The 137,911-nt window shown below is 38.6% G+C and overlaps 2 protein-coding genes across 9 annotated transcripts; both read right to left on the bottom strand.

Annotated features, from left to right (window-relative positions):
• Positions 1 to 29,882: 29,882 nt before the first annotated feature.
• On the bottom strand, positions 29,883 to 112,736 carry YAP1 (Yes1 associated transcriptional regulator). 8 transcript variants are annotated; one of them, XM_056482259.1, is made up of 9 exons: positions 112,113 to 112,732; positions 108,926 to 109,173; positions 68,632 to 68,747; positions 60,311 to 60,424; positions 48,324 to 48,517; positions 46,786 to 46,833; positions 39,483 to 39,613; positions 35,290 to 35,402; positions 29,883 to 34,677 (listed from the first exon to the last, which is right to left on the bottom strand). In XM_056482259.1, exons 1-9 carry the CDS (start codon positions 112,434 to 112,436, stop codon positions 34,439 to 34,441), a joined length of 1,527 nt encoding a protein of 508 aa, XP_056338234.1. In that variant the 5' UTR covers positions 112,437 to 112,732; the 3' UTR covers positions 29,883 to 34,438. The 8 variants fall into 8 exon arrangements, with proteins under 8 accessions (XP_056338234.1, XP_056338242.1, XP_056338265.1 ...); XM_056482267.1 differs by having other exon boundaries at positions 48,336 to 48,517; positions 112,113 to 112,731; XM_056482290.1 differs by lacking the exon at positions 60,311 to 60,424 and having other exon boundaries at positions 112,113 to 112,736.
• A 540-nt stretch (positions 112,737 to 113,276) lies between these two features.
• On the bottom strand, positions 113,277 to 134,270 carry CFAP300 (cilia and flagella associated protein 300). Its single transcript, XM_056482246.1, has 7 exons — positions 134,001 to 134,270; positions 133,489 to 133,570; positions 131,799 to 131,871; positions 126,394 to 126,560; positions 124,073 to 124,245; positions 118,661 to 118,727; positions 113,277 to 113,662 (listed from the first exon to the last, which is right to left on the bottom strand). Exons 1-7 carry the CDS (start codon positions 134,240 to 134,242, stop codon positions 113,531 to 113,533), a joined length of 936 nt encoding a protein of 311 aa, XP_056338221.1. The 5' UTR covers positions 134,243 to 134,270; the 3' UTR covers positions 113,277 to 113,530.
• Between the last annotated feature and the right edge of the window lie 3,641 nt (positions 134,271 to 137,911).

The following is a 137,911-nucleotide window of genomic DNA, read 5'->3' as shown; positions in this document are numbered from 1 at the left end:
TTTATCATATATAACAATACTGTCAAATTTGAACTGCGGCAGCAACATCTAGTACAGCACAGCTTCCACTGTAGCACTACTTAACGTCGTATAATGATAGAGAAACATTTGCTTTGCAGCAGTTGCAGAAAAAAAAAAAAAAAGTTTAAAACTTCCTTTAAAAGTTTAAAATGGTTGTCTGATGCCTGATACATTGTTTTAAGGAAGCTGCTGACAAGGGGAAGAGAAGGTTCAAAAATAGAGCCAGCTCTTCAAATACCTTGTGTGAGGAGTGCTGAGGTGTGGTTTTGTTAGGGAACTGTTCAGTGTCACACAAGGAACTGAGCTCTGTATTTATGTGTTGCTTTAATTGCAAGTGCTTAAAGATTTACTTTGGCTGGTTATCTCCAGTTTGGGAATTTCAAGCAGGTCTCCCCAGATGAAGTTATACTGATCTTTTGTAACAGGTAATTGACGTTTTGCTGTACATTGTCCCAGAACTAGTGTTCCTCCTTAACTCTGCTCCCTCCCTCCCTTGTTCCACTCCACCCAGCCACTATCTGCCCTTGCCCCTCTGTACCCTTGGCCTGCTGCTAATCTGGCAATAGAAGCTGCTATTTCCTCCCCTCCCAGGCCTCTGGGCGAGCAGTTTCAGGTTCTCCCTTTGTGCTTGGCAGACTCACGTCGCAATGGAGGAAGGGAGGGGGAGAAAATAAAAAGGCTAAAATGCTTGTGATAGGAGAAAAAGAGGTGTAGCTGCCCTGAGCTGTCAGGCACTTTCTGCTTTGCCTCATTCACCTCCCCATCCCCGGTAATTTCTTCCCTTTTGAGAGAAAGAGGTGAGAGGGAACTTTCCCCACTTAGCTGCAATGAGGGATTGTCCTTTGCTCAAAGGACATGTACTAAGAATGTAACTAAAGGGTTCTTCTTAGGGCTGAAATTCCTGAGGAGCAGTGCATTATAATTAGTTCTGTGTCTGGCTTCAGCCTGGGGCCAGGGTAACTCTCTAGGGGCAGACTAAGAGGACAGCAGTGGTGCTTAAGCCCTACCCAAGCTAAATGCATGCTTTTGCTTTGGTTCTCAGGCTTTGGATTATCACTAGGACTGTTCCTTATTCCTGCCCTTTCACCCACTGCAGCAGCCTTCCAAGATCAGAGTCTTTGCCTAAAAACCAGTGGGTGGGTGAAACAAGGCCCTCTGCTTTGCAGACTCTTAGCTCTGGAGACGGGGAAGAAGACAGCATTCAGATAAAGCTGACCTCAGCCAAAGGAAACCACAGAGGTCAAAGTGCTAATAAAAGTGCTGCTGCCACATTACCAGGGTTTTTGAAAATAAACGTCATGGTAGTGTTGGCTGAAATAGCAAAGGTGAGAGCAAATTTTTGGAGGTGGAAGGAGTGACCCGGCAGCATGAGTGTGTTATCACACCAAGCCAGTGTGTTATCACACTGCAAGCCAGCCCTTGAAGTACCTGATGCAACTGCCAGTCAGAAGTCTTCTCTCAAAGTCCTGCTGAATGTCAGTCTCCCCATGCTGTCATCCTTCTCTGATGTGTTCTCCAGTTTACCATCTTCCACAACATTAAAGTATCTGGCTTTAATGGTAACTGGCTTCTGTAACACACCTCTAAACATTTATGAAGAGGAAAGATGGAGAAAACATACGTTGTTATTTGCCTTTGCATTGCTACTGACTCCTGTATCCACTCTCCCACAAATTTAAACCCCCCTGTAAAACCTGTATTAAAAAATAAAACCAGTTATCACTAGTTTGTGCCAACATTTTTCAGCTTTCCAAAGATATCAAATGCCTGCATGGAACATGACCTGCTTATTCTGAGCTCCTCTATAGTGCTAGTTTCACTGAAAGCATCAACCCCCCATTCCAGCAGTAAGGAGTAGGTTTTTTCTTATAAACTGACCTAACATGGTAATTAGGGTTCCACAAAAACTTCAGGAGTTCCTCAACTCCTTCAGGACACGAGAGGAAGATAATGATGAAATAAGAAAAAAAAATATTAAGGAAAACTTTGGAAAAGCCAACTTGAGCAAAAAAATACCATCTGTAGATAAAGTTGCATTATCTATTCAATTTACAAATGAAGCCAAGTCTCAAGAGCAGAGTAGTTCTGGCATTCTGTAAAATGAGATCAGATAAACTATGTTATGACAATCTGTGTGGGTGCAACTGCCCACTTTGTTTTGACTAAACACAGCAACTTTTAATTTTTTTTTAAATTTTTTTCAACTTCAGTCAGGGGTTTCTTCGTCGTTGCCCACAGGGAGGGGAATTGAAGTTTCCCTTCAAAATCTCTCTTGATCAGGAGAGGCCTGACATGAGTTTGACATCCACAGATTGGGAGCAGCCAGAAGATGCACAGGAGATAAGAGAACATAAAGGAGCATTACCCCTGGTGTAGCTGGAGATACCTGGTCTGGGAACAGATGGAAAAGAGAACCAAAGAATGACGACCAGATTAGCATCAAAGGCAAAGGGAATCAATAACCAGTAGGGGATCAAATACTAAGAGTTGTGTAATTTAAGACCAATGAACCTGATTTTCTTTGGGGTTTTTATATATAAATATGTGAAAAGTCTGGTAAAGGACCATGTGGATGATTTTCACTGCACAACCTGAGCACATGTTGATGAAATAATTTCTGTTGCACTTCCTGGCCAGAATAAAGTAATGCCTTAATTCTCTAACACTGAAAATATGTTGTTGTAGAGTTTCTGTTTTTCCCATAGTTTCAGTGACAAGGGCACCTACATCTACACCAGCAATAATGATTACATTTTCTCCTTTTTTAATTGAAACTTTTTAAATTGCGTTTGGGCATATAGAAAACAAAATTAAAATGTCACAAGGGACAAATATAATATCTGGATATTAAGGGCATCCATGACTCATTGTGATAACCCTAATGTTCAAGGAAAAAAAACCATCTTGCTCCTCCCTTTCTGAAGGTCAGTACATTCACAGTCTGAAAAGTTTCCATTCCCTTTGCACACAGACAAGAATTTTCTTTTTCATATCCTCCTACACAAAGGATCACGAGTACAAAAGTTTTGGTTTACCTAAATCAGTTGTGGGCTTTCTCACATGTAGTGCTCTGATTAATTCTCCCATAAGTTATAAGTAGTCTCAAGAACATATCAAAGCTACACTGAATAAGTTGAGATTTTTAAATCTATCAGAAACTCTCATTAATATTTACTTGGAAGATAAAAAATAAACTGAATGAGCTGCAAGAAGATCTTGGTAAATGTTGAGTTAAATTCTCTTTTTAGATTGGAGAATCTGCTCACTTTTCTTAAGTTTCATTGTCTGCTTCTAGGAAGACCATTTTGTTCTTCTGGTGATATAACAAACATACATTCTGCAGGAGAGAGGGACATGAAGAATGCCAAAGCAGAGATGACTTGACTAAAATAAACCACAATCAGGTGGAAAGAGGACCACTAATATATCAGAGAAATAAAAAGGCTTCTATTCAACTGCTTCAAATTGTGTCAACTCAGAGCCCCACCACATTCCTGTTTTTTTCCAGAGGAGTTGTCTTTCTAAACAGCAGTTTGTCTGCTTTGACTCCAAGTTACTTCCTACTGTCAGAGTAAGAAAATTTGTCTAGATCTGAATTCCCTCATTTATTCCCAGATATCTCTCTGCAGATTTTAAAACCTTCCCAAGGTGTTCAATTTGCTTTGGTTGGACCAGCCATTGCTTTTCATGTTCTTGGGGCATTTTTTTATATCAATACTCCTTCAACTGAAAGAGAATCAAATGTGGCACTGTTTCATTTCCTGAGGATTATACTGGTGGTTTTTTACCATGACAGCTGCTAGGTTCAGGAAGATACAAGTGATTTGTAAATCAGGCTAAATGTGATCCCATCACACTTTACCTGGAAAATGGCTGATTGCCTTGCTCTGTTCAAAAGGCCACATACCTCAGAAATTAAATAATCCGTTCAGAGGCTACAGGTACAAGATGAAGCTTCCCAAAGTATCCACATCACAGTTTCAAATGGCACATGGGAACACACTAACTTCCACAAGCCCACATACAAACAGGAGCTTAGGCCTTCTGTTACAACATGCAAAGTAAGGCCCTAATTCTGTAAGCAAAACCAGAAATCTGATCTCTGTGCCTGCCTGAGTTTCCAGTGCAGCTCCTGGGGAACTGATTTGTGATTTACAGCAAAACCAAAAAACCCCAAGCCCCTGTGTGCAAACTGAACAAGCCATAAATCAGCCCTCCGTGAACAGCAATAACACAAGCAGTTGTAGCAGACACAGGGTTAAATGACAGGAGTGGGAGCTGCTTAGGTTAATCCTGGTGCCAAATGGTACTAAAACTGCAGCCTGAGAGAAGCTGAGCTTTCCATTTTGGTAATCTGCTGCACAGTATACTATGTTTCTTAAGAACAGAAGAGAAATAAGAGGAATCATAGTCATTCTGAAAATGCTTTCACTTTCACTTCTTAGGACTTACAGGAATAAATAAATTAAAAGTAATGTAGCATGCAGCTACTGGGATAAGAGTTTATTTTAGACATTAAATTGTAATATTTTTATGAGAATGTATTACAGAAAAAAAGTGAAAAGAAGAAAAAGAGTGATGTGTCTTTGATAAGGGGTTAAGCTAGTATTTTTTGGCTAGTAGCTACAAATTGATTATTAACTTACATATCAGTACCCATTGGATACATGTAAAAGGGAGGGGATTCAGATGAGGAACAGATGCCAATTGAGTGAATATGAATGGCAATTTATGACAAGGTTAGAAGACTGGGTTTCTGGAAGCTGCAATGTGCTGTCAGATTTTGACAGATTTGCTGTTAAATTGTTCAAAGAATTGAAAAGTTATTGGGGTGGAGTGGACAGACAGATACATTCTTATACAGAAAAAAATGATTGTATAAATGAAATGCCAAAATCAGGCTAAAAAGACACGAGATGTCATGATGATTACTCAATTGGCTTTCTTTAGTGGACTAGCTAAAAAAAATTGCTCTGTTCCTGGTGTACTTATTCAGAAGGACCACCTCAGACTCAGAAAACAAAGAATATACTGACAGGGCTTAATTTAGCATCAACCAGTGGCTGCACTGACCTAAAATCCATCTACCCCAGTACCAGCCAGTACCAGACATCCCTGGTATCAGCTAATCTCTTTATGTAATGAAAACCATCTCAGCCTCTAGTACAATAATCCAGGCCTATTATCTGAAGTTCAATGCTGCTAATTGTGATAATCCAAAAGGTCACTCTAGTCCTTATGGACAAAGATTTTTGGGGGAGAAAGAAGTTTGTGTGCAAATTGAAACATTCTTGGGTCAGGAATTGAGAGTGGCAGTGAGCACAGCTGGCTTGGGGAGCAGGAGTTAGATGCTGTGTTCATTACCCCACAGTGCTGCTGAGACAGAGGGTACAGGAGCCTTGGAGAAGCAAAGGGTTCTTTGTTTCTCTGCTGAGTTGTTTCAGCTGAAAAACCTTTTCCAGCTGAAAAAGCACTGTCCTAAAGATCACCGAGATCAAAGAATGTGAAAAGGACTGAGGTAAGATTCTCCCATCCTTCCATTGTGCAAGATTCAAGAGACAAAGCACCCCATTCCTATCACACAAGACATTAAGAACATGTTTTGAACAAAAAAAGAAAAACTTGATAAAATGTGCTTGTACAGCATCTGGAAAATTAAGCCCCAGCATCTGAGGCTTTAAATCTCTACTTAAAAAAACATTAATGTCATAAATTGAGGTGTTCCCTTCATAGTCTGGAATATTGGAGATTCAATTACTATCTAAGGGCTGGCACAGAAGAAATCTCAATATCGAATGTGTTGAAGCTTTAGGCACACAGCATGATTTCTTGCAGCACCTGCACATTGAGAAGTACAAATGCAAGGGTCTGAATAAAGACCAGTGTCTTGAGGCTTGATACTGGCCTCCTGCCACTTCCCTGTGACTTCCTTAGTTTGATTTTAAAGAAAACTACCTTTAATCCTGTCTCAGAGTTTGGCTTTGGGCCAGGACTGTAGGAGTTTCTGGTTTTTGTGATTCCATTTTTTTGCTTGGAAACAATAGTGGTATTCATGCCCAGGCAGTTCATGGGGTTGCAGCTTCTGAGCTGCGTTTCTCACTGCACAGCAATGGCTGTAAAAGATGCAGCGTGCTTCAGTGTTACCACAGTGATTTCCCTTCTGCTGCCTCCTGCAGAGCCATTAAAAATGTGTGTGTTTTAAAGTGAAACATTGCTTGTACACACAGACCTACTCAATCCTGCATCCAGACATGTAGACCTGTGGGCCAAGACTTGGTAGACTGGAACACATGTACTTTGTGACTGTGAGCACTATTCTTTTGTTTCTGTCCTTTCAAATCACTTTTCCCCTCCAGTCAACTCCTCTCTACCCAGTGCTAATCTCCTGCACGCAGCAAATGAGTGCATTTATACAATATCCTGTTTGTCAAACGTTGTTTTGTCCCCTTAGTTATTACACACAAGCACTCTTCTGCTGACAAGTTGTCAGCTGCATTGTTTGCAGGTTGTCAGGCCTCCCACATTACAGTGTATTTGCCCAGCCCCAGAGACAAAGACCATGGCTTTTTCATAGACAAAAATAAGTAAAAAAATTCATTGTAAACCAATGTCTTCTGTTCAATAAATAGTTGAACAAAAGAAAAGTCTCTGCAAAGCGATGTGTGTTTGTCTTCTGTAACATAACACTGTGGCAGGCACTGCAGTGAGCTAGAGAAGACAGGCATGTCTGAAAACAAAAAGAGCTGCTGACCAACAGAACTCTCAGGAAACACCAAAAAAGGGTTCAGAATCTGAGTGTCAGGGAAGAGAGGGACAAAGGTTACAGTGGTGCAATGGCCAAGAGAGAATCATCTAGTAAAATGTGTAAGGGCTATAGAATGGGTATTTATATCTGAACTTATACAGTCAAATGAAAAGAAGAACATGCCTTTAGGATGTGTTTTTGTATTAAATGCTAAAATAGACATTTAAAATGGATTACATGCATCACCCCAGAGTGTGGTTTTTTTTCTGTTGATTACTAAGGAGATGAGAGTGTTAAGACACTAGGGAGGTTGTTCCAAGGTCTTGCATTTTTGTAACATCATTAGGAGGCAAACATAACTAAAATCAGAGGACAAAGGAAAATGATAAATGAGTCAATGATTGTTCCAGATATACATTTTTTCTAGTGCATGTAGCAAAGGCAGGAACCCAATAGTTGTTCTCACAAACCAGACCTGTGGTCTGCTGTGATTTCTAGGAACCACAGAAAATACAAGAAATCCTATGGCAGGAAATCATGAATAAACACAGCAGCACTTCAGATACTTTTTTCTTTTCATTTCTGTCCATTTTTCACTTTTGTTTCATCAGGGACAGAATTTGATTAAAAACTGCAGAAAAACAAAACTAAAATTCTTCCTTTTGGGGCAGGAGATCAGAACAAGAGTTGTTTTTTTTTTGTTTCTTTCTTAAAGCATTGTTTTGGAGTGGGTTTTTTTAGAAGCTAATCAGGAAAAGGTCATTATTTTACTGGTGCAATTAGATATAATGAACTATAGCAATAACATATTCCTAGGAGGGCACTATCTGTAGGTGTCTTTTGGCAGGCCTCAGCTCATAAAATATCAGTCCAAGAGGCCTAGGCTGGGTAGCCACAAGCACTGGTCCCAAAAAGCCTTTTCTTTTTTAGGCACCTTCTCTTGGTTTGGGCTAATCCTCCCTGCAGTAAGGACACTGTCCCCACTGTCACATGTGAGCATGAAAATCCAGGTACTCACCGGGCATGGCAGCTGCATTTCACATTAGCAGCAGTTTGGCCATCTCATCCTCATTCTGTGTGTCCAGCAGGTAAAATCAAATGCAGGAGGTGCCTGCTCTTGGGGCAGCCAGAGGGAAGAGAAGGCATAGGGGAGGGTGGTCCTGCAGAAGAGTGCAGCAATGCATTTCACACATCAGAATTTTGGAAAGCTGAGCAGCCCACAGGCAGGTTCAGAAAACATAGAAACTTTTGACATACTTACAAAGTGTGCCACTGGGCCAAATTTCACAAACAAGTAGTCAAGATAATCAAAATTCTCTGGCTGCTCCCACCAAGGGCTGTGTTTTCCAGAGTATGATCTATCATGCAGCATCACACTGGTATTTTATTGCCAAAGAGGCTTCAGTGGAATCCTCAGTAAGGTTTCAGATTGGCTTCTGGGAAATGAACTTTTCAGAGGGCAGGATATTTGACAGCATTACCCTCAGAATTTATGGGAATTGTCTGAATCTAAAGGGGTGTGAGAGTTCATGGATTGAATTTGGATCTCTCCAGTCCATGGAGCCCAGGACTCAGAGGAGTGATGCACATCACTGCTACAGAGCTGGAGTGTTTCTGTGGTGAGCATCTGCTCTTCCAAGGGAAGGGTATTCAGCAGGCAAAGTCCATCCCTGAGGTTCCTTGGGGGAGCTAAAGCCATCCTGAGTGCTGCAGACCACACACCCCAGTGGAAGGCTGTTCTGAGGACAGGGAAGCCCCACAGCCAATCTCACCTCCCCCTTGACACTGCCATCACCTCCTGCCCCCAGCCACTGCAGAGCCATGCTTCCCCATCTGTACCCCAAAACTGAGCTGTCTCTGTCCCTGAAAGAGCTCCTACAGGACAGTGTTGACTTGCAGCACAGGAGAAGCCAGGATTCAGGTGAATCTGAGTTTCCTGAGCAGCCTGTGAACTGGAAGAGATCCAGCCTGGGCAGAGCACAGACAGTGCCTGACTCAGCATCACCCACATGCATCAGTGTAGGATCCAGTTCAAAGGACAGCCAGGGCAGGCCATGTCCCTGCCACGTGGCCATTTCTGGAGCAACAGATGGTTCCTGGGCTCTTTGCACAGAGTTTGATCAAACATCTGTGCAAATCAGCAGGTCATGGGCTGTGACTCAGGCAATGAACCTCCAAGGCTGCTTCTGGTCACAGGAAGTTAATGAGGTAAAAATTCATATAAAGAGGAAGAACAAAGTACAGCATTGTCTGAAAGGATTCAACCACCTGTGTGCCAAGTGCTGAGGATGCCTTGAATTTTTCCATCATACCAGAGTTTAGAGGTACTATTGCACTTTTCCATATAGAGTTCTATTACAATAATTCATAGAATTATAGAAAGGCTTAGGCTGGAAAGCTTCTTAAAGATTATTTCATTTCAGCCCTGCTGCCATGGGAAGGGACACCTTCTACTAGACTAGGCTGCTGAAACCACCACTAACCACCTTTGAACACTTCCAGGGATGGGTCATCCACAACTTTTCTGGGCAACCCGTGCCAGTGTCTCACCACACTCACAGGAAAGAATTTCTTCCTAATATCCAATCTAAACCCATCTTCTATAGTCACAACACATTCTGGAAAAGTTTTTCCTCAAAGACTTTAACTTCAGAGAATCCTCCCCTTCAGTTGTACTCAGCCACTTGCCATTTTTTGAGTGTTGACTCTGAAAATTAGGGCTAGGAAACATTTCTGGCAGTTCAAATGCCAATCCTCCTCATAGTGTGCCACTCTACACAGTGGGCTCTCTGCTGGATGCTGAGATTCAGCTCAACCACATATTAGTTTAAAAGAAATTGAACCTGAAGAGAACTGGGTATCACAGACTAAACTCTGGGGATTTTCACCTTTTTTGTTTTTTATATCAGTTGGTTAACAGAAAAAGATAATATTCTCCCTCTCAATTTTGCCTAGCAGATTCAGTTCTTCTCTGTCAACTCTTTCTGAAAACAAAAGTAGTGACCATGCTTCATTCACTTTTTCTCTAAAATTAACATAGAATCCCAAATTAATTAAGTTATTATCAACATTAGAGAAAAAGATCATGGATTTGCTAATCTCATCCTGTGTAATCAGGCATGACAAGTCTTATCTCTATTCCACTGGAAACGTAGCAACAGGGGACAAAGCAGAGACCCAGGGAGCTAATTTGGTTTCCTGACCCTCGGATTTGCAGAGGTAGTTTTTTAAGTGGTGACTTGAACATGGCACAGAGCTCAGACACTCTGCCTGACAGGCTGGGGAGGAAACGCCAAAAAGGGGCTGATGGTGTTTTAGCACCACCGGGTGGACAAGGAAGGGAAAAAAGTTCATTTTTGAGACTTTATACATGAGTGTCCTGGCAGGATAGTCCCACCTCAGACCAGGAGCCCTGAGCAGTGCCCAGCCTCACCCCTGCTGTTCTTCTTATTGACAAGTGCCTCAGGAAGTTCTCACACATCTCTTCACCAAATTAGGCATTCCTGTTACACTGCATGAGATCCCAGAGTCTGGAAAGTCTTCCCAGAAAACATTAGATTTGCAAATACAAACTTAATGCCTGTAATAAATGTGACCACAACAGAAAACAAACACGATTTATAATTTTTAATTCAGAATTTCAGTTGCCTCAGAAATAGCTCAGATATTGCTCAGGCACTCCTTAGTGTTTTCTGCCAGTTGTGTTTCATCCTTGAAATCATCACCCTGGCAGGTAAATGAGTGGGTTCCTTAAATCACAGGGGAAAAGCCCTACTTAATGTAGTGTTTCAAAGTGTTTCTTATACCTTGACTGTTCTGTGGGCTTTTGGATAGTAATTGTTGTTGGTGGCTGGCCTTGGACAGCTTTTAATCTGTTCACAGAAAATAGATGAAGACATGTAGCAGCTGTAGCTATGGAGAACTGCTTTCCCCTGGCACCAGATAAGATAGTTTGTTGAATTAAGTAAAAGTGCTCTCACCCTCCCACCCATATTCTATGTGCTTCACTGGCACACTTCTGCCTAAAGCTTTGGCCAGCTCTGTGCCCTGTGACTAATCTGCTATGGATCTGTTCTTTGGATTACACTACAGCCCTTTGTGCTGCTCCACAAATGCTGCCTCTTTGGGACACTTACCTGGGGCTGACACAGGCCAGGGGGAAAGGGAAAGCCCAGGGCACTCTGCAGATGGCCTCACCTCACCAAGCTGGTGGAAAGCAGGCAGAGATGGCTCCTTTCCAAGAGGGGATCTTCATGTTATGTGGGAGACAAGGAGTGGCAAAGCTCCCAAAATGCAACCAATAAAAGGGTAACACTTGGGTGGCTGGTGAGTGTCCTTTGGGATACCTGACTCTGCTGCAGCCAAGAGATCTCTGCTGGCAGCAGCTCCAGGGCATACTACACACACCCTTTCTGCAAATTCCACATTTAACAGCATGTTTGCTGCTTGCTTATCACACACAGCCTGCTCAAAATAGAAGCATTTAAGCTGACGCCTCAGGTCCTCTCAGCTTTGAATGAAGGAGGAAAAAAATCCCCTTCAAAATGTTCAAATTGTACTTCTGGCTAATCTGTATCATGTACTTTGCCTTTGTCCTGCTCACACAGCTCTGAGGGTCAAGTGAACTACTCAGTCAGGTCTGGCAGTAGATTTCCCAGCTCCTTATAAGACATCCGAATACTTGAATCCAGAATAATGCAGCCAAAGACTACTAGTCATGTGCCTAAAGAAAGTGAGAAGGACTCTGACTAGTATTTTGGTGGAAGAAAATCCATCTCCTACCTACCTGCCACTGTACCATACCAGGCATGGCATTTATGTCTTCAGCCTCAGCACTTTATAATCCTTGGCTGCTTGATAGTCGAAGCACCTGTAGGAAGATTGGCAAATCCTGGCATTATTGCAAGTTATCCATAACCCAGACTATGTTGGTTGTACTCATTTGAGTACATTTTACTTCAGAGTAAGGAGGGAATTCCCAACAGGTCCTCTGTATGCTGGGTACAGGAGCTGTGCAGCAGGCTGGCAGGCCAGGGGGGCTCAGTGGGGTGGCCCAGGTGCCAGGGCTGGCTCACCCTCTCAGCTGATGGCACACAAGTGCAGCCACAAGAGCACGATCCCTCACTTGCTCCTGGGCACTGCACAACTGACAGGGCTGGAGACCTGAGCACACTGGGGCACTGAAATGACTCAAAATCAGCAGGGGCAGGCAATCAGTGTGTTAGCTCCTGTGCAATATCCCCTATCACAGCAACCTCAACCTCTTTCTCTCTTTTAAAACAAATAATAACAGGCAAAGACAGCTGGGCTGAATGGAAGCCTCTGAGCTATGCACTTAAAGGGCAATAAAATCCCTGAAAGGCAGAATTTTAACAAATGTGTGTCCCTAGAACTTCTTGCTGGTTCATTCCAAGAAGCCTCCCAACTCTCACTTTACCTGTTGGCATTTTGGATCACTTGAGTCCTCCTAAATGTTGCATACAGGGAAGGTGGGTGCCTAACACAGGGTCCAACCTCCATTTGGAATAGGAAGATCCTCAAACATCTGGCTCTCCACATCTGGGAGATCTATTATAGAGCTTGTTTGAAAGCACACTTGGTCTTGGTCCTGGCTGGAGCAGGGGCCCTGCATTTTGTCTCTCCTCACTGCACTGCCCAGCTGTTTGTGTACCAGCTTTCTGTGCAAACAGAGCTGCTGCTGCCAGGTTCATTCAGCAGTTTCACAAGCCAGCATCTGTGACCTTGCAGTTCCCAGGCCTCCCTTGGAATAAGCTGATTAAAGGAGAGATTGTGCTATCTCACAGCTGTCCTGGTACCTCCCAGAAATAGGAAAAGATACAAATGGACCACAAATGCATTTGAATACAATGAAGTTGTTGTTCCAGCTCACTCAGCTATGGCAATGACTTAAGGAAAGCAAAGGCTTTGTGCCTTGATTTTCATACTAGGAGTACAAGGGCATTAAAAGCACAGACAGAGTATATGACTCAGGTCTCTCTTACCCCTCTTGCATGTGGCTGGCTCAAACCCTCAGGCTCTCTCACCTACTGCAGTTCTGTTCAGAGCTGTAGCAATGTGTTTTATTTCCCAACTGAACTTCCATGGAAGTGCAGCCTAGAGACCTGAACCTGTCTGACTTAACAGCACTCACCATTTCCCTGCCTCTTCCCTGCCTGGCACCAACCAGCTTCTCACCCTGTCCCCCACCCCGACCATCTGATCTGCCCCGGGAGGCATCAGTAAGCAATTAACTTTCTCATTCTGAGCTTGTTTCTCACAAACACCATTGCCTAATTGGGTAACAGAAAACAAACATGGCAAGGAAACAGGACAAGACCCAGCTAGCAGGTCCCCACACCCCACATGCATCACACCATGACATGCCACACTGTGCCACGTCCCTCTAATCCAGGGTGCCACCTACCAAACCATCCGATTACATGCACCTTTTCCAGAGGACAGCGAAGGAAGAAACCAGGAAAGTAAAGCATGTAAATAGAGGTTAAAGTCATAGAACCTATAAATGAAGAAAATTCTGGATTCCCTTCAGTTCTGATTTTCTCTCTTGGTCTCCTTTCTGACAACATCTGCAAACATCTTCAGAGCAGGATTCAGCAGCTGTGCAAAGGCAGTCACCCCCTCAATGCAGGGTGCAAAAGAGGTCTGCACTCACAGAAAACCCAGGTACTTGCACTGACTTGTGTAAACTGTAGATTAGTTTAACAGCGAATAATGTAAAGTAACGTGCTATTGAAATACAATAGGCTCTTTTTGAAACCAACCTTCTTGTTCCACAATTGCAGCTGGTGGAACAGTTTCCATCCCAGAGGAGATGTCCATTTGGGTTTACCCAGCAGCTGGGTAACTCCACATCTCAGGGATTCATCACCATTAAGCAGGCGCCAGTGATTTAGGTAACTCTGGAGTTACACCCACAGTTAACCTGAGAGCATTGCAGATGCAAACCTGGGGGCTCATATCTGGGGGCTCAGTGTGAGAAGTACCCACAGCCACCATAAAATAGTGCCTGGCTATTGCCTTTTCATGAAGATTATGGTCTAATTGAATAAACATCAATCCAGGGAAGCCCCACGGCCTGTGTTGTGCTAGATATCAGATTAGATAACAACGAACCTGTCTCCTGGATTTACAGCTGTGAAATGGCTGAATCCTTTCTGCAACTGACTTTTAACCCTCTGTGAATACAAAGTAGAGCTGGCTAACCAAGCTGTCCTGTAGATAGTTTATCCTATGTCATTGGTGAGCAACAAATCTCCTAAATATGCCACTCCTATCTACTATCTTATTTAAGCTTATATCTGAAGGTGATATAGAGATTCAAACAGTGTCTGTAGATGGGTGTTACAGACTACCAAGTTTTTTAGTTGCCTTTATCTGAAGTTCATTCATGTGCAAAATTGTAAGTCAATATTTCTTCCTTGCTGCTCACAAGCAGATTTTTCTCAGCATCAGGAGTTTAAAAAATCGTTACAAAATAGGCAGGGAGTGAAATGAAGCATCTAATAATATTTCTGATTTTGGGAAGAAATTAGATTTTACTAAAAGTGCCTCCTTAAAATAGAGCTACTCCAATCTAAGATGTCCATGGCTTCTTCACTGATTTTTTGCCTTCCTTCTTTAAATAATAGTTCATGGTCTGGAAGCAGCTTTACATAAATTGTCCAATGAATCTCAGTATCATAAATGTTAATGTAGTCAGGATCACATGAATTTGTAGATCTGCCTCTTTTTCAAAACCCTTTTAAAAAATGAACCTCACATATTCTCAGCTGAATTGAGCAAACCTTTCCATCTTTTCAGAGATGAATATGAGCAGAATGAGGAGAAAAGAGCAAAAGACAAGAGATCCCAGGTACAAATGACACCCAAAGCTGATGTTAGAGAGCTGACAGGAGAGTACAAGAGCACTGCTCCAGATGGCAGGAGCTGCAAAGGAGGAAGAGCACAGCTGTGGGAAGCAGTGAAGGGAAGCTAACCATACATGAAGGGGGATGAGAAACAGGCACTCCAAGGCACGCATCCAATTCTTCAGGTTACGTAAAAAGATTTTTACCATTTATGTACTTCCCCCCTTTTCTGGGTGATGCACATTGCAGATAGAGCTGGTAGCATTGCCTGCAATTGCCCCCACCTGACAGTTCTTGTTACAAGCTCCTGCTTTCAGTTGCTGCTAAGTTTGTTAGATGTTACTCATCCAGGCTGAAATGTTTTCTGCCAAGGCTTGGCCTCGGGCTGATTCTTTCCCCTTCCATTTTCTTTTGGGAGGAGGAAAGGGAAAGGCAGTTTCAGTAAAAATGGTTCTGTGGTTTCCAGGGCAAGATTAGGCAACTGTTTATTTGAGCAAGAACTTGAAATTTGGCAAAACAGGGGGGGTAGGTGACCCTGATGCCAGAAGACGTAGCCAAGTTATAAATGTTTTTTTTTAAAAAAGTCTCAGCTCATGTAATTTAGCAGAGACTTGTCAGCTTGGCAGATGAATTTTCGGAGGGTTGTGTCAGCACAGAGTGCAGAGAGTCCCCTGCCAGTTTCCAGGCACTCACAGGACTGTCCCCAGCAGCATGATGCTGCCTCCAGAGCTGCCCTGAGCAGGGCAGGAGCTGCCCCTGGCTTGGGGGCTTGAGGCTGGAGGTGGGTGTGAGCAGGGAACTGGGGCTGGGGTACCAAGGGAAAAAGGCACTTGGATAACAAACCATGGAGAATCAGACTGTGATGACATGAGGAACTGGAAAGATCACTACTAATGACCCAGCCTAGCAGAGAGCCCAGGACCTGAAGCAGGGTGGCTGGTGGGACAAGAGGTGCAGGGTGTCAGGAGGATGAGGAAGGAAGGAAAGACATCTTGGTGATAGCTACCCTGTCCTTTCCAGAGCCCAGAGCAGAGCTGAGGTCACCTCCAACAGAAATCTGCAAGTCAACTGGCATGTGTGATTTTTCCTGCTTGGAGGGTCTTCTGCACTGGCTGAAAACATGTAACTACTTTTCCTTGATTAGGTCTGAAGCTTCAATTCTCCAGCAGAGAGATGGATTAGCACTTCTCCTCACTGGAGTACCTCAGCTTGGGATCAGGGCAAACACCTCTGCCATCTGTCATGCATGCTCTCCCCAAATGCTGCAGGGGAGATGAGGAGTGAGAGGTGGTGCAGAGCCAGACCAGCTGTCTGTGCTCCCTTCTTTGCTGCTTGGTGGGGAAAGAGGAGCAGCTGTCCCTAGGCTGGGCTGCACAGAGGTGACAAAAGGCCCTAATGCCAGGCCAGGCATTGCTTCCAGCCCTGAAGCACAGCCCAGAGCAGTTATGGAGGAAGAACTGAAGAAAGGCCAGAAGCAATGGCCATTAACCATTTCCTTACTCCTGGGTCCTAACGATCTCTTTCTTCCTCAGCCAAGCCAACAGTCAATGTTCCCTCACAACCCCACCAGCTCCTCACCCCAATATTTTCAATCAAGATAAAGCTAAAACTCTGTCCTTATCATGCCAGTATGTCTTCCTTCTGCACCTCGGCATCTTCCCAATACCACTGCCACCAGTGACCACTACCCCTCAGGCCTCAGCTCAGTAACACCTGAATATCCCAGCACCTTCCTGATAAATCTACTGACAGCCCTCTGGAGCCCTTCTGGCTCATGCTATGTGAGTATGTTACACATACTCACACTCCAGTCACCCCCACACCACCACTGACCCTCTCCAACACCCCCCTTATCCCTGGTGCTGCCCAAGACTCCAAGTCTAGTTCCCAGTGTCACCCTGAGCACCTTCTCCAGCCACCTCCTCCTCTTCATGCAGGGGGAGATGGATGCAGAGACCTCACCAGGAGCAGCACAACACTTGTCTGACTTTTCTAGGTATAGCCCACTGTCCCCAGGGTTGGGGCTCCTGCCAGCTGACCCTGCACACCTGGATTCCATCCAGTGGGTATCCATTTCCTTCACAGTGAGGAATGGAGACAGCTAGACACTGTTAGGGCACCACTGACCTACCTCACTTTAGATATTTACTTGGACTGCCCCAAAAGAAACATTACCTCTCTAATCACTCTAAGAGAAGAATCATCTCAGTTTACATGTGTCCTTTGCTCACAGCACAGAAATGTCAGGGTGGTAAGAGTTATTGAAAAGTAGAAATAAGTGAATAAGTTCCAGGAATGATTTCTCTATCAGTTCCACCCTTGTTTCTAGAACACACCATTCTCAGCAGGGTATTTTTTAGAACATATATAAGTGTTATTTTTTGTTAAGGTCAGTATGTTCCAGTTTGATCAGCTTGACCAGAATAGTTGGTTGAAAGCTATAGAGACTGGAGAATGGAGGAGACAACAACATTATGCACTGGAGAACTCCAGGTTGGGGCCATGTCTGTAACTCTCTGGGCAGTTTTCCCTGTTGAAAAGGATAGTGTAGGAATGGAAAGGCTCCAAGAAGGGATGCAAGGACACTCCTCACCCTTTCTTGTGTTGAAAAAAAAAAAAAAAAAAAAAATCAGACAACATTAAATTAAATTTGTAGAGAAGAAGTTCAAGACAAGTAAGATGCAATGGTTATTTTCACAAGAGTTAATCAGACATGGGACTCCTTTCCACTTGATGTAGTTAATCAGACATGGGACTCCTTGCCACTTGATGTAGTTAATCAGACATGGGACTCCTTGCCACTTGATGTGGTGGGTATGAAATGCTTCCATCTGTCAGGAGAGCAGTCAGGGCTCCTACACCACATTCATAGTGTGCAGTGTCAGTGTTCTGTGCTCTGCCCTTCAAACAAGTGTGTGTGCATGTGTGTGTCCCAGTGTTTCCAGCCTCCCTGCTCCTGGCCACAGCTGCCAAGGGGGTGCCTTCCCCTGCAGAGCTTTGCCCTAGGTGTTTCTAGGAGAAACAGATAGAATTTAAACATGAAAATTTAGAAATGAAAACACAGTGCACAAATATGTAGATAAACATACCTAAGCTTTTTTCAGTTTATCTTAAACAGTTGTTTTCAATGTTTTACAATAGAAAAACTTTGTGTGTGTGTGTGTGTGTGTGTGTATTGAAACAAGAAAATCTGAAGTGACATTGTCTTTCAAAAGTTAGTCTCAGCTCCAAGCACTGGTTGCTCATTCACTGAATATTTTCATTATGTGCTTCTGTAGGGAGGTTAATTTGTAGCCATATTTACTTGAAGACTATATTACAATGAATAAGCATAAATAATGTCTGTGAGAAGGCAAGAGAGAATTGCCTGGCAGACTTCAATCTGTCATTCCTTTGACTGCTAACTTGGCAATTTGTGTGGGACAAGCTACAAACCAAATAATCCCGAGGTAAGGCTTTCATTGCCTACACAGTGCTGAATGTATTTATTTTTTAATTCCATTCACATCCCAAATGCTGTCAGAATGTCAGAGTTTCAGTCAATATGATTTTTCATGCTGCAAAGTCTTCTTTGTTTAGTTTAAAATGGAGCTGTCAAATCTCCAATGTTATTTTACAAAGGTATCAAAAACTATTGAAATGTTTCAAGGTCTCCTGAAAGTTTCTGCACAAGATAAGGTTGTTGAGGTGCACTGAGTCACAGCATCTCTGGAGGCTGGCAGAGAACTTTATAACCTCTTGAGGTTTTTCTCTCTTTTCTCTTTTCTGGTGGTTTAGTAGGTGACATGGTGTCCAAAAAGAGCTGCATGCTCCTTTCAGTGATGGTGATCCTCCCACTTCCTTGGGTATCCTGTCCTAATTCCTAACCATCCTTTTGGTGAAGAACTTTTACCTAATGGCCAATCCAAAACTCCCCTGAGGCCATTTCCTCTTGTCCTGTCACTAGATCCCTGTACAGAAACATCACCAGAAACTAAAGGCTCTGCAGGTTCCCCTCCTCCTTCTTCACATAAAAGTGAAAGGGGAATGAAGGAGGAAACTCAGCCCACTTCTGGGGATGAAGCAGCTGAAGATCCACTTAAAGCTGCCAGATAGATTTCTTCTTTATTTACTGCTGCAAAGCAGAATGCATTTGCCAAGGATTTAGTTAATCTATCATAAAAAAATCAATTTACTTAGAAAAAGCTTTAAAAAGCTGATGCTTTTCTTCATATCACTACAAATGACACATCCTTTTGCTGTTCCAACATTGGTGGCATGAAAGTTTTAACAATTAACAAAAAAAAAGCTAAAGTAACCACATTAAATTTGTGACTATGCACTGTGAACAACATAAAAATAGCTTAGGGTGCTAGAATTGTTCCAAACCAAACACAACCTAAAAATAATGAAGTTAAATTTAACAGAAATCAAATATATTTAAGATCCAGGAAATGTTAAGCTAAAATAACCCCACTTTGCTCTGACTCTAAAAAGTTATTTCAGGACTATAAACGCTATTCGGATTTATACCGAGCTAGGATTTTTTTGAGGTTTCATCTATATATTTTCTTCTGTTTGAGATTCTGGCCTTTAACAAATGTTTAGCATCAGGCATTCAAGAAGCAATTTAGCATTTAGAAATGGACACTCCCAGTTGACCATTATGTCTAGAGAATTTTTCAGGAGGCAAAGGGTTGAGGACAAAGAAATTCTTCATTTTAAGACATAACCATTACAGAAGTTAAGCACTGCTCTGCACAAGAGTATTTTGGTTGAATAATGACATTTTTAAAGAAAACCAAGAGACATGTACTGCCATTTACTTCACACTTGGTAAAAACATCATTCAGTCACATAACTAATGTAATCCATGATGAGAATCTCTTCTGATTTTCAAAACATCAGCGGGCTGATATTCAGGCTGTATATTTGGGGTCCATTCTTATATATTAACTGTTTAAAATTACTGTGGTTCCTACCAACACTTTTCCATAAAGCCTCAAACTTCTGAATTAGGTAACACTGTGTAGGATACATTTCCTTTCTCTTTTTCTTTTTTTAATGTAAGCAGCTGGTGCAAACTCCATCTCTTTAAAAATTATTTGCCAAGTATTTTCTTCTTTCCTGGATATAGTTTGGGGGTATCTGTGCTGAGAGGAGCACAGTGCAGAGAAAGGGCTGTTGGAGTATCTGACACCCTGGCAGGAACACAGATGGTTCAAACCGTTGTAGCATTTGGATCACTTTTCAATTCCTCCCATATATTTAAAGCAAAGGTGGAATTTACCTTGTAGTGGGAAGGTTAAAATCATGCAAGTATTCATCAAGGAAAACTGGATTCAGTTGTTGCTGAAGGTCCTGCACAGAGATCTGTGATTTACTGTAGGCTTGAAGCAACGTTTAGAGTTCCCTGTCACAACTCCTAATTATGTTGTGCAGAGCTCAACAAGCAAGCTTATTTAAAGCTGTAGCAGACAAGTATGATTTGTATGTTTAGGATCAGGGTGATTCACTCAGACACATGAAAACCCGTGGCCTATACTGGCAGGGGGACAGCCCAAGGACAGCTCAAGGTCTGCTGAGAGTGGGCTCTGTTTATTCCCTTACTTTATTCTTATTCCCTTACTTTATACTTATTCCCTTACTTTATTTAAAGCCAAAAAGAAGCAGCAATTTGAAGGTAGTAGATTCAAAAGCATTACTATTATAAATCAGGGGGAAAAAATCCATCTAAATGGAGAAATCTCTTTTGGGGGCTGCGTCTCCTACTGCCCTGTCAGCTGCATTTAAATTTTTTTTTCCTCTGACAGAAAAATAAGATAGGACCTAAAACAACAATCCCATTATTAACTTTCAATTTGTGGCATAGCACAGCTGTCCAAAAGGATGCTGGATTACTGGATCTGTTTGCTTTTATCTGTCCACATTCTGGAATGATGCACTTAATAATTCAGTGTTTCTTAAGTTTTAACTGTGGTCATGCTTTGGTAATTGAACTACACCCTGGGAATGGGATTCATTTCTGACACCTGGCTATCACACCCTCCACTAAAAACACAGTGAAGGTGACATCATGATTTTTTTTGGTAAATGATGTAGAGACTCCACATACCTACTGAATGGATGAATCAAGCAATTCACCTTTCATCAAGAACATTTTAAGATGGCTTTAGAGGATTAGTAAACTTCATGGGAAATAACAGATGAATGGCAAATGTGCTCTCATTTAAGTCAATTGCACTGACTATGACTGCATCATTACTTCACCTTTGCAACCACTTTTGTCAGTCCTGGAACTGATTACAGGTTCCTGTTCCCCTCTCCTGCCCAGACAGAATGGCATTAACAGGTTTGTACCAAACAGTGAATGCAGTTGAAGAACATCCCAGGGAGAATTTTCCAGGGTCTGTACTACCTGTGGTAGCTCATTTCTACACCTGGGATTTGACTTGCCAGCATTTAGATCTTGCTTTTCATAGAAAAATCTGTGCAGCTGCTAAAACATCACATAATTCATGAACGCTCTGGTACAAATGAGAGATACCATGTTGGCCAGAGCAGTTTTCCGGCATCCCAGAATTTCATGGCAGGTGTAAGTGTTGCCAAGCCCAACAAGGTGACACTGTTGATGAGCAAGGCTCCCAGAGAAGGCACTTGCATATTCAGAAAATATCTGGGGAGTTCTTACCTCTGTATATTTTTTTGTAGGTGCCTTTCAAGAATGACTTGTTAGCTTGTAATATGAAAGAAACCTTGAAATGACTTGATAAAGCACGTTACTTTTACAGTGGTAAATTAACTATACCCATTTCACCCATTAACATAGACATATGAGGGGAGGAAGTTTGCCAGAAGTCTGTGCTCTATTACAGTTCAGGGTTTGGTTTGTGATCCTGTGTAATACCCCTGCCCATCCCCTCACAGTGACTATTTCACTAGTCACAAGCACCAAATGACTGGAGCAAACTAGAAGAACTTGCTTGTATAAAATGGCTATATTATTCATATCTTATTTTCCATATCAGGGAATCAAGAGAATTACTGCATTTTGCATATCAGGCATGCTGATTGCTGGCATCAGCTGCAGTTAATAACCTCAGAAAGATGGTGTGTTGTCTTTTGTGCAAGATGGACGTGTACGGTGCTGAGGAAGTCTCTGCCAAGTGGACTCAAACACTACTTGAAGAGAACAAAGTGTTCCCAACCTTCTTTCCAAAAATAGAAAAGGGAGAGACAATACTCCTTAAGACATTTGCCAAAATGATAAGCAATGCTTTAAGCTCACCAGAATGTTGCTTTATCTATTCCAGTGCTGACACTGCTGATCCCGAACTCTCGGAAGTCCCATCCCACCTGTGTGGGGCAGCAAGAAACAGCAATGTTATCTTGAATGCATTTTGAAATAAAATCATTTGAGGTGGGGGGGAAAAAAAATGTAAGTGAACTTCTGAAGGAAGTGACAGACTCTTTGATGGTATCACCTAAGTCGGCATGCCCAGGCCTGAAACCCCACCTCTCACATATTGCTTGCTGCACATTTAGGTCACTGAAGTACATCTCCAGGGAGGGGCTGTCTCCTGAAAGCTTCAAGATACATTGCTTCCTGTCTCCCTAATCAGCTGTGCAACAGGGTAAATTTAGAAACAAAGGGCAGCGCAGCAGTGCTGGCAAATGGCTTTAGTGCACATTAAAACCTGTTCTGGAGAAGTCAGAACAGGTTGTGCATGTCTTCAACTCAGGCTCTGAGCAAAATAATAAATGGCTTGCATGCATTGAGCACCTTTCATCCTGAGAGAGCCTGCAGTATTTTACATAATAGGAGTTATCACCTACCCACCCATGAGCAGGCACCTGTGGAAGGCAGGGCAGGCTGCACGGGCCAGATGGGGCACAAGCGTGGTAAAGAGGCAAGTGAAGACCATCATCTCTATTCAAACACACAGGAGGAATTTAGGTGGGCACATGAAATGGCCAGGCTGGAATTTAGCCAGGAAAACAGCGTATGAAACAGTCCTTGCTTGGCAATAACTACAGTGAATTATTTAATGACCCTGAGCCAAACACGGAGCATTTCATCTTAACTTACTGAAATTGCTCCCAAACATGTTTATATTCCACAAAATTCTCTTTCAAGTCTTCTGAAGCTTATTTATTCAAGGGCAGAAGTATGAACAGCAGAAAGTCAGCTACAAGGAAGACCTTCCTCAGTAGAGAGAAAAAGAAAAAAAAAAGTGTTGTAGAGAGAAAGTTTTGAGGTGAAGGGGGTGGGAAACATGCCACTCCCTTAAGGGAAATACATACCAGTAAATAAATTATGTGTAAGTCTGCAGGCCATCATTTTTTACCACACTGCTCTACACCAGAGAACATGCAAAAAAGACTGTTCCATTAGAAAAGACCACACACTTCTTTGGCTGGATTTTTTCCCCTCTTACCCAGTTTGATGCTTTTGTTTTTGCCAAGACTGGTATCTGGGCTTAGCTTCAAGCTCATCAGTATTTCTCCCCTAGAGTTTCAGCCAAAAATACATCTTTTCCACAAAGGCTGGATGATTTTCAGGATGATTTTACTTCTCTGCAGGAGGTTTTTCTCCTACTAAGTGGGAGCTGTGCTCAATCTATTGTATCTTGGCCACACTCGAACTCGACTTGCTGGGTTAATTCACAGACAAATTGCACACATGCAGTACATTTAGTTAGATAGCAATAAAGCACCCCTTACTGCAGTGGAAATATTTTGTCCAGTTTATTAACCAGTTGACCTTATTTAAAAGCATGCATATATTTTCAATGTAAGAATGATATCTTAAGCAGAGAACTAATCAAAGCTGGACAAATGGAACTAGCAAGTAAGGTTCTTTGGATTAAATTTTTTGCATGTTTAGGCCATCAGTAGGATTGTCCATTGTAAGGAATTACCACAAATTGGCAAGGTCAGAACTGCACCTTTCCGAGGTGTTTTCCTTAGCTAACAACAAATTGCAGGGGCAACAGGAGTTACTAGCTAATATAAGGAAGGGGTCCATTGACCATGATAAAAGATCCATAGTAGCACTTCCTTTTCCTTGTAGTTCATCTTTCCCCATTTAGTCAGCTTTTCTGTAGATAAACAGCCCAGTTACTTTAATCTTCCTCTCTCATATTTTCCTCAACATCACTGCTTGCCTCTGGACCATGTTCAGTGCCTGTCTTTCATCAAATGCTGTACTCAAAAAGTCTGACCAGCACTCACTTTGTATCAACTGCTCACTGATACAAACCAGCAGAGGATTCCCTTGTGCCTGTTCTATTTGTATTTGTGCATCCCATGAGAGCATATACATTTATTTGTGAATTAAATAGGAGATAAGTCAATTTTGTGTTGATCTCCTGAGCCACAAAAGCAATTTTATCTACTGTGCTAGTAGGTCCCAATTTATGATTCCTGTAGCTGACTACTTAGTACATACGTGTGTATCTGTCTCAATTGGTGTGTCTCCATTTTTACTACAAACACTTCATTGTCTGATCTCATCTTATGGCACACTTGAAGCCTCTCTGAATTTTGTGTGTGTATTTCCAAATACAGTTCACAAATATGTGCAAAGTATTAGTTCACATAAATGCATAAAATGTAAACATCTCATCTGAGATCTGAATATTTGGATAACATAGAAGGTATATAATCCATTTTTACAGATGACACAACAAGGAAGAAAAAAAGAAGAACAAAAGAAAAGCCTAAGATAGTAGTCACTGGAGTCAGTTCTAGAAGCAGTCAGAGTACTGTTTGACTATTATGGGATATAAAAATCTCATGTTTGTTTCAGTAGCAGGCTAGGTCCAGTGCAAGCACAGCATAGAGTCCAAAGGGCTGATTCAAGATCTAAGGTCACATAATCATAGAATCATTACAGCTGGAAAATACCTCCAAGATCCCCAAGTCCAACCTTTGACCAAGCATCCCCTTGCCAACACTGAGTGCCATGTCCAGTATTTTCTGGAACACCTCCATGGATAGTGCCTCCACCACTTCCCTGGGGTGCTGAGGGGCACTCCATCCCCTCATCCAGATCATTGATAAAGGCATTAAACAGGTCTGAGTCCTGGGGAATCCCACTTGTGACTGGCCCCCAGCTGGAGGTAACTCCATCACCAGCCCTCTCTGTGCTTGGCCATCCAGTCAGTTCCTCAGCACCCAGAGGCAGAGCACCTGTCCAAGCCATGAGCAGCCAGCTCCTCCAGGAAAGTGCTGTGGGAAATGGTTCAAAGGCTTTACACAACATCCACAGCCTTTCCCTCATCCACAGGCAGGTCACTTGGTCATAAAAGGAGATCAGGTTGATCAAGCATGACCTGCCTTACCTAACTCCATGCTTCTCAGACTTCTGGTTTCAAAAGCATCCTGAGTCTGCTTCAAATGCCTGGACATCTACGTGGCATTTTATATTCCAGTGCTGCTGCTCTAACAAAGACATAGCTAGCAACAAAGTCAGAGCACAGAAGTAGTTACACTTAAGTGCAGAGTAAATCCATGTTGATACATTTTAAAACAGTCTAGGCCCACCCATGGAGGCATCTTAAATCTTTAAACCAAAAGAAACTCCAGCAACTGCCATGGGATCTTGGGGATAGGGAAGTAATCCAAAAAACCATCTTAATCTCTATTTAAAGAGAATAGCTCAAGCAAGTGGTGCAGTATGTGCTGTGTATCAGTGGAACATGGCACTCTGTTGTATTAGGCACGCCTTAGGGGTTAATCCTTGCTATGAGTAAGCTCTTTGCTCTATCATGTACCAGTTCATTTCTCTTTGTGACTGTGCAGTGACAGAATGCACACACACTAAGGTGCAAAGCACGGATTATGCATTAAACGTGGAGGTGAACGTCAGTGTTGACAAATCTGACCTGCAGCCAACTTCCTTTGGTCCCAGCTTAAAAGGAAAACGTGCTCTCTCCTGGGGCAGAGACTACTGTAGGGCAGTGGTAGGGGAACTCCACTTCTCTTACCTAGTTCTGGGGTTTTTGTGTGCAAGGTGCCTTTAAGTCCCCAAAAGCTGACTACTTAAGACCAGTATCTTGAAAAGCAGCACAATGGAATAACATTTGTGGTTTTATTCTCTCATTATTCATTCTGGTTTTCTGATTGAAATGATTCTATATCACACATAAAACCCTAAATATTTAAAAATAGGCAACAACCGTGCAGACTTTGTAACTGGGATGACACTTCTACTGATTTTTTTTTTCCTTGTGAAGCCTAGAACAAATATAATGCTCATGAGAAACTGAGCTGTCCTTAGGCAGGAAATCAGTGTTTATATATAGACTGTCTATATATAGACACATACACAAATGCATGCAACAATCCTCTATGCCTGTATGTATGTATAATAATTCAAGATTTCTTCCCCCTCACATTCACGATCATTCAATGTACTTCTACACCTAACGGGTCAGTCTGGCTTCCCAGAAGCAGCTCAACAAGGAAGCTCAACCAAAAAAAATAACTAAAAGCTTAAGGAGTTAGGCACAAAAGTTTTCAGGGAAGGAAGAACTGGTGCATGTTAATCTGTCAGTGATAACTCTGAACTCTTTCTAGCAAATAGAAGGGAATTGAAACTAACTGGTGAGCAGCACAGAAAGGCTAACTTGAGTCAGTTCACCCGTCCTACTGGGTGTTCACATGCCAGTGAAAACCAGCATTTGGTATGCACCAATATATTACTTTCCTATAATGCACTTGTGAGTTCAAACTTGTAGAATCAGATGCATACCTTATACTACATTGCAAAGATTATATTCATATGTGGTGATGTCACTGAGTAGGAGCCCCAGAATAGCACAGCTTGAGAATGAATTAATAGGAAGCACTTAATGCTTAAAGCATTTCGCAAACATTAACATTTCAGTGCTCCCAGGACACAAGTTAAACCATGCACACAGCTTTCCTGGGAAATGGTAAAATGACTCACTCAAAGGCTCAGCAGGAAGTCAGATGTGCCATTACGAGGTGGGAACTGTCTTTATCCAGGGAACATGTACCCAAGTAGATTGTACCTGAGTACACCTTAAAAAACATCTTTATCCTGTTTCAGATGTCACCAATGCAATCACTTCAATAATGTCATCTGTTAGATGTTAGTGACATTGAAAATAAAATGCAAGGGAATGTGAAGTGCCAAGACCACCAGATGTCTTCAAAGTGAGACATTTCCAAGGGGAGCTAAGAAACAGAGTCCTTATGCTGCAGCAGTGCACATCTGCTTCCTTCCTATTTTCATGAACCTCACCAGGCTCCATTACTTTCTTTTCAAGGTGATGATAAAGCAAAATCCACATATTGCAATATCAAAACTTCACCAGCAGAGATGACAGTTGTGAAGAACCTGAACCTTACTGCAGTCATGGATTTTCATGTAAAATCAACTTGTTTTCCAAACCATGCCTAGTATATGGGTGAGAGAAACTTGGATGCTGATACAACTGTTTGGGTGACAGATTTTCTAGCATTTTTGCCACTAAGCTGCAAAGAAAAATTTCCGTTTCTCAGTGATCTATTGGTGCTTATCACATTAATATATTAGAAAAATCTGTATCAACAGAAAGATTACCAGATCCTGAAAGGCTGTTCACAGGAACCAAGACCTTTAAAAGGTAAGTCATGTTTGAAGTGAAAAACAAATACTTGAAAAATAAAGGAAGCCAGAGTTTTACATGCTGGCAAATTTACAAATCTAAATGCCAGGGCTTTAGAGCAGTTGCTTGCAGGCAAGAATGAAGGGAGTGGCAGGTAGAGGCTGCATTGATAGGGGGACTTTAATCAGCCCAGTTGTCTCCTTTTGCAGCACTGACACTTTCCTCAAACACAGTCTGCATCTCTCCTGTACGGCAGGAGTCAGGCTGCCCCACAGGCTTTGCTTTTGCCAGCAACTTCTTGGACTACACAGCCACTGATGACCACTTTCAGGCTGAACCCCACTGGCCTAACCAGAAGGTACCTCACAGTTACTGCCATTTGCTGTGAGGTATCACCACCTAAGTAACACCATTTCTTAGCACTGTGGGTCTGGGATTTTGTCATACACAAAAATAACCAGTTACCTTGTTTCGACTGTAGACTTTGACAGTCCAGGATTGCAGCTGAACCTCTGAGGCCTCTGGGTCACACTTCAACAACAGATGATGGGTATGAAAGGATTACATTGCTTGGAAAGTCTGAAAAGGGCCCCTTGTCAATTAACAGAGCTGAGACAATTGTATTTGCATGCCTAACAATGAAACTATGAGAGAAACACTGAACTACTTCATCAGCTTAAAAGAAACCCATCATGGCTAACATGAGGTTAAGTGCTGGGTAGGAGTCCTCCAACAGGCACTATGGCACTCCCTGCTCCTGCTAGGACAGCTGGCTGCAGAAATCAAAGCAATGACACAGCCAAACTTTTCCAATTTCAAACAAGAACAGGAATCCACCACAGTTCAAAAAAAATCACGCTTGCCCAGAACCATCCTGTACCAGAAGCTGGGCAGCAGCACGTTTGGAGTCAGACTGTAATTCTGTGTTATATTACAGACTTCAAACACGATGGCAGCTGGATTTCAGAATGGAGGAAAACTGCTCTCCTCTGGAGACAAACTAGTACTGAAGTCCAGTTTCTAGGTGTTGGGAAAGCAAAACTCACAGATTGTAAGTACAATAAATAATTGAAAACACACTAGAGCAGCTCAGAATTGACATATATAGGAGAAGGAGAAAGAGCATTTCAGGTGAGATTGAACGTACCATTTTTATGGAGCTTTAGTTTGTTGTTGCAGGATATTGGAAAAAAAGCCTCTTGGGTAGCACCTGACCCTTTCCCTTAAAAAAAAACTAAACAAGATCCCCTCCCTCCAGTCACACTTGCTAATAGACAGGAAAATCCCATAAAACTACTTTGCCTCTCATGTTCTAAACCAAGCCAATTTAATATAGAATATTCTATCATCAGAGTGACCAACTGCATTTCACATAGAGAAAATAAAACCAGTCTGTGACAGCTCAAATCTGTAGCATTCACTGTTACAACCTCTGTATTAAAGACATAGGAGTATGGAAAAGTAAAAACCATGAGTTTTCCACAAAATTCATTAGGCAGCTTTGTCAGATCTGTCAGTATCTACACATTTCTCACTCAGCATGCTCCCTCAGTGCCTAGAGAAAAACACATCGGCTGGTTTATTTAAGAGGCATTCTGGACATGGCAGTATGTGTAGTATGGATATGAATATGGTAATTGGTACAAAGTTCTACCCTCATTCTAAAAACAATTTGATTCATTTAAGAGTTGGATTCACCATTTCATGTCAATCAAGATCTCTCATCCTGTACAGATATCTTCCTATTTTGATGACACCTAAGTTTAGAGGGTGCAGATAACCCCTGTTAGCAATAAGAAGTGGTGACAACAAAGGTCAAGAAGCACACCTTTACTCTTCAGGAGGAATATACAAACTCTGGATGCTGACACTGTAAATAATATCAGTGGTGTATCTCTGAGTGAACCTCAAAACAAGAGGTGCTATACGGATCATAACGAGCTCAAGTAATTATTCTGTTGATGATCCAAGATGAAAAATGCTTTCTTTGGCTGATAACTTGCACTTGCTTCCTTGGAAGCATATTATTTCTGGCTTACTGAAACAAATTCTTTTTATTTTTAACTAAATGTTGAAAGTATTTCAAAAAGAATTGCCAAGTGAGCCTGTAATACCTGGACCAAATACCCTGTTTGTAGTAATACAGTCTATTTAGGGCTGCCTCAGAAGGTCACTCATACTTCAACTACTGCAATATGTCACCACCTTATAAATGAGAGTGATATCAGCAAACAAAATTGGTGCCTTATCATTCCCTGGCACTAGCTGCCTACTCCCAGGTGGAAGGTGTTATGTTACATTTAAATGTAAAAGATCTGGGTGATTAAAGCTGGCTATGAACTCAGAAGTACAAGACAAACTGATAAATCCATCAAGGGCTGTACACCCAATTAAGAATACACACAAATGTGCTGAATTCCACAAGGTTAGGGCATTTGATACTGAACAGTAACAACTTTGGAACTGCTAAAATGCAAACAGTGTCTGACACTGGCCTTTCCAAATTGCACTAAATTTAAAAAAACCCCATCTTTCAGACTGTTATACAGAAGGTCAAAATTAATGAAATCTGTCAAGATATTTTAAACTAAAATCTTCAGGCACTTTCAAGGTATGTCTTTACATATTTCACAATTCATAAGTCAAAACTTGGAAATGAAAATAGTGTGTCTTTATTGATAGTCTGCCACAAATTAATGCATAAACTTAAGAGTTAGCCAAAAATGTATCTGCCATCCGAACATGGCAAGCATTATCTGCAAAAAGTGGATGCTTTCTTCTAGTAGATACCAGATGTTCTGTTACCAGGTCTCACTATAGTGCCATTTGCAGTTTAAGTATTGTTTTGCACAAGCTGCAGGATGCTCACCAGAGTCACTGTCACTTCATTACTGCAAGCACACAGGTGCACACTTTAATGCTAAGCCTTTACTGAAGCCAGTGGAACTCGTTTGTCTCTCAGGTGAGCTTGCACACCGCATTTGCAGAACTGGAGTTTATGACTACAAAAGCAATGACAAGGGGGACAAGAACAGACGCACTACAATAGGCATTCCAACAATTCAATGCATCTATCTTACTGAAGGAAATTGCATCTTTACATACTATTGAATGTTAAAAATGAACAAAGATGTTTAAGCACAAAGTATATATTTATACCAAATAAAACAACTGAAAAAGTATTACATAAAGAAAAATAATGTAACAGAATGTACTTAAGTACCTAGCTTACAGTCATGCTCATATCTAAAAATAACATTGTTAAGTAATATATATAATTTTGGACATAATTCTCTAACATACAACATGATTCTGTGATTCTAAATGTGGAGAGTACTTTTTCCATGATACAGAACACAAATTATTTTATACAGGCACACCTGCTAATTTGTATAAAAAACATGCTTGTAAGTGAAAAGGTCACTGTAGTACTAATTTACCATGTAGTGTTAATCATGTTGAACTTGTCTCTTCTCCTTTTGCATTGGTGAGCGCCAACACTGAATGGTACAATATTTGATCCATAATGGTTCACTGACACTGCAACCTGTTCCCAAGCAGTAGCCCTGCCTGGGTGTTAACAGTACAGTTCTGTACAGCCCCATCTGTCTGCATATAGTGTTTTTAAAACTAACAGCTATTACAATTATTACAATGATTTCTGTTTCAATATATACATCAGTATAAAATACTACCCAAAACACTTTTGCATTTCAAACAATTTTAACCACTTCATCAAACAATGCATTTGCAGAATTAAAAAAAATCCAAATTAATATTGATTGCCAACAGTACAGCATCTCCATGGTATGTTTCCTAGTAAATGAGAGAACGGAAATGTTTTAATTAAAGTAAGTATCACAAAACATAATTAATGTTAGAACAGTTCAAGGATTCCCAGTTTGTCAGTATCTATCCTAAGCAGTGCTACCCAAATACAGTATAAGCCGTTTAGTGTTTCTACAATGAGAATAAAACATTCAAATATTAAAGCTGTGATAAACACACAAAAGCAAGGAAAGATAATTTGTTCTGTACTCATTTCTGTTGTAGCAAGGTACAGCATGTCAGGAGCTTGCACTCAGTGCATCATATCTGGTTATTTGTATAGACAGGGAAATGAGGTGCTGGAGAGCAGAGCCATGGAAAGGGACCTGGGGGTCCTGGTCAGTGGCAAGTTGGACATGAGCCAGCAGTGCCCTGGCAGCCAGGAGAGCCAGCCCTGTCCTGGGGGGCATCAGGAACAGCATCACAGCTGGGCAAGGGAGGGGATTGTCCTGCTCTGCTCTGAGCTGGGGCAGCCTCACCTCCAGAGCTGGGGGCAGCTTTGGGTGCCACAGTATAAAAGAGACATTAAACTATTGGAGAGCGTCCAAAGGAGGGCAGTGAAGATGGTGAAGGGCTTTGAGGGGAAGCCACTCCTCACAGCTGAGGTCACTCCGTCTGCTCAGCCTGGAGGAGATTGAGGGGAGACCTCACTGCAATCTACAGCTTCCTTCTGAAAGGAAGAGGAGGCACAGGTATAGATCACTTCACTCTCAAGACCAGTGACAGGACCTGAGGAAATGGCCTGAAGCTGTGTCAGGGGAGGTTTAGGTTGGGTATCATGAAAACGTTCTTCACCCACAGGGTAGTCAGGCACTGGAACAGCTCCCCAGGGCAGTGGTCACAGCACTAGCCTGGCAGAGTTCAAGGAGCATTTGGACAATGCTCTCTGGCACCTGGTGTGACTCATGGGGTGTCCTGTGCAGGGCCAGGAGTTGGACTTGATGATCCTTGTGGGTCCCTTCCAACTAAGCTTATTCTGTGATTCTCTATGTGCTATGATACCTGGATACAACTGTGGAAGACAACTGAAATAGTATCAACTCTAATTTCCTTGCTGTTGTGGTTTTATGTCAGATCATTCAAGTTACGAAAACTTAGTGTCTTTCTCTTTTCTTGAACGGAAGGAGAGAGAGGAATTCATAATGAAATTGCAAAAATGCTACTAAAATCCCTATCCTGGACACAATACACTGCTTTAGGAGCTACTGTGTCATTGCACAATATAAGTGGCCTATTAATCACTGAATTATTGGTGTAGCAGAATATACATAATTGTGAATGCATTTTAAAAATTGGTATTTTAAAACTTGCCTGTATTCCATAACAAGCCACAAAATGTGTTTTTCAAACACTAATACATTTATGTAAAGTAGTAAATATATGTTTATAGTGGCAAATTTCAGATCTCTGCCTCTGCTGCTTCAGTTTTTAAAATGGGATTTAGTTAAGAGTTTTCACTCCTTACATCATCCTAAATCAGAATTATTTCTGAAGCATAAAAGAAATCCAAATGGCAATAGTAATATGATGGGGGGTTTTCGTTTGTTTTGCTGTTTTGCTCTGAGCTTGAAAAATAATGTCTTTTAAAAAGAATGCAAAACAGTAAAACCTAAAAAATCTCTCCTCAGAAGAAGTCCCTGCTGAGAGTTTTTTTTCCAAAAGTAAGTTTCACGCTTACAGTATTTTTATAGCCATGTTACACACCCTTGAAAATAAAGGCTCCATGTTGAGAATGGTGACAGGCCCTTAATTATAGAGGTGTTAACTGGTGACACTATATTTCATCAGAAAAAAACCAAAAGCTCTACAAAAATTCCTAGCTTATATTGAAAGTTTGATTCATGCTCGTTTTGTTCATTTAAAAATACTCTTTGGAAACTTGTGTCAACTCCTGCAGACAACTTAGTGATACATCTTTTCCTGTTAAAATAAAAATTATTCATATTCACCTCTACCCCATGCTAAGCTCTACTACTAATATACACTTCATTACCTGCTCATGTCACCATCTAACACATATCTTTACATTCTTCTACATATAGTGTCCAGGGCTTATTTTTCACCAAACACAACTTGATAACTATTACACTTAGAAGTTTTTATTGAGAAGTTTTTTGGTGTTCTAGCCTTTTCATTGCAATGCACAGTGATATTAATAGTTCAGAATTTTTGTCTGTGTTAAGAGAAACTTTTTATAATTTTTTTCCCATTAAGGACTTTATAATCTGAGCTCACTTAGAGACCAAAACTGAAAACCAGAAGAGAGATTGGATGCAATTTTAAAATGTTTCTGCTACTTTAAAATGCATTTAAAATTTGTACACATGACAAAAGACTCTAATTTTTACATTGCTGTAATCAGATTCTAATTCAAAGTCACGTAAATACACATGAAAAATAAGCCACTGGTCATGAAATCTAATGATTACATTCAAAGCTAGCCTTTAAAAACAAATAAAAAAGTTACAGGCAAAACATACTGGTTTATGTACTCACTAGCTTATCAGGCTACAATAGGCATGGTTTAGGTATAAAAAAAGCAGACAATTCAGATTTAAATAAGACTGTGTGAAATCAGAAAAAAACCCTTAGATTTCACTATTAAAAAAAAACCCCCAAAACACCTATCATTACTTCCCATCCTACAGCTACAGTTAAACCAACTAACAAAAATAATCAAAGTATTTCTGACAAATGGAAGTTAGGCTAGAGTATGTGGCAACAATCAAGATTCATATATGTTTCTATGTAAAATGACTCATGATTTACTATAACATAAAATACAAACAAGAGCATTTTGTGACTAATGCAAGAGCTACTAGTAGGAACACTTAATGCCAAACAGTCTTCAGCCCTCCTTTACGTCGTATGTCCAAATCAGTATTGACTTCTTTTGACCAGATACATCATTTTTGGCTTGTCACCCCAGTATGTCATGTTTTACCACTTGCCATAGGCAGCAGGAGACAACTAGCTGAGCAAACTACAAGCAGTGACATGCAGAAATTAACTCTCAAATCTGAGTACTTAGATAAAATGATATGCAAGCGCACACTAGGACAAAAGGAATGGCATTCGTCATCCAAAACAGGCTCATCATCCCTCCCCACCCCCCCAAACAGTAGTTGCAACAGCAATAGAAAAAGATCAAGAAGATGTCTGTTCTTCAGAGTCAACTGTGGAAAAAAGTCAGCAATATATAACAGCAGCGATGGACAAGGAAGAGCAAACCCAAAGAATCTTGTTGAGTATTTGTTCATTTACTTTTCTGAACACAAGCCAAAGTGCACCACACTGGCTTGTTCTGGACTTCAGATACAGATGTCCTAATCTCCTTAGATCCTTCACAGATTTAGAATTCAGTCTCCCTGAGGCCCCTATAACCAAGTAAGAAAACTCTCTTTATCTAGCTTGGTGGCTGCCAAGACAGATTCCATGTCATTAAGGATGTCAGAGCTCAAAGCCTCTTGCAGACTTGGCATCAGTTCTTCTCCTTCTATATTCATTCCATCTCCTTCCAGTGTCCCAAGGTCCACATTTGTCCCTGGAATGGCTTCAAGGTAGTCTGGGAAACGGTTCTGATGGGATGGTATGTTACTTTGGCCGATACTGTCACCTAGTTATAACACAAAAATGGGTATTAAGTATACTGGAAGTACCAAACATACAATTTATTAGGACAGCTGGTTAATCACGTACCTCTTGCATCATACAAGAAAGTGTGACTCATAGAAATCCATCACAAGCCCCAAAGATAACTTGACTGCATGCAGATGTACAAAGAATATGCCTTTGTTTCCAACTTTGACCTACTGACCCAAATCTTACAGATCTTTGATGTCATTTAGCAGAATTTAATTTTTACACTTGAAGGAAAAAGACAATACTGAGTCAAATACAGTTTTGGAGTAGTATTAACAACACTGTATGACATACTATTCCTAGCTCTGAACAACATTACTTCAAAAAGCAAACACACTCAAATTCCTTATAAAAACAGAAGTGATACTACTTAGGAGCAATTTCCCCATCATCCCAACACAGTCGATAACAAATATATTTTTTCACAAATCTAACCATAATGTTTCTATCAGAGAAAGAAGGGAAATAGAAAAAGGTAGACAAACAACGCAAAAATATCACAGCTCTTCAAAGTTGCTAGGTTTCATTGCAAATGGATACAAATGTATTTGGAAAATAGGCATGAAAAATGTACACAAAACCTGACCTGTATCCATCTCATCAACACTGTTCAGGAAGTCATCTGGGGTTCTGGGTACACTGTAACTGCTCATGCTAAGTCCACTATCTGTGCTTTCATCTCTGGAGTGATATGTTCCACTGTAACAGAGAAAAGGAGGAAATAAATGAGGATAGAGTACCAAAAAAAAAAAAAAAAAGATGCTTGTTTTGAAATAATTTATGAGCTTTGAAAACATTGCTACCATGAGAAATCCTCTATTCTAATAAAAAAACTGAAGCATTTGTTTGCATGAGACACCTGGGTTTTATTGCAGATCTTTTCCAATTAGAATCGTATTATTCAGATTCAGTTTAACTTCATGAGAATATACCTAAGGAGCTTTAAGAAACTGCCTACTTGTGCTTTGCATAATTTTAATCTTTTCACACCCACCCACCCACAGCTGAAACCTTTCAGAGCATATCAGATAATCCATAATGATCATAAAAATAATAATAATTATGGTGCATCCTTTTATGCTTCCATAAGGATAAAAAAAATACTTCTAACTAATGTTCCCATGTTTAATCAACCACTGAAGTGTATTTTTAGGTCACTGCTGTTATAAATAGTTGGAACTCCTTTAGCAATTCTTCAATTGCTTCCCACTGCTGCATTACTACTTGTTCAGTCACACATGTCAAGGCAAGAGAGCACCCAAATATAAATCAAATACTGGTACAGAAGCCATCCTATAAACAAACCCTGCTTAGAATGATCTTGCTGACAGAACAGTTAACCAAACTGATGGCATGGGGCCTTACATGCCCTCACTTTCTTACTGCCATCTCCTGCCAGCACAGCAAGCAAGACCAAGAGAGCCACAGTGGAAAATGCGGGATGGGGAGGGGAACTAGGCCAGTATGTTGAGTTTCTATAGCATGGCTTTGGTAGCAGGGGTCTGCAGGGATCCCTGTGTGACACAGCAGGAAGAGCTGATCCCATGTCAGCCAGCTGCTTCCAGTGGTCTAGCTGCACAAAGCTGAGACGATCAGTGACAACGGTGGTACCTTTGTCATAACATATTTAAGAAGAGGGGAAAAATGCTGAACAGCAGATGGGAGAGAGGAGTAAGAATGTGAGAGAAACAGGCCTGCAGACCCCAAGGTCAGTGCCAGAGGAGGGGCAGGAGGTGCTCCAGGCACCAGAGCAGAGATTCCCCAGCAGCCCATGGTGCACATCCCATGGTGAGGCAGCTGTGCCCCTGCAGCCCCTGGAGATTCAAGGCGGGGCAGAGATGCACCTGCAGCCCATGGAGGATCCATGCCAGAGCAGGGAAATGCCAGAAGGAGGCTGTGACCCCATGGGAAGCCTGTGCTGGAGCAGGCTGAAAGGACCTGTTGCCCCACAGAGAGAGGAGCCCATGCTGGAGCAGCTTTGCTGGCAGGAGCTGTGGTCTGCATAAGCAGCTGTTGAAGGCCACCATTACCTCCCTCCTCTCTGCATCTCCTAATATTCAGTCTTCACAAAATATTTTCAAGATCTCTATTTCCTCAGGTTATGGTAGCATTCACTGAGAATCCTTACTGATTTTCCACCTGGCATCCTAAATGAACATCAACTTGATTTACTGTTCAAATTATCATTTGAAGACATACTGATCCTCCTTATGATGTACTTGTGAAGTATATAGTATATGCCTTTTTGTCAACTATGAACAAAAATATTATGAACAGCTACAGAACAAAAAAAAATTATGAACAGCTATTCAACATCAGATGCCAGTAGAATGCTTTCAGCCCTGTATATAAATATATATACTAAATATATATATATTTGATTCCATGAGGGCATCTTTGCCATACAAGAAAGAAACTGAACATTTCTTTACAGATAAATCATAAATATTTCTCTTTTTTTAGACTGATTTAAAAACAGAATCACCACACATTCAATACAATCCTAGTAATTAAATGATTTAGAACTTCTGTGTACAAAAATGTTAATTTACTTTATGGGACAAAATACTAAAAACAGAACTGAGACTATGCTGAACTAAATCACTCCAGTTTAGAAGGCTTTTTGGCTGTTGCTCTCCCTCTTGGAATGTCCATCACTTCTCTTCAAATCACTCTTTAATATACATTTCCTCTTTCTTCAACAAGGATTTGTTCATTTGGAAGTCACACCACCCAAAATTACTACATGCAACTAAACAGCATTACCCAAAATAGAGTGGATTCTTCTTCAACTAATCATTGTTAAAATATGTGTATACAAAAGAAGAAATACCAATTTAGGAGTTAAACAGAGAATTAGCATCACTACCAATATAAATCCAACCAACAAAAATATATAAACAAATGTGGCAAATCAAAAGGTGAAATATAATGAAGTCTGCACTGATGAATATCCCATTAAAAAAAAATCAAATATACCTTAATGACAGTCAGTACTGAAGAGCAGACAGATTTGATTATGTATTTTCAACCACTACTGAGCATTATCTCAAATTGCTCCAATGTAGTGATTTTCTGATATTTTTTTATGCTTGTATTATATAGGCAGCAGAAAATATTAAACAACCTAAACTGTGAATATATAACTTTGGGGCCTAAATTTAGTACTGTCTCACCAGGAACTTTATATACACCCTATAAAGATAGAAAGGAGCATTTCTCCAAGTCTGAACTTTAACATAAAGAGTATCAACAAGATCTTTAGGTCAAAACTACTGGACTGTTTTCTGAGACAGCAATGCAAATTCATGAGTGCCCTTTCTTAAAAATCCCTTTCCCACATCCACATGACAGAATTAAGTGTGGAGCTACCAGCCTAGAAGGAGTCAAATGTTCAGACCAAAATGCAAATTAAGATAATATGAACTCAAGTCAAATACAAGTTTGCAATATTTTGCATGGGGTAAGGGCTACATAAAAAACAAACAAACAAACAAAACAAAACAAAACAAAAACAAAAAAACCAAAAAAAAACCCAGAAAAACCAAAAAACAAAAACCAAAAAAAAACCAACAAAACAAACTACCCAGTTAAACATATATGCAACTAGGCAAACAGTATCTTTTTGCACTTTGCAGTAAATACCAACTTGCCATAAAATCACAAAATTAAATTTGCCCTTTCTAGCTTTTCCCCTGTTCCTAGTTAATGGCAAAGATCCATCACTTTATATTTCATGTGTGTAGACTCACAACGGATAAACTACATCAGTCCACTGCCATGGCCATTTAAAACCTAAAGATGTATTTTCTTCAGGTCAGAAAACACATTTTGAAGCTGTGAGGACCTGTATGACGGCAACCTTCCAGAAGTTCAAGCTAGAATGTTACTAAACCATATCAATACCATCATCTGGGTACAGAGGCTTCTCACTGGAGAGCAAGTCAGGTTTAAATTGTCTCTTTTATTTCTTAGGACAGAGCCAGCACAGCTGAGGCTCACGCAGCAACACCCTACAGGATGAATTCCATGTAGGATAATTCCTCCAAAAATCATCAGATTTTCTAATCATAATTGTCTGTGTAGGACATAAATCTTCCCAAATGGATTACACCCAAAATACAGATATCACTTATCTCAAGCTGCAGCAATTCTCTAAAGTTGTAATGTTTGGTATGAAGCATTTACAAGCTGAAATTTGAACAGTAATTCCAACAAAATAAGCACTTCAAGTCAGAGGGATTTAGGAAAAAGTTTTATGAAAGACTAGTCTGTACTGTAAGACTCTAAATCTTGAATGAAAATACCCACTTCAAAATAATACAGCATTTAAAATGAAACACGCCACTATCTGCAGACCTAACATTAGCAGAGTAAAAATACTGCTAAATACCTGAAGTGGAGGGGAGGGGTGAATGGAGAAACCTTAAAATGAACCTCAAGCTGCAATCCTAAATGTGCCTCACAGTTCATCTGATCTCACAGGGAGCTATTCACAAATTCTTTGAGTCAGTAATTTGAAATGACTGTTAGTCAACAGATTATGCAGAGGCAAACATGTTATGACTTTGAATAAAAACCTTCCTGCAAGTCTGAACAGACTACTTCCTCCCACAGGAGACAGCTTTTAATCTTCACTTTTACTAGACTTGCCATTTAAGGAAAGATTCATTTACAGCTGTGGCTCTTGGCACAGACAGATGTTCAAAATAAACTATTACATGTACCAAACAGAATTTTAAATCAAATTTCTTTCCTCTAGTAGCTACTCCTACAAACCTGTTAAGAAAGGGATCAGAACTATTTGTAGTCATTGTTCTCAGTTCCTGAGACATTCCAGGAGATGACACAGGGTTTTGAGATCCACCGTCTTGTTCCATTGTTGGAAGCTGGCTACGGAGAGCCAATTCCTAGAACAGCAGGAGAGGGAGAAAGAGAGATCAGGCTAGGCACTTGAACACACTTTTTGGATACATAAACACATGACATTATAGATAACTGATGCTTTTACTGCTTCCAGTTACAAGAGTTAAATGAAATTAAACTAAAGTTTCTGAGGACAAACTAAGAATCTGTACTGGCTTCAATGAAAATGCAAGTTCCAGCAGCCATGCCCAACATTACAGAAACTGCACTGTAAATGTATTTATGGATATAAATATCTGTATGTTTAGACAAATATTTTCTAGTTCACTTCAGTAACTATCTGCTAAGTCTATACTTAAACCAAACCAAGAATTGTTAATACTGTCTGAGCCCTAATACAACCTGTTTAGCTCTGCTAAATAGCATTTTATTTTATCCCCATTTCTTTTAAATTCTGATTTAGTTCCTTGCTTCCTTTGTACCTTTCTTGTTTCAGTCAGCAAACTTTCAAGTCCTTCCCTAAAAGGTTCCATTCACTCCTCCTGTTTGAGGCATGCATTGAAATTTCTGACTGATCAAATCAGTGATTTGGTACATAGTAAATTTCAAAGCTCATCAAATTCTCAGTAATTTCTTAGTAAGACCAAGACACTGCACTTCTGAAGTTACAAACCTAAACTGCATACAATTTTTTACATATCTGAATGTTCACCAGTTTGAATCAAATCATCCATTAAGCTTGCAATTATTAATTAATGAAAGTAAGTGTTAATATAAAAAGAATTATATCAAATTAAATCAGATGGAAATAAGCAACATTTTATGTAACTTCCAGTGACCCCTCTCTCCTTCAAACAAGTAATTTTATAAATATTACAAACAAGTAATCCAGGAGTTACATATGTGAAAATACAATAATTTTCTTGAAGCAACTCTATTCAAACATCATCAATGTCACACCAAGACTGAACTTTGTTAATGCAGAGATTGGTGAATCTATTGACTATCTTGTCACCATTACTGATGGTATGACTTCCAGCCCGTTCATAGGAAGATAATCTCAGGCAAAACCAATCCTGTCAATCCTTGACAATACTCAAGTTGTAAAATGAGAGGTCTTCATCCATTTTCAATATAACCTTAAGAACTAATATACTGTAGTCTTCTAGCATGTAAAACTAACTTTTCCCCATTTATTCTTCAAAGTGATTTCTTTTTAAGAAATCCTAAGGTTATTTTATTTCCAGCAGACCACATATTGAAGCTTCCCTACTGCCTGGTTTTATTTCCTTTTGTAATCTGCATATGCTTCACTCCCATTCCTGTGGATTACTATTCTACATATTCCTTTAAGTTTTATGTCTTGCACTAGAAAATTGTCTCACTACAATTGATCAGATCTCTGCAAAAAGTGTACAAGCATACCACTGGTTTTTGTGTTCATCACACCCAATTACTACTTCAAGTAAACCCAGCTCTTTGCTCATCACCACTTATATGGCCTCTGTTCTAACAAACAGTAATAATACTCCATATCCCCATTTTCAGATCACAGGATATTAAGCATCTTTTAATAATTTCTAAAGGCTTATCCATATGATTTTCATTTGCTTATGCAATAAAACCAAGTGTAAAGCCCATATAATGACATCTTACTTAAAAAATAAGTTTGCAACTTTGCATCAGTCACAAGTTACCTGATACTTGGTAGTTTCATCCATTTGAAAATAAGAAAGAAAAAAGCATTATTTCCTGGAATGCTACCCAAACAGTGATCTGAAGAAGGCAGAAGGTCTTAGAGCAGCTATCCCAGAGATGGCTCAAGAACTGCTCACCCACATGATCTGTGCTTTTCCCCTTCCCTCTTGGTTTGATCTGTACATTACATCTTAATTTCTCTGGGCTGCAGTTCATGATTTGGATGAAGAGGAGGAGCCAAAAGTACCAGGAGACTGCAGAAGCAGCTTAATCACACACCAATGCCACAAAGAGTGGTATCAAAGCAAAACCTACATGGAGTCATTTCTGTATATGAATTGAAGTGACATTTTATCTCCTCTGTGTGGCCTTTCCAATTAGGACTTCCTCCTGATTCAACAGTTGTGAGGAAGATAAGAAATCCATACACGTCTCTTTTTCAAGAGCTACTGACACCAGGAAAAAAAAACAACCAAAAACCAAAAAAAAACAGTTTTCCTCTATTATCTTGAAAGAAAGTCAGTACAAAGGAACAAGAAATTTGGAAAAACAGGGAAGTTACCTTTGTATTTTTCTAAATCCTCACTGTAGGAGAGGTTGAAGTTTCAGCAATACATGAACTTAAGTAGTATGGTAAAAATAAATGTAGCTCAAGGTGCTAGCCAGCTAAAACAAAAAAAACATCAGATTTCTCTAAAGGTCCACTAAAGAAATATATTAAATCAGGAGAGAGAATTGTATTTTGCCTATTCTTTGGCATGTACTACATAGTGAAACTAGTATTTTAAAATTAGAACTACTTTTATCTTTGTTTCAACAACATTGCTAAAAAATGCAAAACAGCAACTATTTAAAACTATTTTTAAGTAGCAATACTGCTACTTTTTCAGGAGTTAGAAGCACTTTCCCCTCAAAAGAATGTTATTACTCATCTAAGTAATAAATTTATGTCATTCTGAGAGTCTGAAAGAGAAAGGAATTACCAAAAAAGACAAGCTATTGAGAAACAAATAGAGGGCAATTTTTAATCATTCTGCAGGATAACCAAAGTTTCCTAAAGGCCTAAAGAGAATGTTAAGACTATTTTTCCTAAAAGGTGTGTAAAGTGGAAGCTGAAGCTGTGTTGCTTGAAGAACAGTCTTTTCATTTCTACTTCTTATAAACCTGTTTTGCAATAAAAAAAAGTTGTATGTTTTCTATACTTAAAAAAATGTTTGGGAGTGTCCAAGTCTCTCCCAGATCCAAACACAGCAATGTGAACTCTAGGCTTTTAGTTCATGCTTTAAAATATAAGCTTTATTAGAAGTATTAGAAGTCTGGGGGCAAAAATAAAACTATGACAAAATCCTGGCTTAGATTTCTATGAATTGATCTCATCCTATTTCTTAAGTAAGTCAAACTTGTTTTAAGTACCTCTGGGAAAAGAAAAGCTTAGTATTCCTATTGTTAGCACTAAAGCAGAATTTTAGTTATTACACAGAGACCAAAATGATCTGTCATCTCCTCTAAATAATTTTAAAAATAAGGTCAGTACTGTGCAATTTATCCGGCTGACCTCATCCACATTTTTTTTTCATAATTCCATACAGATTAAGTTTTACATGAAGTCACAAGTCATTCACACCATATCCAAATTAACTTCCTAAAACTACCCTTTTCAGAGCATTTTTATCTTCACTGGCTTTTGAGGAAAGGCAGATGACTTGTGCAACTCACTTATATTCTTACTGTATTACACCTATGACATGCTACTCAATTTGGCTTGATACATCCTGATAACTGGTTTTGCAAATTTACTTTGAAAATGCCAATTGTTCTGCCCCTAACTATCACTCGACTTTCAAATGATCCACTGGCTTTCCTGGGATGGGAGAGAAGTTTCAGGGGAAAGAGAAGACCACAACACTTATGGGCAGATTACAGCACCAGTCCCTTCTTCAGATTAAGTGTTTGCATTCTTGTGAGGGCGACAAAATTACAGTACACATACAAAAGAAACAGGGAAGACATGTGGGCAGATGGAAGACAAATGAACTCAGCAATGAGGGGTTGGGCAATTTGTGAGGACTAAGCTGGAAACAGACCATCCACTGCTTCAATCATGACAACTAGCACAGCCAGTGAATGCAGTTCTGATTTACTAGACAGACTTTTAAACAAGGTATTTATCCCATGAACATCTACAAACACGAGCAAGCAATTATACAATTATTTTGTTGATCTGTAAAGCTTAGAAACAAGCAGCAGATACAGATTGAGCAAGCATACACAGAGGAAGTTGAGTAGTATGCTGATCTTACTAGCAAATACTCTAATATTAGCAGCAGATAAATATAAATAAGAAATCTTCCATTCTCAGCACAAGAAAATAGTCTGCACAACATCCAAGAATAATGCCATCAGTACCTCAACATTATTTGCCTCTATTTCTTTCCACAGCACACTGTAAGGGAAGAAATCTGTTACTTAACATCAGTTCAATTTTGTGACATATACAAAACTTGATTGGCATCTGCTCTACATTAGAAATTGTTGACAACCAGATGCTAACTGCATGAAAATGGAAAGAGAGCTGGAAAGAGAGGAAAAGAGTGGGGATGGAGTGAAAGCCATCATTCAATCTCTCGGCTAAGACAGATGGGCATCTTGAAGGTTTCACAAATAACTTATGATGATGAGCACAGGTAACCGAACAGATGCTTGGTGTTTTTAAGTTCCCTGAATGTATCAACAGCTCTTGATACATTCTTGATACACAGTTAATCTGAAAGTTATTATTTTTTCTACAGGTACCTTTGACATTTTTAGAATTTCAGTAAAATACATTCTCATTTAAACAAGAAGAGTTTCCTACAGTGCTTCCTATAAAAAAATGAAGCTGAGCACTTATTTACTCTTTCCAGAAGCTGCTAAGGTTTCCATACATAACACTTGGAGTGTTAGTGTCACCACAGGATACTACAGTATCATGGCAGAGAGACAAAAACCTGGCAGGGACACTATAGTTACCCAGTACCAACAAAACCTGACTAGATATCAATACAACCATGGTACCGCATCCAGGCTACATGGGGAAAAAAGTCAAGAATGATGAAGATGTTGGGCTAGATGACCTCCATCAGTCCCTTCTAACCTAGTGATTGTGTGACATGAAAAGCTCAGAGATCCAGTTAAAAGTTAAGGAACGTTTCTCAGATGTTTTTAATTGATCTGTACAAGAGATTTCATTTGAGATAAGCTTCAAGAATGTTTGTGTTACATAATTTCTTTACAAATTAAAGACCTTGACAGTCCCTCTCTGAAACAGACTTAGCCTTCCCAGAATTAAGAGCACTGAACATATCAAGATTTAATTTTCAGTATTCATGAAAAGAACATCTAAAATTTAGCAAGAGAAGCAATTACTCTGCCACCAAACATAGCTTTATCATCAGGAAAGTAGATAATTCCTCCAAACTTCATTAATCTTGCTCAAAAAGGAAGAAAGACCTGTCAGAAAGAACAAGTTGAACAAAGAAATTCTTATTCTTTCCACACATTTTCCAGATTCACTAAGTCATCTGTGATCTGATCAGATGTACAGATTGAGACTTCAATAGCAGCATCATCAGAGAAGACAGACTACATTTGCCTGTACAGTATAAGGCCTCAAGAAGCATTTAGAGAACCAGAACCCAGAAGCAGCTCTCTATGCACTTTCTTCCACCTGTGGCTGCCCATTACATTGCTGAGGAGATATGGAAACACAAGAAATACATTTAGATGGTGCAACACAAATAGTCTAGTATTACAGAACTTTAAAGTTGACACGATTGCCCATTCTTCTACCCAAGAGATCACTCACACACACACCTTGACTCATCAGAGTGCAGACTAAAAACTAATGCCAGGCAGGAGGTACGGTAGGAAGCAAGTTTAAATATAAATGGAATTCTGATCTTTGTATAAATCCTTTCATCAGTTCCCACTCCAAATAAAGCAGAGTGACCACTACAAATACATTAAATTATCAGTATAGTCCTTTTGAGTTATTGCAGTTTTTTAGGATTTAAAGCCATAATTTCAAGAAGTTCCAAAAACCCCATCTTACAGACTTAAGTATAAAACTGATAACAAACTTCTCTGTTTCCTGTATTTTTTTGAGTTGGCAACAGGATGAAACCAGTGAAAGAGTGAAAAATGGTATGACAGGGCTTCAGGTAGAGAAGAAAACATAGAATACCCTTTTGGCATTCCTTAAGAAAAACATCCCCTATGAATGACCCAGTTATGACAGAAGATAAGGTGTTTTCAGCTGGTGTGGAGGAGTCCTCCTTTATTTATTCTCTTCTATACCCACAATTCTTGAGGACTTTTTTTTCTTCTCCAGAATAGGATCTAATATTGATTTATAAGGCTGATTTATGTGGCTAATGCCTTGTTAATGAATCAAATTACTACATCTTGATTAACATGCTTCTGTTAAAGAGCTGCTCTGGTATTGCCAAACAAAAAAATATTTTTTTCCAGGGTGTCAGCTCTAAGGTCTGAAGCCCCTTTTTCTCAGTACTAGTAACATACAAATTTTGTAGTACTCTTCAGAATGCAACAGTACACCAGTACTCATAGCTTCCAAGCAGAGGACTTCTTTTCTTCTGTTTTTTCTGCCTAGTGCATACAGAGGTTTTTCTTAAAAAACAAAGTACAGTACAAGCCAATATAAATATTGTACTAAGAACCAATAGATGAAAATACTGCTAGCAATAGTAAATATGAAGTTCTCTGAATATATCCATAAATCCACCCCTCCAGTGATTTACTCTATATTCAACTTCTTTAGAGAGTAAAAGAAGACCATATTAAACTGTTCATTATGCTTCACATTTTGAACAATTTTATTTTGGTCTGAGCTTGAAAGGCTTTTCATAACTGTTGTTTCTTATAAAAAAAATGTATCCATGCAAGAGCCAGTTAAACATCAAAATGGAAAAAATATATCTGCATAGCAATTATTTTGTTAGTCTAATCCATTAAGTAATTCTGCTACACTATGCATGCTTAAAAATCATAACTATTTCAAGTGACTTTTCATTACCTGATAACAGATATCCTTCTCTAAGATCATACCTGCTAAAACAAACTGATAAGAACATTCATATGAACAGTACTTAAAAGTCACCAACTACTACCTTAGATAGTTTGCTTTAAATAAATATCTTGATGACATCATGACTGGAACAGCAGTATCCTCAAGAATGCTAAACAAGAAGGTTGTTTTCAATGTAAAAAAATGTGCAATGAATTCCTCATTCGCTCTTAAATATTGATATAAAGTTGTGGTAATGCAGCACTCCTACAAACAGTGTTAGGGCTGTGACCAGGAAAGTGATTCAAAAATGTGCATGACAGAGCTTGGCTTTTTGTTTTTTGGGGTTTTTTTTTTATTTTTTAGAGTTTTCACGAAGCAAAAAGTTCCCTGCTAGCCTAATTTAATGCTTTCATATTTCTAATTATGCTGAAACATCAGTTAAGAGCCTACCTGATGTTTTGGAGAATTTGCTGTGCTGGGATTGATATTCCGCAATGCCTAAGAGTAAAAATAAGATGGATAAAAATTACTTTAGCTGCATGGTTTACCTATGCAGGCTGTCTTATAAATACCATCTTGTAGTATGAAGCCCCCGAGACAGGCCAGATGAGAAAGGATAAGGGAGTTAAGAAACTGTGAAAATTATGACACAGTGAAACAAAACTCACAGATTTACCAAGGATGCGCATTTGACAGATAAGCTTAACAACTAAGGAGAAAAACATGAAGAGGACTGGTTGTCACCTGCTCCAAAGTTAGTCAGGTTCTCAATGACAATTGAGGCAAGAAGACAATTAGAAGGCCTACCTAGAAGCATGCTAGCACAGGGTAAAATGCCTGTTTGTGGATTAATTGCAAAGCAGGAACAGCAGAAGCCCAGGTGCTTAAGCAGAGAGAAAGTCCTGATGCCACCTTTGCAATGTGTTCTTACCTAGAGTACTATAAAAAGTAATGTCTGTAAAGACGACCCATCTTACACCAAGAGATGCTGAAGATTCCTACAAAACAGTCCTTGACTACAAAGGGGATAACGGGAGTCAGATTCCAGGACAGAATACTGCAGGTGATGAAGAAAGAGAAAAGCTGTCTTTGAGGACATTAAGATATTATCCTCCTCTGATACAAGGCCCATCACCCAAAGTGAAAAGGGAAAGATTCTAGAAGATTATCCTCAAAGAAAAGATTAGTACTTTTTCTGGCAGTGTCAAAAACCCAAAGAAATATCCTAAGTATCTAGCACAGATGGTAGTAACTCTTAAAACACTCAGATTGAACAATCGAAGCAGAGTCCTTAGAGTCAAGAGGAGATCAAGCCCGAATTCCAATCCAGAGATTGCAAAGTCCAGCCCTACATTTTAACATTTGCTACAGCCATATCCATACAGTAGAAAATACTGAAAAGGCATAGCTGGCAGCCTTATTATGAAGTTTGAAATTCTTCAGCATAAGAAAACCACAGGTACAAAATACAGCACAAGTTATACAGTTGTTCCATGCTCATTCCACTGTTGAATAGGTAAGATTTTGGCAACAAGGCATCTCCTCAATGCACCTTATGTAAAAGATTAAAAATGCTTCAAAATCCTATGGACTGCAACAGGTTCTAAAACCGAAGATTTTCCTCCACTTAAAAGGGAGAACTAAAGTAACTGTGGGAAATAACTTTTAGCATGACTTGGAACTCAATGAATATGAAATATATTCTCAGGAGGAATATCCAATCACATCAACAGTCCGTGTTGTCATTCTTACAGTTTGTGAAGCCTGCTCTTTAAAGAGTTTTGTTAGAGGGAGGAAAGCAAAATCTTTCAGTATAAAAAAATCAAGATACTTTCACCAACAAGTTGATGTCAGTAAGAGAATGAATTCAGACGTTTTTAGATCTCAAGGCTTTTTGAACAGTCACCGTCTTTAAGACACACTGAAACAACAACTTTGAAAAATCAAAACGTAACATACAAAAGAAATAGTGGAAGTAGGTTTCTAACCTGTGGCCTCACCTGCCGAAGCAGTTCTTGATGCTTCAGTCTCAGCCTTTCTTTCTCCATCTGTAGCTGCTGAAGTCTCATCTGTTGCTGCTGATTGGAGCTACTCCCTCCCATCACACCACCCTGGGGACTCTGAGGAGCCAGAGGAGGTGGCTGTTTGACTGGAGCACTTTGGCTGATTCGCTGATTCATGGCTAAAGAACCAAAACAATAAACGTTTAAAAAATAAATTCAAACAAATGCATGCAAGGGAATTATTATCCATGAAAGGTATACATTAAAAAATCTACAAAATTATAAGGCATGGCAATACAAAACATGCAGGTAAACTGGTGTTCAGAGTGTGAAATTATGCTCACGTGTGCGCAATCAGTGTGTGTAAAATTAATGCAACAGTCTCATGATTAAGACTACATTGTTCTACAAGCTTCTGAAAAAAGTTCAATAGGCTAACTGGTGAAAAATTCAAAAGTGGTAGTAAAATATTTCAAGTTGAATTAGAAGAATCTCTGTTCTTCCTAATAAACTATTCTCACTGCAGACATAAGTAATTTTATTCATGTGAGATCTTAGGCTCATTTAACTTGAGAACACAGAGGATGACAAAATGGATCATTTCACTTTTATTGAAAACAATTAAAAACTACATACTGTGGTGCAAAGTCATGCAACCAGCATTCACATCCTTGCCACATCAAGACTTTTGTGTTAGAGACTTGATTTAGAGCTTCTTGACAGGCAAAATTAGAGTTGGTACAGAAATGGCAGATAAATTATACAGCCATAAATACTGACATCAACATAGGAAACATTTTGCTCGTGCTAAATTTTCTTTTACCCCTCAGAACTATGCATTGTATTTTTCCTGGTGAGTGGAGAAGAAAAAATGTAACCTTTTAAGCATAATGCACAGTGAGAACCCATGTTCCCTTCCCTTATAAAAGCAAGACCTAAGACAAGTTTATTTTATAAAATAAGACATGACTGGGATGCTCTATTTGACAAGCCTGATTTCTCCCTCACATGACACCAACATGGTTAAAGTCAACAAAGGAAATAGAATTTCAAGAGTGAAAGAGAGGGTGGGAAAGGCTGACTGTTTTGCAAGGGCACTATTTTCAGGGGCTTTCAGTTTGGAATTAGCTCTCCATCATGTTCTCTGTACCAGACTGAATCTGTTAACACTCACAGTATTCTGCAGAAGGCATTTGCTGAAGCAGTGATGGGAGAAGGGCAGGGATTTTTTTTTTTTTTTCTGGGAATGAGGATTATGGTTTACAGAAACCAAGAAAAAAAAAAAAGAGAGCTTCTTTTAGGATGACAGGGTGAAGTGGGGCAAAAGAAAAATCTGTAGAATTTGTTTGACTTAATGTTTTAATCATACAGAGGATTCATGGAATATTAACATTTCTAACTACCATAAGAAAGGAGAATTCTCTCAAATAAATCTGTATTGTTTTTTCACTGAAAAGCCCTTCAGACTCCACGGTCTTTTGTGTGCTCAATTTAAGGTAGTACAGTTCTTCTGTTACAAGAAAGCAAGTATATATTTTTCACATACTACTAAATCAGTTAGAGAACCAACTCTGCAGTCTAGCCTTTCAACTAATCCACTGGTCCAGCACAGTCAAATGGGCAGAAGGGTCATATTTTCATTAGTCCAGACAACATAAAATGTTGTCAAATAGCTTAAAGTGCTTTGAAGCTGTATTTCATGCAGAACCTTTAAAAGAGCACAATACATATGATTGCTGATGCGATAAAACTTTCTCTAAGGTAAGTGAACCTGTGATGTAGGAATAGAAACTGGATCCCAGTACCAAGAAAAAACAACTAGGGCTGCAGTTCAGCTCCAACCTCTAAGTATCATCCTGACCCAATGAAAAAAATTAGTGGGAAAAGGACATTGCTGTGGATGAAAGCCTAAAATTGAGCAGCTGATGTTACGAGATATCCAGCACCACTTCACCATGAGCACTGAACTTCAGGACAAAAGGTGACCAGAGTGAGCCAACTGACCAGCTTTGCCATCAGGCTATGGTCTTTGGGCCAGTGACAGGAAGATCGGCCCCAAGACACTAGAAACTGTTAAGGAAAAGTTCTAACAGCATCAAGAGAGTCCTGTAAGGATGTCAGCAGTGAACATTCAACTACAAGCACCAGGAGCTCCACTGGGCAGTATCTGCTGGAAGCTTGACAGCATCAGACAATCTTCATTTATCAAAGCTGAAGCAAAATTGAAGCTAGAGAAAGCAATGCAAAAAGCACGGCAGCCCATCTAGCAGCTTTAGACAAGCTAGAAACAACACTGCTGGAGTGGGTAATAGATCTCCTCCTTTCTCTCTCTTCCAATCTGGAACCAGGACCATCCCTTTTGCTCTGTCTTACTCTCTTTCACCTTACAAGCAGAACTGAAGGGGTTAGAACAGGACAACAGAAAACAGCCTTCTCCTGCTAGTTAATTCTGCAACCCTATCCAAAGTCTGTGCTGCCCCTCAGAAGTTCCAGGATCCAAACCCTGCTATTAAACAAGATGGAAGGTCAATTATAGTGTGAAGTCAAGAGGGAGAAAAATTAGAAAATTACAATCACATCTAAGTTAAGAACAAACTAGTTTGTAAAATTTAAGTACCCAAAGGTGAAAAATGTCAATTTTCTTTTGGTTAAAAAGGCTCCCTTTGTAGTCTAGTCCCCAGTTATATAATCATTGTTTCAGAGTCCTACCTCAATGCAGTTCACAGCCAAGTCGTGTTACAGATAACCTCATAAAAATTTAACAGTGTCTAACCTTAGTTAAACACTTCAGTGCAATATCACTAACATTCCTTCAACATTTTATGAAATTGTTTTTCCTGCATGCACCATACAAGTATCTCTTTTCCACAAACAGGCAGCTTTGTATTTCCTGCTCATGCTACTTTCTGCTCTTTTTATTTTATATTTGTGTCTTTCTGACAGCTGCATGTATTATTTCTGTTCTCTCTGACAACTGTTTGCAATTTTAACTTTAAGAAAGAAATCATGTTTCTATGAAGCTTTTCATTTTATTCCATCACCCTAGATTCCCAAAATGTCTTCTACTGTACATTTTGAAAGCAATATTTCTAACAAAAAGCATATCTAAAGCAGGAATATAATAAGATATTGAGACTTAGGTGTATACTTAAAATTCATCAATAAATATTAGGGGATAACTTAATGATATAATTTGGTAACTAGTTGGAAACTGAATCTAAAATTACAGTTTTTAAATTACTACTGTTATTCACACATCCATTGAAAGAATGTTTGTGGACATTTTATTATTTCAAGAATGGAAGTGCGAAAGACTTCAAATTGATAAGATTTTAAACTGTCCTCAGAACAGATCATGAAAATGTTTTTATGCAAATGAATTTTTTTTAACCATGAAATTAAACTAGGATATTAGAAGAACATGCTGTTAACTGAATTTTACTGACTTAATATATCCAAGTGAAGAACCACTGCAAAAACCACAACAACATGATGTTCAATGGTTATCTATAATTTCCAACAGAGTATTTAGTGAAAAAAAGGTGGGGGGGGAACAAGAGGGAACACATCTTGCTTCAAGTGACAGGAAAAACAGAGGGTTTTAAAGATTTTTGTTGTTGCTTTGGGGATGAGGTTCTCCTGCTTGCTTGTTTTGTGGGTGAGTTTTTTATTTTTGCATTCCTATTCCCCATTACTTACCAGGACATAACTGCAGAAATCTGCACTCTACAGAATATGCTTATTAATGTGATCTCAGACAGTAGATTTTATTTTTTTCTACACGTCAAGTATTTATAATGATCCTGACATGCACAACTCTTTTCAAATACTTTGAATTCAAAGGTGAAGAGCTTCATTTTATCTGTTAGCTAAGACTTACCAGTTTCTAATGCATCCTGTTCCTTACCTTCCATGTCTATGGAAAGCATTTAAATAAGGGGCTCTGCACCCACACAGCAGAGGCTGCAAAGACCTCACAGGCAGAGCAGGAACAAACAAGTCTTTGTTTCTAGAAGAGGGGGATTTGAGGGAGGAGGAGGGGCAGACAAGTTAAAAACCATGGGCAACTTAAGACAATAAAAAAGATCTTGTCCTAAAATATGGCTTCACAGTCTGCAGAATACAGCCAATTGCAATTGCTGCAAAAGATTTTTGAGAAAATTACTGATCTTCAAATGCTACACATTAAATGTGTACAACAACGGCAGAAATGCCTCTTCTGTACTGTACCAGACAATGCCTGACAATTCCTGAAAAAGTTTAGACTGCTGTCTACGTACCTGAAAAAAACCAAACAACCAAAACCCAAAGACAAAACCAAGAGAGAGAAACAATTACCAGGCATTAGTGCTAGAGAGAAAAGGCCAACAAATTTTTAACAAGTCAAACATAAAAGGCTAATTTCTCTCCAAAGATCAGTCGAAAATCCCAAGTCCCAGGCAGTGACAGTTTGCATTACCACAGCACCTCTCCCCAGTGCAGAATTACATGAAGAGATTCCACCCTTAATTATTAGTAGACGCAGCTGAATGTTTGATGTTGTTTCTTTCCCACTTATAATCTCACCCTTCAAAGCTAAACCTAGTTTTAATCTGCAAATTCAAAGACATTATTTAGTTGAACAAACAGCAACAAAAAAGTTCAGGATGCGAGCATACTATAGCTGACTGTCCTTACTAATAAGAATCAATATTTTCATTGGAGAAACTTAAAAAAAAAAAAACAACTTGTCCACTTCAGCTTCATTTTGAAATTAGGCAGCTTATCGTGCTTCATTTTTGGCTACAGTCAGGTTTCTACCTGGTGCTAGTTTGCAACACATCAACCAAGGCAAAAATCCTCTCTGATTACACTTAAAAGAGCTGTGAAGAAAAAAAAACTATCAGCAGGATTTGAAAGAGTCTCGGAAGTAATAAAAACATGTTCCAAGGGGCTTTTTAAGAAAGGCTTGGTACAACAAGGCCTGTCGTTTAATCAGGATGTAAGTCATGTTTCTAGATTGTATTCTTTATAATGTATTGCTATGTTACTCTAAGGAAATTCCAGTCACAGTTTCATAATGCTGCTGTAATAAAAGAACCTGAAAATTAGCACAATAAAATATTCCATTGCTTTCAGTCTCTGATTAATCTGACAATCCTGGATCTTAGAGTATGAGGGAAACCACAAATAGACTTTTCTCTGGGCTCATTTTGCTGCTTTAAATGTACAAACAAATCTGGGTGTCTTAGACAAACAGAAATAGTCACAGACTCCTGAGCTGAACTTCTGGTTAAAGCAAAATATATCCAATGAAAATACTATCACAGACTCATGTCCAGACTACGGATTGGGTACTCTGCATATATCAACTAGCTTCATTCAAATTAAATTAGTATTTTTTTTTGTTTGTTTGTTTTACTACCAATATTGCACCTGCTGGCTAAAACAATATAAATTAAGTTAAGTAAGTAGCTTTTAGGAACTTCTGCTCTATGTACACATAAAAACCAAAACTCTTTAAATAATGGGCTCTTACTAAAACTCTTTGCAAAACTCCTTTTCACTTTTTAAAAAGAAATCAATTTTAATTTTGGAAGACTAATCAAGTTTTAAATTACTTGACTTACAGAATGCAACTGACACCATAAGTATCAGTACTACAGAACTATGTAAGACACACTGCATTGGACAGATTATGAGAAGAAATCTGAATGGTATTTAAATTTAAATTCTATGTATGAAACACTGGAGACTACAGTAAGTGCAGGAATCTGAGGTCACCAAGGCCCTATATGTCTGTCCACTGACTCTCTGGCAAAATACACTTAATGAAAGCTAGTCCACATGTTAGACCAAAGTTTAATCAGCGAAGAGTCTACATAAGGCTATTAGCTGTGAACAGTTTCACTGTTTCATCACCACAGAATACTTCCCGGGTTAACTAACCAACAGACATGCTTCTTTACAATTCTTATAAAATAATGTGTTAACTTTTTAAATACAGGTTTCCTTTAATTTATTTGAGTGGAGCAAACCCTGTATATATGCATCTGCATATCTTCATCTTTTTTTAAAAGAATTTCTATCATAAGGCCACTAGAAATGATTAAACAGAAATTACAAAATCCAGAAAAACTACCGTAAAAGAAACACTTTGTCAAGAAACACTTCTATATATAAGAAACTACTATCATGTTTAAACACAACTGAATTCAAAGACAAAAAACCTGATGTGTCTTTGTATTGTCTATATCTAAGCATATATGACCTCAAATTCAATTACTGCGTGTATATATATTTAGATTACAGGTAATGAATTGTATTCAGAACGATCCACCTTCAACTTTTAACACAGTATGCTAACAGAGAAGTGCAAACTTCTGTATTAGAAGGATATGGTGGAAAAAGTGTCCCTGTTAGGATTGCAGTTTCCTTTCACTATCACAGCTGCTTAGCACAACATTGCAAGCATGCATTTTTATTGGCACCCGGACATCATTAGCAATAAATTGCCTTTCTCAAACAGGATTAAATTACTCTGAAAACAAAACAAAACCCAAAACAGGTATAAACTTACATAAATCTACTGTCCTGATAAATTCTTAAGAAAAGTGTGGGTTTTCTCTCTCATAGTCTAGAAACATTCTACCCAAATTAGGTAACTGCATCCTGACAATACCTGTGGACAGATTTAGCAATTTCTTCAGTGAACTGAAGAAGTAACAGGTAAGAGGTATAATTACATCCTGCTTTCAAACAAACCAAGATTTCACCTTCTGATATAATCGTACACAAAAAAATAATTATTTATCATCATTACTATAAGGCAGCACCTGCCTTTTACAAAGGGATGCTTACCAGTGAAATTTCATCTGCCTCTGCAGATTCGCAGAAGGCTTTGACAGAAGTCACTGGTTCACTGAAAACTGATGCTGTTTCATCTGTACACATCTCTGACACACATACCATAATACAGAAGTCTTTACCCCATTCTAAGTGATCTCTTGAAACTGTTCTTCTGGAAAAATAGAGACAAGGAAGTGAAAAATCTAATACTACTAGACCTTTTTAGATGAATCAAATCCTCTTTGGTTTCAGAGAGTATGTAAAGAGGATACGCCATTGCATTTGCAGATCAAAACCACTTCTGGCTCATGTTCTGCTTTTTGTGCAAAAAACTGAAGGCAGATCTGGAACTTAAGAAGTCTAAAATGCTACTACGATCACACACAAGGTCTGGGCTTTTATTTTTAATTGACTAGACAAAAGCCAAACTCCAGTTTTCCAATCTAGAGTTCCAGTTCTATCTTGTCCAAAAATATGTATCTTGAAAGGCTCCTGCAAACTAATTTGAAGGAACATATATTAAACAAAGTGGTAGGCAGGTAAGGAATAAGAAAGCAACACTATGGAATACCTCCTTTTAATTTCTGGTATTTAAAAATTAGCAGATGCTCTGAAGTTTAAGCTTTTAATTGAATTTGTGTTTGCTTGCTTTTTCTTTAAAGAGAAATGATAAATATATGTTTTGATGAAATGTACATTTTACTACAGTGTTTCTGAGCACGCACTTTTCACTTTTTCAAAGGTGCAATGTTTTTACACTACAAAAAAAAAGAAGCAGAAAAACCTGGTGTGCAATCTCTATAATCATACTGTCATTATCAGTTTTATTTCATTTTCTAATTATGTAGTCAAGCAGCTACCATACACAGAGCCACTATGGCACTTTCCATAATGATATTAAAAACTGTCTTGCCTTACTTTTGCCCCTCATCCAAAATTCATGCAGAACTTCAAAGAACATTAACATTATCTCTAAGTGGGAGTGATAAAGTTGTGGCAGTGATTTCAACCTGAGGTCACATATTTTGCTACATACCCCATTAATGCAGCTCCAAGAATTGAAGGACCAGAAGGAAAGAGACTGGGAGTGTGCAACATTGGCATGACCACTAGTTACAAGCCTTTAAAACCCAAGTTTAGAATAAAATAACAAGGAAGCTGAAACAATATCTTGTTTTACACCAATCCCTACAGACGCTTGTCTGACTACTCTACTGGAGTAGTAAGGTCTTCACACCAAACTTAAACCAGCAGAGACATAGAAATCAACTGCCAGTTTCCAGTATTTTCCCACTTCAAAACCAAGTCAAACTTAAGAGTTAAAATCCCTTTAATGGTTTTTGATACAAAAGCCAATTATTGGAAACAGCAAAAAACTTGAACATTTTAAAACTTCAACTCATTTTAGGAAATTTCATTTTATAGGAAAAGCAGCTGTTGTTCTGCTGAACAGCAGCTAAGTTCTACCAACTCCAGCCACTCTGAATGCATAGCTGACCTGCTTCTTATCCAGATGTTCTTCCAATATCAAGAAAATGCACTTTGTTATCTGAAAGGCTTAAAAATCCAGTAGCATCTGTGAAGAATGACCAAGGAATAATAGCAGGAAAGAAAAAATGGTCCAAAAGGCAAATTCAACCTGACAGTCCAATTCCCTTAAGGGAAAAAACCCTCTACTAAATAAAAAAAAACAAGGCAAATTGAAGCATCTTACTACGAGGCCTGCAAGGGCACTGAGAAGGTAGGACAGCATGTTTCTACCAGATGCTCCACTAGACAAGAATCCTGCTGACACAAGCCTAAGGATCAACCCCTTCCCATCCCCACTCCTTTGATCCCATGTCATTTTTTATGGCTGCCTGTGCTTGGCATAAGAAGACCCTCCTTTCCTAGATCTTTCTGATATTAAATTTTGCGAATTGCCCAAACACAAAACTGTTTTAAAGCTGTATTTTTAGAGTTGGAGGATAAAAGTCTGAGCCATAGGACACCACTGACACTTAAGTGGTGCAGCTGAAGACCTCGAACCCATTTCAAAGATGTTAGACTCCAATCTTAAAACAAAGTTATCTTCAACTTGGAGCACCCAAGTTTTAGACCCAGCCTACCCCACAGCTATTCTGACAGAGGCTCTTTTCTGATGCATGATTTCTAAAAGCCTGCTCCAAGAAAGAATACATACTAACTTCATTCTTTTAGTTTCTGTTTAAAAGCATGAATGCTATACAAAAATGCCCTATATACCAAGTCAGTCCACCTAAAATGATTTTTTCCAATTGATTCTCCTTCCCCTCCCTCTTTTCTAGCCACAATATTGGAAAATTCCAAGCACTATTTAAAAAAGAGCTGTATCCACACCTACTAGAGAAAATAAAGATGAATGCAAAGCTTCTATCTGATGAGGAACATACAGAGACTTAAAGGCTGTCTCCCTGGAATTCAGAAGCAATAAGGGCAAAGACTCTTCATACCTTCTGCTTCTGAATACTGGAACAGAGGAGTATGTTTGCACATACCATTCAAGAGCTTTGTTTTTCTTCAATGGTTCTTAAGATTGGTGAATGTGGCAGAGAAATTAATTCCTCCTTCATTTTCAACCACCACTAGCATCACTGTAATAACCAAAAGTTTCAACAAGACAAAGATGAATTCATCCTGCTTCTGGAAGTATTAAAAGTCAAAAATATTGAAAACCAAGCCCTTATATTAAACCACAGGGACAGAAAAGGGTATGGTCATCCTCTGGGGTAAAATACCAACAGAAGTTTCAACCTATATTAAGCTCAGAAAAGTAAACTTCTGAGTCATTCACATGCTATTTAGGGTCACAGCACATATTTGTCGAGGATCTCCACATGGTAAATAAATGCAAGGCTCAGTAATTTAACTCTGTCAAACAGATTTTTTTCTTTTTCTTGAATGGAGAGACTTAAGGAGGTTGCAAGTAAAGCAACAAGAACAGAATTTCGCATTTTCTTGGCTCAAATGATAAAAACATAAACCACAATACAATGTGTACAACTTAGGTTTCAAGGAAAACTCCTTCAAGCTCAACAGCAGCTAGCAGCTTGTCTCTATTTGCCGTCACTCTAGATCAGAAGAGCCCACATGCTTTTTTTTCCTTTCCTGCCCCTTTCAGTTACACTTGAGTTCTTTGACTGAAAAGGTCTGGAACAGATTAAAAGTCCAACCACAAAATAAAGAGCCTTGGCATGTACTCAAGCCTGTCTGGGATACACATACACAGTGGGCCCAAAAAGGGAAGCTATGCAGTAAGAAACCCTTAATCAGTCTTTTGGACATTTCTAACTTCTTTCAGTTTAACTGCACAGCCTTAACATTTGATGGAGTTTCAGTATGCACAAGACAAGCAGCTTTTGACCTTACAGTTGGACCACTCTACTTACAGGAATACAAAATAGTTGTGAAAAGCAAGATTCATCTCACCCACAACCTCTGTCCATTAAGTTATTTTCCACAGCCCTTTTTAATTCCAGTCCATCTTTGGAAACTATAAAGTAATGCATGTAAAGAAAAACAGATACCCTGCCAGATTACCTGAGTAAATATAATTGCAAAAGGCAACAATGATTTTCAAAATGACTGCTTCCTTTTCAGCCTTATTCACATACTAAGTAATTGTGAAGTTGCAAATTACCCACACACTCCTCTTGCAACATGCAAACAGGTCTGTAGCTCTGGCTGGTGTTAAAGCCAGCATGGACATTTGCCAAAGCTGACACCCCACCTTTGGGCTCAAGTTGCATAGTGGTTCAACCTGTCTACAAACTGGTGAGCAGTTTATAAACAAAGTGTGACAATATAGTGTTCTCCATAAGAGTAAATGGATGTTGTAAGTAAGCACTCAAGCCTACAGACCACAAATGAAGAATTTCTAACAGATACTTCAGGAAAAAGAAAACCAGAACAGTGACTGTTGAGTTTTGTAGCTCTGTATTTATATGGCATTCATGGAGTTAATGCCTCTCCCAAAAGGGGCCCACAGTTGTTGTTAGGTCAACCCCTGTAAAGCTTCAAAGGTTTTGCATCCCCTCAGCCTGACCTACTCAGTGATCTGCACACTGTTTTCATTTAGCTGCATTGAGTCCAAAAGTAAAGCCTGAAAACCACAATGATTTTTTTTTTTTTTTTTTTTTTTACTCCTACTGTTTTTCCATGGCTCTGGAAAAAATAACTAAAATCCAAAGGAGTTGAAAATAGTAAGTTTTTGGGAAAACAAATCAAGGGCAAGCTAATAAGGCTGACACACACAGGTCATGCATTTACCAAAAACCAGAAATTATAATGCCATACATCACTTGGACAAGCTAAGAAAGTAGTTTAGAGTCTTCACATTATATGTGATTTCTATTCATAGTCATCAGTGCCAATATTTTATTGAAAAGTTTGCAGTTCTGCTCTTCATACAGATCAAAAACATTACTGAAAAATATACATGAAAGTTCTGTTTTGTTGAATTTCTCCATCTAGAGTTTAGACTTCTTCTCCATCTTATCCTTAAGTGATCTATTAAGTGATCACTAAGTGGTCATTAAGTTACTATTTCTATTTCCAATATTACATAGTTTTTCCCCACAGAAAGGTTATTAAAGTAGGAGCAATAAAACTAATAATTCCTTATCATATTGTTTAAAACAGAAAGTTTTCTCATAATAATCACTGTGACAAGCTGGAATTATAAGCTGGTATATGTTTCAAGTGTATTTAAATAGCATGAACTATTATTTGACAATGCCCTCTTAAGATAGCACAAAGGAAAGTAAATATTTGTTTAGGAATTAAAAGATTCCTCCATGATGAAGTGTTGCTAATTTAAAGGGATGAGTGAGCTTGACTGAAACTGTCTCAGTAAGTAATTTCTGAATGTCACCACTTTGGGGAACTGTGTATCATATGGCATAATATCAACCCATAGCTGTAGAAACTTGGGTAACATACAGTCCTAAAGGATATAAGCTAGTAGTTTTTATCTTAAAAAAAATTTAATTAAAAAATTAAATTAGGCTTCTATAAATCAAAATATATTTTAATAGTACTATAAAAAGTTTTCAAAATATGCCTGGAAAATTACAGCTGAGTGAACTGAAGCAAATCGAGAATTCTGAATTGAGATGAACTTTTACCAAAGCGTGGGTCAAGCCTTGGGTCTAGCCAAGATGTGGTCTTGTTCTTATGGTTTATGTAGTAAATTTCTCCATCCTGGGTCATAGCTTGTTCCCATCCATCGGGGAGTGGGCCTGCAATATAGAAGGAAGGAGTTGATGGCGGGCTCTTGTTTGCTCCAGCTGAAATTGATCTAAAAAAAATTTTAACATTTTACATATATAACAGTACATGAAACAGAAGAGTTTCAAGCTCATTTCTGGGATTAAGTGCAAAGAAGTGCTGGGTGGGAAACCAAGGGACAGGAAACACTTCTATAGTTTTTACTTAGGATTTGGACTTTAATTTTTGAACTTGTTTGCATCCTTTCGTATGCTTTTGACACATCATTTTGCTATAGCATTCCAGGATAAAACCAGCAATAAGTCAAGCCTGCCAGAATGAAACCAGCATGAGCACCAGGAAGAAGAAGCATAGAATAATTCTACCTCTCATAGGTAGAACTAGGTTCTTCTAGTGATTAAGACATGGCAGCAGTAACAGGCTAAAACTGAGGAGATCCTGAAATTTTCCTGTCTTTCACAATTAGAAAAAGAAGTGACAAAACTCATTTCCCCTTCACCACATACTCAACTCTTGGTGAAAGCATTCAAGGCTTAAGCAGACAAAAATGCAAACCTGAAGAACAAGGCAGGCAAACAAGCAATGACAAAGCAAAGGCAAGAAAACACCACAAGCAGCCACAAAGACACAGTGCTATGAACAGCAGTGCAATGCCTCTACAAGCAGAAAGCACACACAGGAAAAACTACTTCTTGAAAATGGTCAAAGGGAGGTACATAATGATGTTGTGGATTCCACAGCTGATGTCTGAACACAGAGTCTTAGGAGTCATTCCCATACATTCCCATCAGCAGCTTTCACAAAACTACCTTTCATTCCTATACAGTTCTTAAAAGCCTCATTCCCATCCTATATGATCACATACATTCACCCATACTTTGATTAGACTGAAAACTATTTTAAAAAATTATACTTATCTTATCTGGCAGACGCTTTACAAATACATGGTTTAGAATTCACACTGATACAGACTTTTAAAAATATCTAAATTATATACCAGAAGATCCTCCCTGTGTTTTAGATTTAAGTATAATCCTCAAATTATACAACAAAAGATTCACTACATGTTAAGAATGTAAAAAAAATGAGAACAAAATCTGCTGTAGCAGCAAGCCATTGTATTTCAAGTCCTTCTACTCTTCCTCAGTGTAACATAGCAATACAACAGCAGAAGCCATCTGGTGTTAGACTTGGACTAACAGATTATTCTGTATAATGTAAGATACACTAAGCATACACAAACATCATTATTTCACACATGAGATCCAGATATACTCAAAAATATGTGTCTATCTGATAAATGTCTACTATATCCATCTTCAAACTACATTAGCTCTTGACTATAACTTTGTCCTGAAGTCATGCTCCTGCTGAAGAATTCAGTCTAAAGCTGGGAGGAGAGGTGGGGAGGATAGATTTGTTTGCTTAATCTTGAAAGATGTTCTTGGAGAAATGTCAAAAAGAGTAAAAAAATAATTCAATTGCATTCCAGTAATATCCCAAGGCATAACCAGGACAAGAATTTCTTACTGTGGTCTTTGAAGATCCCTGGCAAATTATATTTCTAATTTAAACTTTCATTTTGGCTCAGAAAACAAAGCCCTTCTCTAACAACTTCACTACTCCACCATTGGAGCTATGGATTTTCAAGTGAGGAAAAACAGTGAATACTAGACATTTTCTTCCCACCTCTAATGCTCACAAGCTTTAAATGTTGCCTACACGTAACGAGTACCTCAGCTTTAATCAGAAGCTAGTGAACAAACAGGCAAGAAAGAGTGACAGTACTGCAAATAATTCTTAAACCCTAACATATTCACTCTACAAAAGGACTTTGATGGAGAAATGAAAGCTTCAGTGCAAAGAATGCTGTATTTTGTTACCATACCCAAAGACCAGCCAGCTGACCAGTGAGATGCTTTTTTATAAACTGGGGCACAGGAACACAGAGACACACACCCCATCATCCAAGCGTAGAAGCCAACGAAGAACCAAACCCACTCCTTTACTGCTGAGCCAACACACTAGCCATGTGGGCAGACCTTCTCACCACCATTCTCCTCAGAGTCCTGCTAAGCCACACATTCCTTGGATATACTCAGCAAGAAATTATTTGTGAACTGCAAAGCCAGAAAAACCCTCTTTGGGACTTTAGAAAAAACAAAATCAGCCTTGGGGTGTCAGTCCTGCTGAACACTGAAAACTGTACTGGTCCAGCACGTTCCTTTGTAGCAAGTAAGAACAAAATGCCTTTGAAGAAGGCTGCCAGGAGCTGATCAGTCCATCCAGCTGGTGGAATAATGCTACTAACAAGATTCAGTGATCTGATGAGTACTAGCTTACTACCTGGCAAGGTTCTCTTCTAAATAAAATGCACATCTGTGGAACAGAAAGGTCCATCTGCTCACCCGGCTGTCACAGCAGCTAGACTTCCTTGCTAAGTGCCATAAGGGACTGCAGAAGCAGAACTTTTCTCTCTAGAAACTTCTCCATCAATAACTTTCTTCATCAGTAGTTTCTTCCTTGTACAACAAACTGCTCGCATGTTTCTGCTATCATCCTTACATATTAAAAAGGCAGTTCAAAAACTGAAATTACTGCCTTCTGTAATTCCTTTTTAGTTTTGTAAGTAATTGTGAAACTAGAAGACAGGTCTGATTTTCTAAATGGTCACTTGACAAACTCTGTATTAGAGGCAAGTACCAGAGGAAAGAATTAAACCCATGCTGTGGAATAGGAGACACATTCACCCAGAGCATATAGGAAAATTCTTTTACAATTACATGCCCATTTTGCCCCAAAAGGCTCAATAGGAATAGAATTTTCAGCATTAGATAACCTAAGCCACAAAAGCTAAGTCCTATATTGCTGCTATTCAGACTTAGCTCATGTTGTACAGAAACAGGAACACCGAGTCTAACCAAAAGTCAATCTAATCCAGACATCTAGCCTAGGGTGATGGACAGATCTTGCCGGTTGCTGAAAGTAGCTCATTTAGTGACTGTCACACTCTATAAACTTTTAAATAAAGGACCAAATACATATGGAGACCTAAAAGGTATAGAGGCTAAGAATAGTCACTTGGCCTCCAAGTATGCTGGGCACTGGAACAGGCTCCCTAGGAACATGGTCATAGCCCCAGTTCTGACAGAGCTCAAGAAGCATTTGGACAATGCTCTCAATGGTGTGACTCTTGAGGATGTTCTGCATGGTGCCAGGAGTTGGACTCAATGATCCTTGTGCATCCCTTCCAAATCAGGATATTCTGTGATTCTATCACAAGTTACTCCTTGGGCCAGTTTCTGTCTGCTTACTAAGTGCCAAAATATCTCTCTTTCAAGTACTTCTCCAGTCTCCCCCCCAGCTTTTGTAAATATTTAGCACAAACAATATCCTTGCGACATGGTCCCCTTCTAAGTTCTGTTTGTTACCTCCTTTGACAACCAAACACTATCACAACTGTAAGTTTAGAATTCTGTGAAACAATGTGCACAGGGTGACACAACCCTTCTAGGTAGGGAATTCAGCCTGCACTGTGGTACTGTTAAGGACAAAGTTACCAAAAAATTAAATTCTAATTTCCAAACGTAAGTCATCTTTACAGAACTACTAATAAGCCATACATCTGTAACTAAATATTTACATAATGGTGTAACTTCATATAAATAACATGTAATTTTAAAAGCCTGTGTGTATGTCTCTTTGGTGCATGTCTCCACTTTTTATGAAGTTTTTTTTTTTTTAAACATTCTCATATGCCATGGAATCTGGAATGCAAAGCAGAGCTTGCTGCTGGCAGACAGAAAGCAACTGGAAGAGTAACGAGCAAAAATGTAGTAGAGATTCAGCCTATGCTGGGATAAGAAGTGATCTTGCAAGACTCTACAGTTCCTAACACTTAATTTTAAAATAAATGCATACAAAGCTATATTATATCAATAGGTCAATGCATGTAAGAGGGTATCTGCATCTATCTACCAACTGAATATGCATGGACAACCTAGGAATTAGAATACGTATGTTCAACAATAGGAACCACCTTCACCTAATACAAACACTGATCTCCAAGACCCTTCCTAGTCTTTCTCTGTGAAAGCTGAACTTTTTCCCTTCAGCCACTGTGGTTCTAAAACTTCCAAAAATTATATCAAAGTCTGCAACATTTACTTAAAGTACACCTTTATCCTGTCAAATTAGTATAAAAAGACACTATTTAAAAAGGGGCAGGTTATACAGATGAAGAACTAAATGAACATTACGGTCATGCAGATACTTAAAAACTCGAGTTTCACAATTGATTGTAGTATTGAGTGTATACAAAACACAATTTTGTAGTATGACTGGCTACATAGGAACAATCTGCAACTGAAGTGAGCAAGGATCTAAGAGAAGAGCTAGAACTTGTTTTAGTAATTGGCATATTCCTTCTCACCTTCCTGTCCCCTGAGAGTTGCAAATTCAAGTGTTCATTTTCTTACCAACATTTAACATGGCACTACAACCTTACCTTAAGAGACAATGGAATTACACTAGGTCTACAAACTTTCACTGGAAAACTCAGGTCAAAACTGCAACATAAGAATGAATACAAAAGAGGACAAAGACACAATCTGCTCCAAAGCAAATTATCTATCTAAGGTCTATGTGCAAGCAGAAGAGGCTAAAGTATGCTGTGCTGTTAAGCATGATTCAAACATGATTCAGGAAGTAAAAGTATCTGAAGAACAGGAGTATATAAAGACAATTATCCCATCTCTGTTGTATCAACTGTAATTGTATATGAAACAGCCACTGTTTATTTTCAAATGTATAAATTTACGTCAGTATAGGAGATGTTCCTAGGAAGAACAATGTACCATTATTACTAAGTTTTTGTTTGTTTGTTTTAAATCAACACAGAAGAAACTATGTTCTTTTTTCATGTTCCTTCTGTTTTCCTTTAGGGAAAAAATGGTTGGAAACATAGCACAAAAAAATCAGAACAGTCACAATGAATTTTTATATATATGTGGCATATTTACAAATAATAGTCTTGTTTCCTTTCCACTACTGAAGGTGCAATCCTATTTCACAGATTAACCAACAAATGCCATCTTAAAGAGCACTGTGCTCCTTCTCTGCATACATATGGCCCAAACTATTTTAGTTGATTACATGTAGTAAGCCAAGTTAAGAAAGACTGAGAGAAAACCCCCCTCACTTTTCACACACTGATGACTTCCTATAAAGGATGTAGCTAACTAACACTCATAGAATAACTCATTCACAAAAATCATGCCTGGAACAGATAAAACTGGTTCAGATGTCCATTAACTTTCTTGAAGAAATAGAATTTGCAGCAAGATACCTGGGTTCTTATCCAGTCTTCAGTGCCTCAAGAGATGGAATTTCTTGAGGCAGATAACCTAAAGATTTCAATCTCATGCTAAACTACATCTTTCCCATTTTTATATTTTAGCAATCTTTTGACTTGCCCTTATCATACCTTTCCTGAGTTGTTCTTCCCCTATTTATCCAAAAAGACAACAGGTTTATCTCCAATATGCACACATCAGCCTTCAGAGTTTTCGTCTCTCTGCATCTTCAGTTTGCTTCCCTGTTCTTAATTCTAGCTAATGCCAAGAACTCTAATTTTGGGTAAATGGTTAAAACTTCTAAAGGCTCTCAAGAAAGCTCCCAGAAATCTCTCTTATGTTTCAGCACAGTAACTTGAGCTACAGGCTCCTGTGGCAGAACACTAGTACTTGGACAGTAACTTTAAGGGCTAAATTTAATGAGCACTATACAAGGTCTATACAGAAAGGAAAATATTCTCCTTTGTGGCATTTCAGACACTTTTTTGCTAGTCAGTGATCTCCAGCTGTCACAATACTTACACTAGCTTTTTCACAATATCTTTCATGAAAAGCTCTCATGGACTTGGGTATGTTTCACTGCCAGCAATATTTCGTAACAGGAAACTTCTGTCTTAAAGGTCTCAACTTGATTTCCCAGTTCTTGAAGATGAATACCCAAATTAGAACATTAAGTAGTCTTAAATCTGAGTGCCAACATCATGACTGTAAGTTCCACTGTGCTGAAGTGATACATAGTTACTCGACTTTTCCACTTCTCTCAAAGATTATTCAAGAGGCTACCCAGGAAGCATAAACTACCATGAACTCAGTAATAAAAAGTAACAAAACTAGGTGTAAGAGACTTTAGCAAAAACATAAACAAAACCAAATTTAAATTACAGTCATAATTTAAAATTAGTACATAAGCATTTGCCAGATCAAGTATCAGAAATAGAATCGCATCCAATAAATGCAGTTCAGTATTATTTAATTCAAAGCAGACTTTTGTTAATAGCAAATAGAAGTAAGCAAGTTCATCCAAAGAGCCAGTTTCAAATCCTACTACCTCAACTGACTTAAGTTTAAAAAACCTAACATCATATAACATGTGGTGCAATTCAGTAAACACAAGAGTTCTGACTCCTTCATGCACTTTATCAGATTCAGAGCACTGGGGGAAAAAAAAACTTCCCAGGGTTTTCAGTTGATATTCAACACAGTATCGTCTGTGAAATTAAAATAAATGTTCAATGAACTTGTCTCCAAGTAAGTGCTTTCTCAAATCACAAGACAATCCACTTGCACATTTCAACTGTTCTTCATTGCATGAACAACAGTATACATGCAAGCATCACTCTCTCACACACATCAGATAATTACATGTAAATTCTTCATGCTGTTTTAAAAATAATCCTTGCCTCCAGACTGCTAGCTTCTTTTCTAGTTTGTTATCACCCTGTTACAATTTAACAGTACATTTTTTTGCTAAGGACTCTTCATTTCTTTCTAAGTACATAAAGGGATTTCTACTTTACTATCAATATTTTTTCCCGACAATTCTTGGTACAACAGAAGGTTTGAGGAGCTATCTTAAAATACAGAATTTATGTCAATATTGAAACAGCAAGCCTCTAGTTTTAGTACAAATAAGCAAAAAGGCAGGACAGACCAAGGGAATTGTTTCCTTTCTCCTATTGTCCCTCATTAAGAAGTGTCCCTACAAAAACATACCACCTCTATTGCTGCAGGTTTCCTGGGATAAATTTACAGGAAAAATAATCACACTGTTTTATTTTCACATCAGAGCCTGAGACCTTAATTGTTGTGAATCACGACTTCCTGAACTTGAACAGGACTCATTTGTTTCAGGATAATCCAGCCTCCTGGCCTAGCCAGCAAAAAGTTTGATTAACTTCCCTTCTAATACTCAGTCATGAACAGCACAGTTCGGTCACGCCTGTTAATCTTTTGGTATTGTCTGCAGCACATGAATTGCAGCATGAAACAAAGCTGTCTAAACAGACCACAAAAAGCAGCACCAGAGAATAACCCTTGGGAAGTACAGGAACAGCAGACACACACAAAATACAGTCAGACTGTGAGAAAATAAATGCAACATGAACCTCAGGACAGACAGGAGGTGACAAAGCAAGAGGAAGACCAAGCACTCAAACTACTATGGCACTAAACCTATCTGCTTGCTTTCTGCATAATCAGATGAGAGAGTTCCGAAAACATACAGTAGCTTCAATAGCAAGAACAAGAACATTTCACTGCTGTCTAGTGACAGCCTCCCACCAGGCCAGCTGAAAAACAATTCTGTAGTCCAGGAAAAGACAGCTAGAGCAATAATGACCACGATATTGGATTTTGGAAGTAAAAGAAACACAAGCGGGAAACCAAACACCTCTGCTTCTAAACAAGATTTTCAAGGTATGTGCTTGATCCATTTAGGGAGGACAGGAAAAAATTATATGTTCATATTAAATGTAGGAAATGTAAATAAATGGCAGTATACCATGTCTAGTCAGTGAGAAAATGGAGGCAGAAGAACACTGCGAAGCACAAAAGCTTTCATGTAAACTGGTAGTAATTTAATGGAAATTCATAAATTTAACAGCACTCTTTTAGTCAGAAGAAAATAGACAAAATTCTGCGTCCTTAAAAGTTTGAAAAATTCATTTGAAAAAATAAAAACACATACACAAGTTCTCTTACTTCAACTATCAGCCTCTTGCTTGATGTAGCAGGCATCAACAAATTTAGAGTTTCAAACCAGGGTAACTAGAAGAACACTTATTGAACCTGACTCCTTCCCCCCTGATTACAACAGCTTGTGGTTTACTTGTATGATCTTTTTCATAAATATAAATTTTGCTTACCTGATGCCGAGTTCATGATGTTCTGCTGCACAGAAGGACTGGTGGGAGCTGTAACATTCATCTGGGAGAGCATGGCCTTCCTAGGATCCTGCCATGTTGTTGTTTGATCAATGTGACTAAGACAAAACAAAGAAAGAGTTAGGACAGTCATGCATTCACAATAATGACCTGCTAGTACAGAAAGTTTAACAACAAAAGGTGCAGCCTGCCAAAAACAGCCACATACAAAACCAAACAAGATTTGTTTGGATTCTCTCCAAGCATCACTGTATGTCAGATTCTCGACAAGGTACACACTGCATCTTTGGTTGCATAGGTTTTCAAATATTCAGCTTCACTGAGAAACATGCCACATACAGCAAGACTCCTTTATTTCTTTTTAAAGCTTCTGTATTTATAATACATGGTGCAACATAGTAAAGACTGCCCTATATATACTGGAGTATACAGAAACCTTTACGCTGGGGAACAATTTTCCATTTTTCTGCTGGTGGTTTTTGCAAAGCAACGAAAACAGGTAAAGATAATACAGATGTAAAAACAGTCCACTGTAATGCTTCACAGATCGTGTGTTTAAATTACTGCACCAGCATGTGCTACTCCTCCCCTGCATTTCTGACTTGTTATATTTGCTCAGCCCAGTTCTGGCAATAGTGGAAACAGGGAAAACACCACTGTACCCATAATACACATTCATCTATTTCCATTTAACTCTTACAAAAATCCATGTAACACTGTGAACTAATAAAACGTAAGGCACATAATTTATAGCCTTTGTTTTTATACGCAGTATAAGAGTGCAGAGTAAGAAATAGAAGGAAAAATGTTTTCTCCCTGCATTACAGAACCATTTTGACAGTTAACTGTAGGAACATGCTCAAACAACATTCATCAAATTTTCAAAACGTATCTGAACATGGGACAGATGAATGCAGCATGGAAGAAGCAGTTTTAGATGTACCTCCAATTTTCAGCACAAGGACAGCATTATTGATTCCTCAAGACAGCTTAAGCATACCACATAAAATACAGTTAATGTTCATATGGAGATGTTAACAAGGATAGCTATTTTAGGCAGCAGCAGCTTCCAGCTTTTCCCTAGCTCAGTATCACTTCAGAAAAGTCAGCATGCTCCTTACATGACCAACTACAATCAGCAGTCTTAGAGCCAAGAGCCATACAGGAAAAACCTCAAAGTAAACAAGTTGATTACATTAATATCATACTGATCATATGACTGGTTCAATAAGGCAAACTTGCCCCCCACTTACAGGGATGAAATGTTTAAATAAATCCTAGTAATACATGGAGGAATACAGGACTTAATTTTATTCGTATCTGCAGCAGGGATCAGGGTAACTTACAAATACTGTGTATTTTTAATTATCAAGTTAAATATTGAAACAGGATATTCTCCACAGGTAAAGATCTTTCCCTCTGTTTTGAACAGCAGCACAGAAAACGTCTCAATGGACATAACAAGAACTGACATCAACACTACATTATCCTTCCCTGAATTAAGTAAATTTTTTTGTCATAGTAGCTGAATTACATGACAACTGCCCCAATCCTTACATTCAAGGTCTTCTACAAGAGCTTCACCATATCTCAATAAGAAACTAATGTTAACACAAAAGATTAAAAACATTAGCGAATTATATGAAATCAATGTAACCTTCAATCGGCCACTATATGTAGTATGTATTATCAAAATAAAACTTAAAATTCTACCTACTCAGGAACAAGAAACATAGCTCTGTTTTATGTGAACAGAACAAAGTGAGTAAATATTCCTGGAAGTAAATCAAAATCTCTAGGATAATCAAGCAATGTAAGATATTTTATTTCACAAAATAAATTCTCAAATCTAACATCTATCTATCTATCTGGCACTATTTATTACTGTTCATTTATGTCGCAGAGAGCAAAACTTTGTTAAACTGGACAAACATAGTATAAACTAAGGAAATCAAATCAGACTGTACCATAAATGTAGGACTGTGGTTTTTAAAAAGCCTTAGAAAAACAAAGCTAAAACACCCACCACGTGCTAAGCATTTGTTAGCAAAGTTAAATCAATTCTAGTATCAAGAAGAGTGACTGTGTTCTAAGACACATCACTCACCATCCTCCACCAAAAAGGACTTCGAAAGTGCTGTGCATTACGAAGAGCACAAGCTGCATCTCCTTACCCATCCACAAGTTCTACAGTCAAATACAAATTATTCGCATTTTGACAAGAACAACTTCAAAGAAAAGAAAAATGTTCTCATTTTATGCACATAAAGAGCATTTCTGCAGTTACTAAGAATCAGAATTTCCAATTGAAAGAAATCTTTAATTAAACATTATCACATGCCTAAAGATTGGCAGATTCAGATTCTAACCTAATTTTAAGAGTTTAAGATTTGGGTTTGCTGTGGTGGTGGTTTGTTTCTCTCTCTCTCTTTTTTTTTTTTTTTTTTTTTTGAGGGAGAGGGCTGTTAAATATTTTGATTTGAGTTTTTGTTTATGTAGGTCTTTGTTTTGAAGTACATTGGAAAAGAAGCAGGAGATCTAGAAACCAAAACAAGCAAATAAAACCAACTTTTTATTTTAAGAACCCTTTGGGTTTATTAATAGACTAATAAAATAACACTATTTTAAAAACAAAGAACTCATTTGCCCTTGTACAAAGTGTAATATACCTTCCCATAGATTCTCCAGTTGCTGCACTGAAAAGAGATACTGTTTTGTTAAAAGCAATGTGAAAAACAAACTAACACAAAAAACACAGTCAAAGAATTACTTATATGCTTCAAGAAAGGCTTATCTCAGAGGCCTTCAAATTGATATTCTTGTTTTGTGTTGCAATTACAATGTCCCCATTGGCAGGTACACTTTCCAGGGTATGCTGAGAACTTCATTTGTGTAATAGAATTCACAGTCATTATAAAATCCTATGTTTTTCTTGCCCTTTTTGCCTTTAATAGCATAGAGTCACCTATATATGCTACATCATTTGTAATTAGAACTTCCCTTGCATAGAAACAGGTATTCTTAGGATGTCCATTATTAACATAAGCAGGTCAGAACCACAAGACTATTTTACTGAAGTGTGCAATAGAAATGTAATGTTAGGAAGAAAAGCAAAGGAGAATGAACAGGTATTTTAATTCTCAGTACCAGATGAACATACTGTATGAAATTTCTGCAACAGCAAAAAAACCATAAGAAGTCTGATCTACACATAAAAGAATAGATAAGAATAAATAATTCACTGCTTCTCAGTACATTTGGTCATGACTCTTCATGAAAGGACGTTTCAAAAATTTTGTCTCAAACACACAGAAAGACAAGCTGTTCCTAAGTATAAAAGTATTACTGTAAAATCTATGCAAGCATCTCTCCATAAAGTAAGCTTGTGTTTTAACAATCTAGACAAGATGAGTATTTTAGGTCTGTGAGAAAATTATTTTCAGTCTCTAGTGAACTTGAGATTAATAACTCTGGATTTTGGTTTTCAAATTTTTGGTACTGTTAAGAATTCACTGGAAATCACATTTTATGAAAAGCAAAACATGAACACATACCACTGACCACATCATGACAGACCTCCCAATGCTGTTGATGTGGCATTGAGTACTTTTTGTTCTGGGGATAGCTAGGAAAGTCTTTGTGTAACATAAGCAAGTGAACAAATGAAACTAAACCTAATTATGTTCTATTTTTGGTGTGAAATTTAAACTTTTCATTAGATCCCAAATGTCAGCTGCTCCATTGACAAGTATGTCACCTATGATTCTGTTTTACATTACATGAATGAGATGTAGATTCTATTCTTTCATTTTTCTTTTGTCTTCCTAACCAGCTAGTTTCTTCAATCTACATAATATATCACTTTCTGAAAGGTTTTCTCTTTTTATTTATATTTTTCTATTAACTTTCATGACTACTAAGGAGAAAGTGTCTCCTCATAAATGCCAGAATTATTTTAGAGCTCTCACCAGTATATTTCAGCACATGAGGTCTTGATGTATGTAACGAAAGTTAGCTTTCCTAGTAACGCCAGGAGAAACTGTATTTCTGCTCTTGAAGCTACCATAAATTGTCAAAAAAAAATTAAAAAAAAATAAACTAACCTCTTTACCAAATCTTATACAAACTTGTCCTGTGCACAGGTAGTGTAGGGTATAGGAAGACACCCACTTAGCTATCCTTTTAGCAGGCAGAGAAGAAATCAGAATTATCTACTTCTTCAGAGGCTGAGCTCTACAGCAGAATACCAGTGTGGTGGTCTGACCACACGGCAGCTGTTAAAGTGGCAGTATCCACTAATTCAAGAATAGATGCATATTCCTAAGAAAGTGGCAATAGCTAGAAGGCCAAGATCAGTTTGGCAGGGCTGATGAGCTAGGGAGATTTCCACAGGTAAATTTTCCATAGCTGAGTTTAGAAATGGGATGAAAAAGAAGGTTTGGATTATAAGGAGCCTCAACATGAACTGCTCTAATTACCAAAAACTGGAGTGTGGCATGCAGAGAATTCTGGGTTATGGCTGCTGATGATCTTAGGATATTTACACACAATGGAGTGGATTCAGCTTTGCCCAAGGATAGAAGGCATGACATTCTTTGTGCATGCACCCTTTTCCTATCCTATTCACGGGATTTTGAGAAGTGGAAAGGATTAAAACATGAATCTAAGTCTTCAGATATATGGGTCATTTTTAATTAGCATAGCTGACTTCATAGGTGCTGCAACAAAATTACAGATTTATACTTTAAATACATTACTTGAGATTATTTCAATTCCAAGCAGCAACAGTACAGAGAAAAGCCTGAAGGGGAGATGAGACAGCTCAGTTAGCAATTACCTCTACCCTCACAGTCCTCCCTAAACATTTCCCTGAATTTGTACCATTCTTAAACAACACTTAAAGTGGTTCTAAATCCTTTAAGTACTTTCCAAATGGCTTTGTAAAGAAAAAAATTCAACAAAATCCAGAAAAGGCTGATTATAGAGCAATGAAAATCTCATCTGCAGAGAGATTATATTCTACCCATTGCTGGGAAAGCATTGTTTCTCCACTTGTGTTGTCCATTTACTTGCAGTATTTCCTTAGGTTTCAGGACTATTACTGTCTAATTTATATAAAATCACATGGCAGTAAAATTCAGAACTTCCTAATCTCACTGCTTCCCAAAATCAGAAAAAACCCCTAACATTTGTAACAGTTTATCTCATAAGTAAAGGATGGTAATGTCTCCAGGCATGGTCTAATTGCCTGAAATAAATAGAAACATTGATACAATTTTCTGAATATTCCTGCAATACATAAAATAGCTATATTTTTGAGTTTTCCTTATTCTTCCTCCTGCTTGGCAGCCTTAATGCATTAACTACACAAAGCTTGTATTGGACTACTCCATCTACACCACTGATCATGTTCTCACCAAACTGCACCACAGGCATACAATGCCAGAGAGCACACTGGTGAAATGACAATAGACAGTTCTAACCTTCATTCAGCTTGCAAAAGCATACCTTAAAATTGACATGCAAGTGCTCAGTGAAATCCTGTGGTGCCACAGCTGTGATTTCATTAAATTTGAAATAAAAGCAAAAAATAAGAGAATGGTGGGCACAAGTACCCTGATCAGGTGTGAAGAGAGCCCGTCAGAGCCCAAGTTCTTTAACCTAAGTATGAAATAAAACCACATATTCTATCCTATGAAATTACAGTCCTAGGCAGCAGAAATTATTCCAGCAAATTAATGGTTTGAATCTGAACTAGAAAAATGCAGTAAGGGAAACTTAAATGCATCTGACAAAAGTCTAATTTGTCAAGAAACAGATTTTGCACACAGTTATTACTAGTCAGACAAGTTCTTCTACAAATCCCTCTGGAATTTATTCCTAAGGTTGTTGAATATTGCAAGACACTAATAGGTAGCAGAAATTCCAGAAAGCATGGCCCATGAAGCTGTGGACACTGACAAAGAAATAAAGAGCTTTTACAAATACACAAAACACAGCATTTAGTATTAAGGTATTCAAAGGCAGCCTTCATTAGCACTGGCCTACCTGCAGACAGTGCACAATACATACACCACAGACTTAAAAACTAAGCTTCCCATTCTGAGTATAAACACCTCTCACTTTTGAGGATGCAGAACAGCGCTGCACTTCTTAGGAAAGCACTCATGGAAAGGTCCTCACTTCAGAGTGTGTAATGCTAAAATGGATGTGTAGGCAGTCTGACCACACATGGATGATTAATAGAAAGAGATGAACACACGATATGATGTTCAAAGGTTGGCCAAGATAGAACCACTTTCATTATAATGTGCTCTTGAAACAACTATCTTTTGTCAAAGCAAAAATGGAAGCAATAACATGCTAATTTTTGCACTTAGTATTCTTTTTCCTCCTGCCCCTTTCCCTGCCCTGCAGTTAAGGACCTCATATAGAAAAAGCAGGGGTGGTATCACAATGCTTATTTCCCAAAAGTATTATTGTTGGATTCTTCCATGGATTTCCCAAATAAAATAATTTTCTGAGTTTCAGGAACAAATAAGGAGTATGAGGACATTTTCATTTCCAGAGCTTTTCCCATTACTTTGAAAACTATAAGACATAGCAGTATTATAGAGACTAAAAACAAAAATCCTTGTTTTATAGTCTTTTTACTAGTTCAATTATTTTCCAAAGTCTATAAAGGTCTAAATGCTGTGCTCACATTCTGTATCACCAGATTTATTTAAACGTTTTCTCCCAGTACCCCAGCAGAAAAAAGGGCTCTTTTTAAAGAAAAAAAACCACCTCCCTTTCTTTCTACACTACCCCCAAAGTTAAGAAGTCTGATTCCTATGGCTAAGTCATTCAGAATTCATCTTTTTTTCTCTCCTTAATTTTCAATGGTAGAGATAAAAATATACCACCAAGGAGGGCAAATCTAAAGGAAGAAATGTCTCTGCTACTATGTCAAGTGAAATTACTATATTTGTTTGACTTTACAGATACTCGCCTACACACCTGCTTAGCAAATGCAGAAGACCTCCTCAAGATGCCTTCTGTAACACTGAAAACCATTTTGCCTTCTGTAACACTAAAGATTACACAAACACTAGCTTTCATATTTATTAAGGGAAGGCAGATAATTTTCAGAAATGATGGGCCGTGGAGTACTTTATCACTGTCTCGTGTCCTTTTATCATCTCATTTCTCTCTCTTAAAAGTGCTTCTTTGCATGAAGAGAAGCCAGGCAATTTTATGCCCCTCTCAAACACCCTACTTTTGTTGCCTGAAGGTTTTCAAGTCAGAGAGGCTTGCCTAAGCATGCTGCAATAAAAGCTGCTATAGCCAGCTGTCTTAAGTGTCTAAAGGGGGTTGTTCCTAGCAATCCTGTCAATTAACCCTGAGGCTAACCAATTCTAAGGAAAACAAAATATTAAGATAAAAAGATTCTTTAGGTTGTTTCCTTATTGCTCTAAGTAGGAAGTCTCAGAGGGCAGTTCAAACTGCTTGCTTGAGTGTTCAGACAATGATCACTCCCAGATGGCCTTGACAGGATGAGCTGACTCTTAGGGAACCATTAGGTAGGACCTACTGGAAATGAAGGCACAGCTTTCTGCTACAAAGTGAACCTGTTTTACTTGCCATTACAATCATTAATATTGACATTTCTTCTTAAGTTATGCTTCGGAGTTCACATTTCATACCTTAAAAGCTGATCATCTGTTCAGATGTTCTCAGTTTTAGTCACACAAATAGTCCTATGGACTACCTTTTCCCTCATTTGAGTGCTGCACTTTATTTAATAAAAAAATCCAAGTCATATGTTTCCTTCTTATGACTCTGGGGAGAGCTTTTTATTTTTACAATTCAGACAACCACCAAGTGCTGCTGAGGTAGGAGGCAATTATTCCTGTCCCTAAACTAAAGACTGCAGAATGCTAAGTAAAACAAAGAAGATAATCTTCCAAAAGCAAGTTGCTGCCTGAGTCAGTACTTGTAAGATATCTGCTCAGTCAACCCAAGGCAATCTTGTATACTGTTCTTCGCCAGCAGATTATTCTTTTTCCTCCCCCACCCTTCAACCCCCTGAAGACAGATTTCACAAGCTGCAATCCACCAGAGGCAACAGATTTCTTGACCCCACATACACCACATTGTCTGAAGGCTATGCTTTGAAAAGTTATTTTTATTTACCCATTTAACCTAGAGTAGCAAAGAAAATACAGAGCAAAAGCCTGAGAAGAAACCAAACCCCTTAGTGTATAACTTTAATCTTTATAGCTATCATTTAAAGGTACAGTACACTTAAATATATTTGCTATATTTATCTTTAAAAGTGACCTTAAAATATTTTTGACCTGAGAATTTCAGAGTTTCACATTCTACATTTCTCTTCACCATTCACAAAGAGCTTAAGGAGAATCGGTTTAAACAGTATTCAAAGGCCCATTGTAAAATAAGCAAAGGAAACTAAAACTAATTTTGAACTCAAGTTTCACTTCACTTTCAGAAGTTTTCAACTAGAAATAATTATTTTCTCTTTTAGTTTATTATTAAGAATTTGGGCATTCACAGAAATGGAAAGGTTGAAGGGATTATTGGAAGTCATCCAGTCCAACCTCCCTGCTCAAGTAAATAACAGAGTAATAGCGAAGTCCAGGACTGCATAGAAACTAAAACTTTGACTGTAAAATCATCATCAGAAAAACAAACCCTAGCTTTCTAGAAACAATTAAAGTTTTCATTTATTTCATTAAATCATCATAATAAAAGCCAATACTTCAGCATTTATGTATCTGATTTGCAGTAATGTAACCTGCTTTCTGAGTATCTTTTGGTACAGAGGGAATTACAAATAAGGATGACAAAATATGTCAAGCACATGATTTTATTTAAAAGCATATAACTTAAATTACTAACAATTCTTGAAGTACTAACAGTTTAGTCTTTGCCAAAATTAGCAACTACCATGCTTTATCAATAAACAGTGAAGTACTTATTTAGAAATTATTCAACCCCCAAAGCAAAAATCACAGATCTCCTAATTTCACTAAATTTCAGCAATTGGTAAGCATTGAAGTTCCAAAAAAATCCTAAATAACTTAAAGTTATCACCTTAACTTAGTATAAATTAATCCCAAATTTATAATCAATATAGTCTTCATCTACTATTTATGAAAATCAGCATTTGTCATTTGGTGAGGGGAATGGTGAAGGGACTGTGCTGCTGCCACGAGAGAGGGCATTTACATTTTTAAAAAAACATGTACTCACCTAATATATGTCTAGCATTTAAAATCATGCTTACTAGTAACACTAAGATACTAAGCCTCTTTAAAGATATGAATACACCCTACCCACACAAGAGATCAGACTACAGGTCACACACTACTGGTTACTAGTAACTTCTGTCTCAGAAGAGAATTGTGTGGGTTTTTTAATGGCTAACATCATTATAATCAACCTTTCCTCCTAGTATAGCCCTCCCCCACTTTCTAACAGTTCAGTTTAGAGATTTCCCCAGCCCAAATTTTATGCTTGGATAATACAGTATTTGTTTTCCTTTAGGAAGTGAGATCAGCTCTTAATAAAAGAACTCCCTCACAGTGTTTGCACACCATTAGTCAGCACTTCCCCCTAACCCATCCCTTTCCTCCACTCCCTTTCAGTTCCAAAAGCTGCCATTATTGGATTCCAGCTTTTTAGGATTTTTGCCTGCAAATTCATAAAGTATTTTAGAAATCCCCTGGAGGGTGAAGCAGCTTTTTTCCATGAGCATTGTCACTCTGAACTCTTGGACGAACTCAGTTCCTTTAATCTCTTCTGTAAGACAGATTTCCTATAGCCAGAAGTTTTATCACTATCCTACAGGAGGACCACATTTGCCCATCAACTAGACAGCCAAAAGTGTTTTGAAACTTTCAATTCAAACCAAATTCTAAGTGCAAGCTCTGGAGGTTGTCTAGGTTTTGTCTGTTTGCTTGGGTTTAGCTCATTCAGTAGTTAGCATATAAAATTTCAAAGACAAAACATATTTGTTTCATAACCCATGTTTGGAAAATATAATGCTCCTGATGTCAGAAGAGCCAATATGCACTATCACATATCAGTAATTTCAACAGCTGAGTAATAAGACACAGTTTTTCTGAAATTTAAGCAGTAGATTAGAGAACACAGTTAATGGAACCATATTGATCCCAGTTCTATGCCAAGCTCTCAGGAAGTAAGGCTGTATAAAGGTTACCTGATACACACCCGCTGGGGCAAGGCGCCTAAACTGCACATGAGCAATTACAACACTCAGTGACTCACTGTCACTGCAAACTTCAGAATATATCCACTCTTGCCCTTTAAACTCAGTACTCTAAATTGTAATCTTCAGATCAGAGGATGACTGATATATCAAGGAGATTGAAACACCCAACATATTTTTAATTCATAACACTTCATAGCCATCCACACTTAGTTTGCTAAAACTGAACACTGAGCTAATGTAATCGTTTTGGTCTGCCCCATTCCAGTAATCTTTGATATTCCCATAAAATGTCTGAACTGTATTTATCAATGTGAATTGATTGCTTCTAGTCACCATGTAAAAAAAGCTTATTGTAACGGTGTCTTTTTCTTTCCACCTGATTTTTATATTCAGAATTATGGAAGAAAACAAACCACTCTGCTCTTCTTTCCAAATTTTTTAGTTTTGAACTAAGATACTTGAATAAACCAAAAAGTAAACATTTACTTGGCTAATGTTTTCTAAGCTGTGGTTTAACACTTTATAGTTCCAGGTACTTACACAACAACTTCCTTCCAGAATTTATCACTCAAAGCTCAGTAGCAAACATTCACTGTTTAGTGTTATCTTAAAACTTATTTTGCAATCACTTCATTATCACTACACAGGTCATAATTTTTAACTTTATCTCAAAACCTTTTAAAAGTAAACTGTACATTAAAAAGAAATAAATCTATTCCTAGATACTGTGATTGTAGCTGTATAAACTGGAACATTAAACATTTTGGTCACTGTTCTCTGGTAGCTTGTTATCCTTTAAATACATTTTCAGAAATCTGTTCCTTAAGAAAATTGTTACAAAATTGTTCAAATGAGAATGGAAAAGGACTGTTAAATGTCTGACAATATGACATGCTGCTTTACAGCAAATCTACTAACATTTTCATGTATATCAAGAACAACAAAATTTAAGAGTACCCCAAGAGCAAAGAATATTCTGGAGAAGACATATGAAAGAAAGTCAACCAGGCCCTGGAGTTGACTGGCTGTACTTCAGAGTCCCATTTCTTTGTGCTACATTTCTCCTCACCTCTGACTTGACTACTCGTATATGCTGAGCTTGTCAGGATTGCAATCTTACTTAAGCAACCCACAGTGGTCCTGTAATCTTGCAGCCTATCTGGTAACTCTCCTACTCTTCTATAGGGAGCAGCTGCTTGGACAGCAAGCATCACCCAAGCATCCAAATACCCCCTTCTGTGCTAGAGCATGTACCGAGCTGGCTGGAAGCTGGTGCTGCCAATTCTGCTCCCACATGTGGGAGGAGCAGGGCCTGGGGCACCCTCATCCTGCTCACAGAGCAGCCAAACTGCTCTATGCTGATTCCGTCAATGCAATCACTGGGAGATTTGTCCCTTAAATACAGTAACTGTAATGAGACCACATCAGTGTCAGTACACACAAGACAAATCTGCTGATAGACTCATGCTGATACAATATACTTAGAAAATAGTCTGTGATGAGGGATTTCAAACAAAACAATTTCCTGAATATCTTCATCAGATGCTAAGTTATCTAGCACCTTATCTGAAAATCACTGTATATGTTAGAATAAAGATGTCCTGCAGGTGAAAGCTGCTGAAGAGCAGTTTGCACTAAATTAAAAATTAATTTGCATCCTATCCAGAACTGTGCAAGGATCTAATAAACTGTTTAATTACTGAAGACCTATAGCTATTTTGTGAGATAATGACACTCAAGTAATTTCTGTACTTTCATAAAATTGAAGGGGACTACAATTCGAAACAGCAGATGTTAAAACATGGTTTACGTAACTGCTATTTATTTGTTTATTTACAGTTATGTAAAGAAAGAGAATCACTGTGAACCACTTCAGCACAGTACTAGGGAGTGGCAGAGGAAAGGGTGAAACATCAAAAGAAAGTGAATACTGTAGGAATAAAAGAAGAAATGTCTTGCAGAGAGATCTGGCAATCTTGTAATACCAACTTCTCCCAAGGAGCCAAGCTGCATGAAGAGATGCTATAGTAGCCAAGGAAGGAGGTCAAATCTGCAAATTTACAAACCACAGGAAGAATTCTTGCGAAGAATGAATGAACTATTGAATCCACTGGACAGAAATATACTGGCCTAGGAGATTCAACTGGGATGCAGATTCTCACCAGAGTAGAATGAAGTACTGAATAAAAACATTATGAACCCTCTTCTACTCTTGGGCAGGGGAAGAACACAGAGCGCTTCAGCTCAGGTGGGAAAACGAATCCAATTTGTTGAGCAGAAAACTACCACAGATAAGCAACACAACTTATCAGAATACCAACAGCAACTGAAGGACACAGGAATTTGTGTATCAGCGGCGGAAGAACAGTGAAGGAACATAATGGCGAAGAGAAGCTAAAAGCTGATACAAAATTTTCCCAGTGTCAAGAACAGGTTTGACTTTCAATTTGTACAAGCCAAAACAAAATTTTACATACTTGCAAAGCAAAACTACAGTTCTTTCTCTAAACATGCATTTAAAATTCATTGTAAGCATCGATTGAGAAAAGGAAAAAAAAATCATCAAAAGCTGCAAAGCAGTAAGTTTTACAGTAAAAAATATATGCCAGCTGCATACAAGAAATGATCACTTTCCAATGCTAGAGTTTTTTTTTTTTAGCATTGTGCAATCCTCTTTTGAAAGTCTTGACCTCCGAGAAAAGTTTCCTCACTCTCACAATGCAAATTATTAGTTGAAATGCTTTTACTTCACCATGAGTGGTAATAACCAAGATTTTCCCTTAGTTTTGAACTGAAGGGTTTTCTAAATATGCAACAAATATCCCAGTACCCTACAGAAATGTGCACACACTTTATGTAAGGTGGTAATACTGTTCTCAGCACAGAGAATGCCAGTTCTGACTTAGCAGTTATGCACAAAGCTACCCATTTGCTCCTTGCTCTCCTTGTTTTTGCTTTGCTGATCAAAGGAGTTGCCAAGTTTTTTCTTCACCATTACAAGGCAGGAAAAATGGCTCTCCTCGGAGAGGCCCCCTGTGAAGGTCAAAAAGGTTAGCTCCACAAGCCCTGGAGTCTGCTCTGATGCTGGAGTGATTGGCTGGCTTCCCTGCAGTTACCCTGCATTTCCCCTCCTTCACAATAGTGCACTGGTTATGGAAACTAAATATGAAAGAACTTGGTGGGGGAGGAAAGAATTTCTATGGTGACACATTCTAAAACACTCAGAAGTTCTACTTGTTTGAGCAGCCTGGAAACCTAGCATTCTAAATAATTTGATTTCTTTCTGGAAGACTCAAAAATTTCAGCTTGCAAGCCAGCCTCTCTATTTTGAAAGGAAAACCCAGAAAGTTTGCTTGTTTTTAGCACCCAAATACATAGGTACTAGTCTGTCTTGGTCTGGAAAAGTTTATGTTTACTTGCCCCATCTCTGGACTTGAACAAGTGGAATTCACATGTCCCACTATCTCAATGAAGACTAAAATGAAACCAACTAATCAGGATTCAGATTTGTAGCAATTTCCAGGTCCAGAGCAGTATCACACCAAAGACACTCTTACTTTCAGGTCCTAAAGTTAAGTAATGAAGACATCATGAGACATCCAGCAAAACAATCAGTAGGTACACGTAGGGAAAAGTAGTATAAATTTTGTGTACTGAAGAATAAACTTTCTGAGGCTTCATACACTTGGGACACAATTTCATATCACTTTACAAATAAAACTTGATTCTCAGCATTGCTCAAAAACTTTTCTTACCACCCTCAAAGTCAAGCCAGGCTCTTTCCTCTCTATGTAACTGTAGGTGTCAAGTTCTGTCTCCAGTGCCATCACCCGTATGTTTGGACAGATGAAGCCAATTAAAATTCAGCCAGTGTGTTTGATGCTGAACCTACCTCTGCAGCTGTTCTGAGTTCATTATGTTACCAAGAGTCAAAAGTACTTCCAGAATAGTCAAGAAATGCAGCCCCACTAGCTAGGTATTTCAAGCTGTTTAAGTACTCTCAAGACTTAACAATACCTAGTAAGAGAGAGGCTCACACTAGAGCTTTATCTTCCTAGGTGGAATCAACAGGCTTCCTCTTCATAACCAGTTGCCTCTGTCCACAAAACAGTAAGGAAAACAAACCCTCTCTATTGGGACACAGCAACAAAACACTGAGAATAACAGAATCCTAGGCTGAAAACAATAAAATACATAATTAAAGAAGGAATATTATAGATCATACAAAAGCACAGAAGTGTAAGTGGGATTTTGACCCAGTTACTTGGATTCATTCATCTGTAAAAAGACATAATAAAAGTAGAGACACCCCATGGGGTCTCCAGAACTACTTCAACAAGTTTAGATGCAGATGCAAGGAGAAATCCATACAATAGCCATATTGTAATAAAAAGCAAAAAGTATATGTAGGAAAGAGCTGCATCTGATCATCACTAATATTTACTGGAGAAACTTTTAAAGAGGTACAAAAACACAATACCAAATTTCTCTTCTCTCTTGCAGGACAGCTTTTATCATCAACACTTGCCATTTCTTTTGTTAGCTGGTGTAATAAGGCATAGCACTTCTGACAAAAAGCTTTATCAAACTACTCAAGCCTCTTTAGGGGTGGACCACAAAGGTCAGCACACCTAACACCTACCAAATCTAAGCCTTCCTCCACTCTCATACAAATGCTGGGTACACAGTGTTCTGGCCAGCAGGAAGCACAGACACCAGATCACCTGAGACATTTGCAGCACCCACATATCGCTTAACTTTCAAACTTGCCATGCAAATAAAACCCCAGAGGAGAAAGAACTGGGTCAAGAGTCAATAACACGTGCCATTTTGCTACCAGGTGCATCTTTGACCCCCCCTCAGTACAGACAAGAATACTCCCATGGTATATGTTGTGATAACACTAAGGCATTTCACCAGTTTTTGTTACTCAGGCAATACAAGGAAAAAAAAAACCACAACCTTTCTTATGCCATCACCTACCCAAACCACGCTAGGGAGCTCTACTAATGCCACCACATTTTCTGGCAAGTATTTATTTCATGATTATATTAACCCATTTCTATCTACAGAATTAAATTTATTATCTGAAAAATGTGGAGCAACATGCAGCTCCTGTGTTCTTACAGTCCCCACAGCTAAGAGAAAAGAAAAAGCTTTCATGCAAAATATCTAAAACATCCAAAAGTAAAAGAATCAACTGTAGACACTAATAAATGAACAAAAAGCCCTCTCCATAAGCAGCAGTAAGACCAAGATATCACTCAAATCTGTAACATGGGAAAAGGCTAAAGTTTAGAACAATTGTTTTGTAAGTTTTTATGTTAAAGGTTCAGATTGCTGCAATGCTTTAATAATGACACAACTGGGCCAAGGAAAAGATGCACTGTAACCAGCCTCTTTCTGCTGTATGTAATACAGGAAGGACATCCAAGACTGTTTTGGAAAGCAACCCCCTCCAAAAACATACTTTACAAAAATGCTGAGTAATTCCCTCATACAATACTCAAGCAATACAAGAATCTTTGGAGTGGTTGAAGAACCAAGTGTCCTACATTGATTCTGCAACTGAACAGAAGAAATATGTTCAGATCTATTGCCCTTTTTTGAGCAAGTTACAGAAAAATTAATAAAACCAGCCTGAACACCTATCTTTCTCAGAATTTGAATTTAAAAAAGCTTCATGTAGGGCAAAACGCTTAAATGTTTCATTTGCACCTCGGTTTCATTTCATGACTTACATGTAACCAAGAGGTCAATAAGCTAGTAATTTCCAAATTAACAAAAAATACATAAATTGACATAAAAGAAAAATAATATAGACAAAAATGAGAATGAAGATCAAAATAATTCAGTTTTACATTTTCCACTTGAGTAATATGGATGTCTCAACTCACTAGTATGACACATGACCTTCAAAGTTAGTTTTTAGCTTAAACTGTAACAGGCCTTATTTTTTAATTTAGCCTATAAACACCAGTAAACTTAACACTATGCTGATAAAAGTGCACCAGTATTTCTTGGAAATGCAAATTATACCATAAACATGAAAATGCAACTTCCAAGATTTTTATATCAGAGCAACAGAACCAAAGCAATCTTTACTACAATTTAATTTTCACACCAGACAACCTCACATATACCCACAGAGGTAAACCTGATCAACTAAAAAGTGAAAACCCTTTTGTTCCTGATATTTTAAATATCACAAGGTTATAAGAGAATGCAGAGGCTTTCCAATAGGAAAGAGAAACAAGATAAAGAACATGTGCCAAAATGTTTGCTACAAGGCAGCTTAGACCAGTGGTCTCCAAACTTCTTTACCACAAACTTTATTAGTAAAACAACTTTGAGTATGCGCCCACAATATATGCACATTTATAAAAAATATACGTGCAATACATGATGTACATTATAAAACATATGTAAACACAGGAAGAAGAAAAGGTTGTGCTAAAGATGAACTAAGCACTATTTTACTTCTTAATTTTTATTTATTAACAGTCTAAAACACATTTTCCTCACCCCACTGGACTGTCTTTCACAGCACTTGGGTTATATAGACCCCATGCTAGGAGACCACCAGCTTACACTGTCCGAAAGATGTGTGACCTCCTGAAAACTATTACCTCAGAGGATGCTGACTTCAGCTTGAAGGATGATGCTCTATTAAGCAAACAGCTATGATAATTTACAGGAACACTTATTTCTTCTAAATGCTACTACTTTTTGCTAGATCAAACAATTAGGTCGTGTATTCAAGCTATTGAGAAGAGGGACAGGTACAGCAATACTCTTAGTGATTTCTGAGCCACTGGGCCACAAGTATATATATATATGGATAAACAGAAAAAACAAATAAAAGTCATGTACCCAGCAAAGTCAGGAAGACATGCAACACTTTGAAAAAAATCAGCCTTACAATGATCTAACACTCCCATGGTAAATAGTATTAGTACCCCAAGACAATAATCAGAAAGACTGAAATTCTTTATGAGTACAGTTGCCTAAAAACCCTGGAAAAGTGGCTGGGGAAATTATGGCCTACTTACTAAGCTTAAATTTGTTATGAGAGAGTGCTATTTATAATGTCACATGCTGGAACTTGTTCCCAAGCTAGCTAAACCTACATGCTTAATTGACTCAATAGACAATGCTGCATTGTTAAGACTAATCTCTTCCTACAGGCTACAGTTTCCAAACCATGGAAGCTTTTATACATTTTAATTTTTTCAGCAGTTCTGAAATCAGAAAACTTCAAAATACACATGCACATGCAGACACACACAGTGTGATATTGACTACCAGTAAAATTCATATATCCATATGCAAACTGAGTCATCAGAAAGTACAAGTATTTTAAAGAAAATAGGAGCAAGCGGGTTCATAAAGTTGCTATTTCAGACATCCAAGATGGATGTTCATGTCAGCATGGAGCAGCAGCTCTCATGTCACACAAGATTTTGACTAAGCCACCTTATAAAGGTATTTGTTTCAAGTTACTTCCCAAGAGTAAGGTTTTGGGAACTTCTAATTAGCTTAGTCTGACAAGTTCATAATTAAAAACCAATTTAAACAAAAATTACCCTGAATGCTGCAGACTGGATTGCAGACTACCTTAGTTTTGCACAGTAAAAGAGTTTCATGAAATAATTCAGCCATGAAAAGGAACTCAAGTTTTTAAATATCTGCATACCAACCATCGAAATAATTGCTGAATTTTAGGAATTGAAGTGATTCAATTAATATTTATTTGAAACAGCAAATTGGTTTGATCACTTTTATAACTATCTTCAGGAAGCTGAGTTTTTATATCTTAGGATCCATCAAGCTGTTTTGATTTTAAAATATTCCTTCTGACTCCATCCCAGCCTGAAATTGATGAAAAGAAACAACTTCGAGAACATTACTAAATCTCAAAATTTCTTGAGTAGCTTTAGGAAAAAATAACAAAGACAAAAAATAATTAAACTGTGCCTTCTCAAACTACTGCCAGATGTAAGCGATTAGCAGAATTGAAGTTTTCATAACATTGCCAATCAACTCTGACAAGAACACTTCAGTGCTTTAAAGTCAATCACGATCAGCTGCTCTAAATGTCTATAAACACAACTTCACACACCTAACAATTATCAAAATACAGAGACTGAAAGTCAAGATAAACATTAAAAAGCATCAGTGTACAGATGTACTTCTATTTTTCTATACAGACGTGCTGTTTAATGAGTTTACCTTTGAAATTTTTATGGTTAATATAATGAAGATTTTTATTTGAACTCCCTCTTTTTGTTGCCAGTATCTCAACAGGATAGCATTCAGCAACCAAAACAATCATCCTCTTTAAACAACAATGCTTCACTGTAAAGACAGCCTCTAAAAGGATATATTTACATACATGCAATGTTTCTTGAATAACATGACAGCAGGAATGACATGCTGAGCACTGCTGATAAAATCTGTTTTAGATAGTCTCCCATATCTCATGTTTCATTGACTCAAGCTGAAAACAGCCTTCTAAAACACTGGAGGGTTAAATTAACAACCATCACAGCTTTCCTCTATAATGCATCTCCTAATTTTCCCATACTGAGAAGCCATCAGGTTTAAACTGTAGGAGGATAAAACAGCTCTGCAAAAACAATGTATGATTCCCTTTAATCTGAAGGGGTTTTTAGGCTGAAGGGCATCTGGTCCCACTTGCTTCACTTTTTTCTGATCTTCACAGAAACTTCATTTTATTCAACCTGACTGTAAAAAATAAAAGAAAAATATGTAGACAGAAAACTACTAAATTACTTAAAATATAAAAAATGGACTCCAAAAAGCCAAACCACGTTGGAAAGACACTCTTTCAATTGCCACAGGGTCTAATGATATTTTGACAAGAGTGCAATTATGCTTCTGTTAGAAGAACAGATCTTGTTCTCCACGTCTTGCCAGGATAGTACTGCTTTTAATTAATGCTTTTGTTGTGAAGCGTTCCCTCAGGCAGTAATAACTTTTATAATAATTTCAGCATGTAGCATGTATTTCCCCACACCATTTACTCAAAATTTCTCATCATTTGGCCTCACAGATAATGCCCAGACCCTTGCTTCCCAGAAGGTTTCAAAACATGGCTAACCACTGCCATGCTGAGCAAGATACTGTTAAAACATGTCTTTGTACAATTGTTTTCCTCTGCTTCCCTCAGGAAGAAAGAAACATTACATACCTATCAGACTGGCATAACCACAAGAGAACCAAATTTCCTTATAAACATCAGTCCCAGTTTCACTTTCAGGAAGCAGCACACACACCTTTCTTCCTTTCAAGTAGCTGATAAGCGCTTTTAGTGTACATTTTAAAAAGACCTGCAACCATTGCCAAAGGGTCATAAGATGCTGATCTTCAATTCCATTTACTGATGACTAAAACTGGGTAAAACAATACAAATGCAGCTTTTCTTCTTACAATCCACTGTATAACCCACCTCTAGAATTTGTAAAGTTATGCTAAAGGAAGTTCCAAACCAGAGTTTCAGCAAACAGGCCATTACTGAAGCCATGGAACTACAGGCACACATTAATCTGAAGCTCGAGATAAGTACAGTAATGGGTGGGAAATATTATGAAATCCCTCTCAAGAAAACTAGGCCTCAAATTTATTCCACTCACTGCCTCTTTCTACCACAAACAGCTCTGAAGTAACTAACTTGTTTTTGATTTAAATGTTACTAATTAATAAAACATGACTGTCTAACCCCACAAGAAGGTGGGGAGTTTCAAACTAATTCCTATACGCCAATTAAAATTGGCTTTACAAGGTGTTTTGATAGATTATTGACTTGTAAAGTCAATAAACATACTGCAGGGACTCATTTTTATCTGTCACATGTTCTCTGACTATTTTCAAGAAAAGAAATTTAAGTATTAAATCACACTTCCACTGAAATATTTGCACCTTTTCTTTCCTTAATTAAAGTGGTCTCTGTATTTTAGCAGGTTCAGTTCTCCGAGGTTTGAGCACTAAAAGTAATAGTATGTTTATATCTTCAGCAGAGGGAAGAATAAATGTTACAATTACAAACAGAATTACCAACATTATTTCCAATTATTTTCCATTACTTTTTCATTTCTCTAATAAAATGAATCCAATACTCTGTTTGATCTCTCAAAAGCAAAATTAATTTTGGAATTCTGTCCCCATTTCAGGCACAAACAGTTTCTCCTGCATGGTCTTTACATGACTTCACTGGAAGTCAACATTTAAACAGACCACTATTTGTTAAGAATAAATGTACATATTGTCAACAGGAAAACTGATGGATTACTCCATATGGCCTTTATCAAGAAGGTCAAAGTAGGTGACAGATGTCTCTAGTGTTTCCAAATTCCCTAGCTGTAGCTGGAAAGTGCATCTATCTAGAGGGGCATCACTTGAATTTTCTAGCCAGGTTGGATTTCTGTGTTTAATCCAAAATTTGATGAACAAGTAAAAACAACAAGTTTTGTGATTGTGATTCAGAAAAAACAGCCAGTAAGAGTTTCAAGGCTTTCAGTGTAACAAAAACTGAAGTCATTTAGTATGAACTCTATTTAACAGACACAAAACTCACACACAGAAACAAAAAATGGAATTGCGATAATGTAACTATTTCTAGACTGAAACCTACCAAAACGTTGAGCTTTTGCAACCTTAACTGCCGATTTCTTTTACACTGCTGACATATTTGCTCAGAAAATAACTATTGATGGACTTAATCAGAGGTCAAATCCAAACCAATAATAAACACAGGCTTTCTTTATAAATGGCTGAATTGCCCCAATCAATAGAGATCCACTGATTGCCTCTGAACAGTAGGCTATAAGCATCAATTTAAGAAATTATCCTTTTGACCCTACCCCTTTTCTTTCAAAGGAAGCCTTACTGCATTACTCCATTCACAACGTTTCTCATATTAAAGCAAAACATAATCTTGGAATTAAAATGGACTCACCAATAGAAGCAGATTGAATAGAGTTGAAATACTAGACTTCTGGTAATCAGTCTTAATACTATTAATACCAAACTGTTCACTAAAGAAGGCAGCATCCAACCTCTAGAAACCTGCAGATTGGCTTCAATTAGCCCCACAATCAAAAAGCTTGTATTATGAAACAAAAATATTTTAAAAGGAAATCAAAGTAATTAATTTTTACTGTCTCTCTCCTGTAGTTACTGGGAGACATTACAATCAGTGGCATATCTTGTGCTGTTAGAAACAAAAAAAAGCTTGCAACCAAAGTCCAAAAAAAGAACTCAGAACTGAGATTTCTTTCTTTCTGATGTTGTCACACTGGCTAAGCTGCATAGTTACTGTATAAAGACCACATGAAATGACTTCAAATACAAAAATTTCCAGAATCAGAACTACCACCTTCTGATCTCAGGCACACCTGATAATTTCTACTTTGAGAGAAATGTCATGCTATACAAAGTACTTCACTGAATTTACACAAAATATTTACAAGTGCTGTGCTTTTTTGTTCCAACGATGTGTCAGTCATTGATGTCCTGTATTGAGCACTGAGTATTTTAACAGCACTTACGTCTCAAAATCTGCTTTTGTGTTACATATCTGACTTCTGCTTAAAATCAAATTGTATGTATTTTGATCTATGTATCTGATTATATACACATGGGAGAGTAAAAGGTTCACAGATGACTTGAATACATTTTTCTGTAATGAAACATACACTGAAACTATTTGCTCTATCCTCATATAGTACGACAGTTAATTAAAGCATTCAAAGTTTAGTTAAGTTTTACACAGCACAGCAGTTAAACCAAGCTGGTCAACTGGAATAACAAGCTATAAATCAAAAAGGAGCCATGTGTAGCAAGAAGCAAGGTCATTTTTTATTCTGAAGTTTGAGATGAACTGCAACTGCAGTAACTATTTAGATAAAGAACAAGAGATTTTAGAAAAGGATTGAACTTCAGAAAATTTATAAAATACTACTGTTTACTCACACTTTCAAATGTTTAGTAGAATATCTGAAGACAAAGGTACATGCTTGAACTCTTTGTAAGTATCAGTTCTTCCAAGAATAAACCATGACAAATTCCTTCAGTAGCAGGCCTGTACCTACATGTTTCTTGTTTTCTTGTTTCCCTACATCAATTCCTGTTGGTCTGACACTCAGTATTCTTCATCACCCTGTTTAGCCCACGGCAAACAAAACAGCCACTTGTATTTTCTGAGAAAAAAAACCACAGCAAAATCCCAAACCCATCCCTACTCTTAGGCTCCTGTATCGAGCCTAACTTTACTATAGGATATAAAGCAGTAGCATGCTAATTTTGTTATTAAAAAGCATAACAGATTCTATTATATAAGCATGTATTGTAATTTCAAACCGTCCTTACTACTTACAAGTGAGCTAAATCATAAATCTTTCATTGCTCCTGCTGAACAACTTTTCTCTAACACAAGAAAGAAATGAAGAAATGCCAATATTGCATTATTTTTCAGTTCCTTTCTATTGCAGTCTCCCTCTAAACCCTCCCTCACATTACCTGCTGTATGAATTTGAACCCTGCTCAACATTTCAATTTTGCTGATAAGTGTGCTTCAAGAATTTGCAACACGTTCAGCAACAAAAAAACCCCAACATGTTCAGCAACAAAAAATCCAACCAAGAAACAGGAGTGTGGTGTGGATACACTTATGAACAAATGAATGAATTTACCCTTCTTAATAAAGTTTACATTCTGTGATTTATTCTACTGACACAGACCTTCAGACCATCCGATACTTTTCTTTGCACTGGTGTACTTCAATAAAAAGCTTTTGAGAACAGAAAATAGTTGATCTGATTGTACCTGGACCAGGAACCGTCAGAGTTGCAACAGACCTGCTACTTAAAAGTTGTGCTGCTAAGTACAGCAGTTACAGTGTTAAATATCCCACTTAGATCTAGTACAACTCACAGCATTTATCAATACCTCACTTTAGATCTAAACTACTTGGCTTTTGTAAAAGGCTTTTTTTTTTTTTTCTCCCTCCATTTTATTCTTAAGCATGCTTTGATCGAATTTTTACTAAGTGCAGTTTCGTGCCAACAAGGCAGATATTCTGGTGGGAGTCTATTACAGACCACCCAACCAGGATGAAGAGGCAAATGAAATATTCTGTAAGCAGCTGGGAGAAGTCTCACCATCCCTGGCCCTTATTCTCATGGGGGACTTCAACTTACCAGAAGTCTGCTGTAAGTACAACACAGCAGAAAGGAAGCAGTCCAGGATGTTCCTGGAGCTGGTCATGGAGCCAGCTAGGGAAGGTGTGCCCCTGGATCAGCTGTTTGTGAGCACAGAAGGACTGGCAGGTGGTCAGAGGCTGTCTTGGTCACAGTACTCACAAAATGACAGTTTTCAATTCTCAAAAGAACAAGGAGCATCACCAGAACTGCCACCATGGACTTACACAAGGTAGATTTTGACCCATTCAAGAGCCTAACTGAGAAAGTCACTTGGGAGGCTGGACCAGCAGTGGTGTGGCCAGCAGGAGCAGGGCAGTGACCGTCCCCCTGCACTGGGCACTGCTGAGGCCACAGCTCCAATCCTGTGCTCAGTTCTGGGCCCCTCACTGCAAGAAAGACATTGAGGGGCTGGAGCGTGTCCAGAGAAGGGACACGGAGCTGGGGAAGGCTCTGGAGCACAAGTGCTGTGAGGAGCAGCTGAGGGAGCTGGGGGTGTTTAGCCTGGAGAAAAGGAGGCTCAGGGGGGACCTTACTGCTCTCTACAACTGCCTGAAAGGAGGGTGCAGGCAGGTGGGGAATGGTCTCTTCTCCCAGGTAACAAGTGAGAGGACAAGGTGAAATGGCCTCAAGTTGTGACGAGGAGGTTTATGTTTGGTATCACGAAAAATTTGTTCACCAAAAGCATTGTCAAGCATTGGAACAGGCTGTCCAGGGAAGTGGTGGAGTCACCATCCCTGGAGGTATTTAAAAGACATGTATGTACACATGGCACTTTGGGATGGTGAACACAGTGATGTCAGGTTAGCAGTTGGGCTCCATGACCTTAGAGGTCCTTTCCAACTTAAATTATTCCAGGATTAAAAGTCACTTGTTGATCAGTCATTAATTTAGCTCAATACATTTATTTTTACAGTAACTTTCTAATACCAGCTGCACAAAATTTACTGTTAAAAAAACTAACAATTAATATTCTGTTCCTTCAATGAAAGTTAACTACAGTAACATCATTAATTTTGTGCAGATTTTAGATCCTGTTAATGGCTTGAACAGGCTGAAACTTGAGCACTTGTAGACTCAAATATCAACACTTATATGCAGTGATAAAAATCCAAGTTCTTTCTCCCAGCACTCTGCCAAAAATCCACACTATTTCAGATCTTCCAGTTAGGCTAGAAGTTTTGGACTCTGATAAATTACAAGGAAATAAAAAAGGCAATACACTTTTATTTCAGCTTTATTAGTACATCATCTTCGATAGTACACATCATGTGAGCTAACAGCTCAGTTCAATGCTCAAGTTTTTTAACTAAAGGATAAAAAAACCACCAAAAACCTCAAAACCACAAAAAAAAAAAAAAAAAAAAAAAAATCCAACCACAAAACCACCAAGTACCCTTTGCTGATTTCAGCTGAATTTAGCTCACATATCAAATCTGTAACTGCAGGAAAGCCAAGTTTATCCGTATTGTTAGAATAAAATCAAGCTCAGACCTCAATGAATTAGCTACAGAACACACACTGGATCACAGCAAAGTATAATACTTACCAAGCATTAAAGTATGCCTTTTTTTCTGGATTGTCCTTTTATTTTTAGTTGCCAGTTCTAAGTAGCTAAGACATATATTGATGAGATTGGAAGAGCCATTGTATCACCCTAGTACAATTTCTGTGAAGAAGAAAGGTGGTAACTCTACACAGATGGCTGCAATGAAACTTGAAGAAGTTTACAAGCCAGACAAACATGCTTTTAATTTTTTTTCTCCATATGGCTCACTGAAATCTCCTTTTCCCCACGACTTTTTTGCTGTTTGTGAAGTTCATATTAACCTCCATTTTAATGGATGGGTTTATTTACTAAAAAGAAGTCATAAACACCAAGAATGACCCCTCCAAAACCCCCATCTAAACCAAAGAACTATACATCTTCTGTCCCCCACTGATGTACCACATATTTGGACCAGAAGACTAACATTTTCAGTTAGATACCAATGCAGACCATCTTACACCATGTTTCAGGCTACTCCATTCAATGAGACCTGTGCTTCTACAAACAGCACAAAAATGCAATTTCCACAAACAAGATGATGATCACAGACCTACAGGAACCTACACAAGAGGGATTGGGGTTTTTGTGTGTTTTTTGAACCACATATCTCCAAATTCAATTTAAAAAGTGAAATTTTGTACACTTTTAAAATTCACTTCTTGAGGACTGCAGTCAATCAGCTCTCTGAATTTCAGATTAAGGATTGTTGTATCTGTTGAGCATCACCATAGCTGATATGATGTGCACAAAGATTAACAGAAAAACCTAAAGGGTCCCTTCTCTGGAAAAGGGATATAGAAGGGATAATAGAATCTGGATTCAAGACAGATAAGAATAAACATTATGCCTTATTACTCAATTACTCTTGCAGTGACTGTGCTTAATTTCCACAGTGAACTTATTAGCAAGAAGAGTATCAAAAGAACACTACTTAGAAGCTTTAGTCAAGAATTTAGAAGTAGCATTTCAATAAAGCCTTAACAAAACGTATGTTGTTTATCCTGCACGTACAAGTTTAATGTTCAGTCAGTATGAAGTTCATTAAAACATTGTTTGATTGCATCACAGGTTAAGAGGGTAAAAACAGCATCGATAAACCTAAAATATAGTTATTGCAGACAAAACAAATGGATCAAGTACCAACTAAAGCTGCCCAGAACAAGACAATACAGAATTCACTAATTTGTCCACAGGAAAAGGTAAACATGTGATTTTGAATTGCAGAGAATAGTACTGACAGTAAATGTAAAAAACAAGCAAACTATACAACAAAAACCTAACACTCTCCCCAAAAAATCCATGATCATCCATAACCCACACAACCAACAAGCTCCTCCTCTAAACCCCCAATCCCATTCAGTACATCCCAAGTGTAAATGAAATACTTTATGGAATAGAGGCTTGTTTTGACAAAAAAGTAAAACTAGATTCTGATGTCATATGGAATGATTCCACATGCATCTCTTTTTTGTGCCATAACAGATTTGAGGCTTAAGTAACTCTCAGGAAGCATCTATCTCACTTCCTCCTCTGAGCAGTCATACCATGACCTGGATCAGAGAATGAGTTTAGTTGAAAAAATATAATCACAGCAAAAGCTGATATATGGCTTATAACATAACTACACAATAATTATGCAGAGCTTAAGCTACAAAACCCAGACAGGGTGCCTCAAACAAAACCTATAAACAAAGCTTGTTTTCATGCTTCAAGCTCAACCTCTTCTAACATCTTTAACCTCATTAGGCTCTGTTGTCTTCTCATGACTTTACTTACTCACATCCCATCTGCCATGACAAGCTCAACAACTAAAAAAGAAAAATTAAGACTGACTGTAGCAACAAGAACTGGGGAGTATCACTGCTGACAAAAGACCCTCCCCCATGTACCAGTGCGGTAAACTCACATCACAGCCACACTCTGGAAATCAGATGAGAAGTCAGTGCTGTAAGACTGCTTTCCAAAATCAAACTACATTATAAAACACACTTTCCCAATGGAAAGAGGCTTCTCTCTGTTCTATCCAGTTTTCTCTTCTCAGTTCTAGCTTGTTCAGAAACCCGTAATTACAGTGCGCTGAGTGTACACTGAGAGCATAAATATAGAGGATGATTTCATAGACAAGGAACAATTTCTTCTATTTTGAATAGGATTCCCTGCTATTATGACTTAGCACTCACCATATACATTTAAGAAACCATGTCACATGCAGACTGAAATGCAATTACTGTATTACACATCCAGTAACCTGTCAGAGCTTCAAGAAATTGCATAAATATGATCACAACTGTAAGCAACAACCAAGAAAACTGATATATGTTAACCAGGTACTCCAGTAACGCAGATCCCTAGATGAATTACTGAATACATATTACACTGTAGAGTACAGCACAGTCATTTGGAAAACTTAATGTAAGACGGTCATATCATGGGATATCACAACACAGGACTCACTTAAGTAAGAAACAGACTGTGAAAATGTAGTAGGCTGACCCTGGTGGGCCATCAAGTCCCCACCAAAGCTGTGCCATCTCTGCTCTCCTCAGCTGGAGAGAAAATATAATAAAAGGCTCATGGGTTGAGGTAAGGACAGAGAGAGATCACTCACCAGTTCAGTTACTGTCACAGTACACATGATGCAGGGAAACAAGTTTAATTTACTGCCAGTCAAATCAGAGTGGGATAATGAGAAATAAAAACAAAATCTAAAAGAATGCCTTTACCCCACACTTCCTTCTCCCTGGGCTCAATTTCACTTCTGATTTCTCTACTTTCTCCCTGACAGCAATGCAGGGGGACAGGGAATAGGGGCTGCTGTCAGTTCATCACATGCTGCCTACTCAGGGCCCCTGCTCCAGTGTGGGGTCCCTCCCATGGGATGCAGTCCTTCACTAACAGCTCCAACATGATATCTCCCCATAGGCTGCAGACTCCTCCTGTGTGGGTCCTCCCCACAGTGAGGGGTTCCCTTCAGGAACAGGCTACTCCAGTGTGGATGCCCATGGCTCACAAGTCCTGCCAGCAAACCTGCTCCAGTGTGGGCTTTTCTCTCCATGGAGCCACAGGTCCTGCCAGAAGCTTTGTTACAGTGTGGGCTTCCCATGGGATCACATCCTCCCTCAGGCATCCACCTGGTCTGGCATGAGGCCCTGCAGGTGCTGGATAGATAATGGTTCTAGGCTGGATACTAGGTTGGATAGATAATACTAGTGACACTAATGGCCATGGCTGTGAACTTCACAGGAAAAACAGATAAAAAAACCCATGTTGATTCATGGTTCTTTGTGCTTCCAGTCAACTCAAGACCTGAACAATGCTGAACTGTCTATGCAGAATCAATCAACCTTTACTGGTGTGAGTAAAAAGCTTCCACTGAGCTAATTACTCAGGTGTTTTTCAGGCTCAGACAATTGTCCCTTATTATCTATTTACTAATTCCTACATTTGAAGCAACATATTCAAAATCAGTTACAGATGGTTGACAATCTTTAAAAAAAAAATCACAACTCTGGAGAAACAAATACTTCTTTTGATTGCTAAACTCTTGTGCTACATAGACATATTGCATGACACAGAAAAATATGGTGTAAGCATCTGGTATTCAGATACTAGGAAGTAAAGCATGGTACAGGCAGAAGTGGTTTTGTAGCAAAATTTAGTAGAATATCAAATGACAGTTCCAAGCATGGTTGAGACTGACATTGTTTCAGCATCACTAAAACCGAGTACATGAAGAAACATCTTCCAAATATACTGCCACTGCTCACTTCTTTAATCGCATTCAAGTCAAGACCTACATACATAGGTTCAGTACATCTAGTAGATCATTAGTACATGTGTACTGCTATCCACAAAACATTCTGTTCTAGAGATTCATCTTACTTGGGTATTTTAAAGCACATACACCTCATTTTATCACACCAGCATGCTTCCACTTGGTTGAAACAGCTCCCAAATATAAGCCAGACAGAAGTGGAGATGACCTTTCTCTTTCAAGGTAAATGCACCAACAGAAGTATTTGCATCCCAGCATTTATACAGAAGGTTCCCCTTCTGCAGACACAGCAACCACAGTAGGCATTAAGCTTCAGAAATCAGTGATTACAAGATCTAATTAGGAACAACAAGTATTGCTGGTTTTTAGTAAAACAAACAAAAGGCAGCTTCAGGATGCAGATAGGTCCTGATATGCTACGAAGATGCAGTTACCAGTAAGAAATTATAAAGCAAAGCACTAGGAAGGAAGAATCTGCAGCTTTTGCACCAGAGGTGGGACACTCACATACTTCCACAGGGGCTTATACACTGGAATCTATCCAAGAGAAAGAGCAGCAGCACCACAGTTACCCAATGATACAAATTTACTTCTGGTCAACTGCTAACTGCAAAGAACTGGGAAGAAAAAACAGTTATATAGAGAAAAAGGGCAAGTGGCAGTAAGAATAAATTGAGTACTTTTTAGATGGAAGGTTCAGAATGGTGAATGCTGCAAAACATTCCTAACCATTCACTTGAAAAATAAAAAAAAAAAAAAATTGTAAAACACATTAATTAAGGATATGAAAAAGATGGGTTGCAGGATTAACTGAAAAAATCTTCTATTCCAGGAAGATCCGGCAGGTTAGGACTCTACAAATTTCAGAAGTAGTTTCCAGAGAAAAAAGACAGTAATCTTGAACAGAACAAATATGTATTAACTGTTCATTGTCACATTTAAAGTAAAAACTGGGCACCACTGAATGCAGCTGATGGGAGCCAAGCTTAGTAGAGATCCTCATGCAGTGGACAGACAACCAGTGAGAACAGCACAGCTGCTGCTGCTACTGCTACGTCTACTTCTACTGCATCCCTACTGCCAATACTGCTGTTTTTTATCTCCACTTCTATCACATACCATCTTCTGATTCTTTTCCTTCACCCTATAACTGTAAGTGTACTTTAGATATGTTACTCAGAAAGACACCTCTATGATAACACAACACTATCATCTGATTCTGTAGTTCAGCCTTGCTGTAGGATCCACAAGCATTCATCTAAAATGCTGAGCATCAACATGAGCTAAACAGCCTAACAGCTGTTAGACAATAGACAAATAAATGTTTTTTTCTTTAGCAGAAATATTGCCTCAAATGGTATTCAAGATTTATACTAACCTAATGAAAACCTACTAGTCCTAATGAAGTGCAAATGAAAGGACTGTGGTAAAAAGCACAGTGCGCCAGCACCAATTGTTACTGCACTGCAGTAATTTAATATCACTTTTTGAAGTTTGCTTACAAGAATTTGCATCTTCTTTAGTCTTCTGCAGAACAGACAACAGACAAGATTTTAGCTGGAAGTCAAGAACTGAACTGCATCCTATAGAATGGAAGAACAGCTTTTATCTAAAGTGTATTTTGCAGTTTGACTAGATGAAGAGACACAGTATGTGCATAAATAGCTGCATAAGGTAGTTGAGGGTAGAAAATTTTAACTGAATTGTTACATTCAGTTTTTATATACTTCAGTAATGTATTCTAAGATGTTGTAAGTTCATGTCCCAGCTGAAGGTTAAGTGCAATAATGATCAAATATACTTATCAGGAAAAATCAGAAAGAAGTAATATAAGATAGTTAAAAAGTTAAAGCATCTCGAATTAGAAAATTGTAGGTTTGCTTATACCTTTCACATAAAGAATTTTACAGAGTTATAGGCAAGTTATACAAAGATCCTGGCAAAGTAAAAAGCATCAACACAGGATCTCCTGTATTTCAAATCAATTCCATACAAACATGCATGTACAAGAGTTCATCTGTTTCTTGCAAATATAAAAGACTTCTTCCCATAAACTGATTTACATAAAATTTATCCACGACAAAAGCCAGCAATTTTCACTTTATTGCCACTCTCTCAACTATTTGGTAAGTTAGTTGTTACCTTAGCTTGGAAACCACTTAAAATCATCCTTCTTAGGTTTCATTTGAGGCCATTTAAAAAAGGCAAAGCTTGGCACAGACAGGAGCCTACACTTCTACTCCAACAAGGTTGCAGAGCAAAAGAATCAGTTAAAGTTCATCCACAATCTCCGAGCTGCTCACCATCACAGCACAAACAGGATTCAAACTGTAGCTGTCAGCAAAAGCTACACAAATACTTGCACCAGAAGAAACCAAAAGCATCCCCCTTCTGCTTCTCTGCTCCAATGCAACACTGAAACTGAAAGTTGGAAAATGGGTACTACAATGATGAAGCTGATTGATTGATTCTTTTTTCCTGGATACACTACCACATAAAATTGAAATTTAATTCATTAAGAAAACAATTACCTGTCCAAGTTCCTCAACAAATTTGCATAACATAAAGCTGATCATGTCAGGACCTGACTGACAGCATAATAAAAAATAGGGACAATTTTGAATTGCAGGCAATTTTTAAAAGCATGTAATTAAGACTTCCTTTGACCTTGTTAACATAGATGCTAAAATGTTAATTCTTAACTAACTGTTCATGCTAAGGTCTGTTTCACATTTACTCTTCCTTATGCCTAACCAATGTCTAAATTACCAGGATATTGTTAAATATCCAATAGATCTTTTTCCTGTTACTAGTCATAACAGGAAAAATAAAAAGACAAAGCCAAACCCTCACAATCATAAAGATTAACTGTTCTAACACTACAAATCTGAAAGTTCCTGCCCTCTGTTACTTAGTAATTATTTGGTTCCAAAATCTAAGGTCTGCTTAGTTTTAGAATTAAATCTCAAAGTGAAAACCTGAAATACCAGTTGTGAAAGAGAATGCTTATTTCAGTTCAAATGTTATACTCACTGGCCAGAAGTGATATACACAGACAGAAATTAAGTTTGCTTGTGCTTCAAGGCTGAAGGTATAAAAATGAAACACAGGTCCACACTGATGATAACATAATTCTGTCAACAGCAGAATAACAAAAAGCTCTCAAAAATCTATCCACACATGATCTAGAACACACGCAATTTTAGCTTAGCCAGGCTCTTTTGCACAAAACCCTGTAATCACAGAATGTGTTATTAACTGTTTTCACTGAAAACTGGAAGTATTTAAAATATTTCACACTTAAATGAGTATAATTCATCATGACCCAAAGACCATCACTGAAGTCAATGGACACCTAAACTCCAGTTACAGTATAGTATTACTTTTTTCTGCAAACATATTTTTCATATATATACAAAAATAGCCTCTAAAGATGGCACAGAACATGCTTCAAAGCAACTTTGTCACAGCCTTTTATATATCAGATTACACCTCTTCAAGAATATAGATTTCATATCCTCAACTCATGCAAAGGTGGATGCTCTGAGAGTGACAAAAGTTTTGTAAATAAAAATCACTGCTGAATTATGTGCTCATTGGACATTTAAGTCTATTAACCATATTAACTACATCAACAGCATAGTCAGCAAACACAGGAAGAAATTTCTCTTTTACTCTATTTTTCACCATTCTAAAGAGACTATGTGAAATGTTGCAATCAACTTGCCAACCAAGCTTTTCAAATAAGTACAACAAATTAGAAAAAATAACTGAGAAGTGAGATCCAGTAAGAAAATATACCTGTGAGTTGCATTCATTTCCCTTACTCAAAGAATTCCATTTTGTCTATAAACCTGTGCTTCTTTGCTTTCAGATGCTTTATTCAGCCATAGATGTCTAACTTGATAACATACCCAGTAAAGCCAAAAAGTTTACTTGCAACAGGGGAATCAGAAAGGGAAAGGTATCCTTGAAGTTGTAACACTGTTTAAATAAATCTGTGTAATGCAGACATACTTCCAACAAAGCTCTCAATAAATCAGAACTTGCTGGAGATAAACTAGCAATAGTAAATGACCTTTACTTGACTTCCCTATAAAACAATTCAGCAGAAAAAAAACTGGCTTCACAACCTCAGTGTAATAATCAGTAACTACACTGAACCCCTAACACGAATCTAAGTTACCAAACAGCATGTAAGAAACTCAACAAAAGAGATCTGGTCTTTCAGTGTGACGCAGCAAAGCCTCGTTAGCAAAATTAAAGCAAAGTCCAAGACTGTTTTCAAGACAGCTTTGTCTCCTTAGTAACTGACATGACTGACAGGCAGTATACTGGTAAGTCTTACTTTACAAGGCAGCTTTGTATTATTACTCTGACTTAACCAGCAATTTAGAATACTTGCCTGAAACACAGCCTGAAGTAACTTAGTTAAAAGCCAAGTAAAACAGCAACATAGTGAATCTCAGAAAACAGACCAAGAAGTACTTCAGGAGGCCATGAAACAGCGACACAGCTTAGTCACGCCTTACAAAACTAGTTCTCCAAATAAAATTTCAGTTTTATTTAGCAAAAAGCAGCAATGAGGTACATTTTCATTTTCATATTAAAAACAAATTTCCCCCACGCTGTAGATTCATATTGAAATGCCCAACAAAAAAATACAGCTCATCTGGCAAATTTCCCAATAGAGCCTGACATCAAAAATCAGGCTTTAGCAAACTGTTTGGGGGACAGTGTCTAGGAGTACATGGCATCTATCTGTTAACATCCCAATACAACATTCCCCCAAGGATGTTTCCCATCCTGCTAACTCCCACGCTGTTAGATCTCCCCTAGACACAATTCTGTCATCCTCTTGGGCCAACTACATGGTACCTTGCCTGTATCTTACAGGCACCTACCAGAGGACTGCTACTCACAGAAATCTCCTGTAAATTTCCTGCATTCAACAAAGTGAAATTTTTTTTAGAATTTACTTGAGAAAGGGAGTCAGGTAAATATCAGCATTTACATAATCACCCACAGCTTGTTGCCAGGGGGAAGAGATAAAAAAAAGAAAAGAAAAAAACACACCTTAAAAAAAGGAAATTTACTCAAATAGCAAAAGACAGCAAGTTCCACCCACCATTATTGAGTTTTACTGCAGATGTATATGAGAATTCTACAAACAATAAATGTAAGTATGTTGGAATTTATAAAAAACACAAAAACACAAATTAATATGAGAACTGAGTTTTAAAAGCTTAAACTAAATCTAATTACATCATCTGAATTTGTTCCCAGCTGTGAAGATAAACACATGCAGTGCTCTGGCCACATATAAAACAAAGACAAACATCCCTAGTTTTGGATGGCAGATCTCTGTTGCTGTTTGCCTCATTTTGGTTTTTTTTTACCCTTTGGTTGGTTGCAGAGGAGAGATGTGTCTAGTCTTAATCAAGATTGCTTGTAATTCAGACTAGTTTTAAAAGTTAATCTTGTACCTCATCTCTGAGCAACATCTCTTGCTCTCCTGGGTATCACTTCCTAAGTGCTTATGTCCAGTGTTTACATCCAATATGGGAAAATGTGTCCTTGAGAGCAACAGGAACTCTGCTTTAATTTTACATGTGACTTAATTTAGGTCCTGATGTTAAATATTTCAGCACTCCCAGTGCTAATAAGTTACTTTCTCTGAGGGTTTAGTCAAAACCAGACAGAGGGAAAAATTCAATTTGCCTGCTGTCAGCTTTTAAAAATTTGCAGCTGTTGTGCCACAACTACAGAGGGAAATTGAGCAAAGTATAAATGATTGCTTTACATTTTGAATTTTAAAGCTACTGTTATTTTTTCATTTCCAGGAGGAGAAAGATAAGAGAGTAAGAGATGAATCTTGTAAAAGTTGGTATGATTTTACCCAGACATGCCACTGATCAGTTCAACAGCATTTATCCATTACAAGCTTCTTGCAAAAATATGACGTAGCAGTGCTCAGTCTCACGTTCATGGGAATTTTCAAATTAACATTCTTTTATTATTTTACTGCTTTCTATCAGGCAGCAATTTCCATCATGTGACTGAGGGGTTAAGACTACCCTATGCTACAAGCCAGATGACTCCTAAAAACCCCACTACTGTAATTCTTTACGATCTTCCACGTACAGAAAAAAAAATGTAAAAGGTTAAAAATCCAGAAGACGCTCATCTTGATTTATATCAAATCCTTGTTTTTGTCTTTAGAAGTCAAGATCTTAGAAGACAGAAGTAGTTCCATAGCAGTGTAACTACACTCCGAGTTTAATGGCACAAATATAACCAGATTAAATATTTAACAAATAGAACTGCAGCAACATCTTTTTTAAAACAAGAAATTCTGATTAAACTTGTATTCGAATACTCTTCTTATTACTAATCAGAGATATTTTAGTATTTTTAATTATAAAAGACCTTATAAAAGACTCAGGTTAAGACTTGGTCATAATTACAGCTTTCAACATAATAAAAAGTTTTCAGATCACCAGTAAGATAAAACTGATCTTAAATTTGATTCAGATAGAAAAGCAGTACCACAAAGCAGTATGAGATACCTAAAGCATATAAACCCAAAATCAAACACTATAAAGCACAAAGACTATTTTAATGAGAAATATGTGAAAGACAAAACCTGTGGGAAGAAGGAAGGTTCAGATCAACAACTAATTTTAAAAAAATCCTCAGAGAGAATTTAATTATTAACTCACAACTAGGTGCCATGGATGCTGTATTTTCCCCAGTTCTATTTTCTTCTGAAGATAATAAATGTCATTATGCTTATAAATAAAAAAAAAATACATTAGTGAAAACCATGAGATATGTTCTTGGTTTACCTGAAATCATATCTAAACTGCCTTTTGGAATAGTCTTATAAAATCACCTTGTACAGCAGGGTACTGAATGCATGGATATCGTTCTTTTACCCAGCACAAGAAAATGTGTGCCACTGCTTTCACTGATGCTCAGTCTCAGTGCCAATACAAATGAGGCATGTTTGTCCTTGTTCTTCCTTGGCCCTTTCAAAGATACTGAAATCTTCAGTAGAATTGTGAATTCTAAATAACATGTGTTATTGTTCTTTCACAGGACTCTTCAAAGGAAGAGGCCGAAGGAAAAATATAAACTTAAACTGTCTTCCCTTAAATTGTCAAAAACATACCACAGCAAGCTTTCCTTTGAAAGTGTTTTAACTAATGTTTTTCCTTCAGCTGTGCTCTGAGAATGTCTAAAGTGTCATTTTTTTCATTACTTTTTCTAGGGAGATCTTTGAGTATTTTCTTAAACAGTCAAATCATCAATATAAAAATGCAACTAACTTGACATATTACAAATAGAACTTAGCAATCAAAGATCTTCAAAAGTGGAGAAAAGCAGTGGCTACAGTTTTGGCTTCCAACAATACTGCTATTTTACTGACGAGCTTGCCTGAATTATAGGATTATAAACACAAGAAGTCATATTGATGATTCTGAATATGCACCTCCATACTAAATTAAGATATTGAGTAAAATATGCAGCTGTAGCTGCAGTTTTTCCAATGAACATCATTTGTCCTTGGAAACTAGCATTACTTTGTTGGGGTGGAGGGACCGAGGGGAACAGAGGATACTGGTGTAGTGGATAGTACCAGTCAGGGGTAAAAAACAGGATGCAAGAGCATCACTGAATATTTTTCATGTACAACACGAGGAAATTAAAAAAAAAAACAAAACAAAAATCTATAGCAACAAACTTCCCTGCTGCCTTAAAACTAGTTGGTTTCATAACATCCAAAGCCGTACCTCTGTATGGAGCATATGAGAAATGTGTAACAGCAATCTTTTTTTCTAACAGATGGACAAACACCTCAAACACACCCACAAATACTAATGAAAACCACCTTGGCCTCCTTCAGGAAGTCATTCAACACTTCACAGAAAAAATAGGAAGTTGTTGATAAACTGCTTGCAAGAACTACTTCCTGTAGGAAAAATAATTACAAGACTTGTTTGCTGGACAAGCAGTTAACTTTTCCTCACACTACAACAAGAGAAGAGGTATTACACAGGCTCCGTAAGAATTAAAAGCAGAACTCTAATTTAAGATGATACAAGAGTAATTTTAAAACTGAGTAAAATTTGTTTACTCTTTCTGCAAACTGTTGTGTGCTACTCCCACTGCACATTATCTTTTGCCTCGAGAGCGATCCCCTATCTTTGCGCACAGTTCACTGAAATGTCAAGCAGCAGCTGGCTAACAGGAAGCGGTTAAAAAGCAATGCAATTGACATCACCACACAAACCGAGCTCGGCCTTCTTACTGTGTGTTTAAGAATGGGCTAAAGCTACCGCACATCAGCCAGAGATGACTCAGATGTGGCCACTTACTAACCAGGCAAGTCTTAGCTTATGAGCCCCACTGAAGGAGCAGTACCAATAAAAAATAGTTTTACCAGCTGTACAGTAAGCAGGCCTTAGCCCACTGCTCAAAATCATCACTAAGGGAAAATTAAACTCAGCAGTAGTACTCATAACAGTGAGATGAATGCTAATGAGTGGAATTCTGGCAAATCATATGTTGGGCATTCACACATAAGGGGTCTATTTATCCAGATGACAGACTAATTTACAAGAGTAACTCTGGTTCAAACCCTATAGTACCACTCTCACCTTCTCTTAATATGTATGGATACATGGGGTGTGTATATAAAATATCTGGCCAAACAACTCTGTGCATCTATCTCTATACATATACACACACACACACAGATGATTAAGTATTTTCTCTCCCATATATATTATTTTAATTTCTTTGCACAAATTACTACGTTTGCAGTGCTTGATCCACTGATTAGTGGAAGTGACTGTAATTCCAGAGTGTATTAAGTATGGTACTCAATTTTGTATTATTCTCTTTGCACTGTAGCATATTATGATAACTATAACCATAAGGCTTACTGACATCTGGAAAAAATCTAATATTGTTACCTATTCTGCAAAGATCTTTCTAGAGCCTGATTACCAGACTGCTCACAGAGTGGCTACAGAACAGATCAAGTGGAAACAAAGAGCAATGCAGCCAATAAAAAAAAAAGCTGAATATTTGGAAGAGACACTAAAAATCTGCATATGGTAGAAGGAACCACATTAAAGGTATTTAGAATCAGAAATCTTAGTACTCACACTTCAAATGTTTAAGTTAAAACTAGGCAAGATGTGAGTTTTAATAGGTGGCTTGTAGGTGTCAGATAGAACCACTCATCACTCAAAAAAAATCTTTAGTATACAAACTTGTTACTCAAAACTAGTCTTAAATTTCTTTGAGTTTCCTATACATACAGAGCAAACATTGTGCAAGTACTTTAAGTGGTTTTTACAAATCTTAACGAACTCCAATTAAGTTGGTGGATCTCACATGTAGATAGACTTAAGCAACCTTTTATGATCAAATGTTCTTCAAGTGTGAACAGAGCTGTCCTCATCAGACTCTCCCATACCACTGCATCACCCAAGGAAAGCCAAAAGGAAACAGCCCATTACACTGTTTAAAGTCTCCGAAGGTCAGCATGTGACCCAGCAGGGAGAGGTTCAAAAAGTACAGCCTTTATTTTTTTTCCTAACAACCTGGTTTGTTTCCACTCCTTTCCCCTTCAAGACACATCCTTCACAGCTAGCAGCTCTTTCAATCATTTACTTTGGATGTCTGCTTGAGAACAAACGATCTTGCTCATGCAGATGAGTTTGCCAGACTAGTGTGTACTTTCCAGTCTCAGGCTCTTTATTGTTCTTGCTGAAACCTGACCCTTTGAAATGGATACCAGGACACTAAGAAAGGACAAAAAAACTTGCAGAAGGAGGAAAGATTTTTGTGGTAATAATCAAATAGCAGAAAAAGCTTTCCAAGAATAAATCTTTCACTCTGATTTCACCTGAATGAGCACAATTTAAAAAATTCATTAGGAGCAGGAAGACATTTTTCATCTCTTAAACTGTTTCATCTTCTGTAAAACTGACAGGTCTACAAAGAACAAACTCTCGTGGCAGTAAAACTTTAAAATCAAATATCTATTTTTCATGCTTCATAAGCTGCTATTTAAGAGCTCTCACTAACAACAGTCAAAACAAAAGTTTGCTTTTCATTTCAAAACTCATTCTGTTCTTTCCTCAAGGTTCAATGAGCTACAGTTTTCAAATGGCAGAAACTTACACAGCTCAAAAAACCCTTCAACTTGTGCCTGCTGAAGAGCTTATGTTCTAGAACACACTGCTCTGTTAAACTTCACCAAAGAAAATATCATATCCTCAGGATCTATAGCTAGTGCTTATTTTCACATTTCTAATAGAGAATGATTGCTCTCAAAAGGGAACCTTCAGGCTCAAATAATTTCAGACAACTACTGCAACCTCTTTTTAGTTGAAAAAAAAAACAATTTCTCTGTATGGAAATACACGACTACAGGAACAAGAAACATTTTTCAGAAGTTCTGCAAATTCAATTTTCATTGCAGACAATGTAAATTTGTTTTTGAGGCTACAAGCTCAACTACTTCATTCAAATACTTGAGAGAGAAAGGTAGGGATAAATACGTTTTTCTTGGCTGAAACAAGTTTTGCAAAAGTAACACAGTGTTACCTCTCCCCACCCTGCAAATGACATACAATGGGTTATTTAGAGACTTGCTGTTAAATAAAAAGTTCAAACTGTAATCAAAATATTTGAGGGCAAGTTGTGGTCTTGGTGGGCACACTTTCAGAAAGAAAACTGTTTTAGAAAACTGCACAGAACAAAAGAAATTTCTTCCTGATGGATTGGGTGTCAAATGGATGGCAAGTGTAACTCTTCTTCAGTTACAGAGAAGGTGATACTAATTTAACTGTGCGGAAATGTAACAACTCTACGAACATGAAACAAAGTTAGAAATTCTGAAATTTCCTTTTCATTGCCAGGGATGTAGATGAGTTAAGTTACACAAATACTGCAATCAAACACATATGTTAATTATCCCAGGAAGAGAGAGTAGTGAAAAAACATTTTGATAGCATATTGAAACGACTGTTCTCAAACAAAACATAAGAAGTCCTGACATATTGTCTCTATAATAGTCTCTCAAGTTAACTCTGTATTTTTACATGTGTATTATTAAAACGAGGGAAAATGTATCTTGACCTGCATGAAAACTCTGACAATATTCAGCAAATCCAAGTGTCTCACTGTTCAAGAATGACTGTGTTCATTTCACTGATTTTTTTTTTAGTACACATTATAACGCATAACATTCTTTAGCTAAGATTAAGATAGGACAAATATTCATGGAGTACCATACAGTTTTCTGAAACAGCAGAGTTGATACTGAAGTGGTAGGATCCCCTACTTAAAATCAGGAGCATGTTTTTAAAAATACATATTTTAAACAAAATTAAATTTACTGAAATTCTAAGACTGTAAAACAAAATATATATCCCCCACAAAAAAAAAAAAAACTGAAAAGAAATTTTACTTACTTAAGAAAGTATCTCTGTCCAGATGGTGTCTTAGCCATCTCCCAACCTGGTGGCAAAGGTACATCATCAGGGATCTCAAAAGAAGACTGGCGGAGGTGTTGAGAAGATGGAGCTCCAGGTCCAGTCACTACTCCAGAGGGTGTAAGTGTCCCTGGAGAAACAGCTCCCAGCTGCAGTGATGCTGGAGAGGAATGAGCTCGGACATGCTGTGGGGTCAGGGCTCCTGCTGTCCCGGCATCAGTGCTGGCCTGCCAGGAGTGAAATCATTTTTATTAAGATTCCTATATTTCAGAAGAAATGCAGCTATCGGAAGACATTTCACTTTAAATGAACATTTCAGGAGAAATTCATAGCTCAGTTGTTCTTAAGTCCTGCTTATTTTCCAGTTGCTACTGTTCAAGCAAGCCTCCATGTAGTTTGGTTAATCAGTGTCACAAAAGCCCTTGTATAAGTCAAGAAATATTAACTGTATGTGTTAAGAGCCCCTAGTTTTATTTTGAAAATTAAAGTTCTTACTCCTCAACATAGGGTTAAGAACAAACCTGCCTGCAGTCAGCAGATCTCTTCCAGCACATTGAGTGGTTTGTTACCAGACTGCACCCACCCACTACCATCACTCCCACTTTCTGCTGGAGGAGTTAATTTCCCACTCTCCTTTTCAAGTGGGAGAGTGGGGGTTCAAGTACACACACACCACCCCCCACCCCCGTAGGGGTTTAAAAGATTACACAAAGAGAAAAGCAATAGTGAAATGCCAACTGGCAGCAGTGAGTTCCAATGGAGGAAGACTCACTAATTCAACCATAAAAAAACCTATACAAGAGGACTGAACTTAACATTTCCTAATAACTCAAACTTTTAAGGTTATAAAGAGTCTGTCCATGCTTTATCCAAAGCAAACCTTCAGCAAACGGCTGAACGAGTCAATCAAAATTACTCAGAAACGCATTCACTGGAGTCACCACTCAGAAGTACACTGAAAGTCCCTGCCAGTAGTAAATACTGATCCAACAGGGAACAGAAAAGGCAGCTCTGAAAACTTGATTAAAGTAAAAATGGCTTTAAAAAATATATTTAGCAATTAACTGGTTTTATAAATAGATGATAGCAACACTGATACCTATAATGAGATGCACATATCAGTCCCTGTCACACCTCTCTACACAAGGTATTGCACCATTTTGAGGCCCCACTTACACACTCTTACAGTCCTGCTTCACTCCATCTGTATGCAAGCACACATGAAATCCCATGTGTTCAACTGGAAACAAATTAGTTTGCACTTACATTCAGACAAAATAAGCAAGTAATAAATCAAGAAGATTTGCAATATTTTAGTTCCTGAGAATCACAGAATTACGAAAAATAGAGACCTTTCCTTTAAGCAGAATGTTTAAGTGGCACAACTAAACAAAAGGTAAAATGAAAACACAAGCAAGTTATTCTCTCTTGCTTTAACTGGATTTTAAGCCTATATTTTAGGAGCCACTGAGTGGTATAAGGAACAGTGATTCAACTAAATATGCTTTACAGGTAAAGATTAACATAGACAAAGAATATAAGGCTAAGCCTAAAAGTACAACCAAAAGTTGTATGAACATCGTACACCTTAAGTGCATTTAAAATACTATAGCTATTTAACTGCAGTCACTGTATTTAACAAGACAGCACCAAGTGCTAGACAAATGTCTACCCATTCAGATTTGTACACAACGGAACTGTGATGAGATTTGCACAAGTTGGGAAAACAATATATAAACCCCTTACTCTTCACTGTTTTTCAGTATGTTATTAAAGGTCTGCAACTCAGAAGCTAGCAAAACTACAGAAGCAGATCAGCTCCACCCCTTCCAATTTTCTTTTCAGTCTTCCTATATAAAGGCCAGACTGCTTTTTTGAGTACTTGGAAAATGAATTAGCTCCTAGGCTGGGAGAGTACGTGCCAAGGTTCAGCCTGGAATGAACTTCTGAAGTCAAGTTATAAATCGTTCAAAACAGAAGTTTAATAATGGAAATGTTGACAGACCCTTAACAACACGGGAACCAGGCACCAGTACACACCGAGTCTCACTCTTACTGGCTACAGATAAAGTGACAATAGACAATGATAAGTTATTTTACAGCTTAGCAACAAAGTTCATTACTTAATAACACGCGACTAGGTAGGCACAACCCCCTTCCAAAAAGTTTGTAATAGCATTAGCTGTCGTTCGTATTCACACCAGCACTTGGGTCTCGGTACAAACTGCTTAAGCGCCAAACGCTCCCGGCGGCCGAGCGCCGACCCTGCCCCGCATCCCCCACGCCGCTCCTCCCCGGCCCTGCCCCCGCATCGCCCCTTCCCCCGGCCCGCCCCGCCCCTTCCCAGCCCTGCCCGCATCCCTCCCCCGCTCCCTTCCCGGCCCTGCCCCGCATCCCTCCCCCGCTCCCTTCCCGGCCCTGCCCGCATCCCTCCCTTCGCCGCTCCCCGAGCCCCCACGGCTCCGAGCCCCGGCCCCAGGCTGCCGCCGCTGCCCGGGATGCGGGCGCTGCGCCCGGCGGACCCTGGACGCCGTCAGAGCTGGCGTCTGGCTCGGGAATTAACTTCGGAAGTGCGTGCGTGTCTATGTGGGGGGTTAATCCTACTCAACCCAGCGCCGTGCTGAAATGGTGGAAAAGGCACATCCATATTTACTGTCTGACGGGGCGAGCGAGGGGGTGTAGGTTTGGCACCACTTCATCCACCCCTTCACAGAGGGCAGGGAATTGGACCGCAAAGCGAAATTCCAAGCGAAACGTTTTCACCCAAGTTTTAGGGGCTCGGCCGCACTGCCGCCCTCCCGGTGAGGCCGAGCTAGCCAAGGAGCGGATGTGGAGTTCGAGGCCCCGCTGCAGACCGGGACGGGGCAGCGCTCGCCCGCCCTCCCGCCGCGGCCCCGGCCCCGGCCCCGGCCCGTCGGCGTCCCGGGGCGCGGGAGGCGGCCGTGCCGCAGGGGAAGAACAAACGAAGGGTGTGGGGGCGGCAGAGAGCGCCCCGCCAGCCCCGGCCGGGCGCCCCCCGCCCCGCTCGGCCCGCGGATTCCCGCCCCGGCCCCCTCCCCCACACGCCTCCCCCGGGGGGAGCCGGGCGGCGGGAGGGGGAGCAGGGCCCGGCCGGGCCGCCCCCCGCCCGCCCGCGGCGCGGGCCCCTTCCTGCCCTCCCCCTCACCTGGCGGGAGTGGGCCTTGGGCTCGGGCGGCTTGAAGAAGGAGTCGGGCAATTTCCGCAGTCGCATGGGCAGCGTGTGTGGCACGTTGGCGCCCTTGGGGTTCATCACGGCGTTGAACAGCGCCTCCAAGTCGGTCTCCGAGTCGCCCCGCACATGGACGATCTGGTGCCCCGCCGGAGGGGGCCCCGCGCCCGGGGGCTGCGCCGCGCCGGCCGGGGCCCCCGACACCGCGCCCGGGGGCTGCGGCGGCGGCGGCTGCTGCTGCGAGGCCGGGGGCTGCGCCGCCTGCGGCGGCTGCTGCGTTTGAGGCTGCCCAGGATCCATGGCTCCGTCGGGACCCCCCGGCGCTTCCCTGGCGGGGCTCGGCGGCTCAGAGCCCGGATTCCCAGTCCCGCATGCCCCGCTCCCCGGGCCGCGGGCTCGTCCTGCTGTTGCCGGTGCTTCTCACCCCTCCGTCGGGGAGCCGGCCCGGCCGCGGCAACTGGCAAAACAACTCTGGCCGTGCGGCGCTTCCCCGAGCCCGGCCCAGCCCGGCCGGCGCCTCTGTCCCGGCGGCGGAAACTAACTCACACAACACACCAAACAAAAGTTCGCAGTTACGCCCGCCCGAATCACTCTCCGCCGCCGGCTCCGCCCCTCCTGAGCCCGCCCGCACCGTATCCGACCGAGGGAGCCCGTGCCCGCAGCGCTCCTGCGCGCGCCCGCCCGCACCGCCTCCCGCCCGGGGCGCTGGAGGCGCTGCGCGGCCCCCCCGGATCCCTCTGGATTCCCCCCAGATCCCCTTGGATCCCCCCGGATTCCCCGGCCCCCGCTCCACCCGCGGCCCCGGCCCCGGCCCGGCCGGCACCGCACCGGCCCTCGCTGCGCGCCCGCCCGCGCCTCTCCTGCCCGCTGCCTGCCCGCCCGCCCGCGGCCGCCACGGAGCGCTGCCGCCAACCAGAACTTTTTTTCCTCCCTAACTTCTATCCCAACTTCCAGGAGGCCGCTCTGCGAGGGGGTGGGGAGGGGCGGCCGCGCTTCCCTCCCCCCGGCCCGGAGGGGGCATCGGCCCCGGCCCCTCCCGCGCTTTCTCCCGGTTCCGCAGAGCTTTCCCCGGCTGCAGAGCCTCCCTGCAACTGCGCGTCGCGGGTCTGTAAAGTTGGCTCATAAAAATGACGAGACCTCTAGAGAAATACTTTTTATTAGATAAAACGGGTGAGACAAGGGGGGAAACGGCCAAGAAAACAGCTTCAAGAACTATAAAAACCGGAAAACTTTTGTCACTAACCACATAGTAACATCTGAGCGAACGGAAGCACTTCCGAGCGTGTCATCAAGGAGCTGAGCTTTCCTCGTCAGAAAACTATGCAATGTCTACCTGAACCCAACATAAAGAAAGCAACCTCCATTATAAAACTGGAGACCAGCCAGGTTTATAACTAGTTTGTAAAAAGGCTTCCACCGAAACAGTGATACAGAATATTCACGTGTCGCTTGCAGGGATCTACAATCAAGTAGGCAAAAGTCTGTGGGTGGCTTTCGCTTGAAGGGTAGCACAGGCCATTAGCATCCTGACAGGAAAAAAACAAAACCAAAACAGTATTAGGGACAACAGGGATATCTGTAAGAGAATTAATAAAATCTGAAGTTAATAATTTTGTTCCAATTGTAACTGTTCATTGCACAGCAAAATAAAACAAAAATACACCACAGTTTATTTAAATAGTATTATGTCCCCATGAGGATCTCAACACTACAAAATGCACAGTAATTCTCGCTGGATGTATCAAATAACCTTGAGGTAAATGTAATATTAATATAAAATGTAAAATTAAACATGCAAGCATGTGTTTACACAATTAGAGCCTAAAATACAAATGATTAAATATACAACAGCCCATCATGTTTCCTTTGAAAGAGAAAAAAAAATCACATACTCTATATTAATACATAAAGCTGTTCCATCAGTACTTTTTTTTCACTTAACATTTGCTAATGCATCTGTTCAGGTTCCAGTATTTGCATTGAAGCAAAATGCTCATTACAGATCACAGTAACAACTTTGGACTATTGAAAACATTTTGTGTGCCATTCCTCAGAAAGGGTTTGAAGGGATTCTAGACACCTAGATGCAAAATCCTGGTTCTGAAAAAAGAACATCCAGCTGACAATCAGCATGGGAACTGGCCTCTTCACGTTAACATCCAATGTCTGCACATGTCAATAAAAGCTTCAGTGTTGACAGAGCAGCACAGCTGGACACACTTCAAATCCAGTAGAGATCCAGAAACTAGATAGAGGGATTTTTAAAGGGTTGGGTTTTTTTATTTAGTCAGTGTGGGAATTGAACATGTGAAAGATCAATAAATATGTAGCTGATACCTCCTTTCTTTTAAAATATACAAGTTTCCTCCTGCTCCCCAAAACCTTTGTACAACAGTTGAAGAGATGTAGGTTCTGTTACACTTTTCTTGCTTGAGGGAAATTGCTATATTGCATATATTGTTCATTTTCTCCAGGAAAATTTTAAACTCACAGACTACAGACTATTCTGGATTCCACATCTCTTGCATGCTTTTGTTGAAGCTGTCTTCCTTTGCATAAAATAATCTGTCTTTTTTTGCACCAAGGAAACATGAAAACTGTAACCTCTCTCAGTGGCTAAGTCAGTCAGCTGAGAAGGAAAAGAGCTGGGTCTTCATTTCTGCACCAAGGACCATTTGTGAATTTTATCCTTTAACTGTTACTAGTACCCCATTTTCTCCTGCTATTCCAAAGAGAAGTAATCCATTATTAGATGTTCAGGTGTCTTTCTTTGGGGGATTATTCAAACCCCTAAATCTTAAATTAACTAAGCACCTCATAAAAGCACTGTTTTAGACAGGTAGAGATTTGATAATGTTTATTCCCAGAATTTTCCAATGGTAGTCATATGCCAGAAGCTAGAAATAGCATTCTATTTTTAAGCAGCACAGCATACAAGCTCTGTAGTTCCAATTGTAGGATACCTAACTCTCTTCAGGTGTTTTTTTAAAGGATACATGTGTAACAAACACTGGATTCTTAACTGCAGTATGGAATGCAAATTTTAAGATTTTATAGTGCTCAGCATCAAAAGGCCTCTGGAATTTGATCCAAAAATAACCTAAGCTCAGGCATATAACTGAAGAAAAAAAAGTAGGACAAGTTCAACATCAAGATGTGATTTCTAGTTAAACTTTTTCCCATTGCTACCAAGGGTCCACTCCTGCAGTCTTTGTGGAATTGATGGATGGCAGTTGAGGTTTCGACTGTTTACAGGCAGTGTGAGCCCACTAAAAATTTGTTCAACAACTCAAGAACAAAAACAATGTACATTCTGGCAATGAGGCATTTCAAGCAATATACCAAATTTGGTATCAGGAAAAGAATCAATATAACCTAATTAAATAAACAATATAACCTAATTAATTTTTTTAATTAGCAAAAGAGGTCGTAAAACCCCTAAAATTCTTGAGCATAAAGGCTCTGATATTTACAACCATGCATGTACAAAGTTAAGAATCATACCATTCCATCTGCAATCACTGCAGTCCCATCTGCAGTGTGGACTTTGGTTCACACATGCAGGGGGTGTAATGATTGATTTACTGATGTTAGAGTAGGATAATTTTATTTTTCCTTTATACCAACAGAGCTGATGATTTAAGAATACATATGCATAGCATAAAACAGAAATAAAAATACTGCTGAACATTCTCAAAACTGCATAATGTAATTGACAATTTTTAAAAATACTTCTTGAATAAACTTTGCATTATTCTGATTTCTAACACAGACACAGTTTGGGTACAGGTAAATAAAGTTCCAAAATACCAGCGAGCATTCCAATACTTAAGCTGTGAAAGTGTTTCATTATATGAAAAGCTCCAAATCTCTCAAGGGTACTTGGAGTTCAACAGAGTACTTTGTCAAAAGATCTAAAATTATTTCTCTTGTGATGCCCAGGTCTATCAGGTTTTGATGCTAAAGAGCTCTACAGACATTTTTAAGAAAGACCTAAACAAATCAGAGGGCTGGACAATCACCAGCCATATGGAGTTCAACAAGAGAAAGTGCTGGATTCTGCACCTGGGATGGAGCAGCCCTGGATGTAAAGTCAGACTGGGGAATGAGATGCTGGAGAGCAGTGCCATGAAAAGGGAGCTGGGAGTCCTGGTCAGTGGCAAGTTGGACATGAGCCAGCAGTGCCCTGGCAGCCAGGAGAGCCAGCCCTGTCCTGGGGGGCATCAGGAACAGCATCACAGCTGGGCAAGGGAGGGGATTGTCCTGCTCTGCTCTGAGCTGGGGCAGCCTCACCTCCAGTGTCGAGGGCAGTTTTGGGTGCCACAATAAAAAAAAAGACATTAAACTATTGGAGAGCGTCCAAAGGAGGGCAGTGAAGATGGTGAAGGGCCTTGAGGGGAAATCGTATGAGGAGTGGCTGAGGTCACTTGTTGTGTTCAGCCTGGAGGAGACTGAGAGGGGACTCCACTGCAGTCTGCAGCTTCCTTGTGAAGGGAAGAGGAGGGGCAGGCACTGATCTCTGCTCTGTGGTGACCAGTGACAGGACCTGAGGCAGCAGCATGAAGCTGAGACAAGGGAGATTTAGGTTAGATGGTAGGAAAAGGTTCTTCACCCAGAGGGTGGCTGGGCACTGGAACAGGCTCCCCAGGGCAGTGGCCACAGCAACAGCCTGACAGAGTTGAACACTCTCTGGCACATGGTGTGACTCTTGAGGATGGTGCTGTGCAGGGCCAGGAGTTGGACTTGAGCATCCTTGTGTGTCCCTTCTAACTCAGCATATTCCCTGATTCTGTGAACTATAAATTAAAACCTTGAGACATTTATATCTCTAATTATAAAAATATCTCTGCTTTTTTAGATACCATTTTTAAATTGTGCTGAGTTGAAAAAGTCACTTTATGAGATCAGCTTTTAAAATTTTATTTATTTAAATAATTATTTATCTATTTACATCAGGATAGGAGGATATGTCATTTTCTTCCAGATAGAAACCTAGAAAACTTGACTTAAAAACTGTAGCTCAACATAAGGATTATAATAACACTCCACAATTATTTATCAAATGAACTCAGATACTAAATCCACTGCAGAAATGTAGTTACCTCCTTGAGAGAAACTCATCACAAACACAAGCCATTTGTGCTTCAGTAAGTGTCCTTCCTGTAAGAGCTAGTAGAGTAGAGGTTTTGATCCACAAAACAATCAAACAGTCTAGACACACTGTTTAAGCCTTTCTGTTTTCTGAGAGAAAATTCTTCAGGATGTTCTTTAAAAGAAAGTAATTTCAGAATTCTCCTTCATCCCACAGATTTTCAGAATGTGCAGTAATACCCAATTTTCCTCCAAGGCCACAAGGAGAATAGCCTGCTCTGCATTAACCCTGGATCTTCTTTTGTCTATCTATTTTCTTTACAAAAAGTTGCTAAAGTTTGTCTGGGGCTTTGTTTGTTTGCTGGTTTTTATTCTTTGTAGTACTGATGATATTTCATGTATGGCCAACACAGTTAGGGGAGCTCTTAAATGTCCATCTACCTAAAGAAATCTGCAAAGTTCACATCAATGCATTTGATTCAGAGGTGGGAAAGGAACAGTAATTACAGAAGAACATCCAGTTACCAGGGTTTTGCTTTTTTTATTTTTATTACAACCCACAACCTAGCAGAAAGACAAATTTTGATACACCCAAAAAGTGTTTATTTTCAAAAGCCTTTTATGAATCACACACAGCACTCAAAAAATGATGACCAACAGATGAACAACTGGGCTATTGGCAACCTACAGGGAAGTTTGTGCATTCTGAAATGACATCAGCTACTGCTGTTGAAAGTCGGTACATTACCTGACATTTAATTATCACATATTCTGGTTACTCAAGAAGAATTTGGAGTAGTTCATCCTACTGTAACAACTTAAATGACAGATATGCTGAATCTAGTAAACATGCAGCCAGTTCTCAAACTTATCTTGATGGTAAATGTATGATTTTGCAAGGGAAACAGATAGGAATGAAACTTGACAAAGGAGGGGAAAAGAGGTTAGCAGTCATCTCACCACCCCAGCCTTTTTGCATACTAAACTTCCTTGCAGTCTTTACAGAAACAAATACAATACAAGCTACTCACAAAGCTCTAGCAACATTTCAAAAAACACAACTATAAGAAGTCAAGAGTGAATCCTTGATCCTTACTTGTTAACTCAAGTTTTATTACTATCTAAACCTAGAATTACTCAGACTTTTTTCTTTTTTTTTTCATTAACTAGTTTCAGAATGACTATTAAGGCTGCCACTGTAATCCAGTAAACCTATTTTTAGTAAGCTACCAAATAAAACTTTAGCTGGTGGTTACTAATGAAGAGTTAGTAAAGAGGATGAGATCAGAGAAAGAATTAATGAATAAAAATATAACAACTATGGGAAAATAACCCATTACAATGGAATATTATCTTTTCTTTGTCAATTCATTATTTTCATGTTATGTATATTATTACCAGTAAAATCTCATATAAAAATTATTAATACTTACATATGCAGACACTCTGAAGACCGTAGAAATAATATGTATATCTTTTGTTTCAGGGTTCTTTTGAACACTGAAATACAGGGGTATAATACATACTTAATGTATATCATAAGTGCTGATAATTAGACTTTAATTTATTAATTACATTTTAAACATATGAACTGTGTCCTTGCTCAAATTTTATGAAGATCAAATTTATAGCTAAAATTCAACTTATGTCATATTAAACATGCAAATCTATGTGGCCATTGTTAGTAACATGGTTATTATGACATTTTAGTGAAAAATATTAATATATCTAGTCATCTGACTTGATTTCAGCTACTACTTTCTTGGTTCTCAGCTACTAACTCACAGCAATATTACCCTAAATGATTCCAAATATAGTTTTCATTTCAATACATATGAAAAATTATACAGCTAAACATTTCATAAAAATCTTTTCACATATTCTTTGAGAAAGAAACCTGCAAAGTGAAATGCATCGTAATACAAACTATAAGAAGTAGTGGCAGTACTGGTGAAGAAATACATTCTTTAGCTCAATTTGAGTTAGTATATAATTATAGTTTAGGTTTATTTTTTCTCCTTTGGAATTTTTTATATATAGTCAGCTATACAACTTGGGATGGAATTAGTTCTGAGCTTTTATATTTCTAGACTGTTGTGAAGATTGCCATTTATTTAATCACATTTACTAATAACACTGAATATTATTGCAAAGAACCTAGGCAGCTCAACCTATTTATTTTAATATATCATTTTTCCTCAAGTCTGCTTTAAGTGATGCATACGTTTCTTCAGAAATTAGATCATGCAACTGCTATTCATTTATCTAATTTTGCAGATTCCAAATTAAATTAAGTCACTGTGGAACAGCTGAGGCTTAAAACTTCCATACTTACATGCTTCCAAGAATGCATAGCTCAAAACCTGCCTTGTCACAAATAGGTTCCATTCCCAAGAAAGGTCTCAGTATAGACAAGTTACAAGAGGATGTGTGAACACCACAGTTGAACACCACACCAGGTCCAAGCTGTGACAGCAGTCCCCTGTTGCCAGTGCTTTGGCAAGAACAAAGGAAGCCCAAATCAACCAACAGCACCTTTGTCGATTCAATCTCTGCAGCCAATAAAAGAGATTGACTTTCCAATTAACTGATTTCATCTGCAGAGTAATGACACAGTCACATTTGAACCTATGGTGTGAAGCTGATCTTCCCTGTGGTCAGTCAGTAATGAGGCCTTCTCAGAACTTTTTGTTGCATCTGACATGTTGTCATACTCAACAGTGGATGAAGACAGCATTGCTGAAACCGGTACTGACCCCAGTTGTCTGCCTTCCCACCCCTCCAGAGATGATTGCCTTCCCAGCAGGACAGCTCAGCTACTCATGACTCAGCTTCTGACCCTCTGCAGTGTATGGACCAGCACCTTTAGCCAAACTAACACAGATGTCACTTTATGCTGACACATCAGGCTGCAACTGCAGCAATTCAGAAACTCTTCATCTCTGTGGAAGGAGTGACAACTTTCACAACAATGCATAGAGGATTAGTGGCATTATTGCCTTCTACCATGTATCACCACCCCCCAAAAAGCAAGTTTAAGTTACTCTGGCTTCAGATTCTTCTGTCAGAAAGCTATGCTATCAATTTGTGTTTCCTTAATTTTTGTGTTTTATATATATATCTAGGATACCAAAGTAAGAGTTGACAAAGAGTAAGTCTTCCTATTTATTCCATGACCTTGAGAAATTTTCCCCTTGTGGCTAGCTTCATGTAAGTAATTTTTCAGAATGTTTATTTTGAGTACTTTGGTTATTTTTTAAGGCAAAAATTGTATCTGTTAAAATCAGATGAGCTTCTTCCTTTGCTGACTTGAAAGAAAACCAAGAGGTTGCCTTTGACAAGTTCATTTGCTGTATTTCTTTTTCTCCCCCTAAAAGGTTTTAGAAAAAAAACTACTTTGCCCTTTTGAAGAGGATAGTATTTCCTTAAAAATAATGTTAATAGCCCCCTGTTCTTCCAAACTGTTAACTTCTAAACTATTAATTGGATATGGTAGGTCATCATTTTAATATGCTATCTATTTGCTCTTTTTATGAAGAGCAAACATCATCATGGTCTCTCTATTCACTTTGTGCTTTACTTATATCCTAACCTTACTGGCAATATTTTACTAGGCTTTCCAAACAGTAAAAGAACAACTTAAAGCTTTCACATACATTCATTCATTATGGGGGAAAGGGCATGGAGATGGAGATTAAGAAAGGAGAATAAAACAATCACTACAAGACACTACAACAGCTATCACCATGGAGAGACACTGTCAGAAAAATAAGGGGTTAAGTACAGAGGACAAGATTTATCAACAGAGATTCACAGATTCTATTATAATTAACAAGTTTTTGTCATGTAAATATATTATTTAAATCAAAGTACTACAACAAGGGATTTGAAATTGTTTAGGTTATACAGGATGCAACACTAAACACCAGAATTTTGGATGGATTCAATTGATCACAGGCTAATTACTGATGGGTTAGTAACAGACAAAAGTTGTGTATTAATTTTTTAGTAAGAATATATCACTTTTTTTGCAAAGAAAAAAAATGTCTGCCATTTATTAGCTGTATTTGGAAGCCCCTAGCTTGTCAGGTATCTAGATCTGTTAATTTCAAAAAGATTATTTCATTCTCTCATAATGAAGCAATGTACATAGAAATGCTTTAGTAAAATGAAATGTCAAAACTTTTGACACTATTTTGAATGCTAGTGCCTTGGAGTTAGAACTCAAGTATGATCAGAAAAAAAAAGCTGTAATAATGACAAGTAGGGAAAAGCTCATTAACACGTCTGCTTCTCCCAGCAACAAAGGCACTTCTGTGGAACTCTTCATGCCAAGGCTCTTGCCCATGAGGAATACTGTAACAGGACTAAACACTGGTAGTTTATACATCCATAATCTTACTGTTATTAGACTGAATTCATCTGTGGCAGCTAATTTTTCAATGCACACCATCAGCCAGCAGCTAATAATTATTGAAGTATCCATTTTTTTTACCAAGCCTTCTGATCCTCAAACATAAAAATTAAACCTTAAGGACAGTACAGTTTACAGAATTTTTAATACCATGGAGAAGCTTTTAATATCACTTTACAAAGAGTAGTAAGTGTCCAATGCAACTGTAATCCAAGTTACAACGAAACCAGACAAAGGATAGCAGTCTTGAAAAGGATTTCAACAAAACTTGGTATTGAATAGGAATTTGAGGGTGAACGCTTTGGTAAACAGAATTTAAGAGATTACTATTATCATTAGCAATCTTTTACTGAAAATAAGAGACTAGAAGAAAGTAATTTTAATTGCTTTATTTTCTGGTGCAATTTGTGCAAGAATGAAGTAACACAAGGCACAGCATGGACCAGAAATTAGAAATTAAGTCAAGACTGTCATTAGTGTCCCTATTCAGAGCCTGTCACCATCTTTTTTCTCTTAACACAGTGGAAATAAAACAGAAGCATCATTTTGGATAAACTGGGAGCAGGGGGAAATGTGACCAAGAAAAAGACAACCATGATTCTGAAGGGGGAGGAAAGGTCTGAAATGTCAAGATCAAAAACTTTTCTCATGGGATTGACAAAGAACTCAATACCAAAGTAGAAAGATAAAAGATTCAGTGAAATGGTAAGTTTTGTTTTCAACTGGCAACCAATACTAACATTAGCTCCTCTGGCAGTGAAAAACTAGCAGACATTTACAGGCACAGAAACAGAGAGACACATGGTACGCAAATATTGAAGATCAGTTATGTCACTTCAAAACTTGGGAGGATAGAAAGCAATCAGCCAACTGGCAAAGAAAAAAAAAAAAAAAAACCCAAAAAAACCAACAAACAAACAAACAAAAAAAAAAAAAAACCAAAAAAAAACCCTAAAAACCAAAAACAAACAAAAACAAAAACAAAAACAAACCCCAACAAAAACCTAAACAGCAAAGCAATAGATTTTGAAATATTTTCTCCTAAATATTTTATAAAGGACAGAAGCAGCACACAAGAGTAAAATACAAAGTGCTAATAGGAAACAGGTTGAGGACACAGAAAAAGTAAACTTTGAAAGCAGGATGAAATTGTGGGAGGTTCTTGCCAGGGACATCCTTATCAAATTTTACAGAATGAAAAGGAAAAAGAATGGAAAGAGGTTTAAGGTGATAGGGAGGTAAAGAAAGTGAGTGGTTCAGAACAGAACTTGAACATGTTTAGAACAAAACAACTCAACAGCAAAGGGGAGCAGTAAAGCGAAGGAACTGACTGGATTTGCACTTTGTCCTAGATTAATTCAACAACAGAAGAGCAGAAACAGCTGCAGTCAATGCAGAGTCACCTATGGCCCAGGACTGAAAGAACAGGCAGCTTGATTCAAGTGCAGAGTGAACAATATAAAAAAAAAAGGGAGGGTAGAGCTAAACACTGATGGATCCTTTTACCTCAAATACTGTATTTCTGGAGAACACACTTGATTCTCATCTATGTATGGGTTGAAATTACCAAAACTACTCATACTAACAAAAATTTTAGCAATATATTTTACAATCTTAGCTTAACTGAGTCTGTATACCCAATAACTACATTTCATTTCCCAGCAACCAGAATATAAGAGGTTTTGTGAGTCAGAGAAGTCAGCATATGGATATATCAAAGTAGGGCGAAAATTGATCAATTACCTCTAATCTCAATGGGAAAAAAAACCCCTCACATAAAGTTCCAAACAATTCCTTACATCAAACCTTGTAAAAAATGTGTGTTAGTTCACCGTGTTATATTAACAGCAAGATTCTATCACCCTTAGCTTTACACTGTGAGAAGTGTATTGGAAGAACTAGGAAGATCAAAATTCAGCTGTATTTAAAAAAAACAAAAACAAAAACAAAAACAGCAGGGATAAAAAAATATATGGAACTGAAAGTTTCAACAAATTATTTCAATTTTCAATTAATTAATTAATTAATTAAAAGCAGTCCAATTGAAAGTAGCCCAAGATTATACAGGCAAGACTTAATTGTTGATATTTTATCAATTATAGTGGGAACATAGTCTGTTGCCATGTTTTCAGCAGATGATTACAGAAAAAAGTATTTTTAAATTTGAAATTAATTATAAACTATCAATGTCCATAAATGTAATATATAAAATGTTCTTATGTGGGACTGATGCTATTAAAATTGCATATATTTTGCCACTGAACTACTACCATTGTTCCATGGTATTTTGAGAGTTGGACACAAAAAAGCTTGCAGGTGGATTAAATAACAGCTCTATTTTTGAAACAGTAATGTACAATAAATTGACACAAATCAACACAAAGTATCTATGTAAATGTATACAGTTGTACAAAAAGTGAGTAACACTTACCTCACCAAGTCTTTATAAAAAGCTTTTGTAGTTTCTAAGTATGGGTCAACTACATCTTCAAACTGGCAAAGAGTTCCTCCAATGCAAAAATGCTTAAAAAGACAGAACAGAAGTTCCTCACGATCCAATTGAGTGAATATGTCATAATGGTCAGAATCCTCCAGAAGCAAGACCTTATGGAATAAGGAAAAAAAAAAAGGAATTCAAATTGATGAAAATTTATTTAAGATTCAGTTTATAAATAATGCAACTAGTGTGCTGTATGGTACACACAAATTACATCCATATAAAATATATGGGTGAGGGACAGAAATACATGTTTCTAAATCCTTCTTCCAATGATCCAATTAGGTTCAAAATTCTTACAGATAATATAAATTTGTGCCCAAAAGACATAAAGGAATATTTTTCAAGTCTTGTTATTTCACTGGTTAATTATCTGTCATGCTAATGAAACCATTAATTTGAAAATAATCTACCTATATTTGATATGTCAATTGCTGTTAATCAAATTGGCAACTGTTTTTGGTAACATTTGCTTTTTCACTTTTAAATTGACACAGTTATTTCACATTTGTAAAGGAATCCAGAGGATCTCCCAGAGGAGATCACTCAAACTCCCATCATTCTTTATTGCAGACTCCAGTGAGCCCTGATCTGTAGCCTGGATTAGTCAGACATGCATCCAGCTGCCTCCATGCATCTCACCTGCCTTTTGCTGAGGTATTATGTGAGCACAGAGGACTTGCTAGATTAGTGTCAATACTGGTTCGTGGACAGGAATTGTAACTCACAATGGCTACATGACATTTGGGTTATGCCAGCCAAACTGCAGATGCCAGTTGAGGCAAACTTAGACATGAGCTCAATGCTCACTGGCCCTCTTTATAACAAAACTACACAACCTGAACAAAAAGGGGCCAGAGCAACAACTGTTCTGGATGGCCACCTTATATATATCCCAGCCTCCCTGGCTGAAACAAGAGAAGATATGACAGATGGGAAAGAAACATGGAGTCTTGCAGCCAAGGGCCACCCTTTGACACCAGGAGACAGTTTGGTGCCCCCTACAGTCTTCTGTCCTAGAGCCCTGACTAATTAATTTGAAGCTTTGATGTCATCCCTGGATTTTAACTTAATCTTTCTGCTGTTTTAGGAGTAGTAATCACCTTTGTTTCAAACCAGTGTTAAATCTCAACTTACAAATGCTGACACACACATCACTTCCATGGGAAGCAAACTGGGAAGACACTGAAACCCCAGTAATTTCTAATTTTAAATATTGCCTCTAACCTTCCTACACACAATATATTTAATTTTCAGAAAACATTTCATATGCACCCAACTTATAAATAAATACATAGTATTTTGAACTGCTAGGCTACAAACTACATCTGAAATTCAAACATGAGCTTGAGTTCTCACCTTTTCCCAGAACTTTACAAGACAGACCAGTATTTCAGGCCACATCCTGTAACCAGTGTCACTGGTTCAAATACATTGCCTTCAAAGGATTTGCCAAGTGCAAATGAGTGCAACTCTATAATTATTTAGTACTTATGTTGATTATATATACAAGGAAGAACAAAATCCAGTTCTCCCACACTAGGCTTTGCTAATGCTACACAAACATAAGTTTAAAAATGGTTTTAGCTTATGAAGTCAAAAGAAATACAGTAAGGACATACATTGATTAAAAGGGTGCCACTGTTAGAGATTCTTTTTCAGATAATCTGCTGACACTTCTACTAGAGTATAACAAAGTTTTATATTTCAGACCTGTTCAGGAGTTGTATTTAGTAATTTTCCAGTATTATACTAAAAAATAATTTCCTCTTTCATAGTTCCTCTTTAGAGAAAATGTATTAAGAAGGCTTTCTTTAAATGGCTTCACATATGATATGATCAGCATTCCTGTCCAGGAATGCTTCAGGATGCAGCTATTGAATACATTCAATTTCACCCACTACAGCTCTGAGTGTCACAGCACCTTCTCTTTGGCACCCTTTCTTCCCCCTCCTAAGCAAATGAGCAGCTGCATTTCCCCACACATCCACCAGCACTGACTGCCTGAGACAAAGGCGGGTAGAAGAAAGCTTTACCTTTTTCTCCCACCTAAAAATGAAAGAGGGCTCACCTGGAAAACAAGTAATTGCTTTCACATATTCATGCAGTGCCTCAGTTGTTTGTAAACCATGATTATTGATGTCTGGTTTTACCACTTTCAGAAAAAAAAAAAAAAAAACAACCTAAAAAATGTGTCCTTATAGTACCTAACAGAGTAGGAAAAGTGATAATAAATTATTTATTACTATACTGACCTTCCTTAATTCATCAGCGATAAGAATATCATCATAATAGTCATCATAACATTTCACAATAGTTCCAGTTTCTCTAACAATTCCTTCAGAGTACAGCCGATCAAAAAATGTCATGGAAATCTGTGTGCAGGGTACCACTGTAGCTTCAATTTTGGTCACTTTGGAACCTGGAAGATACAGAAAGCTGGTTGCATGTTTCATGTTTTAAAAAGACCACAGATCATGTAAGTACAAATTAATCACAGAGTCCCTTTAAAAAAAAAAAAATAGCCAAAGAAAGAAGGAAACAAATGTAAAGCAAACATTGAATTCATCTGAATACTACTTTCCATTAAGGCTCATGTGTCTGCTCCCCCTGTCGGCAATACCATCACCCGAAACTAGGGATAGATGGAACACCGTGTGAACCCAGCATCACATTAGATCACACCCTTAGAAAATCATACTCCACAGCTTAAGCCTCAAAGCATCTGAGGACATATGCCAAATTTGGCATGATGAAGTATGGAAGTCAGTAGCTGCTAACAACACCCCACAAAGTAAAAACCAAAATGAACACAGCCTCGAAGAATTTTTGATTTCTTAAGCATTATACTGAACTTCTCTTGTACACACTGTAAGCTTTATTAACCAGCTATTTCAGAAGATGAGAAAGATACTGTCAGCACTTCCTGTATGAATCTGGAGTATTATCTCTCTAATCATTAAATGCAGAATATATTTTTCTATATTTTTTCCCCCTCTGCTTGCAAATCATCCAAGGCTGGATCCTGTTGCTCACAGACATCTAGTGCCATTTGAGATGCCCTACAGGATTTTCCTTAAAGAGGTATCAGTCCATAAGGACACATATCTTCTCTCTATATACAGTGTTACATTTACAAATCTGCCTGCATGGTGTTGGATAACATGGCATCTCAAATAGCATTAGGCCCCATCTTTAAGAAGCTTTAGACTCAGCCCAGTTCTGTCTGCTCTCCACAGTCCAAGTGTTCAGCCCAAATGTTAGAACATGTTCTCTACCCATTTCCAGGTCTGCCTGAACATCCTTCAAAGTGCTTCTGAACAGGAGAGGGAAGGAGAGCACGAGTGAGCATTCAGCACAAGGGCAATGTGTCCCAGCAGAGAGAATATTCACAACATTCCAGCTATCCATGAGTTTATTCTCATCTCTTCTCCTCTGTAGGTTCCCTTGATGGGAGACTGGCCAGCAACATCACAGTATCTAAAGGCTTTTTACCATACAATTAAAGATAAAATTCAGTGCTGTCCTGACAAACTGACCTAAGGGATCACTAAGCATTACTGCTTAGGAAATGTCCAAATTTTCCTCCAGATGACAGTATTTTAGGAGCAGAAACATGCCAAAAATGGATGCATGAACCATGATGCTTCCAAGACCACCTACCATTTCACTTGAATCCTAATCTTCAAATGCACAGCATAACCTAAATTTTCTCTTGTTCCCACACCTGCAGAAAACCTTGGGATTTCTGCCACATACTATTATATAGAGACTATTTATTCATAGGTTAAGTAGGGCTGGCATTTTAATACCTAAACCTGGGTAAACTGTACCACCCAATCAATCAATACCAGGAAAAAAAATAAAGAGAACTCATAAGTTGATAGCTTGAAAATATGCCTACTTAAGCTAAAATACTGACAGGAAATTTTAAAATTATTTTATTGGACCATTGTGATGTCAAGAAAATCTATTAAAGACAAAAGCACAGCATTTAATTGCTTGGCTTCCCGTCTACAGACCATGAAAAAGGGTACCTTTTATTAAAGAATAAAAAGTTTAGTACATTCTCCTACACTTGTACACTCAGTGACTATAAAAAATAATTATATTACATAACCAAAAGAAGTCAGAAAAATCATGAACTACAGCCTTACAACCTATGAAAAAACTACAAATTGATTTATACTTTTTTGTTTGTACTCCCTCCCACCGTCTCACTTCCAGTTTCCTCTAATTCTACATCTCCCTTTCACTGGGATCAAATTTTTATTTTATAAGGAATTTAGTATGAGCCAAATCAGCTTTTATCACATTAATTATTTTGAAATGAACATAAAACCTGACTTACAAACATCAGATTAGTCAACTAACAAACAGCAGATCCTAAATGACTTGAGAAAAATGAAAGATCCAGTTACTGAGCTAAAAGTATAGGAAATTGAACTATTTATAGGCCTTAAAGTTTAAGGATTTTATTAGTGGAAGGGAAGGAGACTTATGCTCTGAAAAAAGGTTTTATGAAAACTTTAATAATGAAAAAAGAAAAAAAAAAATCAAGAGCCTTAATCTATTCAGTAGTTCAGAAAACCAAACTACACATGGAAAAGTTTAAATACACTTGAAGGTCCTACTCTCTATTTGAGAGGTGAGATTTGAAATTCAGAATTTCCTGGACAAAAGTGATAGGTTTTAATAACACTATAAAAGAAAGCAGTAAAAGATGAAGAAGAAACGCCTTGACAACTCTACAAGTGGAAAACAAAGAGCTGAGAAATTCTGAAATAGTTTAGGCTTATTATAACAGCCAACTCTGGAATATCTATAAAGTGCTGCCAGTATACTTTTAAATTAACACATTGCATATTAGTATGGGGCAGATAAACCCTGGATTCGGTATATTTAGAATTCCTCCAAAATCTAAGGAAGTTTTTTATGTCAGAAAGATATCTTGTAACTTACTATTTACAAAATAGTCTATATATAGTGCAAGTTCAGTGCTCAGTATTAAAAAATAGGGTACTTCAAAAGTAAAAGGTGTAGGTTGGTGATTTATGGGTTCATATGACATCTAAAATTCTTCAAAATTATAAGCTATAATAGTAGTTTAAAAATTGCTGATTTAAGATTACCTTCCAGATTTTAAAATCCCATTCTACAGACAGAAATCGTTGAAGCTTCAAGCACATATGGAAACTCAAGAATTCTTTTTTAGGCAAATCCTAATTTTTTTATTTATGCAAATAGATGGTAACTTTAGCCCTTTGAAGATAAATTTTCAAGTGTTAATTGAGCTTAAGCAGATACAGTTCTGCCTCCCTAAGACTGCTGACAGGTGCAAGGCCAGCAATGTATCCAAGGAAAAACAACTATTTAGTTCTCATTGCAGCTATTTAAAATACACAAGACTCAATACATAAATGGGTATGCATCAAATTTGTTCCTTTTGCTGCTTCTATTTTTGAAATATCAGAGTAAGACATGAATAGGTGGCTTAAAGCACATCAGAAATACCAGATACTCTGCCATGCAGCCATAAGGAGGGGAAAAATATCCCCATTATAACAGGCAAAAAAGTTTGGTATGAGACTAGGTCATTAAGTATCTTCTGATCAGAGGAAGCAGACTAGAGAATATCCTTGTGTATCATTTATCTAAAATGTTTTATTTCAAGCAATGTTGAAGCTGGAGTCCTTGAAACAATGTATTATTGTGGAATTCTACCAGGACAAAAAACATAGTAAGTGAAAAGGTGAGAGAGGACCATAGCCTTAAAAAAGAAAAAAATTATTGTGAAAACAAACACTACTGTAATGTTTTATTAATTTCCTTTAAAATGCTGACACCTTTCTGTGGGTCCAGGAGAAGGGAAGTTTCTATGGATCTATCTAAATCCCACCTATATTATGCATTCAAACTCTCTCCCCCATAAAGAAAAAAAAAATTACTAACATTTTTGTTTGTAACAGAATAATTGTGGTATTTGAATCAATATAAACTATGTATATTCTTCAGATTTTCTAAAAAACAAAATAAGCATGTTTCCAGCATTTTTTTAACAACAGGAATGTTTCAAAGTTACTCCACAGTGATAAATGCATGGTATATCTGGATTAATGTATCAGCTCGCCTGAGGTAGAAAATACTAGAAGATGATTTTTACCTCCTCCCACTCACAGCTAATTCTTACTATATTTTCAAAAAATGCACATGAAGACTAAGTATAGAAAAATGTGCCAACATTCCTCACCAAAAATAGGCAAAGAATGGGAAGATGAAATTTTAAGAGCAAACAGGGTGTACCAGCTGTTCAGGATTTAGAGAGGGAAACCTTCCAGTCCTTGGGACAAAATGCTTCACTTCTGTGTGGAAGAAGATTGAGCAGAACCAAGAGTTAAGCTGGGTTACTTGGCAAGAGACCCTCCACTCTTAACACAAGGTATGTAACCTACTGACCTCCACTGCAGGGACTGTCAAGTTGTAGACTAGACAGACAGCCTAAAAAAATCCTGTCTAAAGCAAGAAAAGGTTTACTATTGGCTTAAAGTACATCTATTTTCTTTCTACTTGCTAGAGAAAGAGGTACCTGAAGGGGTACTTGAGATATTTTTTTGCATTTTATACGTTTCAATTGTTTTAACAGTTGGGTGAAGTGTTTGGAAAATGGATTTTTGCTAACAAAAAAGTGGCAATGTCTAGTGTCACTGTATATAGTGGGAAAAACCTATGCCAATTCCAGAGAGCTGAAATGGAAAAGTCAGAAAATTCCTAAAGCTCCATTAAATATTTACACACAGTAATATTTGCAGACAAACCAAAAGAAACAAGGGCTTCCCACTACCCTCTTTTAAGATATCCCTATTATGGAAAATCACTTTGGCAATATCATTGATCATATTATGCATAAAACACCATAACATTATCACATGCAATTGCCATGAATTTTTGTGTGCCTTTTACATAATGAAAAACTCAGTTTCAAAGTGGTGCCACAAATTTGCTGTTTGCATTTGGCCTTCCTGCTTTAATGTCTAATCTGCATCTCCAGACATAATGGAGTGTGTTCAGAAATTTCTGATATGGCAACAAGTTGAAGTGACCCTCATGGTGTGGCTGCAAGTGGAGCAAGCTGTCCCAAGGGGCTCTTCTGTGCCTCCATCACCACGGCTGTACAGACAGCAGATTTACATGAGCTCAGGGTGTGCTCTACCAATCCTCTGCTCTCAGCTTTGATTTATAGCAGAGCAATCTTCTCAGACCTGTCCCAAGTCAGGTCGTTGAATCTGCAGAATGCCCTTCTCTAAATGTTATCTGAATAAGGTACTACTACAATTCCACAAATAATGCAGTTGTTTATGTCTGGATGTGTGATCACGTCAACTGCACAGCAAAAGCCATTTATAAACATTTACAAATAGCTTCAGGTGCTTGATTTATGGAACAATGCAGGTGTCAAAAGGAAAAAAGGTATAAAAGGTGAGAATTCAGTTATGCTCTAAAAGTAGAATCTCTATTACTTAGTAAAAGAAGTAATTCTTTAAGATATGTCAACTAGATGAAAAGACATGTATATGAAGTGTCATTATTAGAAAATGGTAAATTAGGGCATAATAGTTAAAACACAGAAATTTTATTTAAGATTAATTTATTCTAGATTTACCCAATGTAGTCCATTGTCCTGAAGATGACAGCAACTTTAAACTGGAGTTGACACTTAGATCATTAAAAAATGCCTATAATATGCAAATAAGAGAAAACAAGTTAATGAAATGAAACAGAAAATCATCAATTATAGTGCCTTGGATACTTTCAATCCAAATTATAGGGCTCTAATTAGTAAGTAGATTCCATATGATGTACCAGTTTCTGTACTAAATGTCACACCACCAAATCCATAGGTTTCAGTAACTCAGTGTAGCCAATGTCTTTTATACATAGAAGATACCTTCAGGTGCATATTTATATATGTAGAATTAAAGTTTTATAATACAGGAGTTTTAGTCCAAGAACACACAAAAATGTATGAAATTCATGGAGGTACAGAAAATAGACAAAGAGATGAAACAGTTCTATCTCTGCATACAATGTTGTTGAAGTTAAAAATGAAATGCCAAGTATGATTTTAAAATTTACTCTCTTTAAATAAAGTTGAAGCTTGGAGAAGTGTAGAGACACACAAAAATTATTAAACAGATATAGAGGAGATACATAAGTTATTGATGGGATGGAGGATATATTCCACAGTAAGATTTGAAGAATTCAATCTTACTGCTTTATCAATTTAACAAAAAGGAGACATGCATAGTAATGTTGATAGCTGGCAAGTTTCCATGATAGATAAGGCAACTAAGAAAACCCACACTTATGCACATGCATAGAGTGAATAATCACTGTAGAAACTGCTAAAAAATGAAATTATGGATCTTTCAATTTCTGTATCACCCCTCTGGGATACAGAGAGATCAGACATTACATGTAATAGTCCTTTTTATCCCAATTACTTCACAGCTCTTCAGATTTCATAACTTCATAAGGATATCTTTACATTTTTAATTCAAAAGAGACAAGTATTGAGATGGTAAATGGGTATTCTGTAAATTTCAGCAATTTGAAATGTTTATCAGTGGAAGATGAAGTAAATATTGGTGCATTTCTGTGTGAATTTCTTTAAGATATAAAGAGGCTGAATTCTTTATGCAGGATAACAACATAAAGTAGACATACAAAATATCAGAGTTGTTTTTAAAACAACAGATGTAAAAATCACATTGTTTTTAAAACCACAGATTTGGGGTTTTTTCTCTCTGCAAACAGATGAAGAGATTTGACTTTGCAGAAAACAGAAATGGAGGAGACAAAACCAGCAAAAGATTTGAGTCTCAAAAAGCTGGGAGTCCAAAATTCTAGTATAAAGCAACGGCATCCAATACATTTCAAAAGTTATATTTCCAGATAATTGGTGCTCATACACATCTAATTGCACTGTGAATTTACTGTGAGAAATGTACTGATAGCTGTGAGCATGTACACTGCTTGAAGCCTCACACTAGGTGGACTTCTCAACTTGAAGCACCGAGGACAAGATCAGCATCCAGTTCAGATTTCCATTCTTGGGAATCCTGAAAGGCTAAATTGTTCCCTCTCAAAGCAGAGTAACATTAGTACAGACTACAATATTTTTACTGGACAATACAGTTAACCCACAATGACTTGAGCACCACACCTAAATCATCTCCTTTCAAGGAGACCCTGAGCAGGCCAATAGCATTCAACACTCTACATTGTTTGCTGTTATGCAGTTTTCTAGCAGCTATAATTTCATGGGGATAATATAAAGGATTTAGAACTACCATAAGAAACTCATCCTTTTGATAGTGCTTAAACGGCTCGTCAAAACTGAACGCTTGTGCTGTGATCCTGCCTTGCATGGACCTGAAATTAAAAAAAGAGATTAAATATTCTGAAGACACACATACAGCCCTATTCTGACCAATTACACTTTTTCCCCCTCCCAATTCTCAGTCAGAAGCGCCTCCAAGCCTTGGTTGCAAGAGCTGGAGCCCCGCTGCGGAGCTGAAATAGATCTGGGCTCACTGTGGCGGGCGAGGACAGACGCCCCACACCTCGGAAGGCGCGGTTTGCCCGCCTGGAAATTATCAAGGGGACTTTAAATTAGTGCTTGAGAAGAATAAATTTCTAAATAAATTAAAAAAAAAAAAAAAAAAAAAAAAAAGAGACGCGGACCCGCCGCCACCAGAGCGGGCGTCCTGCGGGCGCAGTAATGGCTGCAGCCCTCAGCACCGCCCGCCTGTTCCCCGGCGCCCTTAGACAGACGCCTCCCGCAGCGGGCGTTCCCCCGCACCATTTGAGGAGCCGGCCCGCGATGTCCCTGTCCTGCAGGCAGGAGAAGGTTTTCTTGGGCAGGGCTCGGAACACGAGGCGGGCCCCGCCGCGCCGTCCCTCCGCGGACATCTTGCGGCGGCCGGCGGTTGCCGTGGAGACGCGGCCGTGGCGCTGCGGCGGGCCCGGCCCCGCTGCCCGGCGCTCCCCGGCGCGCTCAGCTGTGCCCCTTCTCCCTGTTGTTTGCCTGCAAAATCCCTTCATCCGACACCAACCTTCTCCCCCCTCTTCCTGTCTCAGCGCCAGGAAAACTGAGGCTTGCCCAGCAGGCCGAGGCAGGGGCTGCCATTGCTGCCTTTGCCAAAGCCGCCCCAGTGTGCCGTGACACCAAAACTAACCAGGAAAAGGCCGAAGTTGTGGATTATGAACTTCTAGAGAATCAGGGCTGCTGCTTGCTTCCCAGGATGCAGAGCCGTTTGGGAATAGCAGAGCTGTGCTTTCAAACTCTTCCCAGTCGAAATTAAAGGAAAGACCATTGTTACTACAGGAAATTAATTCTTCAAGTCTAGTAAAGCGAGGGACACCTTGCACAGGTTGGCGGATTTCCTGCCCTTTGCAGGGAAAGCAGTGAGAATTGAAGGCTGTTGCACATCTCATGCTTTATCCTTCAGCATCCCACCCCCTCCAAAGCCTGTGATTGCTTAGCCACAAATTTCCAAAACTGTAATTTTCTCACTAATCTATTCCTCAGGCTTAGCAGCATTTCCATGTCTAAGAAGTTTGGCAGTGCTTTTGGTGGTTTCTAATTTAAAATTAAAAAATTAAGCTGGTCCACATCTTTGATTAGAAGTCAAAACTGCCAGCACATGTCACTGGTCTCATCAACCTCTAACAGGCTCCTAAAGATTTAACCTGAGAATTCAGAAGAAATTGAAATCATAAGCCTGTTAAGAAGCCCTGTGTTAACACAGTTCCAGTAGAATTCATTGCTCACTATGCACTCACTAAATTTTCTAGCAGTGCAGTGGGCTTCAGTTCAGCAGACCAAGTTGCTGTATAGCAGCTATGTATATGAGATTTAAGGAGCCATTCCCCTATATTTTCTCCATTCTGTTTTCTCCAAGTGTTTTGCAACACACTTCTATTTTTTTTCCCCGAATAAATTTTGCTCACACCAAAGCAATGAGGGAAAATAAAGCTACAGTATACTTCAAGATGTTTAAATGGTTAAAGATTTTTAATGGTAGCTCAAGAGGGGATAAAGAAAAAGTGTGCCTTTCTTCTCAGTGCTTAAATACAATGTAAAGTGGTAGCATGTGATACAAATTATTATAACCTTCTTCTCAACAAGTCTCCACCTACTCCAGCACTACCCCATCTGTTAAATTCCTCTTGCCACTAATATTACTAGCCAGTGATTAAATAGCCAAAGTGAAAGAACTGGTTTGGGCAGGGAGTGATGCGTAGCAACAACTACCAAGCATAAATTCTTAATTTCAAGTTGTGTGGACTCAAATGCAGGATTTAAAAAGCAAACAAACAAAAGACTGAAACTTTAGGTCTTAAGGAAAAAAAATTCCTACTGACTTTAGTGAGGATTTTATCTGATTAAAGTGTTGAATCAACTAGCATGCACTCCAAACCCCACAGAAATCTAGAGTGTTTAAACACTTTGATGAATCAGGAGTAAGGAAATGAGCAAGGACTTCAGGACTGGCCCAGAGGGATCAGGACAGGAAACTCTAAACTATGGAATTAATTTCTTTAATGTTGTGCCATTTACCTATCATAGTTTATGATTCAGTAGTTCCAGTTTAAGCAGTACACAGTAATAAAAGTTAAATTGGGACTTTCAGTTTAAACACTGACCTCTGATGTCATGAACAATAGCCTGAAGAAAGTCAGGCAGAGTACTCTTTTAAACACAGACACTGAACTTGGTTTTTTAAGATGTTGAGGATTTTTTCGTGGAGAATGTATTTTTCTGCTGTAAAATGAAGTCTGGTAAGGATATACTGTTAAGCAATAGTAGTCACTCCCCTTTAAGCAGACAAATTTTCAGCATTGTTTGTTTTTCACTTCTTTACTTATGTGTGATTTTGAAGAGTTTTACAGTCCTGAATAAACTGCAGGCCTGAAGTGCAAAGCAAACAACCAGCCTTTTCATGGCAAACAAAAATCAAATAACAGAGGACCAGCCCTGTTGAACTTCTGTGAAGTGCATCAGTCTTTAAGGCAAAGGTCAGCTGGTGACAGAGGAGCAGCCTGTTCCAGTTGGGGTGGTAGTGGAGAACCTGAATGGCAGCACCTCCCTCCCTCCTGCAGATGTCTTCAGCATCACTGAGGGAGAGTTAAGCCATGTGAATTAGCCAAATGGAGGAGGGAAGGGACAATTAACAGTCTGTATATTCATCTGTGAAATAAATTAATCTTTCCAGTGTTAAAATACTGTAGGATAAGTCTAATGGAGAGTAAATTAAGGTCCAGATCCTGCATCCAGTCTGTAATGAGGACTAATGTAATGAGCCACAAAGCGTAGAAGGCACTGTACATTACAGTGAAGTTCAGCTTCAGCAGATTTGTGAGGTATCAATGTCCAATTCTAGACACTTGCACTGATAAAAGATTCCAGGTTCAAGTCTGAGAGACAGAGGCCAAATAGAAGCCAAATAAAAATGTATCTAAATCATCTGTGGTATGTCTGAATTTCCCCCTTTCTCCACCACCACCCCAAGCATTACTCTTCAGTAATTCAAGATTGCAAGGCAAGAGTCATTGTCTGCTCCAGAGTCAGACTCTGGATCCTCAGGTGAGGGCAGGAATTAACACCTCTGCTTGCAGAGACTTTTTTTCTGTTAAAAGACAACCAGCTGGATGGAGGCCTCACCCAAGAAGAGGAAGGTCAGGATTTTACCATCTTTCAGCCTGAGGAAATCCAAGCTTAAAGCTTTTACATCTCAAGTGCCTCAACTACTAGGGCTGTTGTCACATCCTGAGTTAACCTGCTGCTGTCCTAGCAAGTGTATTTCTGGATCATGTCAAAACCCTACAGAGACTCAGCAGCCAGTTTTTCCTAGTGGTAGGGCTGTTGCACTCAAGGCTCACTCTACTGTGACCTTGGATCAGAGAGCTGGGTGGGACAGAAGTGTAAGGCACCTCAATGGGATCCTAATCCTCTTGGCTTGGGAACTGCATTTCAGCCCCAGTTGTTGCCCCAGCTTCTTGTTGGAGCTGCATGGACAGCATGCTTGTGCCTGGCCATAAACTCACCAGTCCTGAGCCTGACCTCAGATTCAACCTGTCTTTGGACTGGTCTGATGATCTGGACTCGTGGTTGAACATGGTCACTGTCACCAGACCTGCTTTGCTGGTTGGAGGGCTATGGGATGGGGCTGTGTCAGGGAGGGCACTGCCCTACCAACTTCACAGTCACCCTTGGCTGCCAGCTCAGCTGATTTTACAGAGCAACCCACTCTTGCAGCTGCCTGACACTCAGTGTGTGGTTAAAAGGTTATTATGTTTATGGAAGATTTGTCCATATTGTCTGCCTTAGTTTAATCACCTTCATATATCTGAGTGACTGCTCCATTAATAACCTGTGCTTCCAAACGGTGCATTGCTTTGTACATGCACTACAGCCTAATATGAGGCTAAATTCAAAAAGTAATATATACATCTAAATTATACATAATTTACAATTTGCATCTTAAAAAGTATTTAGAAATGAGAAATGTAAAGAAAATATGTGAGGTTTAATACCTACAATAATAGGTATAATAATAGAATATAATAATGTGAGTTTAGGTATCAAAGCAACAAGCATTGCAATGTCTAGATTTTCTTTGGTCCTCAAGAAAGAGATGCTGGAGATGCACAGTTAGAATTAGAGTGGGGCCCAGGAAACTCAACACAGTGTGTGTGAAACTATCCAGG

The sequence above is a fragment of the Oenanthe melanoleuca genome, chromosome 1 (assembly GCF_029582105.1).
Source record: "Oenanthe melanoleuca isolate GR-GAL-2019-014 chromosome 1, OMel1.0, whole genome shotgun sequence".
NCBI lineage: Eukaryota > Metazoa > Chordata > Aves > Passeriformes > Muscicapidae > Oenanthe > Oenanthe melanoleuca.
This window is presented reverse-complemented; position numbering and strand designations above follow the sequence as displayed.

Bases quoted from the DNA above. Each gene is read 5' to 3' on its own strand.
- YAP1 (XM_056482259.1), bottom strand. From the start codon at position 112,436: ATGGATCCTGGGCAGCCTCAAACGCAGCAGCCGCCGCAGGCGGCGCAG. The intron at 109,174-112,112 runs GTGAGGGGGAGG...CACTCCTGGCAG, and splicing joins CCAAGGCCCACTCCCGCCAG to GCCAGCACTGATGCCGGGAC. The intron at 68,748-108,925 runs GTAAGTAAAATT...GTTTTGTCTTAG, and splicing joins GGACAGAGATACTTTCTTAA to TCACATTGATCAAACAACAA.
- CFAP300 (XM_056482246.1), bottom strand. From the start codon at position 134,242: ATGAAGGGATTTTGCAGGCAAACAACAGGGAGAAGGGGCACAGCTGAG. The intron at 133,571-134,000 runs GTGCGGGGGAAC...TTTTAATTTCAG, and splicing joins GCGGGCCGGCTCCTCAAATG to GTCCATGCAAGGCAGGATCA. The intron at 113,663-118,660 runs GTAAGTATTAAT...TTTTCCTGTCAG, and splicing joins TCTTCAGAGTGTCTGCATAT to GATGCTAATGGCCTGTGCTA.